Source organism: Diabrotica virgifera, chromosome 6, assembly GCF_917563875.1.
Source record: "Diabrotica virgifera virgifera chromosome 6, PGI_DIABVI_V3a".
Classification (NCBI taxonomy): Eukaryota; Metazoa; Arthropoda; class Insecta; order Coleoptera; family Chrysomelidae; genus Diabrotica; species Diabrotica virgifera.
The window spans coordinates 204,051,891-204,173,786 of NC_065448.1; the positions used below are offsets into that span (position 1 = coordinate 204,051,891).

At 33.0% G+C, this 121,896-nt stretch overlaps 2 protein-coding genes across 2 annotated transcripts; both read left to right on the forward strand.

Annotated features, from left to right (window-relative positions):
* Positions 1–23,084: 23,084 nt before the first annotated feature.
* Positions 23,085–113,716, forward strand: LOC114328537 (inter-alpha-trypsin inhibitor heavy chain H3). The gene is made up of 15 exons (XM_050653668.1): positions 23,085–23,223; positions 57,382–57,508; positions 57,706–57,960; positions 66,440–66,643; positions 66,744–67,007; positions 70,296–70,577; positions 76,941–77,189; positions 80,290–80,581; positions 85,373–85,648; positions 91,017–91,088; positions 99,603–99,644; positions 99,783–99,854; positions 105,009–105,131; positions 111,787–111,958; positions 113,565–113,716. Coding segments are annotated over exons 1-15 (2,478 nt in total). The 5' UTR covers positions 23,085–23,221; the 3' UTR covers positions 113,611–113,716.
* Positions 40,640–49,238, forward strand: LOC126886683 (antichymotrypsin-2-like). Its single transcript, XM_050653681.1, has 2 exons — positions 40,640–40,663; positions 47,931–49,238. Exons 1-2 carry the CDS (start codon positions 40,640–40,642, stop codon positions 49,107–49,109), a joined length of 1,203 nt encoding a protein of 400 aa, XP_050509638.1. The 3' UTR covers positions 49,110–49,238.
* Positions 113,717–121,896: the final 8,180 nt, after the last annotated feature.

The window sequence follows — 121,896 nt, forward strand, 5'->3', positions numbered from 1 at the left end:
CACATATTCGAAATTTTTCGTATATCGAGCCACTGTGGGAACAGCAAATATATTTTAAACGAACAAAAAAAGGTACAGAATGGATAGTGATACAGAGCTTCTTATAAATTCAGCTGCTTTTGTCATTATGTCTGGTGGAAGTTTATTATTAAATAGCAGAAAAAAGCAATTTGCATTCCATATTATGGGTTCATTTTCATATGCATCCAAATATTGTAAAATAATTTCATTGGTCCACTCCATATTTATTATTTTCAATATTTTCTACACTCTGTGACAATAACTAAACTACTTTAATATACGTTATAAACTTTAACCTAACCTAAAAAACTTGCTTATGCTTGCAAAAATATGTGGATGACACTAAAAATATTCAAACGGCGAATATTTGTTTACTTTGAAGTGTTGAAAAGACCGACAACGTACGGGAACACGACAAATATTCGACAAGCACTAAAATTGGTCAATGCCAAATAGCAAGCAACCCATCCACACTAATAGGCAAATAGCAAGCATTTGCTCGGTATTTGCCAAATACCGCATATCTGGCGCCGCCTTAAGGGTGGCTTACATTCGACGATTGATGGAATAGCTGGTGATGGTGATGTGCCATTTTTACTATTCCCATTGTAAATTTAGTACATAAGTACCACTTTATTTTTAATTGTTATAGATTAAAAATTTTGTTTTAATAAATGTTATGTAATTATTGAAATATATCTAGTAATGAAATGATTAATTTATTATACAAAAATATTTTTTATTTAACATACACAAAATCTTTTATACATAGTTGTTTAAAGTGTAAACACAAACAGCTTGGGGTTATCAACATAAAGATTAATTATTTATTAGAATGATATATTTTTAACGAAAAGTAAAAATTCTGAAAAATATATATGATGTAGACAAGTTCACAATAATGAAAGAAAAATATTTTAAATTTTGATTAAACATAATCAATTATATTGCAATTTTATAAAGTCTTCAATGGAAAATGTTGATGTGATTTCCTAGTTTGCACAATAATTTGAATACGTACTATTTTAAGCGTCTCTTTAGAAGTACCCATTTGCAGTATCTCCTTTATTTACTTTATTTTTTTGTAATAAATCAGTATATCTTTCAAATTAAAGAGACTGAGTTTGGAGCGCTTCCCATTAATTCTTCAAATTAATTAATTGGCATAAAGTAAACAAAGCCTTTGATAGAGTGTGGCATGAAGGACTAACATACAAAATGAGAGAGTATGGATACAGCGGGGCCATGACGAAACTCATCTCCTCATACCTAAGCGACCGGAGGTTCAGGATCCGGATTCTATCAGAACACGGATTCCCGGAATCTGGAGCACCACAGGGGGCAGTTTTATCATCCCTTCTGTATAGCATATATACAACAGATGTTCCAAGAACACCCGGAACATTAATCAGCCTTTAAGCAGACGACACTGCAATTGCTGCAAAACACATGAACCTGGACATAGCTGTAAGAAATCTACAGACGGCATTGGATACAATAAAAGAATGGAGTATCCAACGGAAAATAGCAATAAATCCAGATATGACCCAAGCGGTTATTTTCAAAAAGAGAAGAGAAAACCCAGAAGAACAGCTAACATTGCAAGACAGACCCATCGAATGGCAAAACGGAGCTAAATATTTAGGAGTCACAATGGACCAAGGTCTAACATTCACATCACATAACAACGCAACACTCCTGAAAACAGCAGCGGCGAGAGCGGCAATAAGAAGACTCACAGGAAGAAGAGACAAATTAGCCATAAAAATAAAATTAAGACTGATAAGTAGCATTATACTACCAATAATTACATGCGCATCTCTTGCATGGGGTCACACAAGTCAAAGTAACAAAAAAGATACAAGCGGCACACAACAACTGCCTCAGAGAAGCTGCAAACGTGCCCAGATATATCGCCAAGTCGTTCTTATTTAGAGACCTAAAACAAATAAGAGTACTTGATATGATGGAGGAAAAAGCCAGAAAAAAATTTGCTGAGCTAGAAGACCACCCAAACCGGATCTTGCAAGAGATATTGAGGTATGATGTGTACCATAGATGGAAACACAGAAGACCAAAATAGCAAATATCAGTAAATATATAATAAAGGCTAGATAATCGTAGCTCTATCAAAAGAAGGCAACGTGCTCACCTTTGGCATCGCATTATATTTATTAATGTTGATTTTTATACGTTTCAGACATCCCTCAAAAAAATCTACACAAAAATTCAAAAAACGGCTTCGGCCACTAAAAAAATCAATAAAACATTAATAGTAGGCGCAAGCCACAAAAAAAATATCAACAAAACCCAAAAAACGGGCAAGAGGGGCCCACATTATAGAGCGCCTCACGCTGGCCTGCATTGATCGGGGTAGAATTTTATGTGGGGGTCTGTGTACCCAGGACTCCCACATGATTAGCACTTTGCTGATTGAGAGCCCCTATAGCGCATCAGAGTGCTATCGGGGGGGAAGTGGGTGGTCTGGAGCATTGGAGCGGGGTGGAGTGATTCTTGCTTACATCTGTTAATCCTCCTCGCCCCAATGAATTGTATCACCCGAATGTCATTCCCAAGGGGTGACTAAGTCTCTCAGGCTGAGTTAAATCATTATTGCTTGTTTGCTTAATTGACATCAAAGTGCAAACATTTTAATTAACCAGAACACTATTTTCAATGGGAAATAAGCCACAATTTTACCAAAAAATGATTTTATTAACGTTTCGACGCCCAAGTCTGGTGTCTTTGTCAAAATACAAAAAAAAACACCCGACTTGGGCGTCTAAATGTTAATAAAATCATTTTTTTGGTAAAATTGTAGCTTATTTCCCATTGAAAATAGTTGATTATAAAAATGCCACAAGGAAATAGCTTCAGAACAACATTAATCAGAACACGACGGAAGAAGTGGAAATACGACGTGGAATGAGGCAAAGGTGTATCTAATGGCCTCTATTTTTTAATATCTACTTAATATCTACGAATGTATTTTCAGAGAAGCCTTAGGTAAAGACCTAGGCATTAAAATTAAGGGAATTATTGTCAACAATCACAGATACGCAGGCAACGCGGTACGGATTGCTCCCAATGAAAAAGAGTTTCAACGAATTATAAACAGGCTGACCCAAACATGTGTTGAATATTGGCTAAAACTTCATACTTTTATGAAAAAAATATCGTTTTCAGTAAAAAGGAGTTACAACCAATGAACATCGAGCATATGGAATAAGGTAATAAAGAGTCCACAATATCACCTATTTAGGCGCCAACGTTAATGATAACTGGGATATAAAAAAGAAATAAGAAAATGCATCGAAAAAGCCAGAGCTGCCTTATATATGTTACAGTTCAAGTTGATTATCCAGTTGGAGTTGACTCCAACTAGTTGGAGTCAACTCTAACGGCTGGTTTCAGTAAAAGTTGATTATAAATATAAAATGAAGATTTATATTCAACATTTACTAGTAAAAGTAGACTCCAACTAGGAAAAGTATACTCTTCCCAATGCCATTTAGTAAAAGTTGATTCTGATTCACACAAACAGCCGATTCTAGAAACTAAATGTTACTGAATATGTTCAAATTAGTCTAGGCTGTATTGTCGCCCCCGTTAGGTAAATTACTCCGATTCGAATTTTTTGCACAAACTTACTCAAAAAGAGGTCCTTATAACAAATCTACTGGGTGCCAGGCAGTACCTTGATCGATAAATTGTTTTTTAAACAATTTTTTTAGACAAATTCACAAAAATAATTTTTTCACTTCGAACAATTTTTTTTAGATCATTTGGGTTATTCTGAGCAAAAAAAGGTATTTTGTGATTTTTCTCTAAAATTGATTGTTGTCGAGTTATACGCGATTTAAAATTTGAAAAATACGATTCATTAATAACTCTGTTAAAATCCATTATTATGAAAGTCAGAAAGTGACCAAATCAAAGTTTATAGCCCCCTCTACAAGATCCAGCAGAAATTTTTGTCACTATTTTATTACTAAGCTTTATCTTTAATTAATAACAATGAGCGCTAAGTGCGCATTAGGCGGCCGTCAATGGTGAGTGCTAAAGAGATGCACCATTTCAGCCATCCAATGGTGAATCTCACTCGCACTCACATTGACGGCGCCTCAATACACGGTTAGCGCTCATTGTTGATAATTAAAAATAATATCTTATTAATGAAATAATGACAAAAATTTCTTCAGGATCTTATAGAGGTAGCTTTGATCTTTGATTTTTTTAGTTTCTGACTTTCATAACATATAATATCGTATGGCATTTTTTCCTTTCGGACAGTTCCGGCGCCAATTACATCTTTAACCCTGTTTCAAGTAACTAGTGTCGATGTACACTAGCCCAGGGGGACCGACTGCTTAACGTGCTCTCCGAGGCACGGTGAGACGGCTCATGTCATTATTGAAAATGAAAATGGTTTGTCTTTAGCAGGGCTCGAACCCACGTGCGCTAGCGTATGAGGCCAGCGATTATGCCGTTACTCCATGGCCGCTCGCTCGACTTTCACAATAATTATCTTTAACCGAGTTATTAAACCTTGAAAATGGTTATTTTGGCGTTTTTCAAATTTTAAGTCGCTAATAACTCGACAACAGTCAATTTTAGAGAAAAAAAGGCCCAACGGATCTAAAAAAAAATTGTACAAAGTGAAAAAACTGTATTTTTGCGAATTTGTTTAAAATCATTGTTTATCGCCAAACTTCACTAAAATCATTCATTATTGTACTCATTTGCCCTCATTTTCGGCAGTAAAGTAACACTTTGTTGTATTGAAAGAAGAATGTTACTTTATCTGCCGCGATAATTAATCAAATTAACCGAGATTGAATGTAAGTGGTCAATGGCAGTAATCGATTATTTATTTGAGTGAAATTAAAATTTATTTACTTTAATTATTAAAAATATTGTACAAAATTTATCGTATTATTAATAAAATTTATGTCAAAAAGTAAAATTCTGTAGTGTTTCGCAATTATATTCATACAAAATAAATCAAAACTTTACAGATTTAGTAATTAGGTAGGTATACAATATTGATAACTATCGATTAAACATCAAAACCGGCCATCATGCAAAAGTCATCTGTCATTACTCTCATACGAATTTTTTATTTCGTCCTCAAGTTGTAAGTAAGTGTTAATCTTTTTTTATGATTAACGATACAATTTTGTACGCACCACCTCAATACTCTTTATCGAACGCGTCTGTTCCTCTGCTCGTAATATCAGACTCGTTCAATAAAGAGTCACTTTACTGACTGACTCTACTGAAATTGGTTAAACAATTGTTCGACCGCGGTACCGCGTGACACCCTGTGTATTTGTTGTAAGGATTGTTATACGGATGTATTTCTTTGAGTAAGTTTGTGCAAAAAATCGAATCAGAATAATTTACCTAACGGGGGCGACGTTACAGACTATACTAATAAGTAGTTGAAACGGTCAAAACAAAGAAACGCACACTCATCAAAAATGCACTTGAGATTCTCGCATAATCAACATTTACTGAATCGATCCAGGAAGAGTCAACTCCAACTAGTAAAAGTTGATTTAAATTTTTAAAATCAACTTTTACTGCTCGTTTCAGTTGGAGTTGACTCCAACTAGTTGGAGTCAACTCTAACTGAGAATCAACTTGAACTGTAACATATACACTTAAGAAAATTCTCATTAATAGAGATATTACGTTATACCTTAAAATTAGACTAATACGCTGCTAAATTTTTTACACATTACTGTATGACATGGAGAACTGGACCCTTACAAAGACACTAATAAAATAAAAAATAAAATAGTTTTAAAGCAAGTAAAAAAGAGCACAGGAATAACAAAAACAATAAAAATTTGAAAGCTACAATATTTCGACTATGTAATGATATATCCAGAGAGGTATAAACTTTTACACCTCATAATAGAGGGCAAGATAGTCGGAAGAAAAGACCCAGAATGAAGAAGAAGAGACATCCTTTAATCTGTTTCGAGATACCACAGACAAAGTTAATATTGCCAACCGTTCAATAATCTGATAGGGTACCGAAAGAAGAAGTTTATATACAGTCGTATGGAGACAGGCTGGTAGAAGTCAGTGAAGAAAATTGACTATCCCTAAACACAAAAAAGACACAATTTATGATAATTACAAAAGCCCAACAACGCCAAGAAAGCATAACAATACATGGAGAACAAATTTAAAAAATAATGAAAATAATGAATACACAGAAAAGATTAAAGCAAGAATAGGACAGGTACGAAATGCTTTTAGTCCAAGTAATGAAGCTTAAAATAGGACAAAACCTCGCAATTTTTACAGAATGGATCGATTTGCTTGAACATTTACGAATAAGTAATGGATAGCCCAAGGATCAAAACCTATATGATGCCGAAAGGCGCTTTTACCATGGGGGCCGGTTGCCACCCCATGTCGTGGGTGGAAATTTTTATCATATTTTGACCGCAAAAGTTGGTAAAGACATTCATTCCAAATAAAAAACGTTCTATACATTTTTTTGATAAAATTAATAGTTTTCGATTTATTCGCTATCGAAAGTGTTAGTTTTATTTTGAAAAAATAAATGTTTTTAATAAGTTTTCTGCTAATAACTCCAAAAGTTTTCGTTTGATCAAAACAACTTTACTTAACGAAAATGTACCTTTTAAAAAAATAAACAAAACCGTTTTTTTTTTATTTTCTTTAAGATCAATAGTAATCGAGCTATACGTTATTTTATGTTAGCTCTTCTTCGCCAAATGCTAAATATTGTAGTTTCAAAGTCAAAAGACGGGAAAACTATGCATTTTTCGAGGATAACTTAATCAAACTAATTTAAAGTATTTAAAAATATCTATCTTCGGAATTAAAAAAAAGTCTCTAGCTCAAAAATTTAGTGACATAAGAAAAATAATGTCAGTCCCTATTTTTTTCAGCGAAAAAGTGATCGGAAGCAACCAAATAATTACCACCCTAATTAAAATTAGTCATTGACCTTATTTGGTCTTCTTTGTTTATGTATTATTAATTGGTTCTAGAAGTTTGACCGGCTAAGAATGATTAGTTTAAAAAAAATGGAGTTAAAAACGAATAACGAATTTTTGTAGTTTGGGAAAAATGGCATTTTCTCAGAATAGAAAAATTAGCATCAGAAATACCAAAAAATTTTAAATGCGAGATTGTAGTTTATGTAATTCCCAAGAAACTGGTTTGCAAAAATTTTTTCTACGGCAAAAATTGAGTGAGCTATTGACAATTAAACTTGTAATAACATGCAAAAACCACCTTTACCAACCCTTTCAGTCACTTTTTTGCGACGGAGGATTTTAAAAAGATTTACTATCAATAACCTTATAAATCTTGTAAAAACCTACAAAATTATTTTTTACCAAACATTCTAAGATAAAAAATAAAAAATTACGGTTAAAAAATTAATGTATTTAAAAAAAAAGGAGAAATCGAATTGGAAGCAAAATAATAAAAATAAGCGGTGTGTTTAGTCATTGGCCTTATTTATTCTTCTTTATTTCTATCTATCTATTAGCATTGCGACATCCAATAATCTTAGGAGGACATAGGCCTCCCTTCGCTCCTCCATCTTTCTCTATCCTGAGCCATGTGCATCCATTTTGAACCTGCTTGGTGGTTTAGGTCATCTACCCATCTCATCTTCTTTATTTATGTATTATTAATAGATTCTAAAAGTTTGAGTGGCTTAGAATGATTATTTTTTTTAAACTGGAGTTTAAAGCGAATAACGAATTTTTGTAGTTTGGTAAAAAATGCCATTTTCTTCAGAATAGAAAGATTAGCATCAGAGATACGAAAAAATGTTTAAATACGATATTGTAGTTTATTTAATTCCCAACAACTTGGCTTGAAAAATTTTTTTCTACGTCAAAAATTGAGTGAATCTTAAATGAGTATTATCGAAAAACATTGATTTTTTCGATATAAAACTAACACTTTCGATACCGAATAAATCGAAAACTATTAATTTTATCAAAAAAATGTATAGAACATTTTTTGCTTAGAATGAATGTTTTTATCAACTTTTTCGGTCAAAATATAATAAATAATGTTCACCCCGAGATGGGGTGGCAACCGCCCCCATGGTAAAAGCGCCTTTTGGCATCACATAGATTTTGATCCTTGGACTATCCATTACTTATTCACGTAATTTTCAAGCAAATCGATCTATTCTGTAAAAATTGCGAGGTGAAAAGCTTCGGTTCCCGGACTATTTCAACAAACTGAAAAAAGTATTCTGTAGCAGGAACATTACAATTTCTTTTAAGATAAGACTTCTGAGATACTATTATTTGTGTTCTCCGTACTATTTTATGGGTTGGAGGTTAGACATTCAAGAAAGATGTTTCGGACAGATAAGAGGCTTTCGAGTTATTGGCCTACAGAAGGATATTAAGACTAAGTTGGGTCGACAGAGTCACGAATGTCGACGTGTTAAGAAGAAGGGGAAAAGATAAAGTGATTTTAAATACAATTAAAGTTAGAAAACTGCAATGCTGCAGTGGTATAGAAAGTGCGAATTGTCATGATGGTTGCCAACCTTCTTAGAGGAGATGGCACATGAAGAAGAATGGAGACAATTTGGCCCGTTTAAAAATATATACAACTCCTTTACAATATCTTAGTGTATCATAATTTCTTTTTATTTAATATACGTCTAATATGTCTTAAGAGCATCAATATAACTTTCATCAATATCATACCCGTCAGCGCGTCATCAATATCATATCCTTTTTCGAAAGTTCTGCCAAACTTTGGCAAAAGTGGCAATATTTGACATTATATTATAAGATCAAAATTTTGACAATATACTCATAGGCGCGCTAAATGGAAGTAATAGAAAACAATTGTATTATTAGTAAATAAATATTTATAAAAATAAACAAAAATGGGTGAAAATTTTATGTTAACGTAGGTATTTGCACGAAATAATAATAATAAATAATCATTTCGTTGCGTAGCGAAACCAGAGCCGTCTTATTTTATTTAGTTCATAGAGCGCCAAAGGCACTTTAACTTTATATACTCGCATTATAATTATTCAAAATATTTTTATGTAAAATATACTTACCTACCCACATATACCTAAAATTAAAATAATCTATTTAACAATTAACAATAATCTATTTTTAAAATAGGCCAACAACTTCGTTCTATTACACAAAAATATAATAAATTAACTATAAATAAACACTACTTTCCTATGAAACAACAGTAACGAATTCTTAAAATAATACACTACTGCACTGAACAGATATCGATAAAAATAACTGAACAGATAAGAGAAAATCTGACGCCGGTTTGTCAAAATGACAGTGACAATTTTTCTATGTTACCTAATTAGTTATTAGGTATAATAGTTGCGTTCGCGGGTACAGTGGAGAAATTGTCGAAATATATAAGGTATATTTACTTTTAATTAATATTAATAACTAATTATTAAATTATACTAGGTAAATATACCTTGTATATTTATCAATTAAAGTTATTAAGGTACCAAGGGTATTATAAGGATAATAACGCTTGAGGTCAATAGTGTATTTACCGAAGGCCTTCGACCCGAGGGATATACGTTGACCGAAAGCGTTATTATTATAATATCCGTGGTGCCTTCAACGTTTAATGTCTGACTAAATTATCCTTTATATGCGAAAAATTTAAATGAATTTTGAATTAATTAGTTTTCAAATAAGTACATTTACCAGTAACAGTAGTAACGTAATTGTGGTAACCATAGTTTTACTTAGGTTATATTTGTCAACTTGGCAGTATCTAAGTCGTTATTTAAATTTAATGCCCTAGGGCGTTATATCGTACTTAACAGACTTCGAAATAATGTCATTATTTTTGTCAAATAATATACCAGTCGGACATTAAGAGGAAAGGAACATTTTGACGTTTGTCAAAGTTTTCAATGTATTTTAGATGTAATAATTTTTTTCGAATCCTGAGAAAACTAATAAGTATTTTTGAAAAATTTAAACACAGAATGAAAGATTACTTTATTACCGAGGGCCGAAAGTCCCTTAGAATGAATAAAAAGTTTCTTTTGGATGAGATATTTGAAATTAAAAATCACACTACATTTTCTCTTAGTTTTTCACCCCTGTAACTTATTAAAATAAACATTATAGAAGTTTTCAGGGACTTTCAGCCCTCGGTAAGAACGTAATCTTTCATTCTGCGTTTAAATTTTTCAAAAATACTTATTAGTTTTCTCAGGATTCGAAAAAAATGAATGCCCATTTAAATACCATTGCAGCCGAAAATACGTACCCATCCCCTTAACGATATTATTTATATCATTTTAAAGTGCGCATGCGTTTTGCTGCTAATTTGTCGCCGACTAGTCGCCGACACACACCCGGGAACGCACTTAATATGTTCAATTTCTTGTTAGAAATAAAAAATTTTAGTTGGTCCAAAATGACACAAAATCTAGGCATGGGATAAAAAAAGTTTATTTAAAGAATGTGTATTTTTTTATTTATCTTAATGGAGGTACAGGTTCGTTTTTTTAATATTGTATTTAATTACAGAGCAATTTCCACATACTAAGATATTTCTCAAATTGGGCTCTGTACCGCCATTCTTTACTATATTACGAATATGTGTGAGAAAATTTTCCAAAAAGATATTCAAAATTACAGCCGCAATCTTGGGCCGCGTTTGTTGCTAACTGTTGATCGCTACTGTAGCCTATTAATAAAAATGTCTTGGCAGGTCCTTGGACAAGAATCCTGTTTTTCCATTTGTGTTGTTACTCATCTGTTTATTTCATTTTCTGTTATTAGATAAGAATAGAGATTAAAAAGAATGAGCATTTGAATAATAAACAAAGATTTTTGACATACTATGGCCTATAAATTTTGTTAATAGCTTCAAATTAGTTTGTGAAATTTCATTTAAATACATTTTTCACATTGCTTCTGAGGTGTTTTGCTTGTTTTCTTTGGTTAGACCAAGTTACTACTCAAAATAGAAGACTTTAGTTCGAATACCAACTTATACCACAAGCTGGGTTTAAACGAAGTGAATAACTCACCGGCTAAATTCTCAACCTTGTACAACTTATAAAAGAACGATACAAAATAAGAAATAATAAGGCTTTCACTAGTCGATATGTGACACAACTCTCTGATATGCTCAAAGATTGATCAAAAAGAAATCGTTCTTATGAATGGGACGTCTAGTTTTGTTTTAGAATAATTTTTGTCTAATGTAATATGCATTTTTCAATTTTTGTCTGTTCATCCAACATAAATTTGTAAAAAATTTCCACAAATTAACTTGTAAAGTTTGCTTGGGAAATTTTTTTTTGGTTTTTGTGGCATAATTTGTTATATGTCTGTATAAATTGTGGTCCATACGAAAATCTGTGTTTTCCTTTTCTTTCGTATGTATTGCAATAACTTGGCCTATTAGATAAACTAGGAAATAACGAAGAAAATATTTATGCTCTTATTTCTATATGTGAATAGTGAAGATTTTTTCGTTGTCCAGGACAACTTTCATCATCCCTTTATGTTTATTCATTATCATTATTATACAACGATTAATATACAATATTATTGGACAACGATAAGAAGTATTCGCTTTAAAAAGTACAGAATATGTTAAATATGAAGTAAATGGAGAAGGTATACACTGGTTACTTATTTCATTCTTATCATTTATAAGATTTAAAATAGAGCTACATTCCCGGGAAATTCCCGGGACAAATTTCCCGGGAAATCAGTAAAAGAATGAAAATCCTGATTCCCGGGAATTCTTACAGATTTCAGGGATTTTTTAACACTTTATTTTAAATTATTAGCGGAGATATTACTAACTCACAATGAATAAATGATTCTGATATAATTATGCCTGTTTGCTTAATATTTCTTTTACCATTATATTTTAAACCTTCCAATTGAAGGGAACGGAAGGAGTTATCTCTTTTATTAGATTGCAAAACTCGATGGAACAGCACAGATGCTATGATTGAGTGAGTCTTATCCGCGTGAATGCTTCAATTTCAGCTACGTTGGATGAATTGAATTTGGGAAATCTTCGAATCGATGACATAATAATTAATGTTCTTAAAGATTTGCATAGCTCATTGTATGCCATTTCAATTGCTATAAACGCGCTTAGTCGGCGAGGTTCTACTCTTTTAACAGCTGAAGGTATATTTATTATTTTACTTAGAATATTTAGCGAAGAACCTGGAGCTCTAGCAAAACTTTTACGAGGCCTTACAACACCGTATTAACCAGCGCAAACAAACTGATTTGATTACATTGATGTGATATCTTCAAAACAAGGACTGACTGAAAGCTACTATCTAATAAAAAAAACATATTGCGCCGTAGATCGGGAGTAACCTACGCAATCAAAAGAATATCGACCCTTTGCGGTCGTTGTCATGTGATACATGACACCATTACAACTCGTATAAAATTACTAACAATTTTGTCCACAGGTCGCCTGGCATGTCATACTAGTCCAGGAACCGAAGCTTTTCACCTCGCAATTTTTACAGAATTGATCAATTTGCTTGAGAATTTGAGAGTAAGTAGTAGCTAGTCCAAGGATCAAAATCTATATGATGCCGAAAGGCGCTTTTACCATGGGGGTGGTCGCCATCCCATCTCGGGGGTGGTCGCCACCCCATCTCGGGGGTGGAAATTTTTTATTATATTTTGACCACAAAAGTTGATCAAAACATTCATTCTAAGCAAAAAATGTTCTATACATTTTTTTGATAAAATTAATAGTTTTCGATTTATTCGCTATCGTAAGTGTTAGTTTTACATATATCGAAAAATCAATGTTTTTCGATATAGGTACTCGTTTACGATTCACTCAATTTTTGCAGTAGAAAATTTTTTTCAAACCAAGTTCTTGGTAATGAAATAACCTACGATTTCGTATTTAAACATATTTTCGTATCTCTGATGTTAATCTTTCTATTCTGAAGAAAATGGCATTTTTTACCAAATTACAAAAATTCGTTATTCGCTTTTAACTCCAATTTTTAAAAACTAATCATTCTAAGCCAGTCAAACTACTAGAATCTATTAATAATACATAAATAAAGAAGAATGAATAAGGCCAATGACTAAAAACACCGCTAACTTGCATTATTCTGCTTCCAATTGGATGTCTCCTTTTTTATTTCAAAAAAATATATTGATTTTTTAACGGTAACTTTTTTATTTTTTATCTTAGAAAGTTTGGTAAAAGAGAATTTTGTAGGTTTTTACAAGATCTACAAGACTGTTAACATTAAATCTTTTAAAATCCTTAGTCTCAAAAAGAGGTGACATTGAAAAAGTTGGTAAAGGTGGTTTTTGCATGTTATTACAAGTTTTAATTGTCAATAGCTCACTCAATTTTTGCCGTAGAAAAAATTTATGCAAACCATTTTCTTGAGAATTAAATAAGCTATAATTTCATATTTAAACATTTTTTCGTATCTCTGATGCTAATCTTTCTATTCTGAAGAAAATCCATTTTTTCCAAACTACAAAAATTCGTTATTCGCTTTTAACTCCATTTTTTTTTAAAACTAATTATTCTAAGCCGGTCAAACTTCTGAAACCTATTAATAATACATAAATAAAGAAGACCAAATAAAGTCAACGACTAATTTTAATTAGGGTGGTGATTAGGGGGTTGCTTTCAATAACTTTTTCGCTGAAAAAAATAGGGGCTGACATTCTTTTCATTATAAGTCACTTAATTTTTGAGCTAGAGACTTTTTTGTTATTTCTGGAGATAAATATTTCCAATTACTTTAAATTAGTTTGAATAAGTTATCCTCGAAAAATGCATATTTTCCCCGTCTTTTGACTTTGAAACTACAATATTTAGCATTTGACGAAGAAGAGCTAACATATAATAAAGTATAGCTCGATTACTATTGGTCTTAAAGAAAATTAATAAAAATGTTTTTGTTTATTTTTTCAAAAGCTACATTTTTGTTAAGTAAAGTTGTTTTGATGAAACGAAAACTGTTGGAGTTATTAGCAGAAAACTGATTAAAAACATCGTTTTTTTTTTCGATTTAAAACTAACACTTTCGATAGCGAATAAATCGAAAACTATTCATTTTATCAAAAAAATGTATAGAAGGTTCTTTCCTTAGAATGAACGTTTTTAACAACTTTGCGGTTAAAATATAATAAAAAATTTCCACCCCCGGGATGGGGTGGCAACGGCCCCTAAAAGCGCCTTTTGGTATCATATAGATTTTGATCTTTGGACTATTTACTACTTATTCTTAAATTTTCAAGCAAATCGAACCATTCTGTAAACATTGCGAGGTTTGTCCTATTTTAAGCTTCATTACTTGGACTATACATGAAAATCGTAAAACATGATTGAGTCGTTGGCATCTCTAGCATGCCGTAAATATAAAGTCTTATAACTCGTTAACCATTCAATAGATGACAATTGTAACGGGATATTTGAATTGCTCGGCAAATTTCGGTTGAGAATCGCCCATATCGGTTTTTCGGCAAATCTTGGTAAATGTTTTGAAGGTACAGTACAACCTGCCATATCCGGACCTCCCCATATCCGGACGGTTCTGTGCCGTCCGGATCTACCGAAATCTACCGAGAAAGGCAGTCCTGCTGTTGGACAACACACTAAAAGGAGAACTAAAAGAGGGCGAAATAATGTATTATAGAATCTATAAAACGTGTCTATCGACGAAAGTTATTGACGGCGTTGATTACTGGAATGTATGAAGGGGAAAACGTTTCAGAGACTAAAAGAAGTAGTGGTCTTGATATCCGGATTTTTCATATCCGGATCGGTCTGTCGCCACATTGATCCGGATATGGCAGGTTTGACTGTATTTATGTTTGACCGTGCACGTGCTAAACATCATTCCATTTTAATTAAAGAAAAGTGTTTAAGTATATGGAGTTCTGTTGATTTTATAAAGATTGTGTTAATATTTTTAACATGAGTACAAGAAAATATTTAACTCAGACAGAGTTAGAGGCCATATAGTCTAAGATACGAATATAGGTTGATATGTACCTATCTGCTTGCCGGATGAAACATTTTTTTTATTAAATTTCATATATAGACTAATATTTCTAAATTCAACCTGTTGCTCTTTTAACATGTTTTGTTCAATTCTGCCATATACAAATATTTTAGAACAAATAGAAAAAAGATAGGGCTGTTTTAAATACATAATGCCGTTCGAAATATTAGATTGATTAAATGGCTACAACGACCTCAGCGCACTTTCATGTGTCAAACAGTGACGAGTAGTTCAGTAGGCATGTAATACATGCCAACGACCTGTACGACACTTTACTCGTCATCGCGCTCGACCGCAAAGGGTTAAAATGGAACTGGACAGGGCATGTCTTAAAAACGAAGAACGTCAGATGGACAAAACGTATTCTCGAGTGGAGACCCAGACAAGACGCCTTTCGAAGTAGAGGATGACCACCAACAAGATGGACAGATAACCTGAAGCGGATAGGCTAAAATTGGATGCACGCTAGGGTGGAGCGAAAAAATCGATTTTCAAATAATAATTTGCCTATATGCGGAAAAGTGGTCTAGGATTGAATCTTAACTTGTGTTAAAATCTTTGCTCAATCGGATGTTATTTAGTGGTGCCCCCACCCACATTTTTGAATATACGCTTTCTCTTGCTTAGTAAAAATTATGCTATAATTCAAACATATATTTTACATTTTAATGTAGAAGACTTTAAAATGATATTGCCAATATTTATGAGTTGCGTTTGTGGGACGACTTTACTGAAAGATATTTCATTCGATTACATGAATTCAACCCCAACTCAAGAATATCCATCGCAAAAAAACATACCATATGATCTGTCTTTAAAAAGACAACCAAATGCAACGGTGACAATAAAATTCTCACGAATTAAAATTAAAATCGTTATTTTAGTTAAATTGTGGCTTATTTCCCATTTAGAATAGTTGATTACCGAAGAATATATTGTGTTAGTTTCAGAACCAAACTCTGAGTATTTTGGACATCTTACTTTACAATCTGGTTCAGCAAAAAATATTTCAGATAATTTATTCAATTTCTTAAAATCGAAATGTGACTTTTCTACTTGGGTTGCAATTAGATGCGATGAACCAGCGGTAAATACTGGCGTTCACAATGGTGAAATTCGCAAATTATAACTTCAAACATTGATTAGTAACTACATGTGGGTGGTTTATAATCAATGCTTCAAATTAAGAAACCATTACAGTGGTTCTGTTTGTCTTTTACATGGAAACAAGCTACCATTACGACATTAGATTAGGTATTTAGATGGAGAAACCGCAGGACCTGCCGGATTTTCGGGTGAAATAAGAAAGCTTTTAGAAACTTGTGAAACCCTATCTGATTTTGAATTTCGGAAAATTCAAATTGAACTTCCTGAAGTAGATATTAATACAGTAAGTACAGACCAAAAATATTTGTACGAAATAAGCAAAGATGTAAGTAATGGTACCGTATCAGAGAGCTTAAAATATCGACAACCGGGAAGATGGCATATTCGAGATGGATTACAACAGCAAACAGAGTTTATGTAGGAACTTTAAATCCGACTTCCGATTTAAATATTTTTTCAACTTATCTGCAAAATGTGTGTGTTCTCACTTGGTTTTCAATCAAAGTAAAGCCAGAAGTTAAATATGGGCCAATTCATTTATTTAATATGATTCAATGCTCGCAATAAAGAAAATAGTGAACAAAGTCTTTCAAGGTAATGGATATTTTGCACATCCAGAGAATATTCCCGTAGCCATGTTGGGTGATAAACGACCCCATATACGAGAGCTAGGTTTAGGGCGCATATTAAAGTCTAAGAATGGTCAAGAAACCAAGGAAATTCGGCAGTTTAAAATTCCAACACTATTTTGACCTAATTAATTGGCAAACTGGTGTAATATCAAAACCACCAACAACAAATCAATATTGTCAACAGGTGAACTTAGAAAAATGATTGATGACACGACTTCAAATAAATTTGAAATTCCTAAATTTCCCCCTTTCCGAGTTTTTTCAAACTTTACAATAAATAATTAAATAAACTATGTTGTAATAAGTTCCGAGTTGTAAACAAGCAAAAACAACATTAATATAAAATAAAAAACTTATTTTTTTTTTAAATATTTTTTTTTAATTTGTCAATTTTTAAAGTTCTGGGGGCACCAGAAGCTATTGTTCTATTAATCCCAAATTTTGGATAACGTTTTGCAATAATATCTAACCACATTTCCGCATATAGGACATATCAATTTGTAAAAGAAAATTTTTTTCTTTGTTTTCGCCCCACCCTAAGCGGCTCAGGACTGGGATTTGTGGCGTGAACTACGGGAGGCCTACGTTCAGCAGTGGACAAAAATGGGCTGAATGATGATGAATTTAGCTATTGACTTAATAAGGTTTTTGTTTTCTCATGTAGTGATATTGATTATAGTTACTTTCGAGTATTAGTTACAAATCGAGTATTTATTACAAATCGTTACTTTTGTATAAAGTAATCATTTACAGTATTCGTTACTTTGATTACTTTGATTACTTTTGTTACTTTTGTATTTGAATACCGGTAATCATATCGAGAATCGTATTTCTCAGTAGGTAGGTATTTTGTATAGGTATTCCGATATAACAACGACCTTCACCGATTTGTTTAAGGGATAAATGGTTACTTTTGTATAAAGTAATCATTTAAGGTATTCGTTACATTGATAACTATGATAACTTTTGTATTTGAGTACCAGTAATCATATCGAGAATCGTATTTCTCAGTAGGTAGGTATTTTGTATAGGTATTCCGATATAACAACGACCTTCACCGATTTGTTTAAGGGATAAATCGTTACTTTTGCATAAAGTATTTCTCAGTAGGTAGGTATTTTGTATAGGTATTCCGATATAACAACGACCTTCACCGATTTGTTTAAGGGATAAATCGTTACTTTTGTATAAAGTAATCATTTAAGGTATTCGTTACATTGATAAATGTGATAACTTTTGTATTTGAGTACCAGTAATCATATCGAGAATCGTATTTCTCAGTAGGTAGGTATTTTGTATAGGTAGGTATTACGATATAACAACGACCTTCACCGATCTGTTTAAGGGATAAATCGTTACTTTTGTATAAAGTTATCATTTACAGATAAGAATGATTTGATTACTATGATTACTTTTGTATTTGAGTACCAGTAATGATATCGAAAATCATATTTCTCAGTAGGTAGGTATTTTGTATAGGTATTCCGTCACACCCTTAAAACGCTTCATACCGATATAATAACGATATTCGATAACACTCGTAAAATACCGGTCTCGTCCGTTACTCGCTCGTTGTAGATATAATAGTCGCTACTCGCTCTGATACGATTGGTACGAAGTAACGAAGTAATCAGAGTAATCAAAGTAATCAAAGTAACGATTTTCCTCTCTGTATAGTAATCGTTACTTTCGGTATTCGTAAGTAACAAGTACTTTGTAACGAATAGTTACTTTTTCAACATCGCTATTCTCATGGCCATAAATCGACTGAAACAACCGATCATCAAAAGTGATACGGATTCATCAGATTCATCCGATACCAATACTGATGATTTGAAAAAAAAACTGCTAATGACCTTGAACTGCTGAATAACTCGCGCTCTAAGACAATTCAAATCAGCTGACCGGACATTTAAAAAAATTACTCACTGTACTAAAAATCATCAGATCTACATCAACAGAAAGTGCATTTTCAACTTCAGCAAATGTCTGTACAAAAAAAGAGCCAGCCTGAAAGATCCAAACGCTGAACCATTTTTGTTTTCTGAAAACATATTTCAATAATAAAAACAACGAAAATTCATATTAAACACAAATTTATAATTTTCCTATTTTTCCTTTAAAATTTTGAATTTTCTTTTAAACTTTTGAATTTTTCTAAAAATTTTTAATATTCAATCAAATTTAAACGTTTTTATAATAATTGCATTGACAAAATAATTGAAAAAAAAAGCAATTTCTTCTTTTTATTTTTAAATTTCCCGATTCCCGGGAATTCCGGGGAAATCCAAATTATCAACTGGCGATTCCCGGGAAATCAAAAGGGGCCGGGAAAATGGAGCTTTAATTTAAAATAATAAAAGAAAAAAGTTAGGGATTAAAAAAATAAAAAAAGGTCTCACTGGTAGGGAATTGAACTCATTCGCGGTCAATGTAAAATAGTATATTGTACAACAAGTGAGGAAAAAGACATATTTCTGACGAGCGCAGAAGTTTGTTGGCACGAGGCTAGGGCCGCAAATCAAGCGAGGGAGAAATATGTCATTTTCTCATGTGTTGTACACTGTACTTTTTCTATGGATGCGGTTTTATCAAGAGTTCAAACTTCAAAATTAAATTATTTAGGTGCTTGTAGGTATATTATATGCACAAATTGAAATACATATACATGTAGGAATTTATTATTCTTAAAATTTATATACTTACGTTATTTATTTAAAATTCTAATTAACAGTTATTTTCGAACAGTTTTGAAAGGTAATTCCTGGTAAGTTTTGCTCTAACACATTACCAAAAAACGGCAGTTCTCGCCAGTGGCGCACACCAACACCCCCTACACGCGACACTATATATACACGAAATTTTCAATTTTCTAAATCTGACTGATTTGAAAGATGGGCCAAGTCCCTTCTTAAAGCTCAGGAAAAGTCTCACCCATTCATATGTCAACCGTCCATTTTGGTCCAAGAGTGTGGATTTTACGGCCCTTTCTATTTAGCGTCTGTTTTTCGTTCTCGTCCCCAAAACTCCCAAAAACTTCAAAAATTTAAGTCCAACCTTTGCGGCTTCTAATAGTACTGATTATTACATTTTCAACGCATGTCTAATTTTGAAAATCGGTTATACCATTCAAAAGTTACCGAGCTCAGAAATATGACTCAATTTTTAATTAAAAATGGGAAAATGTTTATGGATATGTATGTGTGTTTAAAAGTTAAACCGATTTGAATTTTTTTTTCTGTGTTTGAAGAGGGGGTCTGGGCCGATTCAGAACCGGTGTAGTTTGTGACTTTTGACCACCCTTAGGCCAGCTAGAGTTGCTAAGTACAAAACGGCATATTTTTTGGGGGTATATATCTTCGGATCAAGAAGAGACAGGAGAACCGCAAATACACCAAATCAATAGTGTTGAGTTAAGCTTTAGTGTTGAATAGCATTGTAAAATGGTGCCTAAGTCGTCAGGATCAGACATACACACGGCTCAGTATAGCCGAAAAACTGAAAAACTATACTTTGAAAATTTTGGTTTTTCGACAATTACTCAAAATTTCAACCTACGAATTGCGCCAATAACTGAGCGTTTGTAGGACTCTAGACAAATCTAACGGTGTATACGTCATATCCGGGAAAATTCGAATTTTTAAGTTATAGGCTTCATAAGTATGATCAAATCTATTTCCTACGGGAAAAACGGTTTCTCAAGCTCAATAATTCCTGTAATAGTTTCAGTTATCATACTTGACCTTAGATCCATCAGATACTACTAGTAAATACGTCTCAAACTCATGTTTACTGATCAAAATCGGTTAAGCCTTTTAGAAGTTATTAAGCTATAAAAGTATAATGCAATTAACGATTATTCCCGAAATGGTTTATGTAGTTGTAGTGATTACGACGCTAAATTTGATCTGGCAACGGGCAATCCGACTTCAATTACCGGTCATCTCAATATTTTTTTCAATCTATTTCGAATAGAAAAAAATCTAGTGTACATTCGATGGACACTAGATCATTTGGGAGATAATGCAACAAAGGTGACCATTTATAAAGCTTAACGAGTAATAGAGGAACATTGCATTCAACTTCAAATACATTTTATTTATAAATAACTTTGGAAAACTCCTGATACAAGAATAAAAAACCGCTAAACGCCTTAAAAATGAGTGGCGCATACAATATTCCAGCTACAAAAGATCTGATATGAATATTACGTGGCGCGAAAGTGTATTTTTATTTTGATGTAAAACAAAATTCTAGTTTTATTTTAAAAGATTTTTCCATAATATTTGCTAATTTTGAAGTAAACGCGCCACAAAAGAGTTTCAAAATTCAAACTGTATCAAAGTTACTCTTTTGTGGCGCGTTAGCAAATATTATCGAAAAATCTTTTAAAATAAAACTAGAATTTTGTTTTACATCAAAATGAAAATACATTTTCGCGCCACGTAATATTCATATCAGATCTTTTGTAGCTGGAATATTGTATGCGCCACTCATTTTTAAGGCGTTTAGAGGTTTTTTATTTTTGTTTTATTTGACCACATTAATTGTCAACCAACAAGGGGCGGAAAGCCATAGGAGAACCCGCGAGAAAAAATATTTCTCACTGTAATGGCCGACTTTTCTCACTGCATGAGAAATTGTTCATTTTGAATGTATGTAAGTAGTGAGAGAAATTGCACATGTATACCATCCATAGAAAAAATAAATAGACGCGAAGATAGCTGCAGTATTTAGTGACGTTAATTTAAAGGAGTTTATTATAAGTAACTGTATATACAGGGTGTTTGGTAAAGAATGGGCCATGGCTTAACCTCAGGTTCCTGAGGTTAAAATAGGCCGATTTCAGCTAACTTACCTTAGTACAAAGTTTATAATAACCGAGATACAGGGTGTCAAAGTTAAATTTTTTTGTTTATTATTGAGTATTTCCTGACAGGTATGAGATAACAACATGAAATTTGGTATGTGGGGTATTTTTGGGTCGAGAAAACTAAATTCCCTACCAAAAATTATGCATTATCCAGAGGGCGCCACATACGCCTTTCAGCACTCATTTATTACATTCAATTTTTTTTATCCCTTACTCTGTATAATTTTGACATTAAAATTTTTATTCTCCTATTAGTTCTACTTAAAAAGGTATACTTCTTTCATCTTCCTAAACTCAACCGTTTTCGAGATAAACGCATTTTAAATCTGCGATACACCATTATTTTTAGCATATCATTGTAGTTAAACCCGAAAAATAACTTAAAATTATCCAAAAATGTATCGCAAATTCCTTCAAATGGAATTTGCGATTCAATGATATAAATTTGGGAAGTGGCACAATTATTATGGTTTTAAGTTATTTTTCGGGTGTAACTACAATGATATTATGCTAAAAATGATGGTGTATCGCAGATTTAAAATGCGTTTACCTCGAAAACGGTTGAGTTTAGGGAGATGAAAGAAGTACACCTTTTTTAAGTAAAACTAATAGGAGAATAAAAATTTGAATGTCAAAATTATACAGAGTAAGAGATAGAAAGATTGAACGTAATAAATGAGTGCTGAAAGGCGTATGTGGCGCCCTCTGGGCAATACATACTTTTTGGTAGGAAATTTAGTTTTATCGACCCAAAAAACCCCCACGTACCAAATTTCATGTTGTTATCTCATACCTATCAGGAAATATTCAATAATAAATAAAAAAAAAGTTTAACTTTGACACCCTGTACCTCGGTTATTATAAACTTTGTACTAAGGTAAGTTAAGGTTAAGCTATGGCCCATTCTTTACCAAACGCCCTGTATGAAAATAACTTGTTCATTTTAGTATTTTCTTTACAATGTCCTCACATTTTCTCACCTTTTAAACCTTCCTTGGATTTCTACAAATGTCGCAAAATCAAAATTAGCTAAATCTGTTCCTTTATTTTGAAGCTGTTATAAAAAAGATATAAAAAAATAAAATGGCGTTTATTAAACGTCATTTAATGTTTAAATATCGACAAATGTCCCGGACAGACCAAGTGACTTGTCGCATTAGGCTTTTATAAAATTATATAATACGTAGTGTTAACTCAATTGTAACTAAATTTTCCTGCTATAAAGAAATGTCATTGTATATGTACCTCTCTGACTGTTTTTAGATATGTCTCCAATGTCACCTATTGTGATAACCCTATGATTAATCTACACAAGAAAACCTTTCAACTCCTCTTGCTGGAAATGGTAAATTTTTAAATAATTATTTGTTAAATTAAATTAAATGTTTATAGCGCGTTTATCTGGGATAACCCAACTGACATTGCTTCCATATATAACTATTTGTTCATCGCTACTTGATTCAGTCGATCGTGTGAGAAAGTAGAAGACAGAGGTGTTAAATAGCAATAATTATGTGAGTACCTTTATATTATGTATTTTTAATAGCATCTGGTAGCGTGAAATATAAATTATGAAAAAACTCAAGGTTTTGGTAATCTAAAAATAAATATCTTTTTGGCTTCTAAATAACACGATATTTGATTATTTTTTCGATTTTTTCTGTATGAGATTTTATTTTATGATAATTATAATAAATTAGCAGGTTGAAAAATTTATATATAAAATATTGAAAATATAAAAAAATAAATATAAATAAAGTACAATCATAAAATAATATGCAATATATATTACCTGATTTACCAGTCATCAACATCCACCTTTGGGCATGGCAATATCAGTTTTTTCGATCCTAAAGATATCCATCCCATTTGTTTGTTTGAGATATTATATCATGCGACTATCAAACTGGCGAACTTGCTTTTGCTTTTGTAAAGATGCACGATGTATTAGTTATTTTTTATGTGTCTTTTCATTGCACTTTGTTATTTGAGATTATTTTACATATATTTTGAGTTATAATTCTGAAAAAATATAATCAGAGCCTTACAAGACTGCATCTGTGGGCCCTCTTCCTCTTATTTTTGTTGACCCTCGTTTTCAACGCAAATTTTTAAAATTTCTTCCATATTATCTGTTTGTGGTTTTTTTTTCAATTATTAATTTTAAGGTAGTTTTAAAATGTGTCTTAAAGTATATTATTTTTTTCCTTTTGAACTTTTATTTACAATCGCTCTATAGATGTATACAACTGTTTAATTTTGATTCAGAGTTAGACCACCATCTCCATATAGCTATTTTAGCATCTATGCATCCTCAGTAAAGCTATGCAGTCACAACTCTGAAACAAATATCAACAATCCTGCCTATTTAAGGGAAAACATCGCGATGCAATGTTTCCACCTTTTGAGACGTAAAACAGCGACATCTCTTGTAATACGAGAAAGACGAAAAGCCCTAGATACAAAGTTTGTTACTTTTATACAATTAGAATATTTGAAAAAAAAATAATAAACAATATTTTAAATCCAAGACTTTTCGTTAAGAAACTGCTTTCTGGATGCATCCTGTATCTCCTGCTTTTACAATATATAAGCACAAGGGACGACGAATATAGAAGAAAGCAAATAAGGGACACTTTGGCCACGTATTTACCTTTTTTCGTCTAGGAAAAGGACCGAAAGACAGTTTCAGGTACTTAAATCTGAGTAAAGATGAAAAATATAAAGGCATTTTTTATTTTTATTTAATTCAGAGTTGGACTACCATCTCCATATAACTATTTCAGCATCTATGCATCCTCAGTGAAGCTGAGGAGAGCTATACATGAGAGTTTAGTAAAGGTGAATGAATATGTAAGCAAGGAAGGAGGAGCATCCAATGATGCTTCGTATAACTTTATTTCATTATTGTAATAAATACTGTGGCCACGTTTGCTGGAATCTTTTGATTTCTGATCCATTCTGGTCCTGTTCTATCAGTTCGTTGTCGCGGTTTCTTGTTCGAATTTCATGGTTGGTCACTGCCAGCTGTATTTCATCTCTTACAAAGTGAATATTCAAATCGTTGTGAGATTACCAACATACTCGTGCCAGGGTGCGCCAATTATTGATCTAAGAACTATCGATTGAAATCTCTGTATGGTTGTGATGCGCGTAGTGCACTCTCCAAGATAAATAGGGTACGTCAAAATTGGTTTTAATATTCTTTTGTATAGGAGTCATTTTTTATCCACTGACAATTTGGATGTCTAACCAAGGAGCCAGTTCATTTGTTTGAACTTGAGATCCAACTGCCTTCGTTTCATTTGGATGTGTTTCTTCCATAATAGCCTTTGGTCGATATGCAATCCAAGGTATTTCACTTCTATGCTGACTGGGATGTGTGAATTTTTAAGGGTGAGTGGAGGACACATTTTCAGGCGAGTGGTTAAATGTTGTTTGTACTGAATTTTTTTTCTTTGATTTTAATTCTCCACTGATTATATCATTCTCCGAGTAGGTTAGGTGGCTTTGGAAAAGAGGCATCTACCAGATACTCAGTAGTTGATCATACAGCTACGTCATCTGGAAAGGATGCAATTGTAGTATTTTGTGTTTTTTTTTTATAAATCTGCTGTGAAGATCAGGAAAAGTATTGGACCCAAAACACTGCCTCGTGGGTCCACCGATTTGATGGTTCAAATGGTGGATTCAGCTGTTTTCTGGTGACATGTCTAAATAGTAAGTTTATATGGGATTCAGCCACAATGGATTGTAATAAAAATTATATTTTTGGCTAATATTTGAAGTTTGACTAATATTTCACACTTAATATTTGACACTTATTGTGCTTAATCCCATATTAACTTGTCTTTCTTGAAATAGTATCATTGTTTATTTGTGAGATATCTCTTGAATGAAAGTCCCACAGCCTTAGAAGATTAGTACGTAGACTCCTCACGGACAAAGAAAGAATTGTATTCAATTTTCGATCAATAGAGTGAAGATGTCCAATCAGACAGATAATTCCTGATAGAGAGTATTTGAAACTTAGTTCCCCTAGGAGAAATAAAGAAGAAGAATTAAATTGGATCAAAAGGTATAGAATTTAAAATTTTATTCTGTTCAAGAAATCTCCAGTTATTCTTCTTCTCAGACAGTTATTTTCTTTAATTTTCCCGAAATCTGGTATCATGTTTGTTATTAAGCTTAAAGAGATTAAATAAATAAAATATGTTGCTATGCTAAGTGGAAGACTTCTGATTACATAACAAATTATAAACAAAAATATTATTACAATCGTTTTGATAGTGAAAGAGCATAGTGAAGAAGAATATGTCACAAGGTCGCTGATCGGGAGTGGCTGCCAAATAACCATGGGCGTACGTACAGAAAGCGAGAAAGGCTTTTTTTTTAATTAAAAGAAGTTTTAGCAACAACAGAAGTTTGATTCTGGATCAACACCTTTATTATTTTGTTATACGGTATTAGGCAAGTAGTTTGGCTAATACTAGGTGTAAAAATTGTAGATTTTGAAATATAGATAAATCAGAAAACACAAGTATTTGTTCAACCAAATACACAACCAAATGTATAGCATTAACACAAGCAAGAGAAAAAAATTTGAATACTTTCCGATGATATGAACATTAAAAAATATAAACTATTAATACTACCTAGACGCTGAGATACTAGAAAAATCATTGTGGCTAAAAATTGTGTCAATGGTATGTAATTAACAAAAAATTAGTTTTTTTGTAGAAGTAGATTATTCATCAATATCATCCGTACAGAAGTAGAGTAGACAGTGAACCGGGACTGCAAAAGATTATTACTTTAACAAACTAACAGTATGACACCTTTATTTTGACCTTGGAATGTGAAAAATTGACATATACCGAAATTCAGCTTAATGAGAACTTAGAAAAAATATTTTATACCAATTTTTGAAATATGGCTTTATACGTGTTAAATATTCGTTTTGTTAAATATTCGATTTTTCTAAATCTAAAAAAAAATTAAGTAGTATTAATTTCTACTGCCTTTAAGTAAAAAATAATATTTTTTTTCTTTAAGTCGATCGATGTTAAGATGACAAGCGCATGGTTGTAGGTATGCAACATTGCAACATGTATGGTTAATTTTTATTACCAAACCATATGGAATTTTTAAGATATTTTGTCTTATTAAAAATCCAATTTGAATTGTTTATAAAGGTACCTACAAAAGATATCTAGTACAAATTAGATATTTTAACCTATTTACCATACTATAATAAATGTGATGTACGTATAAACCAGTAGCAAGGATAGGATCTATTGCTCCCCTCGTTCTTCTATACTTTAAGCTTTTAAGCCTTATGCTTTCTTTATGTGACTGGTCCATTCTACATCCTAAGCCCAATCCTATAAGCAACTAATGTTGTTTCCATGATCACTGATGGCTTATTGTATATCTTCCATTATATCTTCTATTATAATATACGTAATTAGTACGAAGTACAGTCAGTCATAGCACTACGCCCAAATTGTGCCAGAATATAGCCGTACAAAGTTTTCCAGCTCTGTGAAGCATCGCTTAGGCAACACTTTTCCCCTGTGCCTACTGTTGCCGCTAGGCAACACTGTTTCCTGGACACGATGATGTTACACGACTGGATCAGGGAGCATCAGTACTTGCAGCTCCAATCTCACTGATGTGTAAGTTGGAGTGAGGCTGCCTGGTAATTTGTCAATTAAACATGATGAAGGTTACGTGTATATTTGTGATTGTGTGTATGTGTGAGTGTGTCACGTTTAATCAACAAATCTACAATAATTGGCATAGCCAATGCTATGGATCTATACAGTGATGAGCGCACTAATAACCGGCAAAATAACGCAAAAGATGGAGAACATATTAAGTTGTGAGATAAAAAGAGATGAACTTAGTGGAGGTGTTAAATTTAGTGATATTAACTTATAGATTGAGATTATATTGATTATTCCCACCTTTAGATATATCCGACGAATTTGAGAAATGCCACTGTCACAGTGACAGTTTTAGTTGAGATACCCCTCTGATACGTATAAAGGAGGGAAACAATCAATATAATGTCAATTTATATGTTACTATCGCTAAATTTAACAACTCTACTAGTTTTATTCCTTTTTATCTCACAAATTAATATGTTTTCCATCTTTTGCGCTATTTTGCCGGTTATTAGCACGCTCATCACTGTATACCCATACATTCGTTTCTTATTTCTCACTGGCACCAGCCCTAACAAAAATTAGAACTTCTCCACATTGAGTAGCTCAGACTTCATTCTTAGGGTAAGAACAGAACAAGTAGGTCGAGGTGGAGGTGTAGGTCGCGGTGGATGCTACTAGTTAAGTCGCGGTCGATGTCGACAGCACATAGCAAGGAGGTCACCTGCGCTGTCAGTCGAGCTAGAACCACTATCAATGAAGAAGTTTAATGGAATTTAAATGACAAAAAGACTGTGCTTATGCGATGTTGTGTCAGTGAAGTGATGATAGTGATGAAATGTCAGCTGTAAATAATCAGATCCTCCTTCATATTTCAAAAATTTACTGAATTTAATTACTTTAGAAATACAAAAATAAACTGAATAAAAAAAAGGGATTATATAAAAAGTATCAACTCACATAGCGCAGGTAATGAAAACTTGGCTTCTAACGAACCAATCACAGGGAAGCACCCTTGTAGGCCGCGCAGTAGACATCCATGTAAAACAAACTCATTTTATTTCCAAAAGCATCGATGTAAACCTCCTGGATGGCATCGCGCTAAACCTCCACCGCGACTTACCTGCTCTGTTCTCTTCCATTCACTACAATGTGTTTGTTTTACATGGATATCGACATCGACCGCGACCTTCACCTCCACCTTCACCGCGATCCACTTGTTATGTTCTTACCCTTAGAACAAGACGGAAAAGGAGACGTCCTCCGTTTAATGTTGATCATTTTTTAACTGCCATACTCATTTTGCAACCTAAACATTAAGCTAGAAAATTTTGATATTCTCTATTTTATTATTCTCTTTTTTACCTAATTCTTCTATGAAGGATCTAAGTATTAACCAGTTAACGGTTAATTCTCAGCAATTGCATCATTTTTTTACTATTTTTTGAATATTTTATGGAGAGCTATATAGGCATCTAGTAAATCAATTCCAACAATATTATATTCAATGATAATAAGCTGTATACTGTCTTTGATAATGACTTTTTCGGTTTATATGTATTTTAATCGTTTCTCATAATTTTTTAGCAATTATTGGCTGTTGCATAACAAAAGTGGATAATAAATTTACTATACCACTGTACTAGTACGTTTTGTATTATTATTATATTTACGTTTATATTATCATAGTGTATAGCATACGTTTATAATGTCCTCAAATTCCTTTTAAGTTAAATCCTTTTTACTAGCCATTAAATCGGTGTGATAAATCGGTAATGCTAAAAGATAAGAGCTAATTGTGCAATGTTACATTTCTACAACATACATAGTTTACTACTTAATAATAACTCCAAATAAAACAACGGAGTGTTTCTATGTAATAAACCCTTATCTCCGCATTGTACCTATGTATTTATTTACTTGAAATTATTCGATATATCCCTCATCCGGTAAAATAGTGCCCAACTCAAAAAACAACATTTTTCAGGAGAGACAAAAATAGATTTTTTAGATCTTTATGTAGCTGTCAGTTTGAAACGGTAATTGCACGGTTGTAGGATACATGCCGATACTAGGGGAGTGCAATTAGAACGAAAACATGCATTGTTTCGGAAAAATTCAAACAAGCTTATATTTTTCTAAAACTTTTTTTGTTAGTTTATATACATGTTAAAGAAAAAAGTTCTACTCGCAGATTTTGCCGCTAATTGTTTATTAATTGTTTAAACAATAACACTTTTTTTTTTGTATAAATAATTTTAAAAATATCGTTGAATTCATCATTTTACTTTGATCAAATATGTTTCTATTTTGTTTTTGATTATGCTGAATCCGAATATGACATTACAATTTAAAAATTCTTATACATAAGCTCTTATACAGTATGTCTGCGTAGCTAGGAACCACATGCAAAACTTTTTTATTATCAATTTTACAAAAAAACTTATTCTTCATAAAATGCTCTTTATAGTCAAAAATTTAAAACTCAACCGTCATATATCAAATTTTATCAATTTTATACGAGTTATGTCAAAAATATAAATTTCGTTAAAGAGTAAAGTACCTTCATATTCCAGAATATCAAAAAATGCTATTATGAAAAGTTGTTTGAAATTAAAAACTATGTTTTAATATACAATTACATCATTCTAATAGAAAAAATGTTTTTTCAATTTTTTCTCAAATTGAGGATACCCATCATCATTTTATTATAATTATGATAACTAGTTTATTATCAATTTTACGAAAAAAAGTTATTCTTCATAAAATGCTCTACCTGGTCTAAAATCTAAGATACAACTTGCAGATATCAAACTTTTGCAATTTTATACGAGGTATTTTATACGAGGTATATGTAAAAAATATGAATTTTACTTAAGAGTTAAGTGCCTTTATTATTCACATTATTTTAATTAGAAGGATGTAATTGAACACCCGTGTTGAGCTGGCCCCCCCCACTTGCAAAAATTAAAAAACAAATAGCCCTGATTTATGAGCTATTTATGAGCTCTCATATTCCGCAAACTAAAAATTTTGAGCTCGTTCCACTGAGCAGGAATTTAATACCCTAGTGGGGGGGGCTGAGTCAGCCCCCCCCACTACTTAAAAATAGGAATATTGAATCGGTTTTTGCGGCAGAATTACGAGCTATTTATGAGCTCTTGAAATTATATAGTTTCGATTTTTGAGCTCATCCCCTTCACCCCCAAACAACCCTTTAATTGATTTAACTTAAAGAGAAAAAACTTAAAATATATTGTATTGCGAATATAATTCCTATAGCTTATATACTCTAAGAATAAACTATTAAATCAAGAGCATTTCGATTATTGAGCTACAACCCCTTCGCCAGAAAACCACCCTATCTTCCCGGCTTAAGAGAAAGTTGTATTAAAAATGCGTTAAACTAATTATTTGGCGACTACATATCATTTAATAATTTATAAGCTTCCAAATTACGCGCATTTAGATCAGTAAATTGCAATTGATTTTGTATAGTACAGTCACTGAAGGTAAAAATCAATGATTACCTTCAATTTCGGTGAACCTTCATCGATTTTCACGAAAATTGGTCAGTAGTTAGAGGATACGTCAAGAAACAAAGGTGACATGGTACCACCTTACGCCTTTACCCTGAGGGTGGATACCGCCCCTTCTCGGGGGTGAAAATTATTTTATAAAAAATAAATGCACAAATCAATAAAAGAACAAATTAACAGCAAAATTTATTATATAAAGTTAATAAAATAAGTCAATACTTTTTAAGTTATTAAAGATCAAAGATTTTAATTATTTGTGAAAAAAATGCATCTTTTGAAAAGGTTTTTTGTAAATCACTGAAAAATTTTCAGTTTTTACAAAAAAGTTAATAGTAGTTTAATTCGTATAGCTTATATTCTAAGAATAAACTCTTAAATCACGCGTCTTTCGATTATAGAGCTACAACCCCTTCGCAAGAAAACGACCCCATATTCCCGGCTTAAGAGAGAGTTGTTCTTAAAATAATTTAAATTAATTATTTGGCGACTACATATCGTTTAATAATTTATGAGCTTGCAAAATATACGCATCTCAATTATTGAATTGCCATTTTCTTTCTATAGTGCAGTCAATGAAGGTAAAAATCAACTAGTACCTTCGATTTCGGTAAATCTCCATTCATTTTCACGAAAATTGGTGAGCGGATTTTGATACTATCAACTTTTTCTGCATCTTATTTTTCATAGTTATTTCTAAGTACTTTGACAAGTATTTAGTACCTAAGTGTTATAAAATGCATCTCTTTCCCGTTATTTAAGCTTGAACCCTTAGATTTTAACAGTCGCGGAAAAAATATACATTTAATTACCAATAACTTACTTTAAATTAACATTAAAGGGTTTTTCAAATAAGCAATTTATTATATTTGTTATTAGCTTCAATTTTAGTGATGAAAACTTTTTTGTAAAAACTTACAGTTTTTGAGTCATTTATGAAAAATCGCTCTAAAGCATGCATTTTCTTTCCAAAAATTAAAATATTTGATCTTTAATAACTCAAAAAGTATTGATTTATTTTAATCACATTATATAACAAATTTTGCTTACAATTTGTCCCACTCTCGATTTGTGGGGTTATTTTTAATAAAGTAATTTTCACTCCCGAGAAGGGGTGACATATACCCCAGGCTAAAACCCCAAGTTGTTATTGTCAATTCGTGAAAATAAATGGAGATTTACCGAAATCGAAGGTACTAGTTGATTTTTACCTTCAGTGACTGCACTATAGAAAGAAAATGGCAATTCAATAATTGAGATGCGTATATTTTGCAAGCTCATAAATTATTAAACGATATGTAGTCGCCAAATAATTAATTTAAATTATTTTAAGAACAACTCGCTCTTAAGCCGGGAATATGGGGTCGTTTTCTTGCGAAGGGGTTGTAGCTCTATAATCGAAAGACGCGTGATTTAAGAGTTTATTCTTAGAATATAAGCTATACGAATTAAACTACTATTAACTTTTTTGTAAAAACTGAAAGTTTTTCAGTGATTTACAAAAAACCTTTTCAAAAGATGCATTTTTTTCACAAATAATTAAAATCTTTGATCTTTAATAACTTAAAAAGTATTGACTTATTTTATTAACTTTATATAATAAATTTTGCTGTTAATTTGTTCTTTTATTGATTTGTGCATTTATTTTTTATAAAATAATTTTCACCCCCCAGAAGGGGCGGTATCCACCCTCGGGGTAAAGGCGCAAGGTGGTACCATGTCACCTTTGTTTCTTGACGTATCCTCTAACTACTGACCAATTTTCGTGAAAATCGATGAAGGTTCACCGAAATTGAAGGTAATCGTTGATTTTTACCTTCAGTGACTGCACTATACAAAATAAATTGCAATTTACTGATCTAAATGCGCTTAATTTGGAAGCTTATAAATTATTAAATGATATGTAGTCGCCAAATAATTAGTTTAATGTATTTTAAGTACAACTTTCTCTTAAGCCGAGAAGATAGGGTGGTTTTCTTGCGAAGGGGTTGTAGCTCAATAATCGAAATGCTCTTGATTTAATAGTTTATTCTTAGAGTATATAAGCTATATGAATTATATATGCAATACGATATATTTTAAGTTTTCCCAGCATCTTTCTCTTAAGTTAAATCAATTAAAGGGTTGTTTGGGGGTGAAGGGGATGAGCTCAAAAATCGAAACTATATAATTTCAAGAGCTCATAAATAGCTCGTAATTCTGCCGCAAAAACCGATTCAATATTCCTATTTTTAAGTAGTGGGGGGGGCTGACTCAGCCCCCCCCACTAGGGTATTAAATTCCTGCTCAGTGGAACGAGCTCAAAATTTTTAGTTTGCGGAATATGAGAGCTCATAAATAGCTCATAAATCAGGGCTATTTGTTTTTTAATTTTTGCAAGTGGGGGGGGCCAGCTCAACACGGGTTAATTGAACACTGAATCATATTTTTTAATTCCAAACAACTTTTCTTTATAACAATTTTCGATATTGTGAAATATAAAGGTACTTTACTCTTGAGTGTAATTCATATTTTTTTACATACCTCGTATAAAATTAATAAAATTTGACATTTGATGGTTGTATCTTAGATTATATACGATGCAGAGTTTTATAGAGAATAACTTTTTTTAGTAAAACTGATAATAAAAAAGTTATCAATAGGTTTCAAGTTACGCAGACATACTGTATGAGCTAAAAAAAATTTTTTTGTTGAACATTTATTATTGTTGAAGCTTATTATTAAAAGTATTTTAGGTAAGTTTTATAGAAAAAATTTTGATCACTTTGTATAAACATTTTTTTAACTGGTAATTTTCGGTTTTAGTATTACATTTTTGTTATCTTTCTTAATTTTCTCAAAAAGAAATAGTTTAATTCATGTCTAAAGTAAAAATAATTCAGTGCATTTTAAAGATTACATCCTAAGCTTTACAAAAACACCTATAAAACTGTAATAAATTTGTTAAAACTTGAGTAATACCGTCTTAAAGTGGTGGTAATTCAGTAAAACTACGAAGATTTGAAAAATTACATTTTTTGAGACGTCGTATCATTTGAATTAAATTTTTGAGATTTTTTTTGAGAGAAACATCGTTTAGTAAGATGTCTGAAAGGTAAGCTGTGCAAAATTGAGAGTTTTATAAGAAAAATTGTATTAGTTACACATTTTTAAATAATTGTTAAACCAAATTCATGTAAGTCTCACTTTCCGTCCACACCATACTTATGCCCATATATTTTATTTCTTTTTCTTACAATCATAACATAGCTAAATTATTCTTCTTTTATGACCAATCTATAAAATTTCATTTGATTCATTAGCTAAAGAATTACATTAAAATAACTCAACCGTGCACTTCGCCGTACGCTATTTACAGTGCGCCAATGTTTGTGAGAAGGGTGACTTTAGAGTTATACATAAAACATTATAGAAGCTACAGATTTAATTTTAGAAAAATCTTTATACAGGGTTTTTTTTGTAAAATTTTCTGAATTTTTCAACGGTCAAGTCAGTTTTTTTCTACAATTTATATTTTCGGAGTTATTTAAAAATCATCTAATTTCGCAGTTCATTTGTTTAATAAAAAATGAAGCACCCACTTCTCGAGTAGAACTTTTTGATATGTTGTTTATTAAACATTTCTTAATTAAATTACAAAAAATTCTATTTTGTTTGATTTTTTCCGAAGTGAAAATCTATATGCACCCTATATGTTTTTTTTTTGTGATCCCAGTATTCCAATCGAGTTACATATCACTCCAGAGGATACAGCCTTGGCCAAAAGTGTCACTAATATAAGCCATTGATAGGATTTTAAATTATTGATAATCTATGTAATGAACACGAACTATACTGTAAAATTTTCTAATATTTCAATAAAAGTAGACCGTTTCCCGATTCAATTCGACCCTCTCGCCATCCCCTAACACGTGTTTCTAGGTTTACCCGTCATCAAAAAGGCTTTGCGAGAAGATTGAATTGAACCAAAACGCACCGATTCGTTGGTAAATATATTTAAATATTCTACCAACGTACGCCTTCTATGTCTTTCTAATATATATTTGTTTCTTAAAATAACGTTGTGAGTAATATATGTTGTAATGTATGTAATTGTGAAAAAGTGTATTATTAACATAAGGTGAGTGATATACTTGTGTATTGCTTGTGCATGTAAATAACGCTTTTTTGTACTAATTCGAAAATTAACAGGTTTTGAAACTAACTAATCCACAACTAATATAGACCTGGATTTTTTATGGTTAACCAGCTATGCTTAAATATGTGTAAGGTGTATCTTAAGTACCTATTCGTTTAATTTTTTTAAATAATTAAAAAAAAAGAAAACGACAGAAGAAAATATATTCCCCTTTTTCATGAATATCTCACATTTGAATATTACAACAATATTTATTTTCCTCTTCTAGTAATTTTTGTTTTTGGTAATAATAGCTATATCAACATTTAACAATACCGGTTTTTTTCAATGACGCGGATAGTCTCAACAGTTGTTTTATTTATTATTTTTATTTTTAATAATAATATGACCATTTATTAATACAGAGTCTATTCAAATTTAGCATTTATGAGTTGTATTCGACTTCTAACTGATCGTATTTATACACATATCTATACAGGGTGTCCAAAAACTCTACCGACAAACGAAGACACGAGATCCCTCAGATAATTTTAAGATATTTTAATCCAATTCACCTGGTCCGAAAATACTTCCTAAGGGAGTTAGAGCTCTTTGAAAATGGCGTCTTGTAATTAGTTTTTCTTAAATGCCTTCAGAACGGTTCTAGTTAGAAAAACAAAAATTGGTGTACACATTTATTTTCCAGAGATAAATCGATTCCATGCATTGCGAATTTCTAGTACCGGTCATAGGCGTCCGTTTTGGGGAAGGCAACAGTTATTTTATCGCATAACTTTTTTATCTTTAATCATTTTTGACTCTGGATTATTAAATTCTGAGGTAATTTACAACTAAAAAGTACTCTTGATTTAAGTCAATAGGATACACCGTTTTCTATAAAAATCAATTTGAAAATTTTTCTTTTTTTGAATTTCCAAAAAAAATTTCAAAACAAAACTAGGTATTTAGAAATCCGAAAATATGCGACCGTTTTTGCTAGGTCAACGGTTATTTTATCGCATACCAGTTTTGTCCTTAATTTTTAAGCATTTTAAACTCTAGATTATTAAGTTATGAGGTATTCTAGTACTAAGAGTTACTCTTGCTTTAAGTTGGTAAAATACACCGTTTTTTTTCAAATTCAAAGGACGAAATATTTTCAAATTAATTTTTCTAGAAAACCGTGTGTTCTACAGACTTAAAGCAACAGTACCTTTTAGTACTAAAATACCTCACAATTTAATAATCCAGTATCAGAAATGCTTAAAAGTTAAAGGAAAAAATGTTATGTGATAAAATAACCATTGCCCTACCCAAAACGGACGCCTATGATCGGTATTAGAAATTCGAAATGGATGGAATCGATTTATCTCTGGAAGATAAATATACGTACCGATTTTCGTTTTTCTAAATTGAAGTGTTCTGGAGGTAAGAAAAACTAATTACAAGAATCCATTTTCAAAGAGCTCTAGCTTTATTAGGAAGCATTTTCGGACTAGGTGAATTGAGCTGAATTATCTGAAGAATCTCCTGTCTCCTATCTTCGTTTGTCGGTAGAGTTTCTGAACACCCTGTATATCTCGCTGGAGAAGAAATCGAACAAGTTAGGTAGTTTAAATAGGTTGTCTCTTAACCGAGAGTTAGCAACCTGAGACTGAAAAAAGAGCAGAGTAGAACAAGCCAGAAATGCTTCTTTGAGGCTCCGTAAATTTCTGGCAAGTTGGATTTCAACCTGAGATACAAAATGCTTAAGTAATGAGTTTGGCCTGTTCTGTTTTACGAAATGGAGTCATGGACGTTAAAGGCCCACTTTATTAACAAACTTGAAATCTTTTAAATGTGGTGCCTGTGCTGAATACTTAGAATATCATGGAAGGACGGCCAGAAATGAGGAAGTATATAGAAGAGGCTTTCAGGATAGGGAATCCTTTAATGATGTAAAATGTAAAAAGTAAAGAGTAAAAACAAACGTAAAGTCTTTGAAATGTGGTGCCTGTGCTGAATACTTAGAATATCATGAAAGGACAGTAATATCCGACGTCAAGTCGGATGCCTTGTTGCCAATATCTTCTATCATTGTAGTTTTCATCTTCTAATCCTCGTACATTCATTGATCGTCTTACTCCTTGTATCCATGTCGTTCTTGGCATTCCTCTTTTCCTGGTTTCCGTAGGTATCCATTTCATAATTTTCTTTGGCAATCTCTCCTCCCCCATTATCTGAACGTGTCCGTACCACGTTAATTGTTTCTTCTCAATGCATTCTACGACCGTTTCCTGTGAATTCATTCTTCGCTTTACTTCATTTCTAACCCGGTCCAATCTCGATGTTCCACTTGCTCTTCTTAGGGCCTCCATCTCAGTAGCTTCTATTTTACTTTTTTGGTGTTCCTTTATTCTCCATTTTTCGGATCTGTATACCAATGTGCTCTTAATCATGGTGTTGTATATTCTCATTTTTCTTTGTTTCCCTATCTCGGTACTCCACAAAACTCCGTTCAATGATTTAATTATCGTTCTTGCTTTATTTATTCTGCTCTTAACTTCTGCATCGTCAGTACCTTCCTTGTTGAAATTAATTCCCAAATACTTATATTTATCACAGCTAGTTATTTTCTGATTATTGTCCAATATCATATCACTTGAATCCTCACCTAGGCATAAATATTGTGTTTTTTCTACATTCATCTGCAGTCCCCATTTTTCGTATTCTTCCTTCAATTTACGAGTCATATATTCCAAATCTTCTTTATCATTTGCACATATTATTTGATCGTCTGCAAACTGAAGGGTGTACAGTGTACAGGCAGGTGTTGTTGATTTGGATGCCCATTCCACTGCATTTTCTTTTCCCTATTGTAAGGGCTTTGGCAACATAAATCTTAAACAGACTCGGTGATATGCAACATCCTTGTCGTAGACCTTTGTTGACTGTAAACAAATCTGTTATTTTGTTTCCTATAGGAAATTCTTTAATTATGTAAAAAGTAAAAGTAAAATCAAACAAGTCTTTGAAATATGTTTTTTGTTCAGAAAAATCCAAAAAATTTAAAAAAATTGTTCGGGTCAAAAAAATTGACTTTTATAATTTGCTTTGAAAAAAATTATTTAAATAAAATTGGGACCACTTTTCGCATGGGACCCTATCCTGGGATATCTGATGTAAATTATTAGGCAAAAAAATCTCATAAGAATATTTTTCTAAACAAACCCGAGTTTGTCGCCTTGTGTAATAAATCCATCCATTAGACTTTTTTTTAATTACAATTTGTTTCAACCACAAAAGGTTATTAGCAATGAACTGTATATTGACATCAAATTACAAAGTTTATATTAAATTTGGTTTGGAGTCCTATAGTACGTAAAAAACTGAGAATCTTAGATGAATTATTTTCACTTAAACAATCTTTAAATCAGGGGTGTCAAACTCAATTTTGCAGAGGGCCATATATTAAATTCAGAATGTGTCGGCGGGCCAGATTCAAATAAAAAAAAATGTACTGAATTATTATAACATTTTATTTAATAGTATACTTATAATATACGGTTGTTAAAAATCATATCAAAGTTATAAAAGAGGGTAATTATTTTGAGCTCGAGGATCCAGATACCTGACTTCTCTTGTTTTTGACAAGCTCATTGATGTCAGGTATCATATTCGTTGTATTTATTTTAAGAATTGATTGGAGATGTTCATTTGTAAGTCTTGTGCGATGTTTGTTCTTATTTATTTTCATGACGGAAAACATCTGCTCACATAAATAGGTGCTACCAAACATGCACAGAATGCGTGCTGCATGCTTTTTTAATTCCGGGTAGTTATCCAAACTCTTGAAATATTGTGTATAAAATGTAAGTGCGTTAACCTCTTTAAATTTTTCTTTCAAAATACTGTCCGATTGAAGATCTATCAACTCCATTTGCAAATGAACTGGTGCCTGTGAAGCTTCAAAATTGAATGGATTGTTGAAAATTGGGAATTCCATTTCATTCATTTTGTGGAAGTCTTCAAAACGATTGTTGAATTCCGTGATAAGATTTTGCAGAAGTTGAGAATATTGATCCAATTTTTTTTGATCCACTGTGCCAAATGATTTTAAATGAGGGAAATGATCCAAAGTTTGATTTTTTACCTGATTTTCCCACAGCCTCAACTTTGTTTCAAAGGCTTGAATACATGAGTACATTTGAGTGACAATCAGATTTTTACCCTGTAACTTTACATTCAGATCAGTCAAGTGTTTATTCATATCTACCAAAAAGGCACAATCAACCCACCAGTCATTGTCATAATCAATTGGGTTGCCTTTTTCTAACATGAAAGCTTGAATAGGGTCACGTAATGCAAAAAATCTTTCTAAAACTACTCCTCGACTGAGCCAACGAACTTCGGTGAAATAAGGGACATCAGAAAACTTTTCGTCCAAATCTTGTAAAAACTGCCTGAACTGTCGGTGATTTAGTCCTCTGCTCCTTATAAAATTTACTATTTTAATTATAGGTTGCATGACATGGTCCATTTTTAAATGTTTGGATGCCAATGATTCCTGGTGAATTATACAGTGAAATCCCACAAAATTTCCTGATGTTTTCTGTTTTAATTTAGTTACAACGCCCGAATGTTGGCCAACCATGGCAGGAGCGCCATCCGTAGTTGTGCTGCTAAGTATATTCCAATCGAGTCCATATTCTGCCATCAAATGCTCCAATGCAGAATAAATATCATTTGCTGTTGTAGTACCTGTCAATGGAACGCACTTTAATAGTTCTTCAGTTATTTCAAAGTTACTGTTAATACCTCGTATAAAAACAGCAAGTTGAGCTGTATCAACAGTATCAGTGCTCTCATCAACAGCCAGTGAAAAGTTTGTAAATTCCTTAATTTTCTCCTTCAGTTGAAGAACCAAATTTTGAGATAAATCATTTATTCTTGAAGCAACAGTGTTTCTTGACAGCGAAATATTTTGAATTATTGACTTTTGAAATGGAAATGAAACATCGGCAACTTTCAACATACAGTCTTTAATAAAATCACCATCAGTGAAAGGTTTTGATCTCTTCGCGATTTCTAATGCAATAATAAAACTTGATTTCAGGGCATCTTCACTCTCAGTATTAGCTTTAGTAAACATCGATTGTTGACCTTGAAGTTTAGATTTTAAAGATGACAATCTGTCCATTCTTATTTTTTCAGTGTAACAATCGAATTTTGATTTATGATTCGTATCATAGTGTCTCTTCAAGTTAAACTCCTTACAAACAGCAACTGTTTGATTGCAAATCAAACACAGTGGTTTACCTTTCCATTCTATGAAAAAATATGCATTTTCCCATTTAGACTGAAAAACTCTACGTTCACTATCAACTTTACGTTTTTGTGACATTATGCCGAAATCGTAACAAATATGGAACTCGACACAATTATGGATATCGCACACGCACGACACAAACAAATGTACAATACCTTCTCAACCACTACTTCGCAACTGACTCACGTGACACGTCGACGCACTTCTTTTATATCGATAAGGAAGGTTCTAGTCTAGACTCGAAGCGCATGGAAGATTCTATTGTTCTCAACAAAAATAATAGGGTGTTTCCGCTAAGAGATGGTGTTACTGTCTATCTCTCTCGCTTGTCTAGGCACGCGCTGCCTTTGAAATGACTTATAAATGTAGTGTAGTGTACGCATTTTAAAACTTCCGTAGAGCAATCGAGTGAAGTCTAAAAGCTCTAAAAAACATGATTCTTCTTTCTGTGACACATTGCGATCGCGGGCCGTATTGGTATGGCCCGGGGGCCGGATGCGGCCCGCGGGCCGTATCTTTGACATGACTGCTTTAAATAATGTATTTGGTAACTGTTGACGTTGTCGTTCTATAACGTAGAGGGGACAGTCTATTATTATATGTTGCACTGTTAGTTCACTATCACACACATAACACATCGGAGGGGCTTCCTTCTTTAATATAAAGTCGTGGGTGATCTTCGTATGGCCAAGTCGCAATCTGGACATGAGCACTTGGTCTGTTCTCTTAGTAGGATGTTTCGATGGCAATACACTTTGTTTGATTGTTCTTAATGTAGAGTTTGATTTGTTCCAATTTGTTTGCCATTTTGTCATGATCTTGTTCTTAAAATATTGGTTTAGATCAGTATGAACGCAAGTAGTTATGATGTCTGTTAATGGATGCTCACTCGCATTTTTTGCTAATATGTCAGCTTTATCGTTTCCACTTATCTCGCAATTTGAAGGTACCCAGAGGAACTGAACTAATCTTTGATTTTGTTGGCATATCAAGGGTTTCGCCTTAATTAAAAGCAGGACAGGATGTTTGGGGTATACTTGCTTTAGGATTGTTAATGCACTTAGGGAATCGCTAATGATTATTGAGAAGTTGATGTCATGTGTGGTAACAAACGTTAATGACTGGAGGATAGCAAAGAGTTCAGCTGAGAATATGGAGGTTTGGGGAGGGAGCTGGTAGGAACTGTTATAGCTATCTGTTGTCAAAGCCGCTCCTACTCCATGTGCAGATCTGGATGCATCGGTAAAAATATAGATGTGATCATTAAAACCATTTAATATCTCTAATAATTTCTGATTAAAGATTTTTGCTGGTGTTTCACATTTCTGGAATGCAGATAGGTTTGGATTACAATCAGGGAGAGCAATTTTGTCCATGGTAGCATGCTTTGGCTGACTTTAAAAATATTGTAAGTGGGTGGAATTATTGTATCTAAGCTTTGTAACGTTGCTCTCACTCGATGATAAAACGGAGGATCCAATCTTTCCCACTATTAAATGTCAATGAAAATCTATCTGTAAATGTGTTTTTATAAACAGGTTGAAACAAATGAGGCTAAGGTATTCTCTCCTGAGTTGAAGGGATTCTAATTGCAGTGCAATTCTAATTGCTGGATTAGGAACTGTGTCTAGCACTTTCAATAGTGAACCTTTGGCTGAGTTGTAGGCAACAGCAGCATAATCTACTTTTGAACGGATTAGGGTTTTGTATACAGTCATAAGAGTTTGGAAATCGGCACCCCATTGTTTATGAGAGATACTTTTCATTAAGTTAAGGCCGTTTTGAACTGACATACGGAGAGAGTGGATACGTGAGAGTGGATACGTGAAGAGACCGACATATCCGAGAATCAATTGGGCTTTATGCAGGGCAGATCAACAACAGACGCAATTTTAATTATAAGGCAGTTGATGGAAAAATACAGGAGTAAAGAAACAAACGCTCATATGGCATTGATTGATCTTGAGAAAGCATATGATAGAGTTCCTCGAGAGATTCTGTGGTGGGCACTCAATAAGAAAGGAGTCCCTGGTGCATATGTAAAGATTGTGAGGGATATGTATGAGGGAGTAACGACTAGTGTTAGGACAGGTGTGGGAGAGACTGATAAATTTCATGTGAAATTAGGATTGCACCAAGGCTCGGTGCTTAGTCCGTATTTATTCTCATTAGTTTTGGACCAGATAACAGAGAAACTACAGGGTAACATTCCATGGTGCTAAATGTATGCTGATAATGTCGTGTTAGTAGGAAATAGTGAAAGATACTTAGAACAAAAACTGGAACAGTGGACACGAGCTCTGGAGGAAAAAGGTTTAAAACCTAGTAGGACAAAGACAGAGTATTTGGAATGTTCATTTAAATATGGAGTTACTACAAATAAAATGGTACCTTTGGATAGTGAACTAATTGTAAAAAGCAATAGTTTTAAGTACTTGGGATCGGTATTACAGAGTAATGGATAAATAGATGGAGATGCATGCAGTAGAATTAGGGCTAGATGGATGAAGTGGAAGGAAGCGAGTGGTGTGTTGTGTGACAGAAAAGTTCCAATGAAGCTGAAAGGAAAATTCTATAAAACAGCCATAAGACCTGCTATGATGTACGGAACTGAATGTTGCGCAGTGAAAAAGAAAGAGGAACAACGAATGCATGTGGCGGAGATGAGAATGCTTAGATGGATGAGTGGAGTGACAAGAAAGGATAAAATTAAAAATGAGTATATTAGTGGAAGTCTACGTGTGGCACCAATTGATGCCAAAATGAGAGAGCATAGGTTGAGATGGTTTGGTCATGTTCAACGTCGAGACGTTAATCATTAAATACGAAGAGTAGCTGAAGTGCAGATTCCTGGAAGGAGTAGGAGAGGAAGACCAAAGAAGACGTGGGGGGAGACGATTAGACAGGACATGTTGGTAAATGGGATTAATATTGATATGACCCAGGATAGAATTGTGTGGCGAAATGCAATTAGGGAAGCCGACCCCGCATAGGGATAAGGCAAAGAGAATGATGATGATACGGAGAGAGTGGATGTGGTCTTGCCAAGATAGTCGGCTATCCAGTTTTACTCCCAAGAAGTTAATCGGTTCTGAATACTTTATTGGTCAATTTTTTAGGTAGAGTGTCGGTGGATTTATGTATTTCTTTGGAGTTTTACTTAAAATCATTGCTTTCGTTTTAGTGGGTGAAAATTCTAGGCCAGTAGTATTAGACCAGTTCTCTAATTTGTAAATGGCTTGCTGTATATGGGTCGTCATTGTTGATATATTTTTACCACGACAGAATATAACAAGATCATCAGCAAATAGGCGGGCTTTGACTAATGGGCTAAGTGACTTAGCGATGTCATTGATGGCAATATGGAAAAGTACAACACTAAGAGTAGACCCTTGAGGAATACCGTTTAATTGGATTTTGGAGTCTGAAAAAAAGTTGTCTATTCGAACTTTGAAGTTTCGCCTATATAAAAAATTATTAATAAATTTGATAATATTTTCTTTAATCGACCAACTTGACAGAATTCTTATGATATCTGATCTCCAAATTGTATCATATGCACGCGTTATATCAAAAAATACAGCCAAACATATTTGATCACATCCAAATGACTCATGAATTACGGATTCAATATCCACTATGTTGCCATTAGACTTTTCTTGGTCCGATTTTAATATTTTCTGAAACTCATTATCGCTGTAAATTCCATTGCTGTTATTAACGTGTTTTTTAGTTGTTAATATGAAAATAACGATTGGTTTTCGAATATTTTACTGATTGCTCCGTGATACAGGTTTTAGTTCTATTAAATTTACCTTCAATTAAAGCTAATGTACTTTTGTACGTAATTCTACATTTAAAAATTTATTGTATAAAACAAAGAACGCTGTATCTAAATAAAAATATTTGTAAGTACGTTTTCTTAATTACTCAGTATTGGCTTGTGTATCCTAGAATGTTATCTTAAATCTTGTCTGTAGATTTCTGAATTCAATAAAGACATAAATGGACATAAAATAGATATATATTTTCAAATAAGTACCAAGTATGTACTAAGTAATAAGTCAAGCATATTAATTTGTTCCGGCATTTTCCCAGTAACGTATCTCAATGTTTTTCCGGTAATTGTGATAACTTCGTTTTGTTTTGTTGTGCCAGTGATATATTATTTATTCATATTTATTGGATTTTCCATTCATAAAAATTATTTTCGCTATATTTTAATGTTTACTATGGCTAACTTTAAAACAGGAATTGATTTGAATAAGAATACATTACCTTGAATTCAAGAATACAAAATTTTTCATACCAGTGGTATTTTCGTCATTTACAGGTTGGGCCAAAAAAAAGAGTCCACCTCGATATTTGGCAGTAGTTATTAGATTTTAAGGAAATGCCGAAACAGGTCGATTTTTATTTTTATATTGCAATTTTTTGGCATATATTTCATACTAGTGACGTCATCCATCAGAGCGTGATGACTAGAGAGCGGAATATATGCAAAGTGCGTATACAGGGTGGGGCATTAGTATGACAAAGTCCAATTACTCGTTTGTCGTAAGAGATACTAAATAAAGTTATTTAGGTAAAAGTTGGGGAACTGATAGCACCATAATTTAAAAATATTTTCAAATATACAGGGGCGTGCGTATTAACAGGGTGACACAAACTTATGTTTTTTTAAATGGAACACCCTGTATATTTTTACATTTTTGGATTCTCCTCAATGTTTCCATTCTTAAAATATATGGTTTTGTAATATTATACGAGGTAGTTTAAAAGATAATTACGTTTTTTTGGTAATTTCGTAGCAATATTTACACCCGGTAGAATTGTAGTGATTTGACATCAAATTTTTATTTTACGTTCAAACGATTTTTAATATAGTCTACTATTGTTAAACATTAACAGTGTAGCGAAATGTTAAATTTTAGTATACAGGGTTGGTCGAAACTCGGAATGAGTATTTTCTTAGTTTTCTTAAATGGAACATCCTGTATTTTAGTATTGTAACGAAATTATATTTTATGGTACTTTTTTTTATTTCTTAAGCAATCCCTATACCTAAGTGCTTTAATTTGTAAGTTATTCGTGATTCTTTAAGCCAAGCATTAATTGCAAGAAAAATTACGTGAAATTTTATTAAGTGACCGTGAAAATATTCAATAAAAAATAATTTTTCGAAAAAAAAAATACATCATAATCTGGTCTGATCCTTAATTTATTAATATTGGATAAGATATCCAAATAAATTCGTAGTTAAGATTGTTGGTGCGAAAAATATTAATAAAAACATACAATATTCTACCTAGTCGGCCATGACACTAAATTTCCTTAAAAATTTGATATTATACTATTTTTATAGTTCCAGTTGCTTTGTTACCATTACTAATATGAATTTTTCTAACGAGGAACTGATTAATAAGATTTTTGTGCTAGTGGAGTATAACAAAAATTTGCTATTAGCAATAAGTTACCAAATGAAAATTGATTTTTTCCAATATATCGAAAACTGTGAGATTTAATATTGAAAATAGACATTATGGAGTATCACAAACTAAAGTGCAATGTAAATGTGACGTTGTAAATTATTGGGTATTGAAAATTGATTCGAAAAACCTAAAACCGGTATTTGGAATAACCGGTTTTTTTGACCGGTTATAAGCGCCAGGTTAAACCGTAAGTTAAAAAAACCGGTGTTTTGTCAACAACCGCCATCCCTACTGTAAGAGGTACTTGGTGCCTGGCATGTACGTCATATCCTGGAGTTTTATGGATATTCATTATGAAAATCGTTAAAACTAGTTATCCCGAGGGTTCTGAGGTCGCTGAAAACGAATATTGCTTCGAGGATGCTGTACGAGGCAATTGGTGCCCTGTATCTACGGTGTCTCGAGGAATTTTATGGAAATCCTTAATAAAATTTGTTGAAACATGTGATTCCGGGGTTTTTAAGGGTTTTACTTATATACTCAAGTTTCTGGGATCTCCGTAATAAAAAAATTTAAAAAAAATTTCGAATTACTTTTTCATAATTCGCGCTCTGAACTAAGTTAGCAGCATTGAATATTTTAATAAAGAGTTCAGAGTTGTGCTTTAAATTTTAACTACTTCTATAACGAATTTTCATAAAACTCCAGGAGATGACGTAGATATCCGGCACCAGGCACCTCGTACAGCATCTTCGATGCAATATTCGTGTTTAGCGACCTCAAAAACCCCGAGATAATAAGTTTCAATTATTTCCATAACGAATTTTTATAAAACTCCATGAGACGATGTAGGTACCGGACACAAGGTACCTCTTACAGTTTTGCCGATCGGATATTCGTGATCAGCGACATCAAAAACCTCGGGATAACAAGTTCAAATCATTTTCATAACGAATGTTCATAATACTCCAGAAGATGACGTAGATACCGGGCACCAGGTACCTTGTATAGCACCTTCGATGCAATATTTGTATTCAGCGACCTCAAAATCCCCAATATAATTTTCAACTACAGTAGAACCCCCTAAATCCTAACCCCGCGAATCCGAACTTTCGGCAAATCCGAACCAACGGAAAGTGAAAAAAAATTTAAAAATTCAAGACAAAAACTTAAAAACATGTTTATTATACAGAGTAGAGCCAGAAAATTGGACAATGTAGGATTACTAGGACTTACTTTGGTTCTCTCGTAGTCAACTTGAGTCCAAAAATATTGTCCACACTCTTGCGAGAACGTTTGGCTACTCAAAATCACAATGAAAGCTGTGAACTACTAGTTAAGGCTAACTTTCGGATAATCCGAACTTTTCGGAGTCCGAACAGGCTGTCCCCCAATTAGTTTGGATTTGCGGGGTTCTACTGTATTTTCATAACGAATTTCCATAAAACTCCAGGAGACGACGTAGATAACGGGCACCAACTTCGCCGACACGACGACATTCCTGTTCAGAGATCTCAAAAACCCCCGATTATGAAAATTGAACTTATTTCCATGATTATTTTCTGAGTTGTGAATTTTTATTTCTTAAACTCTTTGAGATGCACTTTGGAAAATGCATTTTACGTCTACAACAATGTAATTTTCATTTGTCCCTCATGCCAATAGGTCAACTTTTTCCTGAATCTCTCCCGAATCAAATGCAAAAGGTTTCATAACGATCCGTCTTACTTTAAAAAGGTTAGAGGTTTAATGCATTATTTTCTCGGCTACCAGTAATTAACCTTAATTAGTTTGGAAAATCTACTGTGGTGGTTATATCATTTATTCATCTACAGTTTTGTCATTTTTTTTATTTCGGTCTTCTGGGTCTTCGCTAATTTAGCTATATCGATCTTTTCATAGTCGGTGTTGGGCATCCCTATGGATGCATTGGTGGAAGAGTTTTGTTTTAAGATATTAAAAAAATTACAAAAAACAAGAAAAGATAACAAAATTTAAATCCAATAAACTTTGGTACACTAAGATAATTCAATTAGATGGTTCAACTGAAACACAACATTTTTATTTATGCACTGGTTTAAATTTTTTTTCAATTATAAAAGGTCATTAATATAAAATTAAACGTCACTTTCTTTATTTTCAGAAAACAGACCATGAAGCGTGCCATCATTTTAGCACTCGCTATAGCTACAACACTAGCAGCTCCATCTGACGTCCAAGGTCCACTTCAACAATTAGCAATTGGAAATCAACAACTAACGTCAAATGTATACAAAGAAATTCTTAAAACTAAGAATGGAAGTATTATCTTCAGTCCTTTTTCTGCTGAAACCGTATTAGCGCTGACCTCTGAAGGAGCGAAAGGTGACACTAGAAGCCAGCTAATATCTGCACTACACCTTCCAGAATCACAAGAGACTATCCAACAAGGATTTAAGGAACTTTTACCACAACTGAATATCAATAATGAGTACGCAGTATTAGCTTCAGCTAATAAAATATATGTAGCCAACGGTATCAAGCTAGAAGACGATTTTAAAAAGACCGCTGAAAGCATTTACGCATCAGGACTGGAACAAGTAGATTTCTCAAACAGTGCAAAGGCAGCCAACATAATTAACCAGTGGGTGGAAAGCCAAACAAACAAAAAAATTAAAGATCTCATTAAACCTGAGTATATTACCAGCGACACTATAATGGCTTTAATTAATGCATTATATCTAAGCGCTGAATGGTCTACAGTTTTTCAAGATTATAACACTGTAACAGATAAATTCTACATAACAGCTTCCGAACAGATAGATCAACCAACCATGGCAATGACTGAAATATTTAAATATTCTGAAAACAAAGACCTCGACACTCAATTTTTGGAAATTCCGTTCAAAGCGAATGGTCTTGTTTTTAGCGTTGCTTTACCCAACAAAAAAGATGGCATAGCTGCCTTAGAAAATAACATTGAAAAAGTATTTGAACCTCAGCAATATACTCATAAACCTGTACATTTGAGGCTACCAAAATTTACCGTTGAAACCGAGTTGAATTTGAAAACCATTCTTAAATCGTTGGGTGTTCAAAAGCTCTTCAACTTTGACGCTGATCTTAGTGGATTGGCAAAGAACGCCAAAGAGTTACGTGTGTCAGAGGTAATTCAAAAAGCTTTCATCAAAGTTGGTGAAAGTGGCGTCGAAGCAGCGGCTGCCACTGCTGTTTTAGTTGAAACCAGGTCCGGACGTTTCTTCATCGAAAACCCAATCAAGTTTTTCGCCGATCATCCTTTCGTGTACTTTATTAAATATAATAATGTTATATTGTTTGCTGGAAAGTACAGTCCTTAGGGTGCTCGTCACGACACTACAATTGTTTGTATAGTTCCAATAATTAACTTATAAATGTCATAATATGATGTGTTCTTTATGTTATAAAATTATATTGACCTAATAAATATAAAAAGCTCTTATACTTTATCTTCTGCTTTTATTTGCTTTACCTATTACATTTGGAACTAAGTATTGCTTTTAGATGGAGTGAGGAGGAAATACATGGCCATGGCCAGTTATTAACTGTCATAAATAAGTCATGTTTTCATAGCATTTTACTAGTACTTCAACAAAATTTCCTTGCAATTAAAATAGTTAATGTTGGACTGGTATATTATTTGACAAATAATAACATGATTTCGAAGTCAGTTAAATATGATATAATTCCCTAGGGCGTTATTTTGAAAAATAACGCCCTTGGGCGTTAAATTTAAATAACTAACTGTCAAGTCGACAAATAAAAACCTACATAAGTAAAACTATGGTTACCGCAATTACGTTACGACTTCTTCTTCTTAACGTGCCCTATCAAGTCCCCTTGACGTTGGCGATTAACATGGCGACTCTGTCTCTGTCTCGAGCTATTCTAAATAGGTGTTCTGCTTTCTTTATTCCTGTCCACTCCCGGATATTCTTCAACCAAGAGGCCTGCTTTCTACCAATTCCTCTGCGTCCTTCGATTTTACCCATCATAATAAGTTGAAGAATATTATACCGGTCTCCCCTCACTACGTGTCCAAAATAGGCCATCTTTCTATATTTGATGTTATCAAGCAGCTCGCGGGTATCATTTGCTCTCTTAAGGACTGCCACATTTGTCAGCATAGCCGTCCATGGTATTTTCAGAATACGTCTGTGCAGCCACATTTCAAAGGCCTCCAAACGGTTAATGGTGGATATTTTTAATGTCCATGCTTCGGCACCATACAAGAGGACTGACCAAATGTAGCATTTAATCATGCGCTTTCGAAGTTGAAGTTGCAAGGTATCATTACAGAAGAATGACCTCATTTTTAAAAATGTCGTGCGGGCTATCTCGATTCTACATTTTATCTCTTTATCTGGATCTAGTTGTTCAGTAATATGGCAACCAAGATATTTAAAACTGGGTACTCTTTGAATTATATGACCATCAACATATAACCGTGAATCTTGATGGGCTAAACGGCTAAATACCATGTATTTTGTTTTTGAACAGTTTATATTTAGGCCAAACTCTCTTCCCAATGTGTCAATGGCATTTAAAAGGTGTTGTAATCCATTCATATCATCACTTAAAATAACTGTATCGTCTGCATATCTGATTGTATTTATCAGAATTCCATTAACTTTCACACCCCATTCCAAATTATGCAGCGCTTCCTTAAATATTCTATCTGAATATAAATTGAATAACAGTGGGGACAGTATACAACCCTGTCTGGCACCTCTTTGTATTTTGCATATTTCTGTTGATTTTTCGTTTATGCAAGCTGTCGCTGTTTGACGCCAGTATAATTTTTCTATGATTCGTACATCTTGACTATCAACTCCTTTATCCTTTAATATTTTAATTAATTTGTGATGTTGTACTTGATCAAAGGCCTTCTCATAGTCAATAAATACAGCAAAGACGTCTTTCCTTTGATCTCGGCATTTCTGCAATAACACATTTAGTGCAAAGAGTGCGTCTCGGGTTCCCAGTCCATTTCTGAAGCCAAATTGTGTTTCATCCTGATCTTCTTCACATTTATCTCTGATTATACTGTGGATGATACGTAGAAAAATTTTCAAGGTGTGGCTCATAAGGCGATCATTCTATAATCGCTACAGTTTTTTGGACGTTGTTTTTTTGGTAGGGTTATGAATTCGGACTTTAACCAATCTTCAGGGATATCACCAGTCGAATAAACATCATTGAAAAGTTTGACTAGTATTCCAATGTTTTCCTCATTTATGAGCTTTAACATTTCTGTAGGTATGTTGTCGGGACCAACGGCTTTCTTGTTTTTTGCCAATTTTATAGCATGTTGTATTTCTGATTTTAGTATTTCTGGTCCTTCACCTTCATCTAAAGTCTCCAGTTCTTCGGGTCTATCATAAGTATACAGTTCATTTATATAATTATACCAGGTAGTTCGAATTTCATGTTCGTCTATTATAGTCTGTTCGCTAAACTCAGACGCAACTGGCTACATATTTTAGTCGATAATTTTTTTGTTTTTTACTAACTATTTAGTGATTATTAACTATTTAGTAATTATTTTTTGCCAATTTTACTAAAATTGGCAAAATTACCGACTAAAATATCTAGAAAGTTGCGTCTGAGTTTAGCGAACAGACTATATCATTTTTCCTGACGAATCGGTTATAGTGTGTGGAGTTTTCTTATGATAAAGACCAGCTACTTCTCTAACTTTTTTAAACATATTAAACGTATCATGTTTTTCATTCAACTTTTCTAATTCCTTGCATTTATCCTCCATCCATTTTTCTTTAGCTACCTTTATTTTTTGTTTAATTAGTTTCTGTTTTTCTTTGTATGCTGTTTTGTTATCTTTCAGTTTTCTTCTCTGCTCCATCAATTCCAGGATTTCATCAGTCATCCATTGTTGTTTTTTGTGCCTCTGCATCGTTGTTGTATATTTTTCCATTACTTTCCAGGTAAGATCTTTAAACGTGTTCCATATTTCTGTATGTTTTCATTTCTTGAATTTTTTAGCTGATTATTCAGGTCATTTTCTATTAGCGTTTTGTTGGATGCTGATATATGTAATTTTGGTGTTTTGGGGCTTTCTTCGACTTTTTTGAGCTTCACTTGTATGTCAGCTATTAGAGGGTTATGGTCTGAACCGATATCTGCATCAGGATATGTCGTTGATCTCTTGACACCATTCTTGAATCTCTTGTTTACTAGAATATAATCTATCTGATTTATAATTATATGAAGTGAGTTATCTCCTGGTCCCTTCCATGTATATAATCTTCTTTTGTGTAATTTGAACCATGTATTTGCGATTATCATGTCATGTTCTTGACAAAACTGGTATAATCTATCGCCTCTTTCATTGCTCTCCCCTAGTCCATATTCACCTATCAGCTCAGATCTTCATCCTTGACCAATTTTCGCGTTAAAATCTCCAATAATATATGTGATTTCGTTCCTTTTTAGATTGTTAAGTGCCTGTTTTAATTGACTATAGAATGATTCAACATCATTGTCATATTTCTTTTCTGAAGTAGGGGCATATATCTGGATAACATTGACATTAAATGGTTTACTATTTAATTGGAGTATCGCTGGTCTGTCGTTCACAGGTACAAAATATTTTACATATTTCTTGAAATTAGATGTTATCAATATGCCAACTCCATTCCTATGATGTACGTTATCTTCTACACTTCCAGAATAGTATAGTGTGCCTTCATCTTGTTCACATGTTCCCGCTCCAGGCCAGCGGAGCTCACTGATTCCCATTATATCAATTTTTAAGCGTTTAACCTCTTGAACTAAGTTACTGAGCTTACCTGCTGGATAGAGGCTTTTAACATTCCATGTGCCTAATCTGATTGTACTGCTAGACATTTTTAAAGTTGTCGTACTTTTTAAATTGTAGGGGTTTCGTGTGGTGACAACCGGGAAGGCCCTACAGTCTGGTGCGCACCGTTCCCTGCCGAATCTTGGTTTCCGAGATCCATGATCAGTAATACTCTGATTATGTTTGGATTGCGCCATGTTAACTTTACTCGGGAGAAATAATTGGAGTGGTTTCCCGTTGCCTTCCCCAATGATTTTTCTGGCGCATTAGGTTTACTCCTGTGGGTTGGATAATCGGAAAGGATTTTTGGATATTTGGTAGGAAACTTGGATCGGGACATGACCTCCCCTATTTGGGTTTGGGGAATAGCCATGGCTTGCGTGAGCAGGGTCGCGTTACGTTACGACTATTGCTGGTAAATGTACTTATTTGAAAACTAATTAATTCAAAATTCATTCAAATTTTTTACATGAAAAGAAGAATTTAGTCGGACAATCAACGTTGAAGGCACCACGGGTATTATAGATAATAACGCTTTCGGTCAACGTATATACCTCGGGCCATTATAGGCCATCGGAACATATGTTACAGTTCAAGTTGATTATCCAGTTGGAGTTGACTATTCCTAGTTCGAGTCAACTCAAACGGCTGGTTTCAGTAAATGTTGATTATAAATATAAAATGAAGATTTTTATTCAACATTTAAAAGTAGACCCAACTAGTTAAAGTATACTCTTCCCAATGCCATTTAGTAAAAGTTGATTCACACAAACAACCGATTCTATTTAGAAATTAAATGTTACTGGATATAAGTTCAGGAAATGAAGCATTTTGGCTCGCAATTTTTTCGTTTATCATGGATTTACTGGAAATCTTCACAAAAGGTAAGGAATAGCCCAATAATCATTTTGTATATCATGCCGCTGTACGATGGGACTTTAGAGGTGGTTGCCACCTAATCTCGGGAGCGGGAATTTTTCATTACATTTTAACCAGGGAAATTGATGGAAAATGCACTCTAAAAAAATTGTTCCTTACGTTTTCTTCGTAAAACTAATATTTTTCGAGGTATTCGCGGTTGAAAGTAATAGTTTTTCGACAAAAAAATCGACTTTTTAGAGGATTTTTTGAGAATAACTCAGAAAATATACAGTGAATAAAAAAACTGTAGCTTTAAAAAATGTATCTTTTAGAAACAGAAACAAAATCCTTTTTTTATAATTTTTCTACAACCAATACAAACTGAGATACGGCATGTTAAAGGTTAACTTTTTTCGTCAAATACATAATTTGAACTATTCCAAGCCAAATAACGGAAAAACTAAGCATTTTTCGAGGAAAACTTACAAAATATTTTTAAGTATAAAATTAGACCTTTCAAAAAAAAGTTTCTAGCATAAAAATTGAGCGACTTATGATCAAAATAAGGTCGGTACCTACTTTGTTCTACGAAAAAATCAGTGAAAACTACCCTCCTAATTCAAATTGATCTTCGGCCTTCTGTAATTCTTTTTATATGTATATGTATTATCAGTACACCCAAGAAGTTTGACCTATTTAAAATTTAGAAAAATTGAAGTTAAAGGAGATAAAATTGGAGATTGGAGAGATATTTTTTTTGAAATTTCTTCAAATATCTCTTATTCAAAATATCTCTTATCTTCTATTCAAAATATTTCTGAAAATATTAGAGATGCAAAAAAAATTATAAAGTATGTATTAAATTGTATCTTTTTTAATAACTAAAATTAACCTTTGCCAAGATTTTCTTTACAGTGAACATTTAGCGAGATATAGCTGCTTAAAACATCTATTTACAAGCAAACAACTCCTTATTCGAGCCCTTTAAACGCACCCTACTTAAAAACTAAGGAATCTTACGGAATTTAATTTACAAAGCCTGTATATATAATTTAGCTCTTATAGCTATAAGATAGCCCACCAGTTATAGAAAAAGACGAAGATGACATCGATCTCGATGAAGATGACTAAAAAACTATTTGTATTTGTATTTGTAAATTCGTATTTTTGTGTAAATAAGTGTTTTTGTACGTAATTCTACTTTTTTTTCTGTATAGATCTATTAAATTACTTATAAAAATTGCAATGTTATTAAGCGTGATTTTTAAGGGTTGAAGTATTTATATCCTATGATATTATATCCTAAAGCATAATACAGTCATTATTTAACAAAACAAAACTAAATTTTACCCATATTACGGTTTACAATGTTTTATATAATTTTTGACAATAACGGGTAGTTTACACCCCTTAAAATAATCAACGCCCTTGAGTATGATATAGAATATGAAGTACAGGGTGAGATGATCCTAATCCCAAATTTTTATGCAAATCGATGCAAGCCGAAATCATTCTTTTAGGATAAGTAATTTTTTATATATAGCTCCAACAAGGGTGGTTTTAAGAGTTGAAATATTATAATATTATATCCTAAAGCATAAGACAATGATGATTTAACTAATAAAAACTAAATGTTGACCATATTAAAGTTTAAAATGTTATTTTATAATTTTTTACAATAATTAGGGGTAGTTATCATCCTTAAAAAACCAAAAACGTACAACGGCTCAATATAGAAAATGTACTAGAGGGTAAAATGAGCCTAATCCCAAATTTATTATACAAATCGATGCTGGACGAAAAAATTGCGAGGTTTTTCCATTTTTCAGTTTCATTTCCTGGCCTATATGTTCAAATCATGATAAGTAGGTAGTTGAAACGGTCAAAACAAAGAGACGCACAGTCATCAAAATCGCACGTGAGAATATACCCGTATAATCAACATTTACTGAATCGATCCAGGAATAGTCAACTCAAACTAGTAAAAGTTGAATTAAATTTTTCAAATCAACTTTTACTGCTCGTTTTAGTTGGAGTTGACTCGAACTAGGACATTTTTCATTTTTTGGTTATTTCACGTTGAAATATAATATATTTATTTGAAATTTGGCGGATATGAACCCATTTTTCTTTAGCTAAAACTCTGCTTCTACTAGGTCTAGAGACTTCATATATATGTACTGTATAAACCGTTTTTTTTTCACTTTTTTACAAGCTATATTTTTGCTAAGAATGATTTTTTCGATAAAATGCTTACTTTTTGAATTATTTGCGAAAAATTATCTAAAAACGTGTTTGTTTTGTTTAAAAATGTACATATTCACTCGAAAATAACTCGAAAAATATTGACTTCATGTCAAATGTCAAATTGTCAATATTGAAATGTCAAATTTCATGTCAATCCAAACAATTCTTTAAAATTTACAGCAAAAACTGTCAAATAATGTACTACAGGGCATTCATTATATCATACTTAACTGACTTCGAAATCATGTCATTATTTGTCAAATAATATACCAGTCGGACCTTAACATAAATAATGTTAACAACACCATACAACAAATAAACTCTATATAATAGTCTCTAATAGACTACAGATAATCAGTACACATATAGGTACAAAAACTACCCCTACATGTTTGTAGCTGCGAATTGAAGTCATTTGTTGGTATGGTCCCCTCTTAGAACTGTATCTCTTTGTTTTGATAGTTATTCTCACATTCCCTAATTTTTCTTTCAATTCCGTTAACAAGAATTACGCCCGGTTTCATAATCGTTAAAGTAGACTTTAAATTTTAAGTTGTTGTTCTGAAGCTATTTTCTTGTGGCATTTTTATAATCAAGTATACTCAAAAAAATTTTAAGTTGGTATGTACCTTTATCAATGGAATTGTTATGGGTAAATGTCAACCTTAAAATGAACTTTGGTTAATGTTCACTTAAAGCAGGAAACCCATTATGAACGCCCGACACGGCACAGGACAGTCCAAATTGATTTGTATAGTTTTAAATGCAACGTAACCCATTATAAGCGGCCAGCTCGGCCCGGCAAAGTCCAGCACGCAAACGGAACGGCCAAAATTCTCCGAGGAGAATAAAATCCGTTAAAGTCGAACAACCTGAACGGCCACTAGGCGCCAGTGCGTCATAATTTTTGGTAGTAAGCAGATTTGTTGATTTTTTAATTGAAAGTGCGTGTTTGTTTTGAAATATGGAAATATAAAATTTGGTTTGAGACATTCGAAAATATTTGAGAAATTTTGGATCATCTTTATGCGGGAAAAGATGATGAAAATCGCCATATTCTCTTCTTTCTTTAATATTTCGTGAACCCAAAACCGATGTTTCCGTCGTAATGTTGCATTTTCGTCTGTTTCAATTTCAGCACAAATTTCACTTACTCTTCTGACGAGGTCTCCATGGCAAATGATCATTTTTCCGGTGCCGTGCCGTGCCGGCCGTTACAAATGAGTTTTTGGACGTGCCGGCCTGTGCTGTGCGGGCGTTCATAATGGGTTTCCTGCTTAAGTTGATTATGAAACGGGGCGTTAGCTACTTTATAGTTTAATAAAAAGGAGTTTGACAGAAAATTATGATATTTAAATTAATATTGAGCAAGGTCCAGGAAAATTAGATATTGATGACTATGTTATCTACTTCTATGGAAGAGAAAATAACTTTCCTCGACAATATGGCGTTGCAGTAATCAAAGACAAGTACATTGATAAATCGTTAGACGTATATGTTTTATAACCATATGTATAAACGTATTTAAAATATATAAATTCAGAGAGAAAACCGGTATTTTATTTTATAATTATCGATTATTGCGAAATAAACAAATATTTTACTTAATTTTAACTGAATTTTTTCCTATTTTTTGGATTAACAATTAAACATTTATTTTCTAGGAAGGTAAAGTTCCTTATATTACCATTTTTGGTAATATTAAATTTAAGGGCCGTATTTTCCGCACCAGGAGATGTAAGTTTTATTATATCGACAACTGAACAACCAAAAGAAGGCAAGGAAGGAGTGGTATGTATATAAAAAAAAATACATTATGTAATAATGGTAGTTACTTACCTATTGATTTTGGTTTATTTTAGTTTGTGTAAAATATTTTGAAGTTTTCTTTTGTCCCTGCCTTTTGAACGAGCTTTTTAATTTTTTCATTTTCAAATGTTAGATAAAATGCCTAAATTTTAGATAGATAATGTTTTTTAATATTTTAGACCACAGATATTGAAGATGTTTACTTGGTGCCTGTGATTTATGAAATGGATGTACATTCCAATGTAACGAATCGTTACGCTAAGACTGTGATAACAAATAGGGTAAAAAACCCAGCTAAGTCAGCCAAGCAAACAACCTTCTCTGTTGTTCTTCCAGAAAAAGCATTTATTTCGGAATTCGTGATGGAAATTGGCTGGAACAAGTACCAAGCTTACGTCAGGGAAAAAGAAGAGGCTAAAAAAATTTATACTAAGGTAAGTACATCAGAATTATACACAGACTCTGTAAAATATAACGTACCTTTTATGCTTTATTTCTGCATAATTGCAATTAGCAGGTTAGGTTTTCTTGCTGTATATGAGTCACCTCGAAACGAGGGAAGCACTTTTCAGTTTGCAAGTTTCACAGAGCCAGGGATGTCAAATGCGATGCATATGAATGCTTCATGGATTTTGAGAAGACATTTGCCAAAGTACCAAATGGCAAACTAATGGATATCCTAAAAACATCACGACTCGATGATAAGCATATAAGAGTGATTTAAAACTTATATCTTCAACAAAAAGCAACAGTGCGATTCGAAAAAGAACTGCCACGAGATCTTCACAGTCCGAAGAGGATTTAGACAGGGTTGCATACTGTCACCAGCATTAATATATTATACTCTAAATGGCCAACTTATAAACACTATTAGCACTGTATAAAATAACAACAGATGAATTCATGCAAATAACAGAAAGCGAAGTACCAAAAATGAACGAAACTGCAAAATAGAAAGGCTCTGGAAAAGATGGAGTAAAAACGAGCTCATAAAATAGAACAGACCACAGCTAATTCAGCAGTTCATATATCATTTTTAATAAAGTCATAAGATTAGGGAGAATACCTAAGGAATATGACCAAAAAACTAAGGAGAAATATCGCCACAAAAAAAAAACAAAAAGTCTAATAATATCAAAGAACCAATAAGCTGCACGAAAATAAAATGGTAGAGTAAGTAATAAAGTTTAAGTGGAATCTCTATACAGGGTGTCCCGGAAAATAGTGCGTTCCTTAAAGGTATAGGTAGAAGGCACCATGTAGAACAAAAAATTCTTATAACATTTTCTTCTAAATGCAACCGTTTGACCAAAAAATTAAAATGTATTTTGGTATGTAAATTTAAATCTGACAACTATGTGCGGTACGCAAATTTAAGCATAGACAGTCCCATGTAAATAGATAGAAGATAGATAGTAAACAGATAGTTTTAAAGAATCCTGTTCAGTGTCAATGCCGAAAATGTTTTCGAATAGTGAGTGTATTACCTATTATGTTATTACCTATGAATGGTGTTTGTGAAAGGTTACTTGAAACATCTATTCGGTATAATAATTATTTTCAAGTAAGTACAACTTAGTTATTTCAGTTCACAAGTAAACAAATTACTGAGACATTATCTGGTGTATTAAGTTCCACTGTAAACTATTAAAACTATGTAATTCAGTTAAAGCCCTCAGCAATACTCAGCATTCAACCCATTTAAACCTTACTAAATACATAATACTATTTCAGTTAAAAGACGTGTTTTTATGTTAAAAGATGTGTAATTCGTTTAAAATTATGCAATAGGTATTTCAATACATTTCAAAAGAAAATAATTTTAGTAAACAAATCGTAAATACATAAGTATTACCTACTATTAGGTTGGATTATTTTAAATACTGTTAATCACAATCACAAACGAGTTTTTATTATGTTATTATTCCGTAGTGCGTACGATGTTGCCAGTTTATTAAAATTTTTAAAATTAGAAACATGTAATAAATACGGCCTAAAACTAAATTATAAAAAGACAAAAATTATGGTAATTAGTAATAACACCAACATAAACGATCAAATTACAATAAGCAATACACCGTTAGAAAGAGTGGAGAAAATATCCTATTTGGCCTGCAATATTAAGGATAGGTACTTGGGATCATAGCTACGAAATCAAAATTCGTATTGAAAAAGCCAGAAGCTCTTTTAACGGTCTTAAGAAGATTTTCTGTAAGTTTTCTTTAAATATCAATATACGCATACGAATTTTTAGTCTTACAGAAGATGTCATAAATCGATTAGAGGCATTTGAAATGTGGTGCTAGCGAGGTATGTTAAGGGTCTCATAATTACACCATACAGCTATCATAACTATTCTCCAAAGACTAAGGAAAGACAAAGAAATTATTAACACCGTAAAGAACATAAAATTTGTCAAACGTAAAATCAAGTTTGACAAACTGTGATAGTAAATACCGACTTCTACAGTTGATTCTACAAGGCAATATTGAGGGCAAGAGAGGACCTGGACAAGGAAGTATATCCTGGCTGTCAAATGAACTGGCCTAATGTCAACTGATCTATCATATTTCGATCTGTTGTGAATAGAATAAGATGAGTCAATGTGGTCGCCAACATCACAAGAATATAGGTACCTTTACAAGATAGTGGAGTGCAATTAGAACGAAAACATGCATTGTTTCGGAAAAATTCAAACAAGCTTATATTTTTCTAAAACTTCTTTTGTTAGTTTATATACATGTTAAAGTAAAAAGTTCTCGCGGATTTGGCCGCTAATTGTTTATTAATTGTTTAAACAATAACAGTTGTTTTGTATTAATAATTTTAAAAATATCGTTAAATTCATCATTTTACTTTGATCAAATATGTTTCTATTTTGTTTTTGATTATACTGAATCCGAATATGGCATTGCAATTTGAAAATTCTTATACAGAAGCTCTTATACAGTATGTCTGCGTATCTAGGAACCACATGAAAAACTTTTTTATTATCAATTTTACGAAAAAAAGTTATTTTTCAAAAAATGCTCTGGATAGTCAAAAATCTAAAATTCAACCATCAGATATCAAATTTTATAAATTTTATACGAGTTATGTCAAACATATGAATTTCGTTAAAGAGTAAAGTACCTTTATATTTCAGAATATCAAAAAATGCTATTATGAAAAGTTGTTTGAAATTAAAAAGTATGCTTAAATATACAATTACATTATTCTAATCGAAAAATTTTTTTCAATTTTTTCTCAAATTACGGATACTCATCATCATTTTTTACAATTATGATAACTATTTTATTATCACTTTTACGAAAAAAAGTTATTCTTCATAAAATGCTTTCTCTGGTCTAAAATCTAAGATACAACCATCAGATATTAAACTTTTTTAATTTTATACGAGGTATGTAAAAAATATGATTTTTTCTTAAGAGTGAAGTGCCTTTATTATTCACAATATTTTAATTAGAAGGATGTAATTGAACACTAAAACAAATTTTTTAATTCCAAACAACTTTTCTTAATAACAATTTTCGATATTGTGAAATTTAACGATACTTTACTCTTGAGTGAAATTCATATTTTTTTACATACCTCGTATAAAATTCATCAAATTTGATATTTGATGATTGCATCTTAGATTATATACGATGCAGAGTATTTTATAAGGAATAACTTTTTTTCGTAAAACTGATAATAAAAAAGTTATCAATAGGTTCCAAGTTACGCAGACATACTCTATAAGAGCTAAAAAAATTTTTTTTGCTTAACATTTATTATTGTTGAAGTTTATTATTAAATGTATTTTAGGTAAGTTTCACAGAAAAAAGTTTTGATCACTTTATATAAACATTTTTTTAGCTGGTAATTTTTGGTTTTTTTATTACATTTTTTAATTTATTACATTTTTGTTATCATTCTTAATTTTCTCAAAAAGAAATAGTCTATTTCATTTCTAAAGTAAAATAATTTAATGCATTTTCAAGATTAGATCCTAAGCTTTAAAAAGGAACTTATAAAACTGTAGTAAATCTGTTCAAACTTGAGTAATACTGTCTTAAAGTGGTGGTAATTCTATAAAACTACGAAGATTTCAAAAATTATATTTTTAAGACGTCATATCATTTGAATTAAATTTTTGAGGTTTTTTTTTAATAAAACATCATTTAGTACGATGCTTGAAAGGTAAGTTGTGCAAAATTAAGGGTTTTGTAAGAAAAATTGTATTAGTTACACATTTTTAAATCATTTTTAAACAAAATTCATGTAAAGCTCACTTTCCGTCCCCACCGTACTTATGCCCATACATTTTATTTCTTTTTATTATAACCATAAGATAGCTTAATTGTTCTTCTTTTAGGTTCAATTTGTAAAATTTCATTTGATCCATTAGTTACAGAATTACATTAAAATAACTCAACCGTGCACTTCGCCGTACGCTAGTTTACAGTGCGCCAATGTTTGTCAGAAGGGTGACTTTAGCGTTATAAATAAACAATTATAGAAGATACAGATTTAATTTTAGAAAATTATTTATATAATTTTTTTTTGTAAAATTTTCTGAATTTTTTAATGGTCAAGTCAGTTTTGTTCTAAAATTTATATTTTCGGAGTTATTTAAAAAAACATAAAACTTCGTAGTTTATTTGTTTAATAAAAATGAAGCACCCACTTCTCGAGTAGAACTTTTTGATATGTTGTTTATTAAATATTTCTTAATGAAATTACAAAAAGTTCTATCTTGTTTGATTTTTTCCGAAGTGAAAATCTATATGCACTCCCCTAAGAAGCATATGAGTACATTCTTGCAACAATACCTTTTCAGATAGTTTTCTGCTTCCTTAACTTACTATGCCTTGGCTTTTGTATTCTTGTCCCATTCGACCGTTTATTTACGGATCTCATCTATTGTTTCCTAATGCAGGTCCCAAAATATTAAACTTAGACATTTTGAATTGGTTTCCAGTTTATTTGTTTTGGTATTCCGCCTTATTAATATTTGTACAGTTGCCAAAAAATTATTGCAGGAAACCTTCATCATCATCATCATCATCATTCAACCCGGATCTATCCATGGCTGGATATATGTAGGTCTCCCTCAAACTTTTCCATGTATTTCTGTTTTGTGCTGTTTGAAGCTGGCATCCAATTTTGAAGCTGGCAAATGGAATAAGACAGGGAGATTCCCTGAGTCCTCTGTTTTTCAACCTGATCATGGACGAAATAATAAAAAAGGTAAGAACTAAAAAAGGATACCAAATGGGAGAAAAACAACTTAAAATAATCTGCTATGCAGACGACGCAATACTAATCTCTCAAAGTGAAGATGATTTACAACGTATGCTGCACGAATTTAGTATAACCGCTAGAAAATTTAACATGTTAATTTCCACAAAAAAGACTAAATGCATGGTTATAGCAGCAGATCTAATAAGGTGTAAATTAGAGCTGGAGGGTAAAATAATAGAACAAGTCATGGAGATTAAATATCTAGGCATCACACTATGCAGCTACGGAAAGCTCGAAACAGAAGTGGAAGATCAGATGGATAAAGCAAACAGAGCCGCAGCACAGTATTCAAAATTGAAGGAAACGTGATCGAAAGTCCAAAAAAAAATAAATCTGAGAATTCCGAAATTAAGCCAAAATTAATTTTTTAAGTTTGTTAGGGCCAGATGTATTAATGATCAAAAGTACAAAATTCAATATAATTTTATGCATCAAATTTAAATCCTCAGAATAGGCCTTTTATTTTGCTTATTACTTCATTTATGTGGATAGCTAATATAAAAGTAATTATTTGAGATGAAAATACATACTTTAAAGATTAAAATGATATAATTAGCTTCACGGAAAGGTGATTATAATTTTGATATAATCGGTTGTCTAAAAACCTATACAATTTTTGATAATATTAATGTTTGGCAGCGTATTACGTTTATTGCGCCATCTTGCGCCACGTTAAATCCTTCACTAAATGAAAGATTACAATGTAAGGCATAAAAAAATATATAACACAAACTGCGCAAAACTGCGCAACTGAGTACATGGCGCATTGCATCGTGCGATGCGCGCGTTAATCTGAATTAATTGCACTTGTACGTATTGTTTACATGTATGTCAAACACATGATATTTGTTGGGGTTGCGAAAAGAGATTTCAGTTTTGATGAAGTAGTATTTTTCCTAATAGAGAATATTGTACATTAGTTTTCTAAATAGCTATATTAACAATTTATGGAAGTTATACTTCTTTAGGCGCGATTGGGAAAAAGGTTGGGATTTGGAGTAAATGTAAATGTGCGCGAATTCATCAAAAATTGTTAGCTCTACGCGCAGATCCGTTATAGGGTTTTTCAACGCTTCTCATTTGTTTCGAGCTTCCGTCATAATATGTCGAATACTCCTCACACCTAACGATAAAATTACTCGTTTTCGAAATATTTGAACTTAAACAAGTAACGGTACAGATATTTTGAATAATGTATTGTGTCGTTTAATTTTAAAATATCTCGAAAACTTATGAAATAATGAATAATATACTCTTCAGTCTTAACGATAAAATCATTGGTAAAAGAGATATTTGAAGTTTAAAATTAAGCGGCACAATACCTACATTAATTAAATATCTGTGCCGTTACATGTTTAACTTCAAATATCTCGAAAACTGATGACTTTATCGTTGCGAATGAAGTGTATGTTAATTACATATATAGTATTGGAGAATCTAAAAATTGTGCTAAAATGGTATTTCCGCCAGTAGCGTAGAATTTGGGAAGGGTCAGCCATTCACTGTCCCCTGTCGTACGCCTCTGGTAATAGCCAGAAACAATTGTTTAACATTATTTTATAGGGTATACAGTACCCACACTTTTTGCCAAGTATGAAAAGGAGACGTCAAATAGTTTTAAACAACTGAGCAAAAATATTTTTTAAATTTTTAAATCAAACACCCTGTAACTCTGTAACGAGCCACATTTTATTTAAGTGATTTGAGTTAAATCCTAATATTTTGAGGTCTAGAATCTATAAATCAAAGATTGGACATTCTTAATGAAACACCTTGTATAACGATATTTTTTAAGTAATTCACCCCCTATTGAAGGGATTAAAACTAAAAAAAAAAAAACGACCACTGTTATAATATACTCGTTATACGGTATAATACCTCAAATATTCCAAGTTTCAGCCGGATCACTTTTACAGTTTAAACAAATTTAGTTTCGATCACGTTTTGACAAATTTTGAACACTGTGCGCAGGTTGCCTGAATGAAACAATATGGAGAAATAAAAACATCGGAAAAGAAGTGAAAGGCAGAATTTAAAAAACAGTCATCAGGCCAAAAATGACATATGCGGCAGAAACACGACCTGATACAGAAAGGACAAAAGGAATGTTAGAAACAGCAGAGATGAAAACATTGCGAAAAATCGATGGTAAGACGCTGTGGGATAGAGCTAGAAGTGCAGATATACGAAGGAGATGCAAGGTGGACAACATTAATAACTGGGTGAAAAGCAGAAGAGTAGAATGGAACGACCACATAAGCCGAATGACAACAAATAGAGTAGTAAGGACGGCGAGAGACGGTTCCCCAATAGGAAGACGATCAGTGGGAAGACCACGAAAAAGATGGAATGACAACTTACTGGAGGCACATTGAAAAACAGACAGAGTAATGTCTATATAAAAAGAAGAAGAGAACAAGAGCATCCAATTTTTGTCGATCTGTTTTATGTCATCAGACCTTCTTGTTGGCGGACGGCCTCTACTTCGATATGCTTCATGTCTTAGTCTCCAGTATATTATTCGCTGTGTCTATCTGTGATCTGACATTCTAGCTATGTGCCCTGCCCAGTTCCACTTATCTTAAGCTTATTACAAAGTCATTTGTTTTTGAGTAGTGTCGTTAAGTTTCGAGACGTAAACATACTGAATAGCAGGTATAATAATTAAACGTACAATAGATACATTTATTACTTTCTACCTGTGCCGGAAGTTTAACGACACGATTCAAATACAAATGACTTTGTCATAAGCTTAAGATAAGGTTTTGTGTAATAATTTGTTTACTATATTTGTTTACTATATTCTAGCGTTTTTTATCAATAATAGTTCTTTGCTCCAAGAAATCTGTAATTGTAAATTTTAACATGTAAACAAACTATTTAAATTTAACCAAACCGTTTGGTTTTGCGGTAAGTAGCGCAAGTACTCCAAAGTACAACCAAATTTTTTCATTTATCAGTCAAAATTTGAATCCACGTTTTTCTTAACTACCTAAGTGGGATAACTTACTTTTGAGGTTCAATGAAGATGGACTTATAAGTCCGAAATTTTTCGTTTTGAATAACTATTGTAATCCATTTGAATTTATAATTACATACTTATACCAATTAAAACACAAGTTTGATGTTAAAAATGAATAAACATTTTCAAATTTCGTTACAACCCGAAACAGCAGCCGTATTATATTCTAGTTCAATCAGAGAGAACAGCAAGTATCTCTACCGGTTTTGGGGATTTTAGCCACTCATCAGGACATACATATGCTCTTCTCTCTGACTAAACCAGGATAAAACTTCGCGTGAAGTCACGGATTGCAACCAATAAAATGACAGGGATACCCTAGCGACATCTGCTGGAAAAAAGACTAAGTTTTCAATCTAATAGCACATAAAACTATATTTAAAATATTATTCTACATCCTACCGGATTCAAAACAATGGAAACCTTCTCTGGTTATACCATGCGAAGTTTGTAAAAATGCAAGCCATACGGATGCTGAGACTATAGGAAGAATAAAATATTGCCCTTTCAATACTTTATTATATTGCTACTAGCTTTTGTCTAAATCTCGCTACCACACAACAAAAAGACTTTGTTAATGTTCATGTATCGTTTTTTACTTTTAGGCAGTAGAAAGTGGCCAAAGCGCAGCTCATGTAGCGATAAGTACCAAAGATTCCAACACCTTCACAGTCTCCGTGAACGTAGGAGCTGAAGAAAAGGCAACATTCTATTTGACATATGAGGAACTTTTGGAAAGAAAAAATAACCAATACGATTTAGTTCTTAACATTCGTCCCGGACAAATAGTTGACCATCTTAATGTTCAAGTAAGTACCTAATTTAACGTCTCTTATAACGACTCTTCAATTAAAGCTCAACATTAAACACAAAATTAAAAATACTTATAATTTACTATTTTCTTACTAGGTATACATCAACGAATCCAGACCTTTGGTCTTTGTGAAAACTCCATCTCTAAGATCTGGCAATGAAATCGCTAAAAACAGCGATAAACTTGACCCTGCCTCTTTTGTAGAAATCATTAACTCTACCAGTGCTCTAGTTAAGTTCCAACCAGACGTTGTTAAACAACAAGAATATGCTAAGGAATTAGGAGGAATAGAATTAAATGGTCTTGCAGCGCAATTTATAGTTCAGTACGAAGTTGAAAGAGACCCACAAGGTGGAGAGGTTTGTAAAAAATATAAATGCCAAATAAACATAGTTTTTTATATTATGAAATATCCTTGATTTTTCTTCTTATGCAATCCACTAATGGATGTTTGCGATCACGTTTGCCTGTTTTCCCTATCCCTTGCCAGTGTAAATTAGGTCTCCTATGTTTCTTAGCCCTGTCCATTGTTTGACGCTAAGGAGCCATGGAATTTTCTTCTTGCCCACTCTACTTCTTTCTTCTATCTTTCCTTCAATTAAGGTTTGCAGAAACTGGTATCTTTCGTTTCTAATTACGTGCCCCAGGTATGCAGTTTTTCTCTGTTTAATTGTGCATACCTAGCAGTTGTCGTTCTGTACCAATTCTTGTCAGGATTTGATTATCTTGTTGATAAATCCACATCTCAAATGTCTCTAGTTCTAGTTCATTCATTGTGATTATTTTTAACTTCCATCCTTAGCCCAGTCGGGATACCATTTGACCTTGCCTTAGGAGCTGCCCCAAATTTTATTTTTCTAATCTTTAGGGGGGTCAATAGTAGTATAAATTTAAAATCTCGACTGAATTTGACCGTTGCGTTAGCCGCCATCAAAAAATATATAAACTGAAATTGTTGAAAATTTTCTATAATTCCGTTTATTGTAATTTTTTTCGTGCGGTCCATATTTTCCGAGTTATGGGGAAAAAACAGTGACAGTTAAAGCATTATTATTGATTTATTGAATTATCTCGTTTATTATTACTTTTACAACAAATTTTAACCTATACAAAAATGAAGAGAATTAAATTTTGTATAATTTTGATTTTTTTCATTTTTTTGATAAAACCAATATAATATAAGGTAGTACGTATGCGGTAAAGGCGCGAGCGTAAGACCCGATTGATTTTAAAGCAATGGTTTTTGTTCAATATCTTCCCATTTTCAACTTTTCGACAAAAAGTGTAAGGACTGAAATTGTTGCAATTACGATTTACTACAATTTTTCGAGAGAACCAGTGGCGGGTCTAAGAGAGGGGGATTGGAAAATTCCCCCAACGGGGTCCAAAAAAAATTGTTGAAAGATTAAAATATTTTAGCTGACATGAGAAACTTAATTGTCGATAGACAAATTCAGCCAATAAAACCCGCTAGTTAATAAAATTGAGTAAACTTAATGCATATAAGTTATTATTTATGTCCTTTATGTACTTAGTTTGGTTAGTGTTTCATTGGACGTTTCAAAAATTGTATAAAATATAATTCTCTTTATTTTTGTTTATGTACAATTATGTCGTAAAGTTAATAATAAATGAGACAATTCAATAAATATGCCATGCCTCCCCCCGCTTCCACTATTTTCCTCCTTAACTCGGAGAATATTGATCGCATAAAAAAATTGTGGAAAAGAAATTGTAGGAAATTGCGTTTCCAACAATTTTAGTTCCTACAGTTTTTGTCGAAATGTTGAAAATGGCGGAGATATTAAGCAACAACGGTTTTCCTTTAAAATCAATATGACGGCTAATGCAACCGCGGAATTCAGTTGAGATTTTATATTTACACTACTATTGATCTCCCCTAAAGGATAGAATTACAAAATTTGGGGCTGCTCGGAAAAAAGATTAAATTCAGTAGTTATACTCCGCCCACCACTTTCTACTATTTTCCCACTTAACTCTGAAAATATTAACCGCATGAAAAAAATTGTTAAAAAGAAATTGTAGGAAATCATATTTGTAACAATTTAAGTTGAAAATGGCATATTGAACAAAAACAATTGCTACAAAATCAATCAGGTCTTACGCTCGCGCCATTATCGCATACATACTACCTTAAATATTAACTTTAGCAAAAAATGAAGGAAACTAAAATTGTGTAGAATTTAATTCTCTCTATTTTTGTATAGAATAATTTTTGTCGTAAAACTAACAATAAACGAGATAATTCAATAATTATGCTCTATTTATATATAACTGTCAATATTTTCCGCTATAACTCGGAAAATATCGATGGCACGAAAAAATTGTAAAAATAGAAATGATAGAAAATTACATTTTCAACAATTTTGGTTGTTATACTTTTTGTCGAAAAGTTGAAAATGGCGGAGATAATGAGCAAAAACGGTTCTCGTTTAAAATCAAGATGGCGGCTAACGCAATGGCGGAATTCAGTCGAGATTTTAAATTTACACTACTATTGACCTCCCCTTAAGATTAAAAAAATAAAATTTCCAGTCTAACCCGACTGAACTACCTTTTACGCCATATAGGAGCACCGACCATACAGCATTTCGTGAATCCTAGTCCTAGGTTCAGGTCAAAGTCAGAGCTAGTAGACGTTTCTGAATATTATGGCGTTTCTGGCCCTTTCTATCCGACATTTAATTTTCATATATTTCTTCACACATATAATTTCTTCACATAGCCAGATTCTTCTTCTTCTTCTTTTTCTGTTGGTGCCGTGTCTGTATTAAGACGTTGGCTGTCATCATGTTTACAATTTCCTGAAACCTCTCTCTATCGGCTGCTGCGCGAAATAATTCTTCTACTGCGCAGCCACACCATTGTCTAATATAGCCAGGTTCCCAGGTACTTAAATTTTCTTACGCGCTCTATATCTTGTTTGTTGTAGGCTAGTCTTGTATTTTGATGTTGACATAATTGACGGCTGATTATAAGGAACTTCGTCTTTTTTATGTTAATGCTAAGTCCCATGTTCTTGCTATGTTTTGCATTTTATTAAGAAGGTTTTGGAGGTCTTCTATATTGTCCGCTATTAAGACCCAGCCATCCGCATATGGTATGTTATTGACCCTGGTACCATTTACTTTGATGCCGCTTTTGCATTCCTCAAGGGCTTCCTGGAAGATAGTTTCTGAATATAAATTGAACCATAGTGGGAAGAGAATGCATCCCTGACTTACACCTCTGAAAATTTTTTGAGCTTGCATTGTTTCGTTATCTACCTTAACGACATCTGCTTAAATTATCTGCTTAAATTCTTAATTATTTAATCATATGTTGATTTATACTTATTCGATTTAACAGAATAAATACCATGATTGTTAAAGATAATTATAAATAAGACATGTCAGAAACACCAGATTCATCGTTTAAACTTGTTTCTAGTCTTTGTTCATTTGTCTCTATTATTAATCTAGATCTTTTTTGTTAATATCTAAGAAATTTTACGACATTTCGCATTAAAAATAATAAATCAAATTGTTTGCATTTACCTACAATATCAGAGAGATGTCAGATCTAGTGACCAAAGCATCATAACCTATGTAAGATATTTGTATCTTCATCGTACTTCTTTTTCTTAGGTGTTGTTGCAAGATGGATACTTCGTACACTTTTTCGTACCAAAGGACGCAGAAGTCATCCCCAAGCATGTATACTTCATCTTAGATACAAGTTCCAGTATGTACGGTAACAAACTCCAGCAAGTCAAAGATGCCATGACCAGTATTTTGGAGGAGATAAAACCCGAAGACTCACTCAGTATTGTCGAATTCAACAGCGAAATATACGTGTGGGACATAGACAATGAGAAATCAGTTCTTGCTCAGTGGGACAACTACAGAGAACCGTTTGAACAATTAGGTGTAAGTAATATTTTTAGAAAACATGAAACCATACAATTTCTTTCAAGTTGTTTAGTTTTAAGCTCAAAACAGAAATCTTCTTCTTTAAGTGCCATCTCCCCGACGGAGGTTGGCAATCATCATAGCTATTCGGACTTTAGAGACACCTGCTCTGATAAGTTCATTTGATGTACATCTATCGTCAGGGGCGTGCGGTAAAATTTGAAACAGGTGAAGCAATTTATAAAAAATTGTAAAAACACCTATTTATAATGTAATTCAATTCTTCTACCTGAACGAAAGTCTCGGTCATCAAAATTCTTAAACCTCTTTTCCATTCGTTGGCATATTTGATCTAAAATCTGATAGTATTATAGACCATAATAGCCGGCGGTAGCACTATTGGACATCTTCAACATTATCAGTGCGTATGCGTTTCCTTTTAGGCTCACAACTTCTTGTCATCATATTATTCCAACATTTTTCAAAGTCATCTCTCTCTTTTTGTTAATAACAGCTTTAAATTCGCTATTTTTTTTTACACATAAACCAATATCGTTTATCTTGTATTGCAATACATTAAATAAATTATCTGAGATTGTAAATATTTCTGAAAAAAGAAAAGTTAAAAAACTCCAAAAATCCTCTCGAGCTATTTATGGTTTCTGTATCCCACTTTACACATTTTCTCCATTCTCCAAAACCCTAATACATATATTTATATAAATATTTAGTATTTATAATATAAATAATTATATTATATTTATTTATATAAATAATTAAATAAAACCAATCTTCATAATTACACAAAATCAGTCGACGAAGCCCGTCATTGTCAAATGCTGGTAAATCCCATTTAAATTCAGGAAAACAGCTCCTTGTATGCAGTTAACAAAATTGCTTATAAGCGATAGATTTGCCCAAAATTTGAACTGGCCACTCTGCGTGTAACCCCGGTGATTTTTACATAGGCTGAGGAGAAGCAAATTTGAAATCAGATTATCTGCCGACATGACTCCGAATACCAACGTAGAAATACGATCATGACCTATGGGTCCGCGTATTGAACGAAAGCTAGAAATGCAGCATGCAGCCCTGCTTAAAGAGTATTTCATTGCTTTGTTATTTACTGTATGACAAAAAGAGAGTAAATTACGTTTGTCTTTTCTTATTACCTATTACCTACGGAAACCAAGGGAAGCAATGCTTCCCTTACTTCCATGGACCGCACGCCCCTGTCTATCGTGGTACATCCATATCATTTTCTCAGCTTGCGCAGCCACGATAGTGTACGTCTCACTATGCTTCTTTTTTCTTGAATTTTTCCCTGCATAATCAATTGGAGCAAGTTATGTCTCTGTTTTGATGGTTTATTTCGATTTCGATTTTTTTATTCATCTTTCTCAGACCCTTTTTGTTTGTGACGTGTTGTGTCCAGGATAAGTTCAGAATTCTTCTGTACACTCACAGCCACAGCTCGAATGTTTCTAGTTTTTTCATTGATGTCGCATTCGAGGTCAAAGCTTCGATTCCATAAAACAAAATCGAGAAAACGTAGCACCCGACCAACCTAACTCTTAGCTCTAACTTTAAATCTCTTGTGCAGAGCACTTTTCTCATTTTGTTAAAATTTGCTTTAGCCTTTTCTATTCTGATTTTGATTTCCTGAAAGTAATTATGCACCTGTGGAGTTGACCATTGTTCCAAAATATGCATATTGGTTGACTCGTTCGACATTGGATCTGTTTATGAAGAGATTCTCGTTATTTCTTAAAGTTTTCGATATTTTCATAAACTTTGTCTTCTTGACGTTCATTGTTAGACCGTATTCCTGCTCAAACTCCGCTATTCTGGTCACCAGCCTCTAAAGATACCCAATATTTTAGGCCCCAAGATGACAATGTCATCTAAAATGACAGCGTCATGCCATATCTATATCTAATGTTGTTAATGGGAACTCCATTTGTGTACCTTTATTCCAGCTAAAAAAAAAACATAAATACACATTTCTAAATAATCATAACATTAAAATAAATCAAACACCTTAATTTATGTAGGGTAGGTAATAAGTCTACTACTCACAGTCTTGTTAGATTTTATTTATTTAAAATGTAGATGTAAAATTTGGGCGACCGGTTTCGGTGTTTAACATTTACACCATCATCAGGCCCCTAAGAAGCTAAAATAGTGACAATTTGTATTAGTCAGAATAAGGTGTATATGACGATACAAATATACAAATAAACAGACACCTATTAGAGCTACAGTACAAAGGACTTTGACAATATTAGCAAGTGTATTTCTAATTATTAATATCAGTGGCGACGCGTGACTTTTTCTAAATTGTTACCAAAACCAGATGTAAAAAATCTTATTTAAAAAAATTATTTTGAACCTCCAAAATATAAGTTTTTGTTTATTTGCAAAAATGTTAATAACAGAATTGTATAAAGAGGATTTTATCATTAATCCATTTAAAAAGCGTTTCTCAATGAAAATTAAAGAAAATGAGGACATTCAATCTTGCAATTGGGTATTTCTTTGGCAGGTTTTAATCCGCCTCATTGCTGAAAAACTACTGTCAACGGATGCACTTGTAGCCGGAACTGTTTAAAATAGGTTGGCCAATTTAAGATCTTCCTGAAATGCATTATCAAGTTATCAATATAATCTGGATCATTAAAAAGAACTGTCAATTCTGTTATTAACTTTACTGTGACAAGTTTTGTCCATATAGCTTTACAAATTGATGAAAGGCTGTTATTTTTAAAATTCTCAAACTCCTAATATATTGCCAAACAGTCAAGATGCTTTACATTAGAAAACCTATTTTTAAGTTGAATAATCATAGTGTCATCAATTTAAAAAAAATCGTCAACGATACTCATCCATGTTAAATTGCACGCACACTGAATAGGTAAGTAACCATTGTAACCATTTCAAGAAGTGGTAACAAGAGTTCTATTATCCACAGTCCACAGCACCATAGCGCACCCACGCCTTCGCCTTTTAAAATTTTCAGACACGAGCCGTTTCCGCCCGTCCGACCGATTTCGTTACCAAAAATAAAAGTGGTAACAAAATAACCTGCAACCGAGTCTTATAAACTCGTCAATATTTTCGTGCGTCTAGTTGGCATTTTACTGAATTTACTATTAATTAACACTCATATTTCTATTGTAAAAAAAAATTAAATGGAATTATTTCACAGTAGTTATAAAAATATTTTTAAAAGACTAAGTTTTTCAACCTAATAAAAATATTGGTAAATTAAATATTTTTAAAAGATTTTTAATTGAAAAACTTTATTGGCCCATTTCCAGGTGACAACCTTCAAGGCTTCTACAATATGCAAGCCAAATGGATGCTGCAGTGAAGACTAAAGGGAAGGAATTCTACACTATGCAATTCACAACCCCCGTCTGCAGCGTGGTAAAGTTCCAACGGAAAATGGACCTAGTGACTCTATAGGAGTAATACTAATATAAAAATAAAAATGTATACCATTTTTATTCATTCAGTTGCGGTACGAAACCAAAACTGTCTTAATTTTTACTCAGATCAGAGAGTTCAGCCAGCACCCTTATCGACGATTTCACCTCTTGTTAGAGGTTCATCAGAGACTGCATAGGCTGCTTTTCTCTGGCCCAGGTAAAAATCTTCGACATATCCATCTCCCACCGCAACTGACGAGATGGTAGTAGGTGCCTAGCGGCATCTGCTAAATAAAAGACTAAGTTTTTCAACCTAATAAAAATATTTGTAAATTAAATATTTTTAAAAGATTTTTAATTGAAAAACTTTATTGGCCCATTTCCTGGTGACAACCTCCAAGGCTTCTACAATATGCAAGCCAAATGGATGCTGCAGTGAAGACTAAAGGGAAGGAATTCTACACTATGCAATTCACAACCCCCGTCTGCAGCGTGGTAAAGTTCCAACGGAAAATGGACCTAGTTACTCTATAGGAGTAATACTAATATAAAAATAAAAATGTATACCATTTTTATTCATTCAGTTGCGGTGCGAAACCAAAACTGTCTTAATTTTTACTCAGATCAGAGAGTGTAGCCAGCACCCTTATCGACGATTTCACCTCTTGTTAGAGGTTCATCAGAGACTGCATAGGCTGCTTTTCTCTGGCCCAGGTAAAAATCTTCGACATATCCATCTCCCACCGCAACTGACGAGATGGTAGTAGGTGCCTAGCGGCATCTGCTAAATAAAAGACTAAGTTTTTCAACCTAATAAAAATATTTGTAAGTTAAATATTTTTAAAAGATTTTTAATTGAAAAACTTTATTGGCCCATTTCCTGGTGACAACCTCCAAGGCTTCTACAATATGCAAGCCAAATGGATGCTGCAGTGAAGACTAAAGGGAAGGAATTCTACACTATGCAATTCACAACCCCCGTCTGCAGCGTGGTAAAGTTCCAACGAAAAATGGACCTAGTTACTCTATAGGAGTAATACTAATATAAGTTTTTCAATAGTTTTTCAATTAAAAATCTTTTAAAAATATTTAATTTACAAATATTTTTATTAGGTTGAAAAACTTAGTCTTTTATTTAGCAGATGCCGCTAGGCACCTACTACCATCTCGTCAGTTGCGGTGGGAGATGAATATGTCGAAGATTTTTACCTGGGCCAGAGAAAAGCAGCCTATGCAGTCTCTGATGAACCTCTAACAAGAGGTGAAAACGTCGATAAGGGTGCTGGCTGCACTCTCTGATCTGAGTAAAAATTAAGACAGTTTTGGTTTCGCACCGCAACTGAATGAATAAAAATGGTATACATTTTTATTTTTATATTAGTATTACTCCTATAGAGTAACTAGGTCCATTTTCCGTTGGAACTTTACCACGCTGCAGACCGGGGTTATGAATTGCATAGTGTAGAATTCCTTCCCTTTAGTCTTCACTGCAGCATCCATTTGGCTTGCATATTGTAGAAGCCTTGGAGGTTGTCACCAGGAAATGGGCCAATAAAGTTTTTCAATTAAAAATCTTTTAAAAATATTTAATTTACAAATATTTTTATTAGGTTGAAAAACTTAGTCTTTTATTTAGCAGATGCCGCTAGGCACCTACTACCATCTCGTCAGTTGCGGTGGGAGATGGATATGTCGAAGATTTTTACCTGGGCCAGAGAAAAGCAGCCTATGCAGTCTCTGATGAACCTCTAACAAGAGGTGAAATCGTCGATAAGAGTGCTGGCTGCACTCTCTGATCTGAGTAAAAATTAAGACAGTTTTGGTTTCGCACCGCAACTGAATGAATAAAAATGGTATACATTTTTATTTTTAAAAATATTTTTATTTGCAAGATTCTTAACTGTTACCAATGGTTACAACAGCGGTTATATGGACGTTTCGCCAGTGATTAATATCACGATAAGCATGTTATAATTTAGGGTTTAAATAAATATATAAATAAATACAGTGTTTACCAGTTCCCAACTAATGTTAAGGTTATGAGTTGTTATTAAAATGTAGTGGACAAAGTTTTAGTGGGATAAGGTATAAATAAACTAAGAGTGAATACTTACATATCAGTATAGCATTTAGCGAATTAGCCCTCTCCCTTCAGACATTATTTTTTTTTATTAAAGAATTTTTGTGACATTAACGAGATAACTAGAAATTGTACACACAAAAAGAAAAAAAAATATTATACACTCATATACTTCTTTTTGTGTGTACAATTTTTAGTTATCTCGTTAACGTCACAAAAATTCTTTAATAAAAAATGATGTCTGAAGGGAGAGTGCTAATTCGCCAATGCTATACTGATATGTAAGTATTCAGTCTTAGTTTATTTATACCTTATCCCACTAAAACTTTGACCACTACTACATTTTAATAACAACTCATAACCTTAACGTTACATGGGAACTGGTAAACACTTTATTTATTTATATATTTATTTAAAACCTAAATTATAACCTGCTTATCGTGATATTAATAATTAGCATTACACCCGCTAATATTGTCAAAGTCCTTTGTACTGCACCTCTAATAGGTGTCTGTTTATTTGTATATTTGTATCGTCATATACACTTTATTCTGACTAATACAAATTGTAACTATTTTAGCTTCTTAGAGGCCTGATGATGGTGTAAATGTTAAACACCGAAGCCGGTCGCCCAAATTTTTCATCTACATTTTAAATAAATAAAATCTAACAAGACTGTGAGTAGTAGACTTATTACCTATTACTTATTACTTATTAAATAATATTATGTGCTCACATCAGCAACCATTTCAATATTTTAAACACCTTAAAGTTGATGATATTATTGGTGTACATAAATTTTAAATTAGCCATAAAACATCTGTTATTGTTGTTTTCAATTAATTTAAAAAAACATGTTTTCTTATTTAGAAACTTAACTTACCAGGACCAGTGTCAGCAACAAAGGAAGCAATTGAGAAAGCTAAGAAACTTGTCGAAAACATGCAAGCTGGAGGTGGCACTCACATGATTGGTGGATTGGATGCTGGCCTGTATCTTGTAAAATCTGAAATAGAAAGAACTAAAGAAAGCAACGATCATAGACAACCTCTTATAATATTCCTAACTGACGGACAGCCCAACATAGGTTTACATTCTACAATTGAAATCATTGATGTGGTAAGTAAAAATATTAGAATAGATGTGATATACATGTAAATAAGTATGAAAAACTTTAAGGGATAATTCTACATAAAAAAATAATGGCAGTTTGCTCTATAATAGTACATTATATACCGCGGGACTGAAGTAGTACATTTAATCCTGAAGGTAAAGTTTATGGCCCGACCGCAGGGAGGGCCATAATTTACCTGAAGGATTAAATGTACTTCAGTCGCAAGGTATATACGATACTTTTCGTACTTCCGGTATGATTTTATTAATTATTTCAATAATTTCAATCAGTTTTTTCTCTCTTCAACTCATTTAATAAACTGTCTTTAAAATAAGTTACCATAGTAACATTGCGTTGTGACAGTTATAATTTAGAAACATTGTCATTACTAGTGTCATTGTAAAGAAACATTGTTATTGATAATTATTGGTATCATGAGTGAAGAAGGTGTATCTGATATTGATAAAAGAGCAGCCGAAGTAGGTGAAGAATTGTTACCACCGAAATCTAGAAAACTATACGAGCAGCAGTACGATGCTTTTAAAAAGTGGTGCCGCTTAAAAAATGTGAGACAACCTACTGAAAATGCGCTGTTAGTCTACTTCGATGATAAATCAAAAGCGGTTTGTGCCTCAACTCTCTGGGCACATTACTCAATGCTGAAATCGGTTATTAACATTAGAGAAGATATTGATATAAGTAAATTTCCAAAATTATTAGCTTTTTTGAAGAGAAGAAATGAGGGATTTAAGCCAAAGAAGTCAAGAATTCTCACGTCTGAGCAGGTAGATCAGTTCTTACGGGAGGCTCCGGATGATAAATATTTAATGCTTAAGGTAAATTTGGAAATTTGTTTATATTCAGAAATTTTAAGAAATCAATTTTTTTGTAGGTTGCACTTATTTTGGGCGTTGCGGGAGCTTGTCGTGGAAAAGAGTTGGTTGATTTAGAAATCGACGATGTGAGAGATTTGGGCGATTCCTTCCTAATTGCGATTAGAAACACCAAAAATAAAATTGACCGAAATTTTGTGATCAAAAATTCAGAAAACAGTGCCATCAGTTTTGTGGCGATATTTCGGAAATATGTGGCATTGCGAAAGACAGGGACAACTCATTCAAAATTTTTTGTTCAATACATCAACAAAGAATGTACTACGCGAGTAGTAGGAAAAAACATGTTTGGTACAATTCCACGGCAAATAGCAGCTTTCTTGAAATTAGAAAATGCGACGTCTTATACGGGACATTGTTTTAGACGCACATCTGCGTCTTTGTTAGCTGATTCGGGAGCAACAATAGACGTGCTGAAGAGACATGGAGGATGGAAATCCTCCAACGTGGCCGAGGGATATATTGAATCGTCTATTAAAAATAAACAAAAAATTTCAGATAAAATATTTGGTCAAGTCGCCGATTCGTCCACTATAGTTATGCCACAGTCCTCATTCTCGCTTCCTGTTTCCGCAGGATCTTCGAAACAAACACCAGTTCAATATGAAAAGGACCTATCTGTTACTCGTCAGTTACCTGCTGCATTAACCCAGGAAAGACTGGTCAATATGACGAACTGTCACAATATTAATTTGAATATTAACGTTAATTACCATTCTAATTAATTATATTTTTCAATAAAATATCCCTTAAATTCGTTTGTTTGTGATTTAATCGTTCCGGGAGTTTCGTCAATATTTAATCCCGGAGGGATTAAATGTGACACTTTAGTACCTGTCACAAGGGAGTGAAGTTGTCACTTTAGGCCCGGAAGTACGAAAAAGTAAATATATCCGCAAATGCTTTGTTTCCGTGATACAGGGTGTTGAAATTTTTATTTCAAACTGCCAATTTTTTTATTACTCTAAGACCGGTTGAGGTATGAAAATTACATTTGGTAAGTTTCACGAGGTTATTGCGCATTTTTTGGCAAACAAATAACAATTTTATATTCATCATTGGCGCGCCTACAGGTAATGGTCTGAATTTTTTTAAAGAAAAAAATGGTATCTCAGTGGCATACCATTTGTATTCTACGTTTAATTTATTAAAAAAAACATTTCTTGTATTGTTTTCCTATGGTGCACCGTTTTCATGCGAAAAAATAAAACATCTTCGAGCGTATTTTTCATTTCTTAATACATTATCAAGAACTCTCCAGTATAATAATACCAAAGTAGAACAATAACAGAAAATATTACTAAAAAGATTTTAACTAGGTGCAAAGCTACAACAAATGTTCAAAATTACCTCCTTTAAAGGTGACAGAATAATTTTATATTCACCATTGGCGCCCGTACAGGTCTTAATTTTTTAAAGAAAAAATAGTACGCCACTGAGAGACGTCAAATTAAAATTCATTCATGAATTTTATCGTCATTTTTTAATTCCTCGTTCAATTTACGACAAAAATTCATTTTTGTCTGTTTTTTCATATGCGGAGCCGTTTTTATACAAAAAAATAAAACATCTCAATGCTTACAAATTATTCGAGGTAGATTCCATATCGATTCCATATACATAGATTCCGAGGTAGATGGCATATTATGCATAGAAACTTATTTCAAATACTTTGCAAACGTTAAGGTATTTTATTTTTTTGCATAAAAACGGTGCACCATATGAAAAAAGACAAGAAAGATTCTTTATCACAAATTAAACGTGGAATACAAAAATAATTTTTAATTTGAAATATCTCAGTGGCGTACTATTTTTTTCTTTAAAAAAATTCAGACCTTTACCCGTAGGCGCGCCAATGATAAATATAAAATTGTTATTTGTTTGCCAAAAATGCGCAATAACTACCTCTTGAAACCCACCAAATTTAATTTTCATAGCTTAAAAGGTTTTAGAGCAATAAAAAAAAAATTCAACACCCCGAAACTTGGAAAAGAAGCATTTGTGGACATATGTTTATAAAGCAAACTATCATTATTTTTTCATGTAGAATAACCCCTTAAAGTTTTTCATAGTAATAAAGTAAATAAGTATTTACTAACACCCTGTGTAAGTTGTAATTCCCACTTTTTATGTATGTTTTTTTTTAAATATCTATATTATATATTAATTAAGCTGTATTTGTCTGAACCATAATACTCACTTCCGTCCTTAGGTCACTAAGTTAAACGAAAACATCAAAACTCCACTGTACACTCTAGCTTTTGGAGAATCTGCCGACGAAAATTTCTTAAGAAAACTCTCTTTGAAAAACAAAGCATTCTCAAGACAAATATACGAATCAGCAGATGCCGCCATCCAACTGCAACAATTCTACAGACAAATATCCTCTCCACTTCTATCAAATGTCCATTTCAAATACAACGACGATGCTAGTGAAGTTACAAACACAGGATTTCCTATTTTGTACGCTGGTGGAGAAATTGTTGTTACTGGACGATTCGTAGGTAAGATTTTTTCCATTATTATCTTTTACTGCGTGGTTCAAGCAAGACGCTAAGCAAGTATTTTGAAATCGATAACCCAGTGTTTAAAGTTATGGATCCAAAAACTACAAAAGCGTCATAACAATCGTATCATCCGCATATCGTCAATTATTAAATGGGATTCCATTTTACGACCACTTCATATGTTTATTTCTGTAGTGCCGTGAGGGGGAAAAGAATACATCATTAACTCATGCTCCATTATAATAATCTCAGGTTGTTTATTTTTATGTGTGCTCTTTTATCCTAGTATATATTTTCTATAAATTTAATATCACGTGTTTATTAATTATTACACTTATGCCTGGTTGCACCAACAAATCTTAAGCTTCAGATTAGCCCAGCTCAGCTTATAGATAGAGCCGCTTTAAAGGTTTCTACATATTATCATGCACGCATCGTTTCCGGCACGTAGCGTTTAGTTTCCAAAAAAATATAGATTTTAATGAATTTAAATATGAACAACTCACATTGTCCGGAACGTATCGCATCAGACACTTCTTTGTAAAATCAGGTTTTTCGAAGACTACGCTAAGTGCGTTTTGAAAAAAATCATGAAAAGAAAATTTAGAAGCAAAAAGAGAAAATACAACGAGAACAAACTGAAAGAAATAGAAGAAAAATTTCAAAAACAAGAAATAAGATCATTCTACCACGAAGCAAAAAAAATGGAAAGAGGATGTCAAAAAACAACCCATATATGAGAGATGATAAAGGGATGTTGCTAAATGAGCCGGAAAAGATAATGGGAAACTGGCAAAACTATTTCACAGAACTGCTAAATAAGAGCGAAGTACAAAAGGAAACAAACCATGAAATTGAAGATGATCAGATAGCAATACAAATACCCACAGAACAAGAAATAAAGAACGAAATAAAGAGCTTGAAAAATAACAAAAGCCCAGGAATAACAGAAATATCGGCCCAAATGATAAAATCAGGAGGGAAAAGACTACAGAAAGAGATATATGACCTGATAAAAAGAATATGGGAAGTAGAAAAAATGCCAGAAGAGTGGACCATAGCAAGGATATGCCCTATACATAAAAAAGGTGATAGAATGCTATGCGAAAACTTCAGAGGCATCGCACTATTAGAAATAGTTTACAAAATCTTAGCACAAAGTATAAGAAAAAGGCTAAGTCAATATTCGGAAAAAATACTGGGAGAATACCAGGCAGGTTTTAGAAACAACATATCAACGACTGACCAAATATTTGCCTTAAAAGAAATACAGACTACCTGTTACGAACATAAGACAGTACTATATGCTTTGTTCATAGACTTTAAGTAGGCTTACGACACAGTAAACAGACAGCAGATGTACGAACTGATGAAAGAATTGGGGATACCAAGTAAAATTGTCAGGATGGTAAAGATGACGATGGAAAACACAAAAAACGAAATAGCTTGGAAATGGTATACATCTAAAAAGTTTGAAACCAAGGAAGGATTACGACGAGGAGACCCACTATCAACAACGGTATTCAATCTAACATTGGAAGGAATAATCCGGAAAAGCAGAATAGACATGCAAGAAACGATATTTAAAAACGGCCACCAATGCATAGCATTTGCAGATGATCTGACGCTATTAGCAACAAGCAAAAAAGAACTACAAAAGTTAATGAAAAACATAATAACAGAAGCCAAAAAATTCGGACTTAAAATAAATGAAAAAAGACAAAGTATATGATAATGGGAGAGATCCAAAAAGAAAAAGAGAATAACATCATGGTACAAATAGATGGAAAAAAACATACTCGTTCAAAAGAGCCAAAGAAATTATTTACCTGGGAGCCAAAATAGATGAAAATGGTCATGAAGAAAGGGAGATAAAGGCAAGAATAGCTAAAGGAAATAAAAAATATGGAGCGTTACGCACATTATTGGCATCCAAATACGTATCAAGAAAAACAAAAATAAGAATTTATAAGACTGTTATCAGACCTACAGTAACATACGCATGCGAAACATGGGTGCTCAAAAAGTCAGAAACAGACCTTTTAGAAAGATGGGAGAGAAAAATGCAAAGAGCAATATATGGAGGTGTGAAAATAGAAGGTCAGTGGAGAAGAAGAACAAATAAAGAATTGGAAGAACTATATCAAGAGCCAACGATCACGACGACGATCAAAGCACAGAGAATACGATACTTGGGGCCCATCGAGAGAATGGGAAGTAAACGAATTCCAAAAATGATACTCTCACGAAGACCAATAAAAAGAGGAGGAAAGGCAGGCCAAGGAAAAGATGGAAGGACAGTGTGTATGAAGACTTGAAGAAAAGTAACATTGAGAGATGGAAAGAATTAGCATTGGACAGAAGGAGATGGAGGGAGGTGGTGAAGGAGTGTATTAAAAGACTGAAGTGTAATTAAATAAAATTTATAAGTTTTATAAGTTATGTAAGGTATATTAAGTTATTTATTATATTACTTATGTAATCAGAAATGTAAACATTTTAGCCCTAGGCCTACAAGGCCTGTTGCGCTTAATAAATAATAACGGTACGTCCCGGAAACAATGAGTGCATGATAATAATATGTAGAAACCTTTAGTCTCACTTCCGTTGCACCATAAGGTTTAGGTCTTAACTCATTGTGGCAAGCTGAAAATGAGTAGCAGAGTAAGACTCAATGGTGCAACGCGTATGCTTCGTAAGCTGAGCTTAAGGCACGTCTTAAGCTTAAGACCTGTTGGTGGAACCAGGCATAATGCTTGGTTGCACCAACAGATCTTAAACTTAAGACGTGCCTTAAGTTTAAATATAAATCTAAAGCCTTAAAGTATCAGTTGAGCTGGGCTAAGCTGAAGCTTAAGTTCTGTTGGTGCAACCAGGCATTAGGGTCCTATGATGTATAGGGTAAAGAAAGGTATATTGGTGATACAAGTAATTTGGTGATCATTTTTAATCAGATTACCACACAGTTTCCTATGCAAGCACATTCATAAAACAGCGCTAGAAAGTTGTTTCGAGTGTAAGCAAGAGAAATATATATTGCGATTTTGCAATGCGCGTACCCGCTTTTAGTAAACATACTGTTTTGACCGTTGCGTTGTGCGACAGCTGACAGTGGAGCCATTTTATATGGAATGTAAGAGACGGTTATATATTTATTGAAATTTTTTTATTATAGTATATTTACTACATGCAATCAATACATAAAAATTATAAGCATGTTTGTTGTTTGTTCAGGGCGGTGTATGTATAAAATTTGGATTTGTTATCCAGTGATAACAAAGACTCCACTAGTCTCTTAAATTATTGAACTGTGCCCTGTAAGGGTAAGTACTTCACTGCACTGCACGGCACTACACTTCACTTCACTGCTGCTTAGAACCTATATGGTAGCTCCAATGGTTTGTGCCTCTTCAGTCTTCGAGTCTGCTCACTAAGCATTATCTAGCAGGTTCAGTGCAAGATTATTTGGGTGGTTTTCTAATTTTACCAAATAGCGGCTGCTGTATTCACTCACTATCTCCTTAACTGTGACTACTTGGAGACCGTCTCGGATTTCTCTGTTTGGTATAAACCAAGGAGCATTTGTTACGGTCCATAGTACTTTAGACTGGAAGCGTTCCAATATCTCTATGTTTGAGTTTGCAGCCGTACCCCATAGTTGTATACCATATGTCCATATTGGTTTTAAGGCTACTTTATATACCAATAATTTGTTTTTTAAACTAAGTTTTGACTGTCTTCCCAATAGCCAGTAGCATTTGCTGAGTTTCAAGCCAAGTTGTTTTCTTTTGTTAAAAATGTGCTTTCTCCAGGTCAGTCCTTTGTCCAAGTGCATCCCTAAATACTTAACGCTGTCAGATTGAGGCAGATCTTGTCCATTTACTGTAACAGGTGGCACTGTACCTCTGAATTTGGTAAATGTAACCTGCACTGATTTTACTTCATTGATTTAATTCTCCAGTTTCTTGTCCAGTCCTGAATTTTCACTAGATGTTGGAGAATTCTTGCTGTTATGACTGGGTTAAACTCGGAGTTGGTCTATGCCAATTGCACTGGCAAGTACCTAGCATTTTCGAGCAGGGAACCATGTTGCCCTTTAGGCATGTATTCTATTATATCTAACAACATCGACTTGTAGTCAACATATGTTACTTATATATAATATGTAAACCATATATTACGGGGATACCACTTTAAATAGTGTGATAGTTTCACACTACTCTGCAGAATGCACTGAAGATGTTCTGAATTCGAACGAAAATGTTTTGCAATCCATTTGGATGACTTTTTAGATAGTTTTAATAAACAATTTTATACCAGAATACAATTTGAAGTTTTTACTTCTGTATGAGTTTTTTATTATTCATTAGCTTTTGAATAGTTTTTCGTTTTTCTCGTTCAATTGCAGAGTCGAGGTTGATTAATCTCGCGCAGCAAAATCACAGCTGATCCTACTTTTAATTCTAAATTGTAAGGTTTGACTTCAGGCAATTCTAATGAATTCAAAACTGTGTAGAGTAGTTAACTATATTATCCTGAGTTATAACTTTGTCAACTTATTTGAACAAAAACAACTTTTCTAGAAGAACATTCTCAATGGTCGCATTAAGATCATCTACATCTGTATTTTTGGCTCCAATATTACTGCCTTATTTTACTTATTTACTCAGCCAATTATGGTTATTGAACTGTTGCGCTTTTTAGCGAAGTTTTTAGCATCATCATATGACCGTTTACCATTTTCATACGACTCTATCATTTATACTTATACTATTAAACATTTTTTAGGTAATAGTTTTGATCCTGCAATTAGCGCTGTTGGTAAACGAGGACCTTTAATATATAGACCAAGGGTTCACAAGCCTGTAAATTCGTTGGAACGTCTTTGGGCGTACTTGACTGTAAGGGAAACCCTCGAGAAAATGAAAATTGCCAAAGATAAAACAGAACTTACTAAGAAAGCTTTGAAGCTGGCACTTAAGTACTCGTTTGTTACTGAGGTGACATCATTGGTTGTAGTGAAACCCAACTCTACACGTCCCATATATGCAGATGACGGATATCGTAAGTACCTATCTTTTATTTCTGTATTATTGTTAAATTCTTGTATTTGATATAGTGTGAAATATGCAAATTGCCATCATCATTCTCTTTTTTTTATACCTATGCAGGATCAGGTCAATATGTACCTTCTTAACCTACAGTGGGTGATCATATTATTAGAGCCACCTAGTAAAATTCAATGTTTTATTAGAGGAAGGGTATATAATTGAGCTGTATCATATATTAATGGATTTGTTTCCATTTGGCTGTCTTGTTACACTTTATGAAAGTGCAATAAATAGTCTGACAATAGTGGCAACACGCATGTGTGGCAGTGCGTGACTCAGATGCCATGGTTTGTCAGTGCTGTCCAGCCTAGCTTGCAACGCGTGTGCCTATTATTTTGCATTCTTGGTGTTTAGAGTTATAATAAACTTTGCGAGTTTCCATTGCTCTCTAGTGGTATTCTGACAGGCCTATACTATTTTTACGAATTTAGTAAAAATTGCGCGTTCGTTACACTAGTGGTACCAGAACATCATGGGAAATCAAAGACATCTCACCAAGGAAAATAGCAGAAATAATAACTTTAATATCCAGTACTAATCACTCCAACAGAAACATAGCATCCATTTCTAAAGTTTCAAAGGCAACGTGGACCGTATAAAGAAAAAATTAACATACCATTATTAAACAAAAGTAAAATTTTCTGAGGTGGCTCTAATAATATGATCACCCATTGTATGTTCTCAAGGTTTGTCATGAGTTAGTGCTATCCCAAAAATTGCCTAATATATACATTCTTTTGTTCTTTTTCCTTTACTCCACTTATACCTTTAAGCATTCTTCTGTCACATGAATTTCTTTTTATTTTTTTTTTATTAGAAAAGTCGCACTATACCTAGCTTGTTTTAAGACTTAATAGTTTTATTATGAGATATAACCAGCGATTTAAAATTTTATATTTTTGACGTTGCCAAATCTAGAGTTCCTGAGATATACGGATAATATGCGTATTTTTAAATGGGACCACTCGTATATTTTAATATTTTGTTACAGTTTCTCTTGCCGATGCAACATAAAATCTGTGAATGGCCAATATTAAGCATTAATTATGCATAATTAAGAAAAACATTTTTATTTTGTAATTATCTAATATTGCTGTATGAACAGAACGCACCTAAAGAAAACAATTAAATGTGGTGTTCAATATGACCACGTTGTCTTGAGAAACAGAAATCCATTCTGAATAAAAATTCATCTAAGACTTTTCTAATCGTTTCTGGAGAAATTAATGCTGTCTCTTCTGTAATTTCTGTATTTTAGTTCTTGGATAGTCTGTGGCCTATTGACATGCACTTTGCTTTTTAAATAATTCCATATTCCATAAAAAATAATCTAGAGGTGTCAGTTACGGAGATCTTGCTGGCTCTTCGATGGCTCACCTTCTTTCAATAACGATTTGGAAATGTATATAATAATGCTCCATCTTTCTGGAACCAAATATCATCAGCAAAGGGTCTGACTAATTTTGGAATTAACTCAAATTTTAAAAATGCCCAGTATCCTTCACCTTTTATGGTTCTATCTCAAAAATAAGGTCCAATAACGGTATTATTAATTTTTCCTCTGGTTATCTATGTGCAAAGAAAAAGGATTTGGTTAAAGAAATTAGGATTAATGTTAAATCTATTTAACATTGTGTCACAGAACTCCATTTTGAGATATGGATCGTCTTCATTCAGTTCATGTATTTCGCATGCCAGTTTCCTATTTTTCTTAATATACGACCAGTTGTTTTACTGATTTGATTTTAGGTTTTAATTATTTTATAAGCCTTATGAGGATCTTCAAACATCGACAAAAATGTCAATTTTTGTTTCCTCTAGATTACCAGGACGACCACTTCTTGGGAGTTTTGGGAGTTAAGACATGGTTATTACGCATGTTTTGAAACACAAGTAAGAATTTTATATTCACCATTGGCGCGCGTACAGGTAATAGTCTGAAATTTTTTAAAGATAAAAATGGTACGCCACTGAAATATTTCAAATTAAAAATCTTTCTTGAATTCTTCGTTCAATTTGCGACAAAAAATCTGTCTTCCCTTTTTTTCATGCGACGCTTAGTTTTCATGAAAAAAATAAAACATCGGAACGCTTACAAAGTTTTCGACGAAGTTTCTACAGTGCGCTAGAATAACTGTTACCCCCCTTATTAACCTATTTATTTTTATAACATAATATAATATATAGAACATAATATAAGCAAAACGCTCGGACCGGTCGATTTTTAAAATAATCATAGTATATTATTGCATCAATGTTTCGAACTTTACGCGATACCGCTTCAGGTGACAGGCATAACTTTGATTTTTTTAAATGGGAAAGTACATCATGTGACACCTCATTTAAAAGCTTTTGAAATACAGATTACAAAAATGTATAATACTTTAATCCTTTTTGAGAGCGTAGGCACAAAATTTCGGTCGAATTATTTTTAAACGCATTTATTTTTTTCGAATCCTGAGCAAACCAATAAGTATTTTTGAAAAATTTGAGGGCAGAAAGTCCCTTAGAATAAACAAAAAGTATCTTTTGAATGATATATTTGAAATTAAAAACCAGACTAAATTTTCTCTTTTTTCAACCCTGTGACTTATTAAAATAAACATTATAGAAGTTCTCAGGGACTTTCGACCATTGATAATACTGTTATATTTCATTTTGCGTTTAAATTTTTCAAAAATACGTATTAGTTTTCTTAGGATTCGAAAAAAATGAGTGCATTTATAAATAAATCGACCTACGTTCTCAAAATGATTAAAGTAATATACATTTTTGTAATCAGTTTTTCAATAGCTTTTAAATGATGTGTCACGTGATGTACTTTCCTATTTAAAAAATCAAAGTTATTCCTGTCACCTGAAGAAGGATCGTGTAAAGTTCGAAAGATTGATGCTATAATATACTACGAATATTTTGAAAATCGACCTGTCCGAGCGTTTTGCTTATCTGCTAAAAATAAATAAGTTAATAAGGGGGGTAACACTTATTCCAGCGCACTGTATATGACTGTGTAGAAACTTATTTCGAATACTTTGTAAGCGTTAAGATATTTTATTTTTTGCATGAAAACAAAGCGTCGTATGAACAAATATGAAGATAGATGGTTTGTCAGAAATTGAACAAAGAATTCAAAAATAATTTTTAATTTGAAATATCTCAGTGGCGTACTATTTGTTTTTAAATTTCAGACCCTTATCCGTACGCGCGCCAATGGTGAATAAAAATTTTTAATTGTGTGTCAAAATATGCGCAATAACTATGTCTTAAAATCCGCCAAATTTTATTTGCACACCTCAACCGGTTTTAGAGCAATAGATAAATCGTCAGTTTGTAAGAAAAACTTTAACACCCCGTATCTCGGAAACAAATGAAAATCGAATAACAACATATGAGTTATTTTTGATTATTTTTACGTATATTATACAGCCTTAAAGTTATCTCTGGACTATCTCTGGACGAACTGGAACAAATCCGTCTTTTAGTATCGAATCACAACAAAATAACATGGGATGGAAACTGAAATATAAGACGTCTTTTGATTTCGTTTTACAGCGAAATTATTATTTTCTATTAGTCTTACTCCTAACTGAGTATCGCGACCAAGTTTTCGTTGGAATTTTGCCACGCTGAACAGGAAGGAAGTGAGATGCAAATTATAGATCTCCCCTGGCGTTCCTTGATTTCAGCATTCGGTTGGTTTGTTAATAATAGTAACCACGAAAGCGTTACCAGAAACTTGATTTCAATAAAAGTTTTATTTTTAATATTATTTTTAATTTTATAATTAAAAAAGAATGTGTGTGTACTTTGTACGCACGTAAGAAGTTATACTTCTATTATATGATTATATGATTATAAACGAAATTAATATACTTTTTATTTATATTTTATTTAAATATTAAACTAATTGATACTTACTACTTCTCAAACATTTTTATTAAAACAGTGCCAAAAATTAAAATAATAAAAGAATAAAACACACACAAACACATTAAAAATGCCACAAATGATTTCTGAACATTAATTGCCGGAAAATTTTTTAACTAAATACGTATTTTCTGAAAATAAAATTGTATAATAAATATACTTACAATCATAAAATCTATAAAAAAATAAAAAAATAAAAGTTTCTATTGGGATTCGAACCAACTTACCAGCGCGGCTGGTATTGGCGTTGTATTGGGGTTCACTCGCATTAAACGCTTCGCCACGGAGACAGTGTGTCATTATGTGCGAAGATCGACTAACTAAACGGATTAAACTTTTGACAATTTTGAATTATGTAAATCAAATTATTTTGATTTTGAATTGAAATGATTTAGAATTGAAAAATACAGCAAAGCATAGAGTAAGAAAACAATATATTAGGTGAATATTGATAGAAATTTTGATGGTAATCAAATTATGTAAATAAAAGTACTACATATTATGTATTTTGGTAGGTTCAAATAGGTAGGTACCTATGATACATTTACAATTATTACGTACCTGTTGCTTTAAAAACTATTTAAAAATCACTACAATTATAGCCTTTTTTGTTTCTGTCCTCACAACAATAAAATTAATATATTATACATTTGTTTACCTTCATATTGAACAATTATTTATTATTGACAGATCATTTCAACACCCAATCAGAGCCCGTATAACGACTAATAAATTTCGCAATCACTTGCATCGTGCAAAGTGGCTATGTTCAAATATCATAACAAAATTTGATCAACTACTTTTAAAACACTTACCAGTATAAGATTCTTTAGCTTTGAATAAGCGAGATCGTAGATCGTTCCGGTTGATTGTTGTTATCCACAGTTCTCTACGCCTTCGAGCTAATAGGTTTTTTATCAGTAATTTTGCGGCACTCATACTAGTCACAGTTTGATGGACTTTCACATTGGCATGCAACAATCATCTCTCCTATGTTAATAAGTCCAAAATATAATATGAAATTTATTTAAAAGGGCAGTATAACCATTAACTAACTTTTTGTTTGTTGTTTCTCTTCCTACAAATTTTAAAACGCAACAACCATACATAACCAAACCACAGTCCCACAGCTGTGCCACAGCTGCCATATTGGATAATTTTTGTCATGTCATTTGAACATCCAATCAGAACAAAGTTGTAATGCGACTGCGCCGGGATCAAAAGTTTTAATCCTATTAAAATTCACCCTCATATCGCGCGTAAAGAAGTATAACTTCAAAAACTTTGAAAAATATATTCGCTATTATATGTATATCGCTCGTCATATCAAGATACTCAGTTATAATCAATACATCTGTCGATAATATAATAAATACATATTTTTATTATTTTAGTTCGAAGTGAAGGACAAGAATATTCGACCCCGGCTTTTCACGCATACGGAAGAGGTGGACGACCTGCTGGAGGTTAGTAATTTTTTTTTAATTTATTTTCTTAAGAGCCTAGGCGCAAATATTTTACCGAGCGAATCGACACTTACTCTCCTAATCCTACTTTTACTTTATTTACACGGTAAATCACGTGTAGTAAAATTCTCACTGGTATGGAAGCTTTAAAACTGTCATTGTCAGTATCTAATACACACACATATAAAGTCCTATTCATGAGCATTTTTCAGTGCGTCACACTTTTTCGATTTCTTTTTAACGCATTAAATTGTATGTGACAGAAAAAAGGCACGTCTGTGATTACAGACATTTATAACATTTATTCTAGTTATTCTAGTTGTCGATAGATGGAGCTATAATCGAAGAAAAAATTATTTACGAAATATATAATATATCTACGAATATAATCTGTGCAATTTATCAGACTATGCAAATCAAAGAAAATAGCATTTTATAAATGCAATAAACACAATTGATTTGTTTTTATACCAATTGCAAATAAAATGTGACAACTGTCAGATTTAACTAAAATGTCATGTTAGAGTAAATGTCATAAATGTATATTATCACGGACTTACCTTTTTTTCTATCATTTGTGACGCACTGAAAAATGCTCATGAAAAGGACTCTAATAACTATGTAGTAGATTAGGCAAGGTGTGGGCCGCTCTGTGCATCGAGGTGTAACGCCAATATTAAGGATTGAGTGGTCTAGCTAGTGATGTGAGTCGAGAATATTTCCGAGCGGATATTCGCGAACATTGGAAAGTTTCCGAGAATATTCGCCTATAAAAAATGGAAATATTCTCCTGACCGCGAATATTCCCGAAAACTTTCAATGGAAAATTCTCGAGAATATTTCCGAAAAATTTCAACAATGTTTCCATAATATTTCCGAGAACTTTTGAGAATGCTTCCAAGAGCTTTTGAGAATATTTCCAAGAGCCTTTTGGACATAAGAGTCAGTGACGTAATTTGAATTTACATGGAAGTAGCGCTATTTAATTCACACGGCCGGCGAACCTATACCACTGCCAATTACAGAAGGAACATTGTTTTGAACATTACCTAATTTTATACTAAAAATTCCTAAAGGTATACTAAAATCACAATAAAGATGCACTAGAAATAAACAAATTAAGACACGTTAAATGTTTCGAGGAGTACTCCCAAACCATGATTTACAATGTATAAACTTTGCAAATCATCATTTGGGATTTACAATATATATACTACATTGTAAATCATGATTTAGGAGTGCTCCTCGAACATTCAATATGTCTTGGTTTGTTTATTTCTAGTGCATCTTTATTGTGATTGTAGTAGATATAATGCATGGGAATATTTCAAAAGTGAAATAATAAATAAAGAGAAAAAATTCAAAACTACAATAAAGTTATATCATTAAAACTTCCTGTAAAAACTAGATGAGGTTCAATCCTTAATTGTATATAACATTATTGCATCTAAAAGTGATTTACCGATGCTTATGGTCATAGAGGGGAAAATTTTAAATGTTCACAGAGTGTTAAACAGAATTGCCTGGACGATGAACTATTTTGGATAAAGTGGCAAAAAGTAGCAGTTGTGTTAACACCAATTGTGAAATGGATTAGATACTTTATTGGAAGGCAATATGTTTAAAATATCCCAGGTTGTCGAGGCATTTAAGGATACAGAAAATATTTTTACCGAGTATATTCCATTACTTCCAATCAGTAAGTCTGAAGAAAAGGAATGCTTTTCTAAATTCGAAAATAGAAAAAATGGCAGTGAAACCTTTGCACTATGCTGCAAACTTACCTGATTCTTCTTTAACAGGACAAAGCCTCACTGGTGAAGAGCATATATTAGCTATGCGGTGTACAGACAAGGTATTAACCAATCATCCCAAGTTTATTGATAAAAAAGAAAATATTTTTACAGAACTAACAAAGTGCTGTGCAAAAGCAGACTTTTTGTCAATGGACTTTATTTGGCTTTCAGCACGATCAGTAGATTGTTTGCTGGTTACAAGGAAAGTGCACCAAAACTTCTTTAAAAGATTAGGCAATTACAATACTGGGATTACCAGCTTCCTACGCCGACACAGAGCGTAGTTATAGCACATAGTATTTTATACATAATAATAGGAGAAATAGACTGACTAGATGGAGCAGGGAAGTTAATGTATAATAGCTCATTCATAATGAAAAACTCCTAAAAGACCATAAACGTGGAAAAATGGTATGTGATGAGTTTCTTTCTTATCTGTTGGAACCAGGGCAAGACTCTAGATCCATATCAGAAAATGAAAGATTAAGCGAGACGGAGAGAGACTCTTCATAATGCAGAGTCCAGCTTGTGTAAAGAAAATTTCTCTGACTCACAAGAATAGACTCTTATTTTTATATATTTTAAAATTATAATTCCTAAGAATTGTGTAGTTTCTTCTGTTAATATTAGTTAAGAAAAAACTTCCAGCTTTAATACTATAATATAGGAATACAGATTACCTGAAGTAAGTTCCTATATTATAATTAATTTTGTTTTGTTCACTGTAATGTTATCTTTATTATTTTAATATTTTTTTAAATAAAATAACTTTGTTTGTTTTAATTATAATGACTAATAAAAAATATTCAGAGTATTTTTTAAATATAAGTTAAATAAATTTTAAAAGTAGGTATTTTTGGACATTTAATTTTTAACAGATTTTTTCTGCAGTCGGAAGTCGGAATACAACAACAATAAGTAAACCTAACTACTGATTTGTATAATTTATTATAATAATTTTAATAAAAATGCAATATTTCCATAAGTTTCCGAAAGTTTCCAATATTCCCGGAAAGTTTCCGGAAACTTTCCGGCGCTCGAATCTTCCCGGAAATTTTACATCACTAGGTCTAGCCATCTTTGTCTGTCACATGCGCTGGATCGCTTGGTTTTTTTTTCTTGGGTTTGTATGACTGCGGACCTTTGGGTCCATTCGCCCATCTAACCGATTTTGCTCATTTTTACATTAATTTCAACTACTCTATGTTTAGTTTAATTCCCTATTTATACATTACAATATTATCATATCATTACTATTATTATTATTTTACATTCACATTTTTTACTTTTTTTTTCATTATATTATTCATTTTTTTATTCAATTATATTTTTTTTTCCTTTTTTTTTTGTTATAATTTTTTTTTTGTTTTTTTTTGTTTTTTGTTTCTGTTTTTGTTTTTTTTCCATTACGGTAAGACTAAAACCCGATTCATCCTCGCGGAAGTTATTCGTCTTCTGAATGGTTTCTGTTTTTTTTTTCGCTTGGTTAAAAGAGATAATAGACCACCGATCGACTGTTTCCGCGTTACGCTTTTTTGCTGAGTATGCCTTGTCTACCCTTAATATGTCTATGCATACACTACTGTCAGTGTCACATATTTAGTGGCCTTGTCACCATATTCTGTTCGTCTGAGTGCGTTGTATGACAAAGATAGCGAATGTTCGATTTGGAAAATATCACCACGGTCATAGTGTTTATTTTTTGCGAATCCTAGAAAAAATAACAAATATTTTTGAAAAATTTAAACGCAGAATTAAAGATTACATCATTACCGAAGGTAAAAAGTCCTTTAGAATAAACAAAAGGTTTCGTTTGAATGAGAAGTTTGAAATTAAAAATGACACTCAATTTTCTCTTCTTTTTCACCCATTTAACGTAATAAACATTATTAGTGTAGGAAACAGAGGTTGAACCTTACAAAATGGACACAAGTCCGGTTTTATTTTTTTCTTTTCGTTATATCAAGGGGTGCTTATTATAAGACTAACTTTTTCTGAAAAAATTTCGCCCCGGAACCCCCCTTTTCACCCCCTTAAAGGGGGTAATTTGTGGTTTTTGCGGAACGTAGCCCTTCCTGTACCTTCTACAAATTTTTTTTTATAGAAATATGAAGAGGACTATATTTTCCACGATTTATTTTCCGACAGCATATGTCTATCATCCACCGTTTAGCGGGGGTGGCGCCCCAAAGTTGACAAGTTTTTAAAAAAGGTGTTTTAAAAAAATATATTTTTCCCTAAATGTAACGGAAATTAAGAAGATATTCTGCGGTAATTATTCACAAATAAGTGACTAGTTTTTTGGTATAGGTTTCACTTAAGGGTAATTGCCCTATTTCTAATTACAGGGTGTTACATTTTAAAAAAACCCCCTTTTTATACCATCTGAACCGTTTATGCTAGAGTAAAAAGACTTTCAGCGATTACCCATGTACTGCTGCTATTTACAAATTTGTATAATGCACCCCATTTTTTCCCCGGAACCACCCAAAAAAAAGAAGAATTAATAAATAAAGTGATTTTCTGGGAATCCTTCACACACAATGTCCTTTATTAATATTCTTCATATATCATTTTGTGCACGTTATTATTACCCATGCAGGGACACTAAAAGCTATTTCCTAGTGCAACCCCTGTAGCAAAAAAAATAAATAAAATGGGGGGTTGAAATTTTTTTTTGTTTTTTGCTTTTTGATCCATATGGGTATATGCTTCATCAATAGTGCTTTCCAAAAATATATATGGTTATTGCAACATCCCTGCGGAAACCACCCCAATCCTTGAAAATATACTGCAGAAACCCCTTGTCGAGGATGTTTGTACGATTTTCTCATTACCTATGCATTCTATTTAAACAAAACTTATACAAGGTTAAAGACCACTATCTACTCTAAAAATTAGATCCTATCCATTTTTTTCGTATAAGCAACCGTTACGGTACAGTGGCGCCGTAAACCTCATATATGCTTTGACGGGCACCAGTTTTTTTTTCGTCATCTGTTCGTTTTATTGATAAAGTACTTATGTAAAATAAAACAACACAGTGTAACCTACAAATTATGACCTATGCACATTTTACAATCTTTGCGCCCCCATGCCACAGTGGTAGCCAAAAATCAATTTTTGCATATTTTCGCCACCTACACGCATTTTATTGCATTAAGTCTACCTTAATAGCACAATATTTACCCTTAAGTGGTCGCTTAGCAGTGGCGGATACAGGGAGGGGTGATGGGGTGATCACCTCCCCCCCCTCTCAAAATAAGTGATATTATATTCAAAGATTATAAAAATATTAATTTATTTTTATAGAAATACTTATATTATTATTTTTATAAGAATGGCGTACTCTTTATGCTTTACCGACAGTGGAGGATCCAGCTTCGTTAAGAGGGGGGTGCCAATTGGCTAAATTTCTATAAAAATAAAAGAATATTTTTATAATCTTTGAATATAATATCACTTGGTTTGAGAGGGGGGAGGTCATCACCCCCATCACCCCTCCCTGGATCCGCCACTGCTTAGCGACCACCTAAGGGTAAATATTGTGCTATTAAGGTAGTATTAATGCAATAAAATGCGTGTAGGTGGCGAAAATATGCAAAAATTTATTTTGGGCCACCACTGTGGCTTTGGGGCGCAAAGATTATAAAATGTGCATAAGTTATAATTTGTAGGTTACACAGTGTTGTTTTATTTTACATAAGTACTTTATCAATTAAACGAACAGATGACGAAAAAAAAACAAAAACTGGAGCCCGCCAAAGCATATATGAGGTTTGCGGCGCCACTGTGCCGTAACGGTTGCTTATACGAGAAAAATGAATGGGACCTAATTTTTAGAGTAAATAGTGGTCTTTAACCTTGTATAAGTTTTGTTTAAAAAGAATAAATAGGTAATTAGAAAATTGTAAAAACATGCTCGCCAAGGGATAGGGGTAGTTTCTGCAGTATATTTTCAAGGATAGGGGTGGTTTCCGCAGGGATGTTGCAATAACCATATATATTTTTAAAAAGCACTATTGATGAAGCATATGCCCATATGGATCAAAAAGCAAAAAACAAAAAAAATTTCAACCCCCCATTTTTTTTTGGCTACAGGGGTTGCACTAGGAAATCGCTTTTGATGTCCATGCATGGGTAATAATAACGTGCACAAAATGGTGTATGACGCATATTAATAAAGGGCACTGTGTGTGAAGGATTCCAAGAAAATCACTTTATTTATTAATTCTTCTTTATTTTGGGGTGGTTCCGGGTCAAAAATGGGGGTACATTATACAAATTTATAAATAGCACCAGTACGTGGGTAATCGCTGAAAGTCTTTTTATTCTAGCATAAACGGTTCAGATGGTATAAAAAGGGGTTTTTTAAAATGCAACACCCTGTAATTAAAAAAAGGACAATTACCCTTAAGTAGAACCTATACCAAAAAATCAATCAATTATTTGTGAATAATTGCCGCAGGATTTCTTTTTAATTTCCGTTACAGTTAGGGAAAAATATATATTTTTTAAAAACATCCTTTTTAAAAACTTGTCAATTTTGGGGCGCCACCCCCCGCTAAACGGTGGATGATAGACAGATGCTGTCGGGAAATAAATCGTAGAAAATATAGTCCTCTTCATATTTCTATAAAAGAAATTTTTTGTAAAAGGTACAGGAAGGGCTACGTTCGCAAAAACCACAAATTACCCCCTTTAAAGGGGTGAAAAGGGGGGTTCCGGGGCGAAATTTTTTCAGAAAAAGTTAGTGTAATAATAAGGACCCCTTGATATACCAGAAAAAGTAAAACCGTTTTCCTACACTATACAGGGTGTTTCATTAATAATTGTCCATAAAGTAACTGGAGAAACCTTAGCACAAAATACGAAGATTTAACCTAAAACACTTAAATAAAATGTTGTTTATTACTGAGTTACAGGGTGTTTTATCTAAAAATTTAAAAACTATTTTTGCTCAGCATTTTAAAACTATTCGACGTATCCTTTTTATACTTGGCAGAAAGTGCGGCTACTAGACACCCTACTAAATTATGATAAACAAACGTTTCTAACTACTACCAGAGGCGTACGACAGGGGATGGTGAATGGTTGACCCTTCTCAAATTCTACGCCACTGTAGGAATTACTATTTTAGTGCCATTTTTAGATTCTACAATACTTTCTACGTAAATAATATACTCTTCATTGGTAACGATAAAGTCATTAGTTTTCGAGATATTTGAAGTTAAATATGAAACTGCACAGTTATTTTGATTAATTTATGATATGATTCATATGATTAAAATTTAAAAATTATTTGTACCCAGTACTTTAAAGCTATTTGGCGTATCCTTATCATACTTGGCAGACAGTGTAGGTACTGGACACCCTACTAAATTAAGATAAATAAACGTTTCTAGCTACTACCAGAGGCGTACGACAGGGGATAGTGACTGGTTGACCCTTCCCAAATTCTACGCCACTGGCGAAATTGCTATTTTAGTGTAATTTTTTTATTTTGCAATACTTTTTATGTAAATAATATACTCTTCATTCGTAACGATAAAATGATTAGTTTTCGAGATATTTGAAATTAAAAATGAAGCGACACAATACACTGATCAAAATAACCGTGTCGTTTCATTTTTAACTTCAAATATCTCGAAAACTAATGACTTTATCGTTACGAATGAAGAGTATATTATTTTCATAGAAAGTATTGGAGAATCCAAAAATTGAACTAAAATAGCAATTTCGCCAGTGGCGTAGAATTTGGAAAGGGTCGACCATTTACTTTCCCCCGTCGTACGCCTCTGGTAATAGCCATAAACGTTTGTTTAACATAATTTAGTAGTTTGTATAGTACTGATACTTCCTGCCAAGTATGAAAAGGATACGTGGAATAGTTTTAAAATGCTGAGCAAAAATACTTTTTAAATTTTTAGATAAAACACCCTGTAACTCAGTAAGGAACCACATTTTATTTTTAAGTGTTTTAGGTTAAATCTTCGTATTTTGTGCTAAGGTTTCTCCAGTTACTATATGGACAATTATTAATGAAACACCCTGTATAGAAATTTTCAAGGACTTTCTACCTTCGCTAGTGATGTAATATTTCATTATGCGTTTAAATTTTTTAAAAATACTTATTAGTTTTCTCAGGATTCGAAGAAAGTGAATGCATAAACAGCTTCTTGGTCCAATACTATTTAAATGCATTAATTTTTTGCGAATCCTGAGAAAACTAATTAGTATTTTTGAAAAATTTAAACGCAGAATGGGAGGTTAAATTATTACAGAGGGCTGAAAGTCTCTGAAAACTTCTATAATGTTCATTTGAATAAGTTACAGGGGTGGAACAAAAAGAGAAAAATTAGTGTGATATTAAATTGTAAATAGTTTGTTCAAAGAAACTTTTTGTTTATTCTAAGAGACTTTTTGCCCTCGGTAATAATGTAATCTTTCATTGTGCGTTTAAATTTTTCAAAAATATTTAAGTTCTCTCAGGATTCGAAAAAAATTAATGCCCTTAACATTGGACCAAGATTTTGCGCCTACTCTCTTAAATCATTATAGAAGCAAATTTTATACCAGTATAACTGAAAGTTAAACTACGATGAATATTACTAAATATTTATTAACGCAAATGAAAGTTAAAATGTTGCTTGTTCTATATACGTAGGTACTATATTTTTTTGTTGTATGTATTTTATTAACTGATATTTTATTTTAGGTCAACACAAAGTAGCATACTCCGCCGTCTCATCCAGTTCATGTAAGTTGATAAAAATTTTCACAAGAAATATTTTATGTTTTAAAAGATGTTCTTGTATAATTTTGGATATTCATTCATTCATTGACAATTTGACATAAAAAATAATAAAAAAAATTATGTTTTAATTTATTTTTACAGTCGTAAGCAACAGAGAATCTGTTGTACATGTACAACAAATACCACGACCACGAAGACCAAGAGTACAAACAAGTAAGTTAACAATATTAAAAGTTAGTTTGTATATAACAAAGAGTAATGACACACTTTCTATAGTGTACACTTATATAACAAACAGTAATGTCATTTTTCCGCGTAGACAGATTGCGGCGAAAAGTCGCAGAACACACTGCGCTATTAGCACAGTTGTTGCTGGTTTAACCGTGTACATTCGTTTTATAGTATTTTTACTACAAAAACGTTATTACGTAGGTCAAAATTTTTGACGTAAAAGAACTGTCAAAACATTAGAATGTGACTTTTCATTATTGCCGTGTTTATCATAAACATAGCAATAATGAAAAGTCACATTCTAATGTTTTGACAGTTCTCTTACGTCAAAAATTTTGACCTACGTAATAACGTTTTTGTAGTAAAAATACTATAATATATTACCCTGAAGCTGCTACGACTGCTGAGATCATTCGAAGGTTTAATAATTTATTTGACCTATTTAATTCGTGTTAAATACCAAACATTCATTATTCATGTCCATTATTTAACAGCATATTTTTATCACCCCGTACATCACATAAACCAATTTGTTATCATATTTAAACATGTGCGGGATATTTCATTTGTTTAATTGTTGCAATTTATAAACAATATTTTGGCAATGGACATTAAATTAGCTGACTAAGATAAACCTTTGTTCTCTTGTCATGTGGGCTGTGACCCAATTCATGTTGCCAACAAGAGAATATACATTTTAGAATCATTCTTTAGAATCAACTCAAGCAGTCAAGATGTAACTTCAAATAGAGTCTTCAACTAACTCGCGTATAAGCCATAGTCAGTACTAAGCGTTCTCCCGGGGTAACTTCCCTAGTGTCGGTCTTTATAAATAAATTATCTAAGTGCTATTGGTGTTTCAATCAACGGAAGAGCAGCCTCCACTGAGCCCCCGAAGATTAGACAAATCGTCTAACATTTCTAACCCTAAGCCCTACAATAGAGCTATTAGTTATTCTGATTACCATAAAGATTTTTTATTGAGCCATCCCGGTCGTAACTTTTCGCCTTAGATATAGATATATTATAGATAACAAGATGGCTGTCTCTACAAAACGAGACTTCAAATACTTCAAAGGCGCCGACGAGAGTGTCACTACTGTTTGTTTTTAATACTGTGGTAAAACGTTGTCAATGAGTTGTGGCATTTCTTGTTTTACTCTTCTTTTGGCCTTTATGCTTTCCTTTTATGATTTTTTTAGTTCTTCTGGAATTATAAGATTTTATGATTTCCTCACTTCTTATCCTATCCTGTAGTCCTTTTCCAGCAATCCTTCTTAAGATCTTCATTTCGTTGGTTTCCAGATGTCTTCGTGTTTTGCTTGTATCTGGTCTAATAACTGACTTATATATTTGTTTCCAATCTTAGGTGTTTGTTTTTCCAAATTGTGTCGTTTATGCATCCGGCCGTTCTACTGGCTTTAATTATTTGGTATTTTACCTCTTCTTCGATATTGTTGTCTGCTGATAGATTAATTCCCAGATATTTGAAAGTCATTACTTGTTGTATAATTTGATTGTCTAACTCCAATTTGCATCTTATTGGTTCTTTGGAAATTACTAAGTTTTTGTTTATTGGGCTGATATTTTCCTATTCATTTCTTTTGTGTTATTGTTGAACACGTGCAATAATCTTTGTAGGTCGTCTTCGCACTCTGCTACTGACACGGTGTCATCAGCGTAACAGAGTATTTTTATCTCTCTATTGCCCATTTTGTACCCTCTTTTTTTCTTCACTTGTTTTATTATTGCATCCAACATTACGTTAAACAGTAGACGGCTTAGTGAATCTCCTTGCCTGATTCCTGTGTTTGTTTCTATGGGTTCTGTTATTATTCCATTGACTTTCATTTCTATTTTATTTCTTACATATATATTTTCTATCAGTTTTATGATATCCAGTGGTACATTTTTGTCATATAGTAGGTGTATCACATCTTTTAATTGGATTCTATCAAACGCTTTCTCTAGGTCTATGAAACAGAAAAAGGCTGGTTTGTTATATTCTAATGATTTCTCCGCTATTTGCCTTATCACAAAAACTACATCGTTACATGATCTTCCACTTCTATATCCTTGTTGTTCACCCGATGTATATATATGCACGCCATTATTTTCTCCATCATCTTGCTAATACGACGCTAGCCAACGCTTGAAAACATGGACGGCACACAAAGAAGAAGAAGATTGTTAGTATTTCCGTTTGGGATATTATTTTCCATCACGTGTTGAATTCTAATAATTGTAATCTCTAATATTTTGCTTTCCAGTTCTTCTTTGGGATCGAATTCACTGGTTCCATTTTGAGTAGGTCTACTCTTGATGTTATGATTTCTGTAACTGGTACAGAAATCATTTGATTGTGATCGAAGCTGGTTGTAAAATATATCCTCACGCCGTCCGTTGTTATTTACTTTGTAATAAATAGGTCGATTTTGAGACTTTTACTCTTGGATTTGGGCTGATTTTTGTTGGTTTATATGGCGCACATTATCTTAAAGAACGCCACAAAGTTTTTCTCCGTCATATATCTCGTGTCCATATATCCCCGGGTACCTATATGGCGTATGTAAACGTTGAAATCTCCTGCTAGAACCACAGTTTCTTCAGATTCTCTCCTGCAAATAGAAAGAAATTTTCAATTTTTCAATTTTTCAATCCGTTATATGCTTAATACTACCTGATTTCACTCCAAGGTGTTTTTGATATAAATTGGAACTCCTCTGTATTGTAGTGTGTCTCTTCTTCCTATGACATTATAGTTGCCGTTAGTCTTAGCTAAGCTATGCTGATCTGCATTAGTTCCTTAATTATAGTGCCATAATCTTCAGTCGTTTGAATGGCATTGTAGAGTTCTTCATATTTTACGAAGAAACCGTGTCTTTCTCTGCTAATAACATGGCTTGAAGTAGTTCCCCTTTCATAACTTCCAGAGGTTGAAGTATCTTCTCTAAGTTGACTTTTCTTTGATTTCGGCCCAGTCGTCTGTAATTCTTGATGATACTGCAAAAGAACTTGGCTAAGCTCTACCTTCTTGTATTTTTTATTCTTTTGCAGTTTGTGTATATGATACTCCAGGATTAGCTGTTCTGGAGACTGATGAATGCGATGGCAATACCGGTTTTGGAACTGGTTGATTCGTATTATTCTTGGGTATTTAATTGTCCAAATGTTCGGTGTGTTTCTTACAGACTATCCTAAACTTACAATCAAGCTGCAGTAGAAATAAGCAATCCAAGACACGTTAAATACTAGGAGCGCTCCCGAATCATAATTTACAATGTATATACATTGTAAATCCCAAATCATGATTTCCAAAATTTATACATTGTAAACTATGATTCGGGAGTGCTCCTAGTAGCATTTAATGTATCTAGGTTTGTTTATTTCTACTGCATCTTGATGGTAAATTTAGTATAGTTTGCTGTATGATCTTTTGCACAGTTGCAGTATTTTACTTTGTTTTGTTGTCCTTTGATCTGAGGATAGTCCTTTTGTAACAAATTCATAGATATTTTATGCACCTCAGTATTCTGTAGCAGTTACAGCATTGAAAGAGTCATCTTTCAACTCTAATATTTTGTAATCTATTGATCATTTTAAAATAAAATCTACGTTCATAACGCAGACCATCGTATCGTATCCTCGCCTATTTTACCTGGCGATCGATACTATGGTACGAGCGATACATACTATGAAGCGAGGGTAAGCGCCACGTTGTGAGCGCCCACCTAGTACCGACCATGACTGGTACGACTTTCATCACTTTTCACTACTTTTTCCTGAATCTCTGATGTTCTTGACAAACTCTGAGTGTTGTCCACATTACTTTGTTAGGTCAATTGGTGGGATCCTTACCCTTTTTGTTTCGTTTGTTCCGTTGTAATGTTACTTAGAACTTGAAATCTATTTCTTGTCAGAACTTGGCTAGGCCCCTCCCGGCCCTCTCTCTGGTATCGTTGAGGTTTTCGCTCGAATTTCTTTCTCTGTACTTAACCATGTTGAATGGTTCTTCTTCCGTTAGACAGAATGTCGTTTGTTTTCAAGACTCTTCTTTTCTTGTGATGTCTACTTCACGTCTAGACTACTCGACGACTTCATCGGAACTATTGATAAAGACGAAAAAGCCAGAAATGCGTATTTGTGGATATCTTGTTGGCCATTGTTAGGTTCCGATACTATATCTATTCGTCATTTTTCAATCAACAGTCAAACATTAACCGTTTAAACTTTCTCCATCTAGCTATGCATATTTTTGTATAAACCTATACATTCAACCATTTAATGCGAGTTATGCCGTATTAACTGGACATGCGTTTAACTAGTCTTAGATAAAACGTTGGTTTAAAAAAAAGTGACATTTGTGAACCGTTTAATTCATTAAAAAAATGTCAAATTCAATAATCTAATTAAAAATGAATCTAGTACAGAAATACAGTCGACCCGCTTATTAGAATAGCGGTTGTAGGAATATCCCAATTTAAGGAATAGAAATTTGAGGTCCCGAAGCGTTTCTACTAGTCACCGATGATCAGGTATTAGAATATCCCGGTTATAGGAATACTTTTGCTTGGTATGAAGGCTATTCCAATAAGCGGGTTCCACTGTAACACCTAGAACAATATGCCAAACTTTGTAGATAAATATATAAGATATACGACTTTGCATACAGTGCCGAACGCGCTAATAACCGGCAAAATAACGCAAAAGATGGAAACCATAATACATTGTGAAGTAAAAAGAGATGAAACTAGTAGAGGTGGAAATTATCGATATAAACGTAAAAAATAACATTATCTTACATAGTTTCCCACCTTTAGATGTATCCAAGGATTATGTCAACTGTCACTGTGACAGGAAAATTTTATAAAATACTTCTGTCACAGACGTCTAATAGTGGGAAATTATGTAATGTAATATTAATGTATACGTTTATGTTTATATCGATAATTTCCACCTCTACTAGTTTCATCTCTTTTTATTTCACAATGTATTATGTTTTCCATTTTTTGCATTATTTTGCCGGTTATTAGCGCGCTCATCACTGTATAAGATAAGACATTTTAAATTTAGACATTAATATTTAAACCTAGGCTATTGTAGATATATTTTAAATCTTTTTTTTTTGTTATGCAGCAACACATAAACCAACACCACTACCAACACCGACTGAAACATCTAAAAACGCCACACTAGAAGACTCTTTAAAATGGTTGTCGGCCGCTTTAAGTGAAAAGAAAACTTTAACCGTGCCATCAGGTAAGATTTTAAATTTCTAAACATTACTTATGCATCGTTGCACCAACAGATCTTAAGCTCCAGCTTAGCTAAGCTCTACTTATAGATAGGGCCTCCTTGAATATCACTTACGTTACAACGTAATTTTAGATTCTTACCTTATTATCAATTATATCTATTATTATATGTTCGTAAAGACACTTTTTTACTGTTAAGACTACTATTCTTAATAAAGATATTATAGTAAAATATTTTTTATGTAATAAGTGCCAAGATATGAAAGAAACCAATCAATCCAATTTGTTGAGTTTATTGTCCGATCTGTCTTATTTGGCCTTGTGAAGAAAATAACGTTTAATAAAACTTTCGCTTATTAGATAGGAATTAAAAAAATAATATGTTAATGTACAAATACAAATACAAATATTGTACATCTACCTTGGTACAAACGTCAATGAAAATTGGGACCATTCCCTAGAAATCAAATGTAGGATAGAAAAAGCAAGGTCTGCATTTCAAAAAATGGCTAAGCCATTCAAATGTCATGCTTTATTGATACCCATAAAACTCATTACTACGATGTTATACTTTTCCTACACTGTTGTGCGGTGTTGAGCCGTGGACTCTTACAGACACCACCTGCAAGAAAATGAAGGCTGTCGAAATGTGGCTTTATCATCGAATCCTGAAGGTATCTTATACCGACCACGTTTTTAATCAGGATGTTTTATTTACATTACCAAAAGGAAAAGAGTTGTTAACCACAATAAAAACAGCCAAAAACGAATACCTCGGTCACATCGTGCGGAACAGCGAGAGATATGGACTTTTTCTTCATGTACCATGTCCTTTCAGAACGTTGGTCACCATCATAGCTATCTTAGTTTTATTCACTGCACCCTAAATAGCATGCTTGTATCTATACCATACCAATCTCGCAAGTTCTTCAACCATGAGGTTCTTCTTCGTCCTGGACTGCGTTTGCCTGCTATTTTTCCTTGCATGATATTTTATAGCAACCTATATTTGGGACCTCTCATTACATGTCCGAAATACTCCAGCTTTCTCTGCTTGATGCTTTTTATGATCTCAGTAGTCTTGCTGAGACGTTCTAGTATTGTGGAGTTTCGAATCTTCTCCACCCAGGAAACTTTTAAAATTCTTCTATAGCACCACATTTCGAAAGCCTCAAGGCGATTTAGATCCATTTTATTCACAGTCCAGGACCGAAAACACGTAGCAACGAAGTAGGCGGATCCTCAATGCCAATTTTAGGCCTCTGTTACATAACACCTTGGACATCCTTCTAAAAGCGGCTCTAGCCTGCTCTATCCTAGATCTAATTTCGCCGTGACTTTCTGCGTTACAATTTAATTGCTGTCCAAGGTAAAAGATTTTATCAACTTGTTCAAGTTTGGTATTATTTACATATATAGAAGGTTTTATATGCTGTTATTTACTTGTTACGAGTATTTTGGTTTTCCGTATGTTTAGATCCAGACCTGCCTCCCTACAACTATCAAGTAGTGTTTGCAGGTCTTCTTGAGTAGAAGCTGGGAGTATCCGCATATCGCAAATCATTGATGACTTCACCGTTCACAAGTATTCCTTTTTGTTTTCAGAAAGTGCTTTTCTGAAAATTCTTTCGGAGTAAACGTTGAAAAGCAGGGGTGACAAGATGCATCCCTGCCGTACTCCTCTTTTAATATTAAGAGCCTGTGATTCCACACCACCTACTGATGTTGTTTGATTCCAATATAAATTTGCAATTATTCGAACATCTCTGCCGTCCAAGCCAATGTCTTTTAGAGCTTCGATCAATATAGAGTGATTAACATAACCAAATGCCTTTTGGAACTCAACAAAACAACAGTATATGTATACAGATATATCTCGACATCTTTGAGCAAGTACGTTCATTCCAAACAGTGCCTCTCTCGTTCCAAACCCGTCACGGAAACCAAACTGTGTGTCATCCAGGTATTCGTCGCATTTATTGTAGATACGACCAATATTACCTTCAGAAAAATTTTCAATAAATGGTTTAACAAATTGATGGTTATATAATCAGCACAGGTTTTTGCTGTTGTATTCTTAGGTAGAGCTATAAACAGTGAATTAGACCAACCATTAGTTAGTTGTCCGCTGGTATAAATTGTATTGAAAACGAAGTTATAGCCTCTAAAACATTGCTATCATTTATAAGCTTGTATATTTCAGTTGGAATTTCATGAGGACCAGTCGCTCTGCCATCTTTTGATGATTGTATGGCTTTGATTACCTCAGAGCGTATGGCGTCATATCGGGAGGTGAACTACTCCTATCGTCAGATATGGACTGGTGCAACTAATCTTACAGGGAAAAGTAGAAGGAAAACTAGGACCAGAAAGGCAAAGGATTTCCTGGCAGAAAAATATTTATACATAAAATAATTGTACCTGGTTCAACATAAAAACCACAAGTATTTTCAGAGAAACCAATATCCGAAATGGATAGGCTTTGCAAGAAGAAGAATATGTAGGTAATACCCTAGTCCCACGAGAAACTAGGGAATCGATGTCACTCACTGCATCACCCCTTTTGCCGACCGAATACTAGAGGAACCTTGGTGTCACCTACAATATTTCCATCAACGGTGTCACCTGATACCCAGAATTGAGTCGTCGTTACTATCTACTTTATAATTCTCAATTAAATTCGGGTTCCAAGATCTCCCTAAGGGGAGCAGAAATAGAGGGTAAAAAATGACAGCATACATGAATATGTGGGAATAAAGTGTGAAGTCATTACAATCAAACAATTTACAGGATATCGTTGTATGTAGAAAATGGACAAGACAGAATACGTTAACAAATCCTAATGTAGAAATCTAAAAACGATTAGTTTAGTTCCATGGAACAAACAAGGAAAGAAATAAACGCTGGACATGTGAGAGGAATATTAGGAATTTATTGACAGTTTAGAATTTCTTTTTCTTCTTCTTCTTCTTCTTCTTCTTTTTGTATAGGTTACATTCCATGTAAAATTACTCAGGCAAAAAATTTTGGATCTCCGATTTGTCTGAAAATTGGTATATAGCTTCTGCGGGACGTAAAAATAAGATATTTAAGGTCAAAAAATCTTCTTCTTCTTTTTTTCTCAAAATGTTATTTTATGCGATTTTACAGTGATTTTGTGTTTATTTAAACAAATTTGCATTTTCTGTCTTAAAGTATCAATGAAAAACATAATATTTTAATAGAAAGGACTCAAAAATGTCACTATATGGCATTATAACAAGTTATTTTGAATCAAAACAAGTTTTTAATCAAATTTTATAGTGTAAAAACGTTTAAATACCGTTTTTTACATTTTTCTCCATTCCCAAAATACATCATCATTGATTTGGCTGAAAATTTGCCCACAGATAGCCAAAAGATAGGACTTTAAGCGGTTAGAAGGATTTGAATTATATTATAATACCAAAAAAGTTACATGCAGTAATATCAAACCCAAAAGTATATATTAGTCCAGTCGGGATAGCATTTGACCTTGAATGCCGAGCTGCCAGAAATTTTATTTTCCTGATCTTTAGGGGAGTCAATAGTAGTCTAAATTTAAAATCACGAATGAATTCCTCCGTTACGTTAGCCGTCATCTTGATTTTAAAGGAAAACCTGTTTTGCTCAATTTCTCCGCCATTTTTAACTTTTCGACAAAAATGGTAGGAACTGAAATTATTCCAAATAAATCGTATTTACAATTGTAACAATTTCTTTTTAACAATTTTTGTCGTGAGGTCGATATTTTCGAGTTAATTTTACTTACAGTAGACGCCTATATTTTTGACTATATTGCATGTAATATTGCATGTAACTTTTTTGGTATTGTAATATAATTCAAATCCTTCTCACCACTTAAAGTCCTATGTTTTGTCTATCTGTGGGCAAATTTTCAGCCAAATCGATTATGATGTATTTTGGGAATGGAGAAAAATGTAAAAAAACGGTATTTTAACGTTTTCCACACCATAAAATTTGATCAAAAGCTTGTTTTGAATCAAAGTAACTTGTTATAAAGCCATATAATGACATTTTTGAGTCCCTTCTATTAAAATATTATGTTTTCCATTGATACTTTACGATAGAAATTGCAAATTTGTATAAATAAACACCAAATCACTGTAAAATCGCAAAAAAAAACATTTTGAGAAAAAAAGAAGAAGATTTTTTGACCTTAAATATCTTATCTTTACGTCCCGCAGAAGCTATATACCAATTTTCAGGCAAATCGGAGGTCCAAAATTTTTTTTGCTCCAAAATTGAATGATTTGAAATGGAATGAACCATAGACATGACTCTGTCTGTGTTTTCAATGTGCCTATAGTAAGTTGTCGTTCCATCGTTTTCGTGGTCTTCCCACTGATCGTCTTCCTATTGGGGAACCGTCTCTCGCTGTCCTGACTACCCTATTTGTTGTCATTCGGCTTATGTGGTCATTCCATTCTATTCTTCTGTTCCTTACCCAGTTATTAATGTTATCCACCTTGCATCCCCGTCGTATATCTGTACTTCTAGCTCTGTCCCAAAGAGTCTTACCATCGATTTTTCGAAGCGTTTTCATCTCCGCTGTTTCGAGCAATATTTTTGTCCTCCCTGTGTCGGGTCGTGTTTCTGCCGCTTATGTCATTATTGGTCTGATGACTGTTTTGTAAATTCTGCCTTTCATTTCTTTTCCGATATTTTTATTTCTCTATATTGTGTCATTCAGGCAACCTGCGGCTCTATTTGCTCTATTCACTTGATCTTCCACTTCTGTTTCGAGTCTTCCGTAGCTAGATAGTGTGATGCCTAGGTATTTAAACTCCATCACTTGTTCTATTATCTGACCTTTTAGCTCCAATTTACATCTTATTGGATCTGCTGTTATAACCATGCATTTTGTCTTTTTTGAGCAAATTAACATGTTAATTTTTCTGGCGATTATGTTGAATTGGTGCAGCATACGTTGTAAATTATCTTCACTTTGAGAGATTAGTATTGCATCGTCTGCATAGCAGATTATTTTAAGTTGTTTTTCTCCCATTTGGTATCCTTTTTTAGTTCTTACTTTTTTATTATTTCGTCCATGATCAGGTTAAACAATAAAGGACTCCCCCTGTCTTATCCCATTGCCGGCTTCAATTGGGTCAGTTAGTTCATCTTCCACTTTTACCTTTATTGTGTTGTTCTGGTAGATGTTTTCTATCGTTTTAATTGTTCCCAGAGGTACCTCTTTCGAGTATAACAAGTGGATAACGTCCTTTAATGTGACCCTGTCAAATGCTTTCTTAAGGTCCTCGAAACCTAAATATGCCGGTTTGTTGTATTCCAACGATTTCTCTTGAACTTGCCTCATTATAAATACAGCGTCAGTGCATGACCTTCCCGACCTAAAGGTTTGATTGGCAAGGTTAGCAACCTACCAATCGGAAAAACGAATACTGCTCAAAGAAACAATAGAATTTCTTGAAATCATTTAATATTAGATATTAAATATTTAATATAAACACGTATAACAAAGTGGATCCCAAACCCTTTCTTCACTGTGTCATTAATTTTGACGTCATATAGGATTCTAAGAATGTCGCAAATCATTACATGACAGTTTAGTTAAATCTGACACTGACAGTTGTCAGAATATTTATATTTATATAAACATCAATATTTATACAAATATTTAGCAGAATATTAATATTTAAAATATTTTAATGTAAAAATAATAAATATAAAATCAAATTTCACTATACAGTGTCCGAATATACCAATGACATAAAATAATTTATATTTACGTCGGTGCAAAGTACTAACCTAGAAATTACCTACAATTGTCATTTTACCCTAGAGAGAGTGTCATTCAGAGCGAAGTGACGACACCATCTTTTTTATTTGGATTAGTGCTGTTTCACTCTTACGCATAGTAAAGCTGCTACAGTTGTCCTCCTCTTCCGTGACTATGTTCACACTGAATGTCATTATAGATTCTCGATACAATGTGTTAGAAGGAGATGCAGCAAACCAGTCCCCTGAGATCTTGTCGTCAGGAAGCGCGGAAGGTAGGCTCCCTCTATGTTAATATATACCTCTATGATTTTACCATATGATCTTGTAAAAATACTGTCACAATCTGTTACTTTTGTGTCAAATAATCTTCATTCTTATCATTGACTAGTTATAGTCGGTTCGCTAAACTCAGACACAACTGGCTAGTGATTTTAGTAAGTAATTTTGCCAATTTGGTAAAATTGGCAAAAAATAATTACTAAATAGTTAATAATTACTAGATAGTTAGTAATTTTGCTAATTTTGGCAAAATTGGCCAAAAACAAAAAAATTACCTACTTAAATCACTAGCCAGTTGTGTCTGAGTTTAGTGAACCGACTATATCTATTTAGTTAGAGTATTATAATCGCCAACCAATTATACATCTACAAGTAGGTACATATAAGTCGTTTTAATATGCAAATACCCGTCAAGGAATACATAATTTTCTAAGTTCAATGCATAATAATCACAGAGATACGTTTTTTTGCCTGTCACTTCCAACTGTAATGCGTTAGAAAGAATTCGTTAATCTGTGACGCACTGAAAAAAGGGTTTGGGATATCTATAATATATCTTACTCATACATTCGACTGATCATATTTCTTCCTTATAGGTGAATTAAAACTTGGTGATGATTCATTAAAAATTGCTGCCACTGAAACTTGTCCAAAAACTCCCGAAGGCAAAGAAGGTGTTTGCTCTCTCATTAAAGATTGCCCTCAAGTATTCCCACAATTGGCTGATTTCGAAGTATACAAGACCTTCTCCTGTGTTATGCAAAAAGAGTAAGTTATTTTAGTTACTTTAATTTTTTTTAATACCTATATTGTTCTAAGCATTGTGGTATTGTAGCGAGTATTATAGCAACCAGTTGTAGAACTGTCCGTAATGTGAGAACCTAACCTCAGGACAGGCAACCCACGTGTTGTGGGGAGTAGGGGTGGGGGTTATTGACAAAACACCGGTTTTTGTTTATACCGGTTTTTTTTACTTACGGGCCACAAAAACCGGTTATTCCAATAACCGGTGTTCGGTTTTTTTTTAATCAATAGCCAATACCCAGTAGTTATATTTATATGCACTGTAGTTTGCAATACTCCATTAGAATCGATATCAATGTTATCGATATCGATACTATTGGAAGAATACATCAATACCAAGATAATTAATCAATATGTAAAGGGTTCAGGATGGCTTATATCAGAGCATAATCTCATGGATGAATTCATTTCTCATAATGTGTTCGAAATTTATCTTTCGAGATTTGATGGTGGGCTCGGTTATTCTTCATTCTTCTGAGGATCTTCTCATTTACGACTCATCAGTTCAAGAAATCTTAAGTATTTTTTGATATACATAGCAATATCTCAAATACTTCAAATTTTCTGTACATATCTCCGTTCAATATCCATGATTAAATACCGTAAAAAATGACAGAAAAGACGTAGCATCGCCACATTCTTCTTTTTATACCAAAAGCGAGGTTGTGGCTCTTGAAGGAGGCCCTTATCCGGTTGAAGGTGAATCTAGTTTTCTTAATAACACTCTTATCCTGGTTGTTATTCCATTCTTTATTCATTATAGTGCCGAGGTAGCTGTAGTTCATCATTCTTTCTACTGGGATTTTGTTGTCGTAGACTAGGCCTTCTAATATATTTTTGCTAATAATTACTATGATCTTTGTGCTCTATATTTACAATAATCTACAATTTTGGCACACTGATGAAAAGACAGTCGATCTATACTAATAAAATCCTTGTTTATTCTCCAGTCAATACTAGGTTTGAAGAATAATACCTTTTATATAGGTACTAGCTATCTAATTTATAGATGCTTTTATTTCAGTTTATAGACGTTTCTCTGTAAATATATGATAGTGGATTAAATGAACCCCATAATATATAAAAGAACTTCTCCATTTTTTCTCTCAATTCATTAGTTTCCCAGAGGTAACTTATCCGGTTTTTCACCGGTTATTACTTTAAAATGAAAAAACCGGGTCAAAAAAACAACCGAAAAACCGATTATTTAAAACCGATTATTTAACCGAAGTAAAAAAACCGGTTTTAGGTTTAAACCGGTAGGTTTTTCCCATCCCTAAGTGGGGAGTACTGTGATGCATGATGTTATATATAGGAATATTTTAAGCATAATTTTCAATTTAATATAAAAAAATTATTATAATTATATATTTATATGGTTTTGTCACCCAGATATTTTGGTGGCTTAAGCATGTCAAAAACCTGTTAACAGCACTGATGATGAACTTTTTAGTTCCAAAACGTTCTGTAATGTAGCCCTTTTAGGGATTTTTAATGAAATAAACCTTTTGTAAAGGATTTTACTATTTTTTTTAAATTATAAATTATACTAACTTAATATATTTTTCAGATATTCTGGAGTCTGCTGCCCAAAGAAAGCTGAAGTGGCTGCTTAAGAATATTGTTGATTGTTGTTATTTTGTAATGAAATCTAGAAGTTGTTAAAGTTTATGTTTTTATAAGGGTAAAATTTTTTTTTTAAATAAATAAATTCATCTTTAACTTTTTTTTTATTCTGCCCTAACCTGTGTTGGACTATTTTAAATAATTATATTCTATTTCTACTTATATTCTATAATATTATCTTTGATGATATCAGTTTTTCTTATAAGAAGCTATTAGAATAAAAGAATATGAAAAAAATTTTTTTAAGAAACGCTTTTCTTTAGTTACGAGTGACTAAAATTAAAAATATTATAAAAAAAAATCAACCAAAAAGTAAAAAATAAAAAAATTGAAAAAAATGTAACACATTCGTCAAAGAGTGGCGCGTCTTCATCGAATGAACGGTTTTCGCCCCACGCTTTACTTTAACGAATGTGTTAGATTTTTTCAATTTTTTTATTTTTTGCTTTTTGGTTGATTTTTTTTATAATATTTTTAATTTTATTCACTCGTGACTAAAGGAAAGCGTTTCTTAAAAAAAATTTTTTCATATTTTTTTATTTTTTACTTTTTTAAACATTAAAATATATCGTCATGTTTCTTAAAATATGTATAAAACATATGATATACTAACATGAAAAGTAGTCGGAATCGGCAAAAAATTTGAAACTTTATTGTTTATTTATGAAGCATAACGTAAACAATTAACGTAAAAAGTGATATTATGTATAGTTCATATCATTAGCTACAATCCGTAAAAGTTTCAAGTTTTTACATTGTAAAAAACAATAGAATTTAAGCATTTTCCATTAAAATCGTTTTTTTTTTATTTAAACAATTAATAAACATAAAATTTTTTTTATTGATTATTCGTGTATTGTTCCCGCGAATGCATATGTCTGCAAATTTTCATTAATTTGCATTGGAGAAAAGGCACTCAAATTAACGTCTAAAGATTTGACGCAAACTATTGAACTAAATAAAAGCGTTTAAAAATCATAAATGTTATAGTAATAATTATCCATAATATGATGACCTTTATCAAGGTAAACATTGAAGCGTTTTAAATGCCGGCTCTGATGGGGTCAGGGAGAAAATTAACTACATGGATACTGGGGGTCGAAATGGGGCTAAAGAAGAAGGAACAGATACTCAAACCTTCTTTTGAGAACGGCGCATCAGTTGGTTATTCGGGGAGCAGGTCGTGAAATCGTTTTAAGGAATGGAAGGGTTTTAGAAGAACTAACTACTATTATCAAATAAACAAAGGATACTTACAGAGAATTGAGGACCTTCCTAGTATTTAAAAAAGACGCCGTTTGGAATAAAATTCTCCGATTCAATATTGGGTACTTACTGGACATATTTTCGTACTTACAGGTACCAATTGGGGTGACATTCATGTGAGATTACTCTTTTGGGTCTAATTGGGCAACTTTTAACTTCATCCTTGGCTTCTATGCCATTTTCGCTTTTCTTTTTTACTAAAACTCAATTTCAGTTTTATTAGAAATCTGATTAATAATTGTCCAAAGGGTTACAGAAATAAAATAGGTACATTGCTAAAATATTTATTAAAACCTCAAAACTTTATTTTTATTATTTAGAAAAACATATTCTCAAACAGGAAATACAAACTTTAAGATTTTACCATGGGAATGACAATAAAAAAATTATAACCTTATATGATTTTTATAATACAAAAAATATTTAAACTTTATTAAGCAGTGTATTTCAAAACAAGATTTGACCTACATATTTCAAAGTCATGTAGCTGTCAAATGTCACTACATATTATTTAATTTACATACTGTTAGGGATTTATTTTTAAAAAAATATTCTGATAACTGTAATAACAAAATAGAACAAAGGATATTTAGATATTTAACATTTTCTTAACTTCAAAATTTTTACCATATCGAAAGCAATCTCTATAAAAATATTAAAAAATTTTACCAACTGCAATTCTCAATATTCACTTGGAATTTAATCACTTTTAGGAACAAAAATGTAAAGTACCTTTAAAAAAAAAACATCTTGTCACACCACACTAAACCAAAAATTTCCATGTGTCAATCGTCAATCAACAAGTGGGCGGGGTAGACATTCAATTAATGACGACGACAAAGGAAAGGGCTTCAGAATATCATCTCAATGGGAAACAGGACAAAAGCGGGAACTAAACCAGACATCTCATCGGGAACTTCAACTAGAGAATAACATTGGACTTCAAAAAAGAACAGAAACTTCCACCACATACCGGTCATCAGCTGCGTCGCAATTCTGGGTATCCATTCCATGGGCTTTTCACTTTAAAAATCCAAAATTATGAAGTGAAATTTATCACGGATATTCTTCAATAGTCACGGAACAAATTGTAAACCATTCAATTGGCTTCACACAGCGATAATAGCTAGTTCATGCCGGTAAGGTGTGGCTTCTGTGAGTTTGACGTTAACACGGTGTGCCCGGTTCAAATATCCATTTCGAACTGACTCCTCTACCAAATTTCTCGCGCGCAATCACGTCACTATCCATTTACGACTATACAAATTTTATTTTTGTTTTATCGATTAGCGTATCACATGAAACGGTTACTTTTTTTACAATTTATTTGTTTCATGTTTCACGTTTAATGTTTCACGTTTAATGTTTCACGTTTCATGTTTCTTTGATGTGCGGCCTGCCTTAAGGTACGTATTCATACGTGGGTGCTCCGTAGCAGCTCCACATAGTGGATACGTTGGTGCTCGCCGCTCGGCGCTCACCCTGTTCGATTCAACCGGTTGCGATTTATATATATATATATATATATATATATATATATATATATATATATATATATATATATATATATATATGTTCGGAAAGATTTCCGCGGTCAGGTAAATGAAAATTACTAAGTTCTCGGGAAGAACCGCGTTGAGAATTTATAACTCGACGTTTCGGCACCCTTTTTGGAGCCATTATCAAGAGGGGTATGGTTCCGTTCGAGTTCGGGGTCTCAATCTGCCTACTCCCCTCACTCGTGACGTACCAGTAGTGTCTTGTTCTCTAGGAGAACGGTCAAGCGGCCGATCAACCCAAAATCTTTCTACCTTTTATCAAAGGTGTCACTGACAAGATTAGTAGAATTCTTACCCCTCTAAATATCAAAACCGTCTTCACTACTCACTCCAAGTTGTGCAATCTTGTCAGATCCGTAAAAGACCAAATCCCCAATGAAGACCATGGTGTCTACGAGATACCTTGTTCCAGTTGCCCACGGACATACATAGGACAGACAAACCGACGAATCCAAAACCGTATCTACGAACATTCCATATCTGTAAAACATTCCGACACTACTTCAGCCCTTGCCCAACATCATATTCAGACAGGTCACCAAATAGATTTCGAGAAAGCAAAAACCATCGCCCCTGTCCGCTCCTTAAAATCGAGAATCATCCGTGAAGCCATCGAAATTGAAAAACGCCCTCACAGCCTAAACACACGCGATGACGCCAAAAGACTGCCGACAACATGGCGACCGCTGCTTCGGCGAATCCCCACGTCAGTCGATCCCACTCAGGCCTCTCCCGCGCATACAGTTCCCGCGCGCACTGAGAGTATAAAAGGAGCTACACAGGCGAAGACAGGTCGTCACTCGACACTGAGGAGTAGGCAGATTGAGACCTCAGTGCCGCTTGACCGTTCTCCTAGAGAACAAGACACTACTGGTACGTCACGAGTGAGGGGAGTAGGCAGATTGAGACCCCGAACTCGAACGGAACCATACCCCTCTTGATAATGGCTCCAAAAAGGGTGCCGAAACGTCGAGTTATAAATTCTCAACGCGGTTCTTCCCGAGAACTTAGTAATTTTCATATATATATATATATATATGTAGGGGAGCGCCTGCCGTATCCATTTGAGCAGCTACATTGAGCACGGAGCAGCCACGTATGTATACGTCCCTTCGTGTTGTTTGAAATATGCAGTAAGGAAAAAATAATATGCTCCCTCATGCGTCATGGGATACCAGGTTTATCACGGCAGTTTATGCATCTGTCAAAACGTACCATGATATGCAATTTTAAAAAGCAATGATGGTATGTAAACGTACGCAGGGCCGCGCCATCTATAAGGACGGAGAGGGGCGGTGCTCCCCGGCGCCGATCTAAAAAGGCGCCTGCAGGTGCTGAAAAAAAAAATTGACAATACCGAAATTACCAGAAATATTAGTAATATTTTATTATCTTGTAAAATTGAAAATTTACCAATCGCAGGTAGATATAAAAATAGCAGTTATTATTACTTTGATCCCATAAGTGTACGAACCGTTATTTCTCTCATTAATCTGAACTATTAGTCCATTCACTCACGGTAAAATATTGCAAAACCTCCGGATTTTAAAGAACAGCTTGGATTAACATGAAATTTGGCATACACACAGCTATAATGTCAAAAAAGAAAATGTTATTGTGTCGACGTGGGATTTTGCCCTAGGGGAGTACCACCCCTTCACGGGGTGAAAAAATATACGTTAAAAATAAGTCCGGAAGTGGATAAACTGACGAATTGTATATAACTATAAAGTTAATCTGGTCTATAAAGTTTTTATATTACTTAAGTCAATATCTACTTTTCGAGTTATTTACGAGTGAATCTGTTCATTTTTCAACAAAAAAACACGTTTTTAGACGGTTTTTCGCAAATAACTCAAAAAGTAAGTATTTTATCGAAAATAGATTCTTAGGAAAAGTTTTCAAAAAAAGGCATTTCTTTCAAAATTTCAAATTATTTTTTTTTATTTAAAACCAATTTTTTTCAAAAATAAGCACTTTGAAATGGTGAACCTTCCAGATCATATAAATATACAAAGTGAAGTAAATTGTAAAGCTGTAACGATTAATTTAATTTGGGATGCTAATTAAGCGGAGATTTTTACGATGTTTTTTTACCAAAAAAAAAAGACCAACTTTTTTTCAGCGTTACTGGTTTACTTTTGCTGCTAGAAACTTTTTGAAAAAACAATAACAAAGCTTTTTGTAAAGACTTTAAAAAGTTATAACGAGTTTTGCCCGAAAAGTGCTTCATTTTTGCGTTATTTCACGTTGAAATGTTCGATTTGGAATTTGACGAATAAGAACCCACTTTTCTCGAGCTACAACTCTTCCTCTACTAGATCTACTGACTTCATGCGTGCACAAGTTTTTAAAAAAAAATTTATAAGCTATATTTTTGCTAAGAACATTTTTTTCAATAAAATACACACTTTTTGTGTTATTTGTGAAAAACCGTTTAAAACCATGGTTTTTAAGTTGAAAAATAAACATATTCACTCGAAAATAACTCGAAAAATATTGACTTAGTGAAAAAACTGTATATGGAACAAAAGTTGCTTAGAGTTAGTCAGTTTATCCACTTCCGGACTTAATTTTATCGTGTATTTTTTCATCCCCGACAACGCAATATCAATTTTTTTCTTTGTTATAAATTAACTATGGGTATGCCAAATTTCATATCAGTCCAAGCGGTTCTTTAAAATACGGAACAAGAAAAGTAAGCAAATGGACTATAATAATAATTATATATTCATTTGTTCTCTGAGAATATAATCGTTGTTTTTTGTAAATATTTATATTATTCATAATAACTTATTAGTACAGTAGAACGTCAATAATCCGGATTAATTGGGACCGGACCCCATCCGGATTATCAAATTATCCGGATTATCGAAATTACCTCAAAAAAGGCCAGTATACACATTAAAGTAAAACAAACGTTTTAAAATTTTATGTTTTCTCTTGTACAGTAAAGTGTCTAGAGGTGAAATTAATCAAAATATTTTTTTATGTTTAAACACTGTATTGTAATTAATTTATAATAGCACCATGTGTATTACAGTAAAAACATTAGACACTATTGGGCTTTTAAAAAAATGTGTAAAATATTTTTGAACTGCGGTAGAGGTTCGTTTTTCGCAGCGAAGTTCTTAATTTATTTTAAAAGAATCAGATATTTTTGCTAGATACAAATCCGGATTATTGACGGCCCGGATTTTTGACGTCCGGATTATCGACGTTCTACTATATATTACTTTCCTGCTGCTGAAAATCTAAGAGCAGAAAAAAAAAGGTTACTCAGAGGACCATGCTAACAATCACAAGGAGACAGAATACCAAATAATATCAGACAAAGAACAAAAATCAAAGACATAGTAGAACATGTAGCAAAAAAGAAGTGGAGATGTGCAGGTCGTGGCAAGAACACCGAACAACGGCTAGACTAAAAGATTATTGGAATATGAGACCGCGGGTGGACAATCGGTTAACGAAGCAGAGATCGACCACCAACGCGCTGGAGTGACGATGTAAAGAGAACTGCCGAGAACTGAAAAGCTGATAGCTCAAGATAGGGAGACATGGAGAAACTTAGAGGAGGCCTATGTTCAACAGTGGACGATAACGGTTAGATTATGATGATGATACTTTCCTAGAACATAAAAAAATAGTTTGTAGGTATACCGTATAACGATTCAGTAAGCTACAAAAAACTACTTACAAGGGAAGGAGGAAAGGGGCGCCTAAAATTACTTGCCCCGGGGCGCTTGAAAGCCTTGGCGCGGCCCTGAACGTACGTATCCATACGAGGGTGCTGCATGCTCGTTGTAGCAGCTCCACATAGTGGATACGTTGGTGTTCGCCGCTCGGAGCTCACCCTCTTCGATTCAACCGGTTTGCGGTTTATACAGGGTGTTAGTAAATAAGTATGAAAAACTTTAAGGATTGAAAACTAAACTACACGAAAGAATAATGAAAATTTGCTCTATAATCGTATGTCCGCAAATGCTTCATTTCCGGGATTCGGATACGGGGTGTTTAAGTTTTTATTTCAAACTGCCATTTTATTTATTGCATTAAGACCGGCTGAGCTATGAAAATTAAATTTGGTCGGTTTTAAAAGGTAGTTATTGCGCATTTTTTGACATACAAATAACAATTTTTTGTTCATCATTGGCGCGCCTACGGGTAATGGTCTGAATTTTTTTAAAGAAAAAAACAGTACGCCACTGAGATATTTCAAATTAAAAATTATTTTTGTATTCCACATTTAATTTATGATAAAGAACCTTTGTTGTCTTTTTTTTCATATGGTGCACCGTTTTTATGCAAAAATAAAACATCTTCGCGGATATTTTTCATTTCTTAATACATTATCAAGAACTCTCCAATATAATAATACCAAACTAGAACAATAACAGAAAATATTACTAAAAAGATTTTAACTAGGTACAAAGCTACAACAAATGTTCACAATTACCTCCTTTAAAGCTGACAGAATAATTTTATATTCAGCATTGGCGCGCGTATAGGTAATAGTCTGAATTTTATTAAAGAAAAAAATAGTACGTCACTGAGACATGTCAAATTAAAAATCATTTTTGAATTCCTCGTTCAATTTACGACAAAACATAGTTCCAGCCTATTTTTCATATCAGGCGCCGTTTTTATGCAAAAAAATAAAACATCTTAACGTTTACAAAGTATTTGAAGTAAGTTTCTATGCATTTGGAAACTACCTCGAATAATTTGTAAGCGTTAAAATCTTTTATCTTTTTGTATAAAAACGGCGCCTCATATGAGAAAAAGGCAGAAAGATTTTTTGTCGTAAATTGAACGAGGAGTTCAAAAATGATTTTTAATTTGACATATCTCAGTGGCGTACTCGTTATTTCTTTAAAAAAAGTTCAGACCATTACCCGTACGCGCGCCAATGGTGAATATAAAATTATTCTGTCACATTTAAAAGAGGTCATTTTGAACATTTGTTCTAGCTTTGCACCTAGATAAAATCTGTTTAGTAATATTTTCTGTTATTGTTCTAGTTTGGTGTTATTATATTGGAGAGTTCTTGATAATGTATTAAGAGCATACAGTAGCGCGTCATCAATATAACTTCGGGAGATAGTATCATACCTTTTTCCGTAAGGTCTGCGAAACTTTGGCAACAGTGCTTCGGAATTGTTTGACATAACTTGAATGTGACATTAACTCATAGGCGTGCTAAATGGAAGTAATAGAAAACAATTTTGTTATTAGTAAATAAATATTTATAAAAATACACAAGACTAATTTATTTAGTTCATAGAGCGCCAAATGCACTCTAACTAGTTTCAACCCCCTTTTTTAACCTTTAACTACACGCGCTGGCGTATTTTGTACGCCACATATAAGAATTCTACTGCAAATATATTTAAAAATTTAATTTTTGACCTTGTTTATCTCTCTAACCTATCACTGGAATGTGCTTTA

What these genes read in the sequence shown, in the direction of transcription:
- LOC114328537 (XM_050653668.1), top strand. An exon ending in TGTTACTGGACGATTCGTAG is followed by an intron (nt 80,582 to 85,372) that starts GTAAGATTTTTT and finishes AACATTTTTTAG; the next exon opens with GTAATAGTTTTGATCCTGCA. An exon ending in AAGACCAAGAGTACAAACAA is followed by an intron (nt 99,855 to 105,008) that starts GTAAGTTAACAA and finishes TTTGTTATGCAG; the next exon opens with CAACACATAAACCAACACCA.
- LOC126886683 (XM_050653681.1), top strand. Translation starts at nt 40,640, where the DNA reads ATGGTGTTACTGTCTATCTCTCTC. An exon ending in TGTTACTGTCTATCTCTCTC is followed by an intron (nt 40,664 to 47,930) that starts GCTTGTCTAGGC and finishes CAGACCATGAAG; the next exon opens with CGTGCCATCATTTTAGCACT.